The sequence below is a fragment of the Pangasianodon hypophthalmus genome, chromosome 21, assembly GCF_027358585.1.
Source record: "Pangasianodon hypophthalmus isolate fPanHyp1 chromosome 21, fPanHyp1.pri, whole genome shotgun sequence".
Classification (NCBI taxonomy): domain Eukaryota; kingdom Metazoa; phylum Chordata; class Actinopteri; order Siluriformes; family Pangasiidae; genus Pangasianodon; species Pangasianodon hypophthalmus.
In genome coordinates, this window is record NC_069730.1 from 11,260,070 (window position 1) to 11,381,965 (window position 121,896).

A 121,896-nucleotide genomic window follows, 5' to 3' on the forward strand; every position below is an offset into this window, starting at 1 on the left:
AAGGAAGAATGGGAATATGCTGGAGGAGTTTTGCATATCCAGCTGTAGGGTGTTTAGGTATTATTGCGTGTATTTTTATCAAACCCTGCAAAAACATCCCACTGTGTTCTGCATGCACGTTCAGCCGTGCTTCTCTGCTGCAGAGTATTTGCATTTTATCGAGTTTACTTTTTTATCGAGGAACTGCACACGCAGCGTGCAAAGGCTTATGATGCAGCAAGTATCACTACTACTATTCAAATAGAATAAAAACACACATGATCATAAACCTGTAGAGTCACCAGCATGCTATAATCTGAATTGGCTCTGCAGCAACAGGCACTGCAGCTTTCTTTCTAACATCACTCCAGGCAGAAGCAGGAACAATGGGTAAAAATGCCTGCATTTTCTAAACAGTCTGAGACATGTTGAGAAATATAATGTGACTCTGTAGTTCACTGCAATATTGGATTGTAAATAAAAGGAAAGTGACAAGGCAATCTGAGTGTAGTAAGAGATTTCCAATCCACCCTCACACATGAATCACAGCGCTGCTGGATTGTGTGTGTGTGTGTGTGTGTGTGTAAGGGGCTACCCGCAATAAAACACATCCAGTATAGACTGCGTCGTTTGTGTATAAATAATGTCATTACAGGCAGCAATTTACAAGAGGGACGACAGCATGGACTTTCTTTGAGTGCCGAACGCAAACCAAGACTTGTTCCTATAGACAATACTTTACTGTATGCTTTTTTTTTTAACAGATTCATAAGCAGTGCATAAATATTTTATAAAACAATGCTTGATAAATTATAGAAGGATTATGACAAACCCAGTGTGATGGCATTAAAGGTTATATATGACTTTACATGAAAGAGAGGAAAGACAACAACACTCAATTATCATTATGGATCGACTGATCGAGAAGGTACTGTAAGTTTTATACCCTTATATTGCAAAATTTTAGTTTGTTTTTAACATCACATTCACGTCGCTTTAAGTTATAAAAGGTTCTAAAACACATAAAAGTGTTATAAATGCAAATTGGACTGCCATGTTTGTCTGAGGGCATTAAAATAATTCATTTTGATAGCATACAGACTTCATAAATAAGTTTAAATTTATTGGAATGGTGCTTCATAATAGATTTGTATGCAAATGAAGGACTCAATTAAAGTGAATTCAATTCCTTGTTACTCTAAGAAGTAGATAGAGTAAATACAGCTCCCAAAAGGTAAGATGAAATCCTCCAGTATTGCTTTATATAATATTTATGCAATGCTTATGAATGTTATCTTTGCCCAGTGTAGGGATCCTTCAAAAAAGTGGTAACAAGACTTCATAGATTTATGCTTATGATCTAATCTATAATCTAATTCTCAGTTCTTTGGCTTGATGTTCCTTATATATAATAGATGACCTGTCTTGTGGGTGTCAGTTTAGCACCTGAAATAGATTACTTCATAACCAAAGCCAAAGAGCAAGAGGCTAATGTTTGTGTTTCAGAGCTGCAATGCAGAGACTGCAGTCCCCGTGTGAGTGTGTATGAGTGTGTGCATGAAATGACCTGTCATTCTGTAATAATGTGTGTAGGAGGCGAGGGGGAGATAAAGTATTGCTGAAAGGGTTGTGTGTGCATGTGCATGTGTGTACGTGTGCGTGGGTGCTATTGGTCTGAAGAAAGGAAACTAAAGTGACTTCCTAATCATTACTTCATGACAAGATCCTTCCTTAGTACAGTCTTAAGGCTTCTTTACCATGCTGACTCTCCAGCACTTGAAGCAGCTATGTTTAGTGTGGATTTATTACTGTAAATATAATTTGTGAATTATTTGTGTCTCTAGTGCATGAAAATAGCACTGATGTGGGTCAAACCTCAGCATTGGAATAATTTATTCCACATCTGAATCATTTTAAACTTTGAAGTTCCCAAAAAGGCTCTGATGCAAATCAGTGTAAATATCTTCAGTACACTCTCTGTATTGTGCTTTTTGTTCTTAATCTCATTCTCTTTCTCCCACCCAAATGTTCTCTCTGTATGTCTCTCCTTCAGCCTCTTTCTGCCTATTTGATTCAATAATTCAGTTTCAATTTTACTGCCATTTTATTAGTAGGACAAATAAAGCTACATTGTCTGGACAAAGTGTTATAATGCTATGTGAATAAAGTTTGTAAAACTTTGGCAAATGTCATTACATTTTGAATATTCTGTTATGAAATGCATCAGTTTCATTTCATTACACAGGATTTACACTTTGCAACACTTTAGACTTTCAGAAAACTGCAGAATCAATGCTTCTGTCAATGAAATAGAGCGACCTTTTTATTTCCGAGTGCAGTTACAGAATGTGTGCTCAGTTTGGGGGATTAATCTTTAATATTATTTAATAATGTGTGTGTTGCAACTGCTGAATAAATTGGACTGAAGTGTGATTTTATTAGGCTTTTTGCCTTCAGAATGTGGCAGTATTATTGATGGAAAATATATAAACTTATTATGAGTAAATGCTTGAGTGTGCATGATCACCTTCTCCTGCCTTTTCTCTACAATTGAGTCATTGGTAATAAAAGTCCATGACGCTCATGACAGTTTGATGGGAGAAAAGGAAAGCAAAAAAACCTGAGGCTAAGTAGATAAATGAGCTTCTTCCAACTTTACTAAAACTTATTGTAGGCATTTATTCATGAATGCGCAGGAGGATGATACAGGAAATGTAAGAACGTTTTTACATAACGTGTATGAACGTGTATGAACACTCGTTCGTGAGTATGGTTTTACATCATTTTTATGAACATTACTTAAAAAGATGCTTAAACATTTTTAGTTGTAGAAATGTTTCATAGTTTATTTTTTTTGTCTAACTGGGAATGTATGTGAGGAACATGGTGATGCAAATCATTATTACGCCAGAAGTTTTTAGAACATTGTAGGAATGTAATAGTAATATAACAGTCTAATTCTCTTAGAACCTGTCAAATACATAATGAGTGTTCTAATAAATGTCCTAATGATAAATATTCTCTGGGCTGTTAGTTGATTTGGAAATAAACCAAGATGATGCCAGATCTTTTTCCTCCTTTAATGTGATAGAGCAACCAGCAATATTCTAGTGAATAGAAACTTTTTAGGGAACAAAAAGAAAATGATAAAACTTACAATAACCTGATTGAATAAGTGTGCATGCCCTTTTATAATGGGGGCATGTGACTGTGCTCAGAATTACCCAATCACATTCAAACTCATGTTCTAATTATCATACATCGATGAAGTGATCCTGATTAACCCCAAATAAAGAGCAGCTGTTTCTGTAGGATTTTTTTGACATCTTCGTGGTTTCATCTGACTGCTGAAGCCATGGTCCACAAAGAGCTTACAAAGCATGTACAGGATCTCATTGTCGAAAGGTATCAATCAGGAGAGGGGTCCAAAAGAATTTCCAAAACATTAGATGTACCATGGAACATTACCATTATCACTAAACGGATGAATGGACAAGAAGAAAACTTATCAGGGAGGCTGCCAAGAGACCTATGACAACATTAAAAGAGCTGCAGAAATACTCTGGCACGTACTGGTCACTTCCTGCATGTGACTACAATCTCACAAAACAAAACAAAACAAAACAAAACAAGACAAAAAACTTCCAAGCCTGCCTAAATCACCCCAAACCATGTGGCACAATGTGTTATGGTCTGATGAAAACAAGGTAGAACTTTTGGGGCATAATTCTAAAAGATATGTTTGACACAAAAACAAGACAGCTTATCACCCAAAGAACACCATATCCATGGTGAAGTATGGTGGTGGCAGCATCAAGATAGAGGGAATCATGTATAACTCCAAATAGCTATCTATTCTGGCACAAAACCGCAAGCCTGTGTAAGACAGCTGAAGATGAAGAAAAATTTCCCCTTCCAGCACAATAACATCCCAAAGCACAAATCCAAGTCAACAAAGGAATGGCTTCAGAATAAAAAGGTCAATATTTAGGAAAGGCCCAGTCAGAGCCCAGATCTAAATCCTTTTGAAAACCAGTGGAATGACTTGAAGAGGTTGTGCACAGGAGATCCCCTCTCAATTTAATAGATCTGGAGCATTATTGCAAGGAAGAGAGGAATAAAATTGCCAAATCAAGATGTGCTGAGTCAGTCGATTCTTACCCATAATGGCTGACTGCTGTATTACAAGCAAAAGGTGCTTTAACAAAGTATTAGTTAAGGGGTGTGCACACTTATGCAGCCATGTTATTGTAAGTTTCTTTCTTTCCCTAAAACTGTTCTATTTGTTTTTTACTTGAATATTGCTGGTTGCTATATCACATTAAAGATGGAAAAAGATCTGATATGATTTATGTGGGTTTCATTGTTTACATCACAAACATTTTAATAGGGGTATGTAGACTTTTATATCCACTGGATATTATTAATATTTTCACTATTATTACTGTTCTTTTACTAATTTATTACTATTATTATTTTGTTTTATTGTGGTAAATAGTCATACCAATAAATAAAAAAACCTGAATTTGGATGGTAGAGTGATGTAAGTGTTGAGATAAGTTCCTTGATCCGAGCATATTCTGTACATTTTGCTCAAATAAATGCTCTAATGCTCATTAAGTTTATAATAAGTTGTGGTGTGCAGAGATGGCACTAAAACCAAACCAACTCAAAGAAACTGAGTATCTTTAGGAATGTTCTAACACTCTAATGCATTCACAATGCAGCAGTGTGAAGTATTTTTTGCCCCGTTGTAGGAGTGAGATTGGGGTGAAGAATTTTTCAAATGAAAAGTGAATATTACCAGAAGACAGCCAATCAGATTGCTTTATGTTGTCTAGCCATGAGTCATAGCCATGTTCATGGTCAAGCTGCACCAGAGTCAGTGCAGTTCAGAACGGAGTACAGAGTATTACAGTGGGGCTCCTAAGTGGCACAATAGAAAAGCGTTCGTCCTATCATTGAGAGGATATTGAGAATTCGAATCCTGATCATAAGAGATCATAGCCATCTGTGGCTGGGAGCCAAGGGAACAAAATTGGCCAGTGGGAGGGACTGCATAGGGAGTTGGGAAGAAGGCAGATAGCACTTTCCTTCAGGTGTGTTACATTGCCCTGTGAAGCAGCAGGAGCAGGAGTTCGAAAAAAACTGGTTGACTAGCTTCATGTGTCTAGCCAGAAAATGGGGGAAAAACATCATTACAGCTGCACAATGATTGAAAGTTACTTTTTTAGTCCTGTATATTCTCGAAAAAAAATGGTAAACCATACCCGTTAAAGAATTGTTTTTTCAAATGGTAAACACATTAACCTAAAAGACTATTGCGGTGTTCTGTTAATAACAAGTGGTTAGATGAACAACAAATGTATAATGTTAATAAACCTATTTTTTAACACTCAAACCATGACCTGTGCTCCCTGATTCTGCACCTCTGTTAGTACATTCTTCTGTAGACAATACCCATTCGACTGTTGACAACTCCAAAATGCAGAATCAGCTGCACACCTCGGCTGAGCCATAAATACAGCAACGGCTCCTAGCGCTGATTATAAACACACAATATCTTCTCAAGCTCTTCACAATAGACCACTTGTGAAGTTAACACTTCTTCTCTAACACTTACCTGCATGTATTCTCCTTATAGCTGTAGTTTATGACAGTGCTCAATATACTGTCCGTAAATACTAAAACACTAGATTTAGTGTTAGTTATCATAATATTAGGAAATATTAGCCTTTTGTGTAATATTTTGTCTTTACTCAAAGCTCTATTCAAATTGTGAGTGTATGTAATCCCCTTTAGTTTTATCAGATCAGGTCAACCACCACACCATGGTTGATTCTTGTGCTGGTTGAGGATGTGACCGCTCTGTGACTCTGCTGCCTCTCCTCACTAATCTGAGACAGGCTCGTGGGAAAGTGAGAGGATACACTAACACTGACAGCCTGAACATTTGTGCCGAGCCTTTCTCTCCAAAGGAGAGATGGATGTAACTATTTTTATCCTGTTACTGAATATGTTGTGTCAAATGCAGCTCAATTTTATGAGCATATCATTTCTGTAAATGTGTGGTGGTCTGGGAAAACCCTTCACATGGTGAAAGTTTTGTATTATATATTTCTAAAAAAAAATACATGAATTCCTGAACTGAAATATGTTACTGTTTTGCACATATCTCAATCACAAGTAAATTTATAGCATTTTAAAATCTGAAAGTGAAAAGAGAAAAAAAAAAACTACATTTAAAGATTGCATTCTGACTGTGGCGCAGGAACATCACAGACATTCTGACAGTATTCGATTATAGACTAATTACGCATATGTCTGGAATACAGCGTATCCAACAATTTGAAGCCTGACATTTACTGTGTGAGGAGATCACTGTTAGCTACCAAGGTCGTAGACATCTTTAGGCAGACACACTGTACCCATACCCTATGTGATCTTTGCAGGCAGACAGCCAAGGGTAGTAAAAAGTCAGAAAAACCAATTCCACATCATTTTGGTGTGATACATTTATGATTTCTTAAAGAAGAGATGTCAAAGTATGCTACAGGCAGAAAAATTCAGCCACAGTGACATCCTATGGGGTTTCCCAGGCTGCCACAAAAATAAATTGTGGAGAAAAACATTATTAATCATGCTGTGTGCACAATTTAAATTACAACAGCTAAATTACCTAAACCAAAAACTAGATCCAAATAGCTCCCTACATTGTAACACTCCACTGAATACTGGCTAGTATACGGCCAGTATACTGCCAGTACTGGCTTTCACAGCTTATGTAATGTGCTATAGAAAGCCAGATGGAATTCAGGCTTTGGTTCAGTTTCCATCTATTTAAACAGCAGTGCTAGCATTTGGGTTGAATAGCTGTGGGTTTGACCTCATAAACCATTTGAGAATGAAACACAGACAGATCACAAGTTCAAGTACACGTGTTTGACTTTCCCGTGTGAACTGTACAGACACTAATCACCACCTGTCTCAGAATTCACTCAGCCATGATTACTAGTAAAAATGTTATGCGTGTTATTTCAAGACATGTATGTTCGAATTAAACAAGCTGACATATCTTTTAATGTTAACATTAACATTAAAATATATGTCACTCTCACAACCGACCCTCCTGCCTTCACATGCACGATTGGGACCTGCCCCTTAAGTTCATTATTTAAATCTGGAGAAAGAGGACATGCAGAAATCGAAGGTTAACAGACCATTTCAAATGAACAATGATAAGCACAGGAAGTGACGTCGCTGGTCCTAGAACATATCCAGTTAACAGCAAACATATTTAAAATACATTAGTGAAAAACCACTCTCTGTATATCTATTTTCATGTGGCTGGTAGCTTGATTTAATGACAGGATGTCCAAATTAAAATTAGGACATCTGTTCATTTGTTGGATGTTCCCTCAGGCCAGGAACAAACTTCTTCACAGAAATTACAGTATATTGATTTTCAAAAGATAAAGCACTATGAAAAGATTGGATCACTGAAGAGAGGCAGTGGATACCCACTAACTTCAGGGTCTGTGGCACATGTTTTATCTCAACTAATATGAAATATTATACCCTTATAAACGACATTGTTGCACAGTATGAGTCATCAACAAACTGTATCAAAGTCTAACATACATTTAAAACCAGAGGTCAATACCGGCTGCATGTTGTATCCTAAACAGTGAACACTTAGCTGTGTGATGCATTCATTAACATAAAAAAAGAAAGCTAACCATCTAGCTAACTCACTCAGCCATACATGTACAGCTTCCCATAAAAACTTCCTTTTTTTTCTTAGCAAAGAGCCGTACCAAATACAAATACTGTGCTCCAACTACATCATATACAATACAGGCACCATCCACATCATAACAGCAAATATTTCCCATGCTTCTGCTAAGAATGTAATTGTAAGCATCCAAACTACAGAAAGTTTTCACTGTCTCTGTGGTGTACACACTCTCCATATCAACAAGGTAATGATACACATCGGATAGTCACTTCAGGTATAATGTTTTTTTCACATTCCTTTTCAAAGGATTGAGTATTTACAGCTGACCATTTATTGTTAAATTTTGAATATATCTTATTTGTATGCTTTTCAGTTGCCTCAAGAAGTACAAGCTTGTCATTTCGTTTTGACAGCTTTTTATTTAAAAATGGCACCACTGGAATTGCCTTAGGAATGCACATGCACAGTAACTTTGTTTTCCTCACTGAAATGGTCTATATTCCAACATGCACAGAACGCACAAGATATATATAGACATTGAGAGGCAAGTAAGTACATTTGGAATTTAATTAAGTTTTATGTGACACTATTAAAGAGGTCGCAAACCAGCATAGATGTAGATTACATCACATCATTCACTTTAACTAAGCCACTATTTACGCATGTGGGTCTATGAACACCAGATAACCCCCAAACAGTTTTTAGTAACATGCCCTGAAAGTGGCCAGTGGCTCACAAATGAAGTGTTTCGCTTCACTGCACTGTGAGTGCATCATTAAGGACTCGTAGCTGACATATACTCCTTGTGGAGCTGACATTTACATGGATTTGGTAAACAATATGACATAACTGCGAAGAAAGCAAACAACAACAAAATTTGCTCTGTGTGTCAGCTGGAACTCAGCAGAACTCCGCCACGTGGCAAAGCCTGTGACTGTCATTCACGCACGAAACCTCTGACTTCTCACAACCCTCGTAAAATTTGTTTGGCTGAAAGTATACCTAGGGCATTAGACATTGAAACAGGTATTTATGCATGGCTTTGTGAATCCCCAGTGAAATGTGTTCATGTGCTGATAAGGAGCTACTTTAGAAGTATATAGCAAAACTCTTCTGCACTGTTGGGATTGAGTTTAAGAGATTCATGTCAGCTATTCTTCAAGTCCTTGAGTGGTTGGATTTAGGACAGATCTTGGTTGGTATACGAGTGTGTGTGTGTGTGTTGTCTCTGGTAGCAGCAGGGAGTCAAATGTGAAGGTCAGAGTCCAGTAAGGACTCTCTCTCCTCCTTTCTCTGTCTCTCTCTCTATCTCTGTCTCTCTCTCTCTCCCCCTCTCTCTCTCTCTCTCTCTGTCTCTACCTGCTGTCTCTTTGCTTCTCTGTTTCGGTCACACATGTGACACACGTAGCCATCCAGATGGATTCTCCTCACTCACTCTGTGCAAGGATGAAATGAGCCACTGGTGAGAGACTGCAGTTATTTCAGTCATCCTGCAGCACTCTCTCTCTCTCCCTCACTCTCGCTGCAACGCAGATCAGCCCAAAAATATACTGTCTATTCCCCACAGGTTCTCATTTAATCCCGTCTGAGAGAGAAAGAGACTAGGATAAAGAAGGATGTGGAAGGGGTGAGGGGCAGAGTCATGACTTTGCGAGTCAGAAAGTAAATATAGGGCAGCGGTTTCCTCCATGTTGAACAGTGAAGCCTGAATTATCACAGAACACACAAATGTGATGCTGTGCAGTGGTTAACAGTAGACAGCAAGTAAAACAGAAAAAGGACTCTTATTCAAAACATTGATTCAGTGTTCAATGCCAAATCTGACCATTTATATTTGTCCTAAAATTGGATACAGGCAGTACAAGAGAAGTATTTCAGACTTATTATAAAATGTATATAGAGATAGTGGAATCTGGACCCATAAGTCCCAAATATGGAAAAGTTTGACAGGGCATAGGTGGATCTCTTGCCACATCAACTGGCGAATGTGGTTCTCCCTGGTGGAGCAGTAGAGACTGATAGGATAGGACACACTGGCCCACAACTGACTGCGATGTCTATTGTACGTATTTCTGACTCTACAGCTGACTCTTCCCACAGAATTCAGCAATCAGACCAAAGATTCAAGCTTGTGGCCCTGAAGCAGCCTGTGAGACCTTTGTTTCCACTGGTGCTCTCACTACTGGACAGAAGATGAATATACTGTATGTATTGTGGCATATATTATTCAGGTGATTCTCACTGGCCCTAGCGCTTAGGAAGCGTGAAATAGAACTGGCTGTTATACAATAAGGTATACCTTCTTGTGCACATGCATGCTGAGACATTCAAAAAATGTCTCCAATAAATCACTGTATGAAATAATATTTGATATAAATACTGTTGTTATATGGCCATCATTCATTGGATCCTTGGATTGTGCTGGTTTGACACTTGTTCCAAAGAATAATGACAGAGGAATTTAATAGTTAATTCCATACATAACTACCATTCAAATTCATCTTTCCTAAATTCTGGAGGTGTTGAATATCACTTGGATCACCTATTCCACAATGTTATGAGGAACCAACACACTTTAGGTCTGACCAGAAAGGCTGAAAATACTGCTGCACTCACTCCACTGGAAAGGGTGAATTAATCTTGTAGAACCTGAAGAAGGCCTATCTGTTGGCCATAGTCATGATGAGCACCACCACTCTGGCGTGAACAGATCAGATGAACAGTTGGTCCAAATAGCACCAAAGGGCACATACTGAGCATAACAAGGAACCCTCAGCAGATTCCCCTTAATGGAACGCTTCAAGGTCAGTTATATGACTTTGGCCCCTTTGTTCAACCACAAGATCACTTTGGAGTCATCTGGCCACCAACGCCAACCATTATCCCACTCTTTTGCTGAAGTGATCATTACCAAAATATAAAACCTGATTCTCTCTCTCTCTCTCTCTCTATATATATATATATATATATGTATGTATATATGTATAGTTTAATGTAAATGTATATAAGTATACAAAAATTTCATTTTCACACTATTTTACTTTATTTCTTTTCATTTATCCTGGTATTAAATGGTATCGCATTTATGCCCCTAACAAAATGTGTTAATTGCTTTAGTGTCTTATTGAAATTCACTCAAAATTGACAAATGAATGAATACAGTCCTCTTTTTCGTATGAGTTATGGATTATGAAGTAAGATTGATTATTAAGTAAATTTTGACAAATCTTTTTTTTTTTAAATTTACATTACTGAAGAATTAAAAGTGTTAGTATTATATTGTTCTATCTGGGTGAAATCAGAAAACTCACTTAGAAACTTGCATTAAAAATAATTTGAAAAGAAAAAAAAACTATGTTCTAGCTACCTATTTTTATGTACATGAAATGAATTAGGGATTTGAGTTGTAAAAGGAAAAGATAAATGATCAAAATCCACATGATAGTAATTACTTTTATATAAATGACTTTTAGGTGTTCTCAGTATATTAAAAACAGTTTTAAATCCTAACACATCTTCATCACTCTGTCTGTCTAATGAGAATGTGCTATATTGAGTATGAATAGATTTCTATATATATTACAAGTGACCTCATTCTTCCATATGCTCAGGACTAGTTAGGCAATAATGCTGTAAATTTGCTGTAGAATAAAAAAATATAATTGCACAGGACTCCGTTAAATGAATACATGTTTTGTTTACAGTCACTCTGTATGGAAATTCTGTTCAAATACTAGTTGGGATTTGAATAACCGGAACCATAGAACTGGGACAAATTGACCTGAAAGTTGTAACTGCTTCCTTAATGTGATTAGCATTATGCAAATTAGTATGATCTAATATGCTAATCTAATGTCCTCCACTGGCCTTTATTAGTTACAGCAACGTTGATGTGTTGTGGAAAGAGTTCCTTTAAACTCTTGATGATGATGAAATTTCCTGTATAATCAATTTCATTCGGACGCACACTTACCTTCCATAGGAGTGTTGTTATCGGGCCGATTAGCAAAGACGACGTCCACATATTCTAACTGTAACCTCTGTAAAGACCCTCTCAGACCTAAAGAGCAAGAGAGAGGAATAGAGAAAAGAGAAATAGAGAGTGAGAGACAGTTAAACATTAGAAGAATTAGTTTTAGAGTGGATAATTGATCATTTTAGGATCTATTTATATGTATATATATATATATATATATATATATATATATATATATATATATATATATATATATATATATATATATATATATATATATATATATATATAAGGTTAAATGGGCAGTGTAAATTAAATTTAAATGAATGAATTATTCACAGGAATTCACAGAGTTTGTAAAAAAATTCTGAAGAGGATGAGCAAAGAAGATGAAAGATGAAGAAAGGGGACTTCAGTCTGCCTCTGTGGATGGAGAGAGAGAGAAATACAGACAGAAGTACAGAGAGAAATACAGAGAGAAGGATTAATAGAGAGTCATCGAGAAACAGACAGGCTCAAGCAAAGTTGTTAGGTAGCTGTTAGGTAGACAGCTGTGTGTGTATGTGTGTTTGTGTGTGCGTGCATGTGTGTGTGCACGCACATGTGATGGTTGTCACCTCGAGGTGGTTTGCTCTAATTAATCCCATGAATAAACGCCACTCTCACCCTGTCACATTTCTTCACGCTCTATAATCCCACACAACCCCAGCAACAGTAATCTCAGTGAACACATCTTCCAAGCGTGTGTGTCTCCAGCCAGGCGGAGTGTTCTGGATCTGCCGGCTTCATTCATGTAGGTATTATTAGCATAGAGCTATTTCTGGCATTCGCAAGGGACAAACAAGAGATTTCCAGCTTTCTAATGCTGTCATAATGGTTGAAAGAGATGAACAAACTAATACTGTGTGTGTGTGTGTGTGTGTATGTGTGTGTGTGTGTGTGTGTGTGTGTGTGAGAATTAAGTAGGTGTAAGTTAGCATGTGTCGGTGTCTACTGTCCTTTACACATTCCTCAACTTTATTAAGCTAGTGTCTGTCATCTCAGGTTTAGCTGAAACATATACATTATATGGCCAAAAGTATGTGGACACCTGACCATCACAGCCATATCTGGGTCTTCTCCTTCTCTTGTGGATGAATGGACAAAAACCAAGCTCCAAAATCTAGTGAAACACAATCCCAGAAGAGTGGAGGTTATTATACCAGCAGCGGGGGACAGAACCCGGACTGAGATATTCAAAAAGCACATATGGATATGATGGTCAGGTGTCCACAAACCTTTGGCCATATTGTGTAGCTGTCTGTCTTCAGCATAGCAGTGGACATTTATACCATGTTTATGAATAATTGCGCTCAGATATATATAGGGGAGCATATACGGGGGAAAAACCATTGGCCCTAGAACAGAGCCTTGTGGAACACCAAATTTGTTTGAATAGAGAAGTCACCATTTAACTGATAATGCTATATCATATAAAGATCTGAGCCCAATCTTAACATTATATATAATGATAGATGAACATTAGATTAATTCATAATATGAATATGAATAATATGATGAACATTAGATTAATTAATATTATACGTTAAATATACACTAAAAGGATATAAATCTGTTAAAATGTTGCAGAAGGACATCTATTGTAATTATAAATGATCTCTGTATAGATCACAGAGATAGGAGTGTCTTCATGATGTATGAATGGTTGTTGCACCAGAAGTTCTATGCTACTACATAACTTCATATCTTTAATGCAATCTGACTGTTATGACCTTTATTATCACTGCTTGTTGTAGAGCTCGGCTGTACTTGTGTTAGGAACACAATAACTCAACTAAAACCCTTGACTAAAATGCAGCATAATCTTTCCAGACACAGGAAGGCACAGTATGTAAAAATGACTTACATGATGGATTCGGACAGGACTAAAATCCCAGAGATACACCAGTAATAAATACATTACCCTTCCTCCCCATGTAAAATTAATCTAGTTGGAATATGACTTAAGACAGGCTACTGCTTAGGTGGTAATTTTGGGTATGAATTCTTTAATAATAATAATTCTTCAATAAGTGGAACTACATTAGCTTTAGTGAGCTAATATTAAAACAACTCCTTAATGTGCCAATATTGCATAAAGATCAATTTACACAGAAGTATACCGGCTGTTAACTGATAAGATCTGTCTATATGCATAATATTGAATAATTGTTTAAATATTATTATACAGAATCAATTAGTGTATTGTAAAAATGCCAGTACGAGCTGCAGTATTGTCCAGACATCTATTTTCACTTCACGAGTTATGGAACCCTAAATCCGTTTTGCCAAATGATATTGCTCAGAGATTACATCACACATCACTGTGAAAAAATAGTGAAAATGAAATTTACCTCATTTTACTGAAATCAGTATCGACAATGAAGCATAACACAGGATCTGCTAATTAAGTTAACATCAGGTCTTAGTTATTGAGAGATCTCAGCCATTAACAATGTGTCTTAGGATCACAATAGTATTTGAATGAAATATTTTGCATCACATCAGTAAAAACCCTAATAAATCAAATAAAAAATATTTAATATTTAATTTCACAAAAAGCTGATAATGTTGATACCTAATATGTTGATTTGACATCATCTTAATGTAGTTTTCAATAATAGTTATCAAGTGAGTAACATCATTTGATAAATGATGATTTGATGAAATTGAAATAGATTTAGTCTGCATACTCCTTGTTCCCGCAGTCCCAAGACTGTAAATCAAGTGTTAAACACAATTCTTTAGGAAGAAAGTATGGCAGTTTTTTTACTTTCCCTGAATAAACACATGTGTTCAATTCATTAGGACTTTACAATTAGTTCGGTAATAAATAACCAAGCTGAATTAAAATAAATGTGATGTATTAGTAGAATATGACATGTAAGTAATGACTATTCTTCTAGAAATTAGTTTTAATTGGTCTGTAATGGTTGGAAGCACAAATTTTCATGATTTTTGTGAAGCCTCGGTGTTCGAGCAAAAGGAGCAGCTCATATATTCACACTTGAGACTACCAAAGCAGTTCAGAGTGACCTGTTGTCTGACCCAGCCAATCAGCTGTGAGTCAGTTATGACTCTTTCGCTCTTTTGTATACGTGTGGGCACTTTAGGCTTACAAAACTCCTGAAAGCTTATCTTTTCAAGCAAAACACAGCTTTCCAAGCTCAAACATTGGGAGAGATTTTCCAAACTACAGGAACACTGAATTTCCAAGCGACTAAATTTCTGTACTATAGAGTTCAAAGATAGATGATAGATGATAACCTGTAGGAAGGAGCAACAACAGAAAAGCACTTATTAAAGCTACATTGTGTAAATTTTAAACATTTAAAGAAAGGGTTAAATTCTTGTTGCATTCCAACAGCTGTTAATAAATTAGATGGCCTGAGAAAAGAAAAAAACACAGTCTCTGGGACTGCAAATGTGTTAACCAATAACACATCGAGGTGTCCTTGTATTACTGTCAGTCATTTTGAGCGTAGGTAGAGGAAGTGGGCAGAAAGTGCAAAAATGCTAGAAAGATAAGACCATGGAAGGCTAATGCCAATGATAGGTAGCATAGAAAAATGTTAGAGAGCAAAATAAAAAAATATTCAGTTTTGTCAAATGAAGAAGGAGGACAGGGTAAAGAAATCTGGCTCGGTCAATATGATGCAGAGCTCTACTTCTGCCAGACAGGTAATTATTCTGCTTGGCATAACATTAATTCTGGTGGATTTTTTTCCCCATGAAGTTACTGCCTACATGTAGGCGGGCTAAACTGTCAAACAGCTATGTATAACATTCTCTAACAGTTTGTTACACAATAGCTGTGTATTTGTCTTCATGTGACTGTGAGCAACTGTCATTTGTTAATGTTAATTAGTGAACAGGTTCCCAAACAGAATCAGTGCTAAGGTGTGGCCATGTTGTTGACGACAATATAACTACGTCTAAAACATGAACCCACACTAGCATGTTTTTTGCATCGCCTCCATATTTTTTTTCTCAGGCAGCATGAATCAGTGTGTGTGTATTCAAGAGGGCCCTTTTGAGAGTCTTTAGCCATTTGTTTTCAGGATTAGCTAGCTCTTGCAGCATTATGCAGTATGAATGGATCAATCAGAAAAGAAAACAAAGAAGAGCAAAGCAATGTGGAGGAGGCGCCATGCAATATAAAAAACCCAATTAGGACAGAAAAAATGTCTACCTTCAATAATGTGCTTCCTTGAGAGACCTCTTTCTGTTTCTGCTCTGGAGAGAGAGAGAGAGAGGGAGAGAGGGAGAGAGAGGGGGGGGTAAGACATCCAACTCTTGACCTCAGCATCATATTGAACTTTTCATGTCAGAATTCCTTCCAAATAAAACCTAGAATAGTCTGCTGTTTTTCTCTGTCTCTCACTGTTTCATGGATGTGAGCTGACAGGTAGCACTTGCTCATTCACCATGAAGGAATCGCAACTACAAATTCTTTTCCAAAATATCCAAAAAAAAAAAAAAACCCAAAAAAGCACTGAAGCACAATCTCTGTATGCTCATGTGGCACGTCAACTCTTCCTGAATGACAGTACAGTTTATGTCTCATCCCCTTTGTAGATACACTCAGTCTGTATTCATGACAACAAGCAACTTAGTATTTTCTGACTCAGGACTTCCTACGTCCATGCTCAGAATGCTCGCACAACTGCTTGACGTTAGAAAAAATAAACGCTCACATTATGCATATGTTTGTTAGGCTTTTGTGTGGATCTAAAAATAGTTTGGTTAATGACACATTTATTTTAAAAGTAAGGTAGGGTGTAGGCAGTGATTTACTGCCAGTTGTTGTTATTGTTCTTCTTTCGGTTGCTCCTGTTAGGGGTCACTACAGCAGATCGTTGATCCACATATTTGATTTGGCACAGATTTTACGCGGAATGCCCCTCCTGGCGCAACCCTCCCTACTGTTATCCGGGCTTGGGACCGGCACTGGGAGTGCACTGTCGTGTGTTGTGTGGGGTTGGTTCCCTGGCCGAGAATCGAACCCAGGCCATGGGTGCGCAGAATCCTCCAGGGACCCCAGTGATTTACTGCCAGTAGTGCTGAAAAACTGAAAGTGTACAATTTGACCCAAAATACTGCACAAAACAAATTCACTTTTTAATAATCCAACTATTCCCTTAATAACATATCATATGCAAATAGAAAAGGCTTGCAACATGCTACTTTTTCTTATTCATAATTTGCTCTATGGGTACTGTGACATCACATGATTTCAGTTTGACTACATCAGAGCTCTTGAGAAACTTTCAGTAGAGGAATTACAAGTGAGAGGGCTGTTCAAATGTCACAGTTTCTACTTGGTCATTAATACAATACATGATATTCCAGCAAAAAATAATACTGTTACAATCCCACTTCCGCTCTGACCTCTGACTTGGATATATCATATTTGAAAGTTTCTCAAAAACTCATGCATTTGCCATCATTTCTAACCTATTAATCACCACTGGCAGAGTGAGTAGTTATGGAACACTATAAGCTGTATGATACTGTGGCATCTGTGAATATAAAAATAGGCTATATACCTGTCTATCATTATAAAATCTTCTTTAATCAACAGGATTTTGCTTTTTCTCCAGATATGCCTACAAAGATATCTTGTAGCAGTGGTCGAAAATATTTTCCAATACAGGAAGGAATATCTGCCTTTAAAATTGAAGATGTCTATCATAATCGCTAAACTGATTAAACCACCTTTGATTTTATTGGAAAAGAATACATATTTTTGGCTGGCACTGGATCAGTTGTATAGATAAAAATTCCCATGGACTATCACTATGGGAATCAGCACCTGTAAAAATTGCACATAACCCATCTTCCTATGTAAAGCTTATGATAATAATCATAATAGGACATACACTATATGTCCAAGGGTTTGTGGACACCTGACCATCACAACCATATGCAGTTCTTCCTCAAACTGTTGCCACAAACCTGAAAGAACACAACTGTCTTGGATGTCTTTGTATGCTATAACATTATGATTTGCCTTCATTGTAACTAAGGGACCTAAATCTGTTCCAGTATGACAATGCACCTGTGCCAGTGAATCTGGCTGACATGATAAATATAACTGTCATCAGCATAGAAGTGAAAGCCAACATTATGCTTGAGAATCATGCATCCAAGGGGCTAGCTATACAGGGATAATAATAGGGGACCTAAATGAGCATCTTGTTGGATATCGTATTGGCACTTTTGCTAACATTCAGTCAAGTAAGATATAAATGAGCAGAACTTGCCTGTTTAAAACAACCGTGTTTGCAAGCTAGCCCTTTAAAATATCACGGTCACTCAGGTCCATTGCCTAATAGAGATTCACCACCATCGCCTTCCAGAGGGGAACATTATTAGAAGAAGTGGCTAGTAAATCATTGCAGTTGGATTTGAGTGACAACCATGAAGACATTTCTAAGCTACTTCTTGTGGCTTTGGATGTCATTTAAGCCACCAGACCCACATTTTAAAATGACCTGGATGACGTTCCAAGTGCTTTGCTCAAATCGATTGTCAAATCGAGTTAAGAACTGATAAAGACTCTTGGATGAGTGGAAAAAATGTTGTCAAGGTTATAACACAAATCCACCCTGACTCGCTACAACAAAATGTCAGTAGACTTTGAACCAGATCTGATCATTCTGAATGCATGCATCTTCATCTGCAACGAACCAGTGTTTCTGTTGTCGTAATTTTAACGGAATCTCACTCCTCATCTTGCTTTCCCTGCATCACTCTCTCTCTCTCTCTCTCTCTTTTGCTCTCTCTTATTTTGTGAACCTCTCAGCCTAATCCACTGTTATGAGAGAGCGTTAGAGACTTTAGAAGTGTGTCTGCTCTGATTGGAGGAGTTCTAACTCTGCTCGATGGAATTGATCTTCAGCTTAGTGGCTAATGCATATAGATTAGCATTCCTATACCTTACAGAGTCAGTCAACTCACACACTCACACACACACACATGATAGGCTTGGGATGACCTGTCCATTCAAACCGATTCAAGCTAGGTATATCATTGTGCTATTCATTCTCATTTGTTATTGGTCAGGTGTTGGTTAATTTTTGGTGACAGCACAGCTCCTAGATGTCATGTCACACTTTGTAAATCAAATGTAATGCTGCAAGTTTTCAGGGGAGAGGAGAGTCTTTTGGGCAAGGGGCTTTGTGCTTTGCTTTTACACCTTAGAGCATGTGACATGCTTTTTCTTTTATCTTATGATCTTTAAGAGTGAGAGTCAAAACAGAGAAGCTGGTGAGGGAATAACTGTTTATAGCTGCTTTAACATAAGCAATAGCAGGAATTATCCGATTTAATGGACATTCCATGACATCAAATATAACTGTAACGTGATAAAAATGACACCTTGTTTTGTAATAAATAAAAATGTGTATGTTACAAGTGAAATAAAACATTCTGGGATGTGTTATTTTGTTAAATAATTATATAAAGCTACACAACACAGCATCACAGTGATATCCTGTTTTTAATGTACTTACTTTCCTCCCCAGTAAAGTTTAGTAGTGATCACTAGACTTGATCTCCTGAAAAGAAAGATGCACACACACACACACACACACACACACACATCAAACATGGGCCAATCAAAGTAAACATAGACATGAGATGAGTTAGACACATTTCAAATCATTTAGTGTATGTTCATATTCAACAATAAGAAGAGTGTAGTCCTTCCATATACTGCAACACACACTCTCTCCACCCAAAACATATTCAGCTAAATAATTTATGCAATTTTGCACATTGCCATGGTGACAGATCACATCAGTGTAACAAGCTATGGATTAGCAATTTCATTTCAGCAATATATAGTGTTAGTGCAATTCTGCCCAGTGGTTTCATACCTCCAGCATTTCTTCTTGATGATATTTCCAAGAATTATTTCAGCTCTATGGAGAGGATAACACACATTAAAAATTAGATAGCTGTGTAAGTGTGTGTATCTGGGTGCACAGTATCTCTCAACACCCTGACAATTAATCTCATACATTTTATTTGTACCGAAAACATTCAGCATGAAGCTTGACATTCCTGTCTATGTTCATTCTCGAAATCTGAAGCTCACAGTGAAATGTGCATGGCATGCTATTGCATTAGCTGTGAGATCAGTGTAATCAGATTTCCTGCAATAGCCCGAATAACAGGTGTTTTATGTCTCGGTTGGTTATATACACACACATCTCCTGCCTTTGCGCCTGCTTCCCACCAGTCTTACTTTGAACGGTCGCAATTTATCTTCATGATTATAAGCAAATGGCAGTCAGATTTTTTATTTAATTTATTTTATTTTAATTTATTTATTTGTACACAGGTTGCTCTCAGTTGCAGTTGTGGCTAAGTCTCTGCTCAGCTCATTCTCCTCTATTGCATGACAGCTACCAGTCTGGGAGGGTGACGAGACCTGGGAATCCAGCCACCACGTCATTTCAGAGTGTCACAGGGCAGCTAGATGAGCTTGGAGAAGGGCATTAACTAACAGTCACTTTATACACGATGCTACTATCAGGTTATATATCTTCTCTCAGACTTCCAGCCATAGATGATAAGCAATCTCCTGATCAAAGGAGAGATAGAGTAGATGCTTATCCACTTGTGTCACTCAAGAGCTATTAGGTCAGTCCAGTCCATTCCACAAAAGCACTTCAGCTAACTGACAGTTTTGTTCAGTCTTAGAATCTGCAGCAATTTGAGCAAATATTTAATCTTGGCATACTTATTGCACTTTCTGTAGTTTTGTGTTACAGAGCCTTTGTATTGTCTTACATGTTTATAATGGCATAATATGAAAAAGTCAAGTCGAATCAAAAGTGAAAAGGTTAAGCTAATGGCCAGTGAAGGTTTACTGGCATTATTCATTTGAAATACAAAAAAAAAAAAAAAAAATGAAATCCAGTTATTCATGAGAGTAGGTTGTGTGTTCTAACATCAGGACACATCAAGGTCAGTTATGCTAGACGGTGGTAAACACAGACAGAACAGAATGATCATACTCACTTCCCGGCTGAGTAAACCTCGGCTGTGTCGAAGAGGTTAACCCCGTTCTCATAGGCTATAGTCATTAGCTGCTCTGCTACCTACACACAAACACACCCAGACAGTTATACAAACAGGAAATGATTATATATATACTGTATATGTAGAGAGAGAGAGAGAGAGAGAAAGATAGATATACAGATATAGATATGTATGTAAGTACATAAGCAGTGACTAAATCAGATGTGCACTAGCCATTAGCACTAATATTATTCACACACATTTTATATATATATATATATATATATATATATATATATATATATATATATAGAGAGAGAGAGAGAGAGAGAGAGATAGATAGATAGATAGATAGATAGATAGATAGATATGTATGTATGTACATAAGCAGTGACTAAATCAGATGTGCACTAGCCATTAGCACTAATATTATTCACACAGTGTATTGTGCTGTATTTTGGAGAAAATGTCTATGCACAATGTCTTCATTAAGATAAAAATAGCAGTTGTTCAGAGATGCGTTATTATGTAATGTAACATAAATTAGGCACATCTGTCATAGCTAATAATAACACATACTCTCATTTGGCATGTTTCTTGCAAATAGCAACTCAGAGTAAAACAAGATGAGTATATAAATCTGCCCTGCCATTTCTCTCGCTTTCTCTTTCTTAATTCAGATCAGGTCTTTTGTATTATTGAATATATCAAATACAATATTGCCAAAGCATTAAAAATTATGACAACAACTAATACAACTGCTGTAACAATAATAATAATAACATACTGGGTGATAGGAGTCGGTAAATCTGTAATCTCTCTCTCTCTCTCTCTCTCTCTCTCTCTCTCTGATGATGTGCATGATGTGTGTGTTATTATTCTGAGTGACAGTGACTGTAGGGTGGTGTGTGGATTTGACCATAAAGGCAACAGCGACAATTATAGACATTATTAAATTAGACAGCTTACTATAGGGCAACATAAAAGGGGATGTTCCAATCTCAACCTTAATTTGATTAGATAGCCACACTGATGTGACTGGACACCAGAGACCTTGCCTCTGGGGACATGAGCTTTCTGCAGGAGCCTTTATGATGGATGATTGACTAATGGGGCTGTGTCTATGCCCCAGTGAATGTCAGAGACAGCAAGAACCCACGCAGAATATAGCTATTGTTAGTAAGAGAGCACCACAGAATGATTCATATGTGGTGTTACTATAGAGCCTGGTGGCTTCTGGAGCTGCAGATGAGCTCTGTTTCCCTGAGAGATGAATCTTTTATTTAAAATGAAATGTTACTGCTTGTGTATGCATGTTTGTTAGATGTTCCCACCTCATCGGAAATCTGACCCCCAAATGTCACCCATGTTCCTGAAAGAGAAAGGGAAAGAAATTCCTTGTACAAAACAGTAATAACAGACAAAATAGAAGAAACAGTTTAGAATGTGATAACATACAAAAGACAGTAGTAAGGCTGTTTGATGGATTAGTGTGCAGTGATGCAGTGAACTGTCATTTCCTCTGTACCTCATCTGAGATGCTTAACACAAAAATCCGAATGTAACTTATAAAAGGAAAAAAGCTGGCAGGCTCCATACAAGGTCTTCACAAGCCTTTATTTGCTGTCTGCCTCATTGATATTTCTGGCTGTAAAGTTTATTTTGTTTGACGATTCAAATAAAAATCTTCAATCCTGATAGCATGTATGCTAATCCCATTTGGTCTTACATAATGAATCAGTGCAGAAAATGCTAATCCATCTAGAACTGTATCAGTATTTTACAGTTAATGTATAGAGAGTATCATCAGCAGTAGTGTGAAAAGCTTGACCCTCACAGATCTGGTTATTTCTATATCAACTTCATCCACAGACTACAACACCCACGATTCATAACATTTATGTGGCCCTGCGTGGAAAGATTGAGTCATTGCTGTAGCAATCCCGGCTTTTTGTCCCTGTCAGATCCACATAATGCAATAATGTCATTTATTATAGTATGTGACTGTCCTCATATGTATGTTCTCTCTCAAAAAAAACAAAGGCTTATTGTAGCAGTTCCCACTCATTATGCAACAGGTGGGCCAAGTCTGAATGGTGAATAAAATTCAAGTGGACTGTTATGTTATTTAACCTCAATGGTGTAAAAAACACACACAAAAAAAACCATGCAGTGAGCAGCACTTATGCTGGTGGAAACACCTTGTTGATGAGAGAGGCTACAGCAAAGCAGACTGGTTTGAGCTGATAGGAAGGCTACAGTAACTCAAATAACCGCTCTTTACAACCGTGGTGAGCAGAAAAGCACCTCCGAAGGCAAACATATTGAACCTTGAGGTGGATAAGCTACAGAAGACCATACTGAGTTCCACTTCTGTCAGCCAAGAACAGGAATCTGAGGCTACAGTGGACACAGACTCACCAGGTAATGTTTTTTTCCAGTCTTGAAATATTCTATAAACATATTTCTGCCTACCACGGCAGGGGGCAGAGCTTTCTCTTACCAAGCCCCAAAATTATGGAATAGTCTCCCAGTTAATGTATGTGAAGCAGACACGGTCTCAGTGTTTAAGTCGAGGTTGAAGACTTATTTATTTAACCTAGCATTTAGCGACTAGTGTTTTTATCAAAGGAGTAGATCTGGGGGACTCGTGGATGTTGAGTTTTATCTCCACACGGTGACTGTGAGTGTACCTAACCACTTTCCTTCTCCTTCTGCCGAGCTACACTCCTGAGCTGCCGGTGATCCAGACCTCCCCCCCTTCACTCTGGACCTGTCCACCGGCAATGCTTCATACTGCCACGAAAACGCTTCAGCTGTTTTCCATGGACTACACCAACACACATTGTGCTCACACACACGCACACTACAGTGTAAACCCATATGAGGATGGGTTCTCTGTTGAGCCTGGTTCCTCTCAAGGTTTCTTCCTATCACCATCTCAGGGAGTTTTTCCTTGCCACCGTCACCCTGCTTGCTCATCAGAGACGGCACACACACACACACTTCACTTTACTTTTGTTTGTGTAAAGCTGCTTTGAGACAATGACCTTTGTAAAAAGCGCTATACAAATAAAAATGAATTGAATTGAATTGAATTGAATTTCTGTGATTATATTTTCAAATTGGTTAGTATCAAAGCTGTGCTCACCATATGCCTCCATTTATTTTGAGTGACCCAGACTAAAAAAATGTTTTTATAGCCTTTTTGTATTGCATCAGTAGTGTCCAGAGACTCAGTGTAACATCCCAGCCTAGAATCAATAACTGCTGCACACATTTTCAAAACATACAGATAGATCTATTTATACAGATAGATTTATACTGATAGATTTAGATTTATTAGACACACACCCCAACACTTAGACCTATTAAATATACATTAACAGTAGATTTGTGTCTAATGGTTTGTAATTGCTTATGAGTGTATTTTCATATCAAAGAATAGCAATCATATTTTTTTTATTTTTTATTTTTTATTTTAAATAGAAATAAGAGGCAAATTAATTCCTAACCTGCGTTTGGGGTTATTACAATGGCATTATCAAAACAGGAAATACAAAAGGAACCAAAAACATTGCATAAATCCCTCAGATTATCAAGATGCTGAGAAAATGTTTGCATCAGAGGAACAGGGTCTTTGTAACATGGTCTTCGAATCTCTGAAACCAAAGAGACCCATGTAGTTTTTCCACCCTAAATCTCATTCGCCTTAAAAGGAAGTTACATTAAAGCTTTCATTCTCCACGCAGGAATGTTATTGAGAAAACTATTTGCCATCGACTCGTTTCAGTCTTGCTGTGTCTTAGCTGTGTGAGCTAATTACTGCAAAGCATTTTGTGTCTGTCATGGGTTATAAATTAAACATTAATATGAGAAAGCTTAACAGGAGGATTAGCTGAGCAGATGCCAGTTAAAGCATTGAATTATGCAATGCTTCAGACACAATGGATGCTGATGATTGAAATCTGACTTGTTGCAACAGGAGAAGGAACTTTTCATTCATTCATGAATCTGTTGCTTTTTGTACTCAAATGATAGCTCTAGCTCAAATAATAGGATTATTTTAAGTTTTGTTTTGCAGTTTTGTTTCCAAACTGGCTCATCACTTATTCATAGAGCCATTGATTAGTCGGGGCACTTGGAGAGAGAGTGGTGAGAGACACAGAGAGAGAGAGAGAGAGAGAGAGAGAGAGAAGCTCTCTGCTGTGAACCGGAAAATGAAGAGCTCAAGCTCACAGCCAGAGTCTTATGATGGTGTTATAATTGGCTAAAGACTCACCAAGCCCCAAACATGATACTCGCAATCCGGATTTCCCAAGATTCCTGTAAAAAAGGAGACAGAAAAAGAGCTATTGATCAGTTATGGTGAAATGGCACAGAGTGGTTGAATGCACATTGATCTGGTTTGTGGTGTAACAAAAACAGCTAATTGATGCAGTGAATATTAGTGAGAGAGGACAATGCTATATTTCATTCCATCCATGAAATTCTGTAGGAATAATATCTGTCAAAGTCAGTTCTGTTGTGGCTGTGGCGCTAGATCATAAAATCCAGTTTTAATAATCACCCTAAAGAAAAGTGTGTTTTAAAAGTTTATGTCCTGCCAATTGAAAATGGCACTTTATGTGAAAAAGCTGATAAAGCTGAAAAAATACATTTCAAAACACCAAAACAAAACCTCCAAACATAAAATAAAATAAAATAAAATAAAATAAAATAAAATAAAATAAAATAAAAAGGCACAGAGGGTAGGACTGGTGCTGCACAGCTCCTCACAAATTCTGTGGAGTTTCTCCCCGTGTTCACGTGGGTTTTCTCCAAGGTCTCAAAGCTCTTCCTCCCACTGTGCAAAAAAAAAAAAAAAAAAAAAGAAAATGCTGGTAGGTGGACTGACTGTGCTACATAGCCCATAGGTGTGAATGAATGTGTGTGCGTGGTCCCCTTCGATAGACTGGCGTCTGGGGTGAATTCTCCTGCCTTGTGTTCCTGAGATGGTCTCTGGATCCACTGTGATCCTGATCAGGATGAAGTGGTTACTGAAGATAAATGAATGAATAAATAAAATAAAATCGTCCACTTATGTTGTGCTGATCATTATTTTGTATATACCTTTTTTATATTTTAATCATCCAATATGTAATCTATTGGAAAACCGGATAAAGTAAAAATGGAACGATACTATCCAATTTTTATTCGTATTAATAATTTTTCATAAAACATACAGACTTTGGATGCAAAAAAAAAAAACCTGTGGCAGCGCAGGTGTGGTCAAGTGGCGGTTATGAGTGGGAGGAGCAGGCGAGGGGAAGGAGCATAGTAGTGCATGCATGGGTGCACCTGTGTGTGGTTGATTGGCAAATGTATTTAGAGATGTGTTTGTGTTACAGTCAGTGGCTGGTGAACCTGCAAGACGGCATCAGTGCTGAGAGCGAGCGGCCCATGAACTTGACTGTGGACAGACAGTGAGAGCAGTAAGAGGGACCCAGGACATTGGGAGGGACATGGGAATGTGGAGCTTCCCAGGGCAATGAAAGGAGCTTGAAACAGTGAAAGAGATGCGTGGCAGTGAAGGGGCACTGAGGATATTTAGGGAAATGCCACAAGGCAATGAGGGAAACCCAGTGCAGAAAGGGGAACCTGTTCTGTGTCTGACCCATAAATAAAAATGAGTAATGTGGAGCAGGGAGGGAGAGAGGGCAGGACAGTAAGGGGACCCAGGACACTAGCCTATAGGAAGGATCAGCACTAATGTGGATGCTCCTCACGTTGTGCTGCTGTGGAGGACTGGACTTGTTGTGTGTTTTATGGTCCTGATGCAATTTTAAGTTGAGTTTAACAACATATCACTCTGCAAAGACCTAAATACTGATCTGGATTGATGGTCATTGACAATCACTTTCATTACTGCTGCTTTTACAGAACAGTGAGGTTTAAAACAGGTTGCCCTGCTTTAATCTTAGTGACAAATGAGGAAGGTATTTCTCTCTCTTTCAGTCTTTCTTTCTGCTTTTCACAGCATTTTAATGCCTCCTGCAGTGACTATTCATCACTTGAAATAATGCCATTAAATTGTTTTATGCCTTCACCCATTGCACTTAAAGCATAATGCTTCCCTGCAGTAGAAATCACATTAAGGAAAGCTATAATACTTTTATTCATCAGAGCCCTGCTGTTCTGCTGACTGTGAAGGTTTACATCTAATACACTTACAATCTCCAGCACTTATCCCTTAGTCTAATCTTCAACTGAGAAAAATGCTGCACACTGATAAGCAGTGTCTTGCAAAAGCTGGTCTCTATATCAAGGTGTACATACAGTATCTAGTTCCTCTTTGGCTGCTTGGCGTGCCATAATTAATATACATGCTATGATTCTTTATATTTCATAAAGAAATACATCTTAGTATTAATTTCAGCATTATTTCTGATAAATTTTGAAGATTCAAGATTGCTAAGCTTGTCTCAGCCTATTTCTATGATTTACAGTACTGTGCTTAGTCTTAGGCACACGCAAAGAAATGCTGTAGAGCAAAGATGCCTTCAAAAATAATGAAATTAAATGTTTCTACATAAAAAAATACTGTAAAGAGCAGTAAACAGTAATAAATGAAACAAAGTCAATATTTGGTGGGACGATCCTTCGCTTTAAAAATAAAATAGTAGTCTCAGGTACAATGTGTGCAGTTTTATAAGGAAATGAGCTGTAAGTGTTACTGAGCATCTTGCAGAACCAGTCACAGTTCTTCTGGAGACTTTGACTGTCACACTTTCTTCTTATTTTTGCAGCAAAACCCAGCAGCCTTCATTATGTTTTTTGTCTGAAAAGTCTCTCTTATGTAATCTGCTGCTTTCTTTACTGACATCCAAACATTTTTCTGTAATATTTAATTTTGTGCTGGAAAATTAATGTTTGGAAATCTAAAACGTTTTTGTACTGAATCAATAATGTAGAAGTCATAAAATAAAAATCTATAACAAAGTTTGTACTAAAAAATAGGGTGTCTAAGACTTTTTCACAGTGCTGTATGTCACCCATGATTTGATTTATACTGAACCTCTGGCCTGTGTGTTACAATTTACATGCTTCATAGCATCTTACTGCCATTTAAGACAAGAAACCTAGGCGTGTAGGGTGGCTTCACATTGCTGCCTCACAGCTCCAGTGTCCCCGGTTTGATCCTGAGCTCGGGTTAGGTTAAGGTGCCAAGGTTTTTATCCATTTTAAAACTTAGATAGGTTTGATTCTGGCTAACATTTATAAAATTTTGTCAAATGTAGCTTGGGGAAACAGATGCATTTTGACAAGTATGTGAATAAAATGCATCTCAGATCACCTCCTAAATGGTTTAAGTGATTGGATTTATATCTGCTTCAAATGCATCATTGGTGCATTTACACTCTCATGTTTATGTGGATAATCCCTGTCCAGATATAATCCTGGTACTCAAGATACATAAAATGACCAAGTGTAAAAGTACACTTGAAAAGTACAGTGAGCACTAAAAGATCCAAGTCAGCACCTCGGACTCACATTTACAAATGACAACACTAAAACCTATTACCTAGCCCTATAATTTATAGGTTCCTCTGTGCACAATTGTGATTACTGACATTATTTGATTTTTGTTATTGTTAATACTATTATACTTACTATTTCTATAATAGTAACTTATATTATCTTATATTATTATATATATAACTTAATTGCTATAATTTTTTTCATGATATTGGTTATTTAACTCCAAACCAAGCAGTTTTTCCAGTTGTTAAAACATGAAGCACTCAAATTTACACGCTCCTTGACTAGATGTGATTTTGATTGTACAGACACTCCAAAGACAAATTAATGAATAAGGAAACTGTTGTTGGAATTTGCATATGATTCTTTTATGATCAGATTTGGCCATATGCAATGTTGATGAATGAGAGCCATAAGCTTCAGTCTAATAGTCAGTCATAATTCATAATTTTCATAATTTGAACATGGATCATAACCATTATTGGCTTTTCGTTTATTTTATGCTTTTTGCCTTGATTGCTAGACATTGAGCCATTGTTTTTATTTTATTTTTTTTGTGGTATGCTCATCCAAATTCACACCACCCATGTTGAGACTGAGCTGCCACCTGCTAAAGGCAGCAGGCTGCGTGACGCACACTGCATGTTCACACGTCTCTGTCAATTAATATTATAAAACTAACAGTTGAAAACTTGTCATGTAACCCAGCTGGAGGGAATGGAAGCTTTTGTGTCTTTTTTTTCACCTGTATGTTTTTCACAACTGATTTTAGCTATTCAGCGACTCTTGAATTCAAGTATGTTTATTTTCACAAGCAGTGCTCATTTGAGCAGTTTCTGAGTGACTGCATGCGATCACACCTGCTTTGTGTAGAGTGAAATACTCAGGTGTGCTTTTGTAAACTTTAGCTATTTGGGTTGCTTGCTGAGGGAGAAAACACAGAGTTACACCTTTAAAGGCAGTGTGTAACGTATAGATGTTTCCTCCTCAGGCAACCAAAAATAGGTTTTCATTATTATCTGCGGGAACGATATTAAACAGATGATGGTATATTGTGTCAGTGGTACCTTAGGGAACAGAAATGAGCCTTTACAGTTATGAAACATCACGAAGATGGTTTCGGAATGCCGTGTCTGGTTTTGCAATGCCTTCAGCGCTATTTCTTTTCTCGCCTGATATATTTGTTGATTATGCAGTCAAAAATACAAAAATATCACATCACAGAAGACCACTCATGCAAGGTGTGAACAAGGCCACAGACATACAGGTTATACAAGTAGCACAAGTGACACTGGCTATACAGACATGTATGAAAGAGAGAGAAACTAAATTCACAGATAAATGCTAAAGCAGCAACACATTACATAAAGCAAGTTGCTTTCATTGCAAGCAGCCATCTGTGAATAATTATCAATATACTCAAAAACAAGGACCCGTCTTGTATCTCTTCTCTGTGGCCGACTGCATCCCTACACTTAACCTGTATATATATCACTGATATTATGATCTAAAACAAAGTTAACACTAATATTTTAATTGCACAAATTTGCACATCTATATGTGACTGATATTTATAAATTAATTATTGCTGACACCGGAACTAAGAGAAATTCCTTAAACATCTGTACATCTTTGGTGAATAAACACCAAGCCTTTTACAAACTAAAAGAGAGACAATGTTAAAGACAGAAGTGGGCTGCAGGAAGAATAAAAAAACAGCAATTCAAAATAATAAATGAACACATAAGCAAAATTATAGCCTACAGACTTGCTTACAGATTGGGGATGATATTTTGGGGAGGCTTTGTGTGTAAATAAGGCTTCAGAAATATCTGTGTGTTGTTGAAGTCATGCTTTTTATGCTGCTGTAGACTTTAAACTTAACCATGTGAATTAAAATGTGGCTGTGTTGGGGAGAGGGGACTGGGGGTTGATTTTGGCCCACCATCTTCTGTCTACGTTTGCACACCTATGACTAGTCCATATACAGGAATGTACACAGCATACTAAATCCACACTCTTAAAATGAACTCCTTTACATGCAGGGAAACAGACTGTTTACTATCTCATTTACATTTGCTTCGGCAAGTATTTTCTCACAGCTCAGCAGTCCCTCAGCCTGCTCTGGAAAAAAATTGCGCATTGCTGTGCGTATTTGCTAAGTTTAAAAGAACCCCTTCACTGGACCCCTAGAGTTACGGTTTAAAATCAATACATAGAATTTAATATCTGTTGGGGTCAAGCAGCTTCCAAAGATATCAGCTTACTCAGCAAGATTTTCCACCGGCGTATACAGTAACGGGAAGGGATATTAGAGTGATATTGACGTTTTAACTGTGAGTCACTTACAAAAATGTACACATAGTAGAAAAACCGCAAAGTGATAAAATGGCAAAGTCTCACACTCACTCACTTTCAGTAACTGCTTTATCCTGATCAGGGTCGAGGTGGATCTGGAGCCGATCCTGGAAACAGTGACGTGAAGCAGGAATACACCCTGGATGGGACGCTAGTCCATTGCAGGGCACCATGCACACACTTATTCACACCTAGAAGCAATTTATCATAGCCAGTCCACCTACTGGCATGTTTTTAGGAGGAAACTGGAGAGCTCAGAGGAAAATCTCGACACAAACAGTAACCTGAGCTCAGTGTTCACTCACTGATCACTCACTGAGTGACCACTCACTGATCACCACTGTTCCCAATGACCACTCACTAATCACCACTGTTCCCAATGACCACTCACTAATCACCACTGTTCCCAATGACCACTCACTGATCACCACTGTTCCCAATGACCACTCACTAATCACCACTGTTCCCAATGACCACTCACTGATCACCACTGTTCCCAGTGACCACTCACTGATCACCACTGTTCCCAATGACCACTCACTAATCACCACTGTTCCCAATGACCACTCACTGATCACCACTGTTCCCAATGACCACTCACTAATCACCACTGTTCCCAGTGACCACTCACTGATCACCACTGTTCCCAATGACCACTCACTAATCACCACTGTTCCCAGTGACCACTCACTAATCACCACTGTTCCCAATGACCACTCACTGATCACCACTGTTCCCAATGACCACTCACTAATCACCACTGTTCCCAATGACCACTCACTAATCACCACTGTTCCCAATGACCACTCACTGATCACCACTGTTCCCAATGACCACTCACTAATCACCACTGTTCCCAGTGACCACTCACTAATCACCACTGTTCCCAGTGACCACTCACTGATCACCACTGTTCCCAATGACCACTCACTAATCACCACTGTTCCCAGTGACCACTCACTGATCACCACTGTTCCCAATGACCACTCACTAATCACCACTGTTCCCAATGACCACTCACTGATCACCACTGTTCCCAATGACCACTCACTAATCACCACTGTTCCCAGTGACCACTCACTGATCACCACTGTTCCCAATGACCACTCACTGATCACCACTGTTCCCAATGACCACTCACTAATCACCACTGTTCCCAGTGACCACTCACTGATCACCACTGTTCCCAATGACCACTCACTGATCACCACTGTTCCCAATGACCACTCACTGATCACCACTGTTCCCAGTGACCACTCACTGATCACCACTGTTCCCAGTGACCACTCACTAATCACCACTGTTCCCAGTGACCACTCACTAATCACCACTGTTCCCAGTGACCACTCACTAATCACCACTGTTCCTAATGACCACTCACTAATCACCACTGTTCCTAATGACCACTCACTAATCACCACTGTTCCTAATGACCAGTAACAGTTAACAGTTTAAAATTAGATTTAATCTAACTTCTTGAGACAAGTTAGTTCCTGTTATAATTTACATTAATAACAGTCATTCCCTCATGAGCATCTCCTTCTCTGTCTCTCAAAACATACAGCTTGTCATTTACTAAGAAACCTGAAACTGTAAACTCCTCTGCAAAGTACCGTGACTGTTATAAAGCGCTGACAACCGAGACTTTCCATAAATGTTAAACAAGGTCTCCTAACAAAAAACTTCACCACATCAATGATTATATCTTTTTCTTTGTTAAACAATGCGTTTAAAAAAATCTGTTTATTATTAGACTTAGATTATGTGGTGTGTCCGTGGTACAAGTTCCTATGTATGAGCTTTTACTATAGAAACAATAACATATTAGAACGAGTGGATTTTATGTTTTTTAAATAGAATTTTGTTAGATTTATAATTATAATGTCTAAGTAGTGTTGCTGTGAATGTCTGGTGTCTGTGTACCTCTTTCTTACTTTATTCTTTATTTTTTCCTTTTTCATAATTCCACTCTATTCCACTGTGTCTTTAGGGATGTACAGTGGATTTATTTTGAGGCATAACTCAAAATGTATGTCTGACATTATACAGATCTCATAGAGCAGTGTAGTATGAATTTACAACTTTAAATATTCTCTGTATTTTTGTGTGAAACTCTTGCTAATCTTGCTACACACAGCGAAGGTAGTGCTACTTTGACAGTTTCAAGCATGCTAACTTGGTAACTCAGAAACCTTAAATATCAAACCGAGATGAAAAACAGCATCTGCACCAGCCACTGCTTCAACATCAGTCAGCTGACTGACATGCTGATGGCATCACGGTGAATCAGTACAGAGCACACTTGAACCTGAACCTTCAAAAATCAGAATATTGATGAAATGTCAACATTTTGTGACAGGTTTAATGTGTCAGTCTGAAACTGGATACTCTCACACAGCTGTAGTGAAGAATGCATGTGGTGAAGGGAGTGCTTTGATGGAGTTCATGCTAAAGTGGGTCACATTTGGTGAGTGTGTGGAACAAGGTGTGATTTCACGAGTTTTGCTTGTCATTCACACAAGAGCCAGATGCTGAAAATGTCAGCATTATGTAGTACTGCAGAAATAAAGTTCTTCTATATGGGTCACACATTCTGTGTGTATTCGAGTCTCATTATCAGATGTCCTCTGTTAAAGGGAATCAGTAATGAGTTTAGGAGACTCATGGGAAAGAGAGTAGGCCTACAGTGAAGTCTGTGTCTCAGACCAGAGGCTCAACTGAGAGGTGAACCAGCGTGTAATTAGAATGTATGGGTGTGTATAGGTGTGGGAGAATTTGTATAACTGAACTTTATAAAATTTGCATTAGCAGTTTAGTTGTCAAGTGTCAGTTCATTTATTGTTAATGAATGAACATGTTAATTATTAAACCATTACACATTGTATCTGAATATGATTAATACTTACTGTATGCTTGTAAAATACTGATTCTAAATTTTATGAGCAGTGAAACAATACTTTATATTTTTACAAGTAATACTATTTATGTATTTTTTTTTATACCTTATTATTTTACATTGCAAAAAATTACAATCAGGCCATTTTAACCTTAAAATAACAGGTGGATGTAAAATTTTTAAAATGTGTGTTTTTTTTTTTTCTTTTTTTTTTTTTCTCACTAATCCAATATTTTAGAACATTAGAACATGAAGGCTTTCTGCAAGCTCCAAGATGTTGTGATTCTATAAGATTTAAAATTATACTTGAGATACTAGATATTATACTCACAGCAGACGTGATCATACATTTAGCATTATTTGTAAGATGCAAACAGGATATTTTGCAGACTGAAAGCGAGGTAAAGTAATGAACAGAACATCAGGACTGCTGGAGTCTGGACATCAATACCATTTTTGTTGTTTAGCATCCGCTCGGCTGAGGCTGAGTTAACCCGAATGGTTGGCCTGACTCACTCAGAGATGACTAAGATGTCAAATTGATGTCATAGATTTTTTATCAACATATGTAGTGCTGTTGTTTGTGCTAAAGCAATATTTTCTTCTCTCTTTCTCTCTCTCTTTCTCACACACACACACACTCACACACAGATCAGAGCTGCACATCTACACAATATAAGAAAATCAATTGACTGGCATACGCTATTGAGAAAAAGCAGAGTGAAATGGAAGGAAATGAGAGAAAGGAGTTGGAAAGGAATGAAAAGAAACCAGGAGACAGGGGAAGTAAAAGAGAAAGACATGAAAGAAAAATGTCTACATGACAGGAATGTCCAAGTAGGAAAAAAAATAGAAATTTCAGAGAGTAAGGAAAATACATGAAAGCTGATTCTGTCTTACCTTTTGCTATTAGTGTAGCAGGATATAGATGGGCTCTATTTAGACCACAGACAGATTATCCCACGTCACACATTAAACTTACTTGCATTTTAGTGGCAGTCACAGCACACAGTACATCACGATTCACTCATGGTGGAAAATGGGGTGAAAAACATACTACTTCACCTCTGCTAACTCACCACCATTACAGGGACAAAGACATCATTTATATTGCCATTAAGTTTTATATTATTGTTTATTTGACCATTAATCTTTTATAGTCATGTATGGATTGCACTGATTTTGTCTTCCCACACAATTGTTTGTATGTGTGTGTGTGTGTGTGTGTGTGTGTGGCTTTAGGGAGTGTTTGGAGCAAAAAAGAGACCATATGATGTTTATTTCTTAATGTCATGTTACACCACTGATTTGTTGGGATCTTTAACATGTTTCTTGTTAGCAGCCCCTTGTCCTGTTACCAAGACTGATTTCCAATTCAAATTGCTCACAAATCTCGCAAAGAAAATAGGACCTCAAAAGTTTTGTTGAGCGCTCAAAAAATGTCAACGTGTGTGTAAGTGCATGGTGATGGACTGGCGTCCAATCCAGCGTGTATTCCCGCCTCACAAGACTCAAGAGTCCCACTTGTCACGCATTTAGTTTAAACTTAATATTGCCTCCATTAACTATTTAAATCAACTATTCACATTTCAATGTGATGTTTTGTGAAGTTTATTTAAACGTAGTATATGATATCAGACATGAAGAACCCAGTGAAAAGAAACCGAACAGCTGAAGATTTAAAAATTCATTTTAACTTTAGGCTATATAAAAAGATCAATGTGAGATGCCCTAGTGTTTGTAATAATAAAGACGAAGCCGTTGGCCTACAGATCAGACAAAATTGAAAACTGTCAGAATGATCAGTGTGTTTGTGAACAACTGGATGCCAAATGACTGTGTCGGACCTTGTTTTCTTTTAATCTTTAACACTGTGTTATGGGAATATTGCAGTGAAACAATTTGTCCCCACATGTACGGACAGACATACGCAGAAAAAAATTACACACACATACACCCACACACACCTGTTGGTGTGTGATACGTATATACAACCCAATAGTGCCGGCTGCACCCCTAAAACACACACACAGTTACACCCTCCTACACACACACCTTCATGTACACACATTTGCTGTGTGAGAGTGGTTATCTGCACTGCAGCACAGGGCAGTGAGGCAACTCCCAAATCATCCCCACCCCCACAACAAATAGGCCTTGTGGTGTCAAGAAATACAGAGGCAGCCATTTACACATATAATTAACCAGAAATTGTATTTAAAGGTAAAGGCACAATCAGATTAGGGAAAGAGCCAGTGCCTAACTGTAAACTGTTCCATGCTTACCCACTGCAAAATTGATTTGGTTTCAGCACTACAATCAGCTTTTGGAACCAAGAAACAATGATGTCAAAAACTTTGGCACTGTTACAACAACTCCGGTCAAGATTTCTTCATGAGTGTCATTAAAATAAGACATGAACATTGCAGGTGTTTTTGCGGATAAACTGCTGTCTTGTGCGTAACCATATGACAACATCTTCGAGTGGTGTGTAGACACTGATTTGATTTTGGATGGTAAAACGTTCTCAATTACAGCAAACTAGTAACCCTCTCCACGCTTGTTATTAATTTCACTGGTGTACTCACACATAATGGCTTGACTCTCTCCAGTGTCTCCAGTCTGCTGTTCCCAGCACCAGCATTATTGTGTTGGATAAAGTTCTGTGAATTGAACCTTCTGAACCAGCACATGTACAGTTACTGTTACTGCTGCTATCATGATGAGTTTTCAAACCCTCAACCTCACTGTCTTTGGTTTGTTTTTGATAATTCATTTACATTTACAGTATCATCATCCTGGTCTCAAATCTAACGATGTCTGTGTCAAATCTAACAGTGTTGACGTCAAGTTAAAGATTAGAATTGTGCTGGAGAGGTGAAGGCAGTTCTGGAAGTTGGAAACTTAGGGGAACCTATTACAAGCCTTTTTTTCTGTGAAGCAGTTTGTACTGGAATCCTAGCCCTCGAGAGCACATGAACTTTATATTTCTGTATTTTCTGAGCTCTGACATCAAGGAATCATCAACCAAAGTAAATTTGAAATTTACCAGCTCAGGTCTGTATTTCTCTCTCTCTCTCTATATATATATATATATATGTATGTATATATATATATACATATATATATATATATATATATATATATATATATATATATATATATATATATATACATATATATTCAAACTACTGTTTATATTGCATCACAATGCAGCATAACACTCTCAGAAACTGCTATTTACCCTCTTCCACATACGTGAGCTCACAGGAGGCTATTCCAGGTGGTCGATTGGCTAGTGTTGCTGTGATTGACAAGGGAGAGAGTATGCCATTCTTCCCACCCATATATCACGGCCAATTTCGCTCCCTTGGCTCCTGGCCATGGCTGGCTGAGGCACCATCTGGACTTGCAAAGTCCCATAGGGTGAACACTTTTCTGTTGTGCCACATAGGACCCACAATATTGATTTAAAGTACGTGATTTTTTTTGTGAGAGCTGAATTCCTAGAGAGCACGGTGTTAACACTGATAATAAATAATAAGTTCATTTTTGCCTACATTTATACTGAGAATACTAGAGCTCAGCCAATCGAAGGCTTTTGTATCCAATGCTGTAAACATTAATGAGGGTCTCATGATGTACATTTGTATGGATTTGCACCAGATCACTTATTTTGAGAATTACAAATGGTCAAAGTAGAGACTAGAGACAGCTGATGGACATGAAAAATACAGGAGAAAGGAGAACATTGTTATGATGAGAAACAAGAGAGGAGAAAGGACTGATCCCTGGAGAACACTTTGTTTGACAGAAACATGCAAGGTGTTTGCCACTAGCCATCAAGTAAAATAATGATCAAGGCAAGAGCAGGTCAGTAATTCCCACCAGACACACACAGGAGAGAACTATGTCATGGTTAACAGCATCAGCTACAGGGATAAGGTCAAGGAAAAAGAGAATATTAATGCAGGTCATATATGACTTTGAAAAGACTGTTTATCACAATATGGGTTTAAATGTGCAACAACAAATCACTTATGAAAATGCTTATTGAAGCTCTGGTGTTATTATATTAGGTGGTACTGGGGCCATGTTTCATAACTGTCAGTGTGACAGCAATAAGAAAAAGAAAAATGTAAAGAAACATGACTAGTGGCTAGAGAGACATGAAAGATGAACGCACTTTAAAAAGGTAGGCTTTAACATGTTGGCTACTTACAGTATATCTAAGAGGAATTGTACACTACTTATATAAGATATTTAACAGTGAAAAATGTACACTTTTGTTATTTATATCAAAGTATATTATTCAGTAATGTGGCATGGTAGCACAGCAAATATACTATACGGCCAAAAGTATGTGGACACCTGACCATCACACCCATATATGAGTCTTCCCCAAACTGCTGCCACAAAGCTGGAAGCACATCATTGTATAGAATGTCTTTGTATGGTGTAGCATTACGATTTCCCTTTACTGAAACTAAGAGGCCTAGACCAAACCTGTTCCAGCATGACAATGCCCCTGTGCACAAAGCGAGCTCCATGAAGACATGGTTTACCAAGGTTAGAGAGGAAGAACTGAGTGTCCTGCACAGAGCCATGACCTCAATCCCACTGAACACCTTTGGGATGAACTGGAACGCTGACTGCACCCCAGACCTCCTCACCCGACACCAGTGCCTGACCTCACTAATGCTCTTGTGGTTGAATGGGAAACATCCACCACAGCCACACTTCAAAATCCAGTGGAAAGCCTTCCCAGAAGAGTGGAGGGTGGAGGTTATTATCACAGCAAAGGGGCAATGAATCTGGAATAGGATATTCAAAAAGCACATGTGGGTGTGATGATCAGGTGTCCACAAACTTTTGGCCATATAAGGACAATCCTGATCTCGAGTTACTATCTGTGTCATGTTCTCTCCGTGTCGCATGGGTTTCCTCCAGATTCTTCAGTTCCTCCCACCTCCCAAAAACATGCATGTAGGTGGATCGGCTACTCTAAATTGCCCATACATGTGAAAGTATGAATGTGTGTGTGTGCATGGTGTCCTGTGATGGACTGGTCCCATTCAGGGTGTATTCTTTCCTACATTTTATGTTCTGGATCCAGCATGACCCTAACTAAAGCTGTTAGTGAAGATGAATGAATGAATATTATTCAGTAGCTGCCATGAATTATTCAATAACTAGTGAAACTAATGCAAAATGTATGCAGTTATGTAAGTCTAGACCCTACGATATACAGTGTACTAATGCAGCAGAACTAAGAATGTGACCTAACACTTTGGAGAAGCCCCTGTTAGAGAGAGAGAGAGAGAGAGAGAGAGAGAGAGAATAATTTTTATCATCTCAACTTTGGGTTGGTGTGCTGTACAGTTCATTCTAATCTTACATAAACTGACAATATTATGATGTTGGTGTGAAATCTGCACAGTAAGACATGTGCAGTAAACTCTTAAGAAAAGCCTTACAAAACAAGAACACTTACTGTTATCCACACAGTTAGTTCAGTATAGAGTAAATAAACATAAACTAGCCAATTAAACTTCTTTCTAAATTAATATTTGAGTAAATATTTGAGGTTGATGATGCACAACAGCAACCACCATGTTGTTATGGAAACTGTTGAGTTGCACGCTTACGGTAATGTTGTGCTTCCACTTGACAGATTGCACACCACAATGAATTATTCCAACTTGAAAAACCATTAGTTCACGCCTCCTCCTCCTCACTCTGTTCCCCCTACTCACTCTCTCTCTCTCTCTCTCACTCTCTCTCACTCACTCTTTCACTCACAAACAGTGAGCAGAATGGCTCAAGATGGATGAGAGGTTTCTTACCATTCTATTTTCTAGTTTGTGTTTAATTAGGAATCTAGATTCTCTCTTATATCTCAGAGTAATCTTTGCTGAGCGTGTAATAAGTCTTAACTGACACACTGGTTTCCACACACATTGACACATCAAGGACTAAACTTAGAGCATTTCAGCTACAGTTCCCATATTATTACAGTTTATCAATAAAAAGTATGTTTTTTTTTTTTGGAAAAATATGGTTTAATAATGTATGATGCAGCTCACAGTGAGTTTCACCACAGGAATGGTGTGCTCGGTTGGCTCATTTTAAATTTTGTGGGATTTTATTAATAAAAACAATACTATCTTGGACTATATTAGCTCTTTAGTGTTATTACATAACAGACAGTAATGAAGAAATATATTACTCCATGCTATCACTGTGGAACAGATGTGGGGAAAATTAAAGCAGTGGAAGCATCTGTAGTTGGAATGAGGGATGTGAAGGCATAGCATTTGGAATAATACCACCTACAAATATAATTTTTTCAGCATTGTTTAGCCTACAGATGACACCAGGTCGTTGATTAATTTTTCAAATGATTTCTAGTTTTTTTATGGTAAAAATTGCTCAGGAAAGAAAAAGACTAATTAGATAGTTCTGGCACAGAAGAAATAAGAAGCTCTGTGAGACCAAGTGAGGTAAAAGTGACATTAAAAGTGTGTGTACATATTAGTAATAAAGTGGAAAGCATATAGCAGTAAAAACCTAGTTCAAGTTTCTCATGTCTAATTAATTCCTGTAGAGGTTATATATGTACTTCCACTGTGATTTTAGGTTGACTTTAGCATTGGTGGTGTTGCCTTGTAAAATAGACATGTGCCATACCTGTACTTCATGCCAGTTAGTTTGCCTGTGGACTCCTTCAGTGAGATGTGGTGGCGGTGTGTGAAGGATCCCAGGCTGCGAGCGATTAGCGCCACTGTGCGGAACCGAGCCCGGGCTGCACTTGTCGTGTTCGGACTTGCTGTGTTTTGCTTGGTTGGCTCATTATTCCGTGGCGCCTTGAGCCCATGATCTGTGCATGCAAAGGACACCTGCATGGCTAGAAGTGAACTGACTAAATCCCTGGACAGGAGCAGAACGAGGCAGAAGAGGACTGTGTGGCAAAAACTTCACAAGGTCCGAGCTGGAACTTGCTGATGCTGATTCAGAGCTTGCAGGTTTTAGAGAAGACAGTGATGTCCTGTCTCATCTGCGCTGCGTCCTTCTGTGTGTCCAAAGAAACAGAGATGATGCAAAGTCCTGGAGGTTCCCGTGCTCAGAGAATACAGTCGTCTTCATAAAGTGACAGAGTCTGTACAGTGGCACATGCTGCGTTCAGCATTGCTTGTGTGTGACTTACTGTGATTCTCTCTCTCCTCTCTCTCTCTCGCTCTCTCTCTCCCTCTCTCTCTCACTCTTGCTTTCACTCTCTCTCTGCTTTAGGGACACTAAGCTGTTCCACTCCCTGACAACAAATGATGTCTTCTTCTTCTGATTCTGCTCCACTTCTCCCTCTGTTCCTCTCTTTTCTTCTTCTTCTTCTTCTTCTTCTTTTCCTCTATTTTTATCCTACTATTTTTTTCTGCTTCAGTGAGTCTTCCCCTCCCCCTTAGGATACCAAGGTAGGGGGGTTTCCCTGACTACCGCAGTAAGACCGCCAGTCAGAAACGGCTACAGACATTTAGCAAAAGGACAGTCTCAAACTCTTTCACGTGAAGTGAGAGATCCAGAGAGAGGCAAGGTTAGGATAAGCAACATTGAAACCATAAAGCCATGTCCTTTCAAAACAGGTTCCCACTGAAGAAAGTGCTGAGAAGACAGAGGTCAAAGGAAGATTTTTGTTTAACCCTTTTCGTCCAAGACTAGCGGGACGCGGCTTGGCCAGTGCAGTGCTGATTTGGAAGAAACACCCGCTTGATGAAGGAACGTGTGAATGAAAAAAGACAGGCAGAGGAGAGGAGTGAAGGAGAGTGAGAGAGAGGAGGGAGAGGAGAATGAGGCATGATCGCAGTGCCAAGTGCTGGAGGAACGGAGTCTGAGAGAGCGAGTGTGATGAAAGCAGAGAAGTGTAGAGAGAAGGGGTGAAGAGAGAGAGGGTAACAGAGAGAGAGAAGAGATGTGAAAGGAGAGGAGAACGAAAGTGAGAGAGTAAGGGTGTGTGAGAGAGATGCAGGATCACTGAAATAACAGCAATCTCTCACAAATGGCTCATTTCAGCCTTGTAAAAGTGAGTGAGGGACATCCATCTCAATGTGATTGTGTGTGTGTGTGTGTGTTTGCATAATAGAGGGATGCAGCAGAAGCTAAACATTGTTTGTGTGTTCATGCAACCAGCACAGCATTTAGCCTTTAAGGATGTATGTCCACAACCTAGACATCATTCAGTGACTTATGTAACTGCATTTTCCTGTGAAGGAACTTCACAGAGTCTTTCCATATGCCCCATTTGCATCATACGCACAGATGAAATGTAACCCCAATGCGTTAAATTATTCACAGAAAGCACAAAGAGGGAAACCTAATGCGGAGACAGAGGGTACATTTCATCACACCGATGAATAGATGAAGCATCTGGGGTCAGTGACTCTGGACATTTTTCAGGAAGACCTACTATGTTTTGCAATCCTGACGCCTGGATTATGACACATTCTGCTTTTAGCAGATGCCATGTACCCCCCAGCCTTGAACGACATCTGCATGCTGTAATGCAGTATTCTGCAGCTTAGTAAGCATGACACTTGCCAAGCAGAACACTTGCCTTCGGCAAAAACTGCACTCTGAACATCATGAGTTCTTAGACTTTTACTATTTTTACCTTTGAGGTTAACACTGACATTCTCCCATTCATTCAGTCATTCACTCTCAGTATCTGATTTATCCTGGCCAAGGTGGATAGAAAACAATCCATACACACGCTTACTTTACATGTACAGGTGATTTTAATTAGCCAATCCACCTAGTGGCATGATATCGCATATATTTATGCATACACAATCCTTTACTGCATAATTTTGGGGGTTTAGGAGGAAAGTGGATTACTCAGAGGAAACCCACATCACACAGACACAGGAAGAACCTGCAAAACTCCACTGACCAATACCAAGAAAATGTCTGGTCCATCAAAATGATGTTGTTGGGACCTATTCTTAAATAGGTTTATTCTGAAAATCCTGTTTGTGAGATTTTAACAGATAATAGCATATTTATTTTTGACAAATGTGCTTGAGAAAAAGCACTAGGTGTGCCAACTTAAATCTGCACCTGGCAAACCCACATGTTTTGGACAAAAATCCATTTTTTGCCAAAAATATGTTCTTGTTTCATTTTCATAAAACCTTTTATAGAAAAACATAGGTTATCTGGTCTCAAATCTACAGTGATCTAGGTTAGGTTAGGTTAGTCAGTTTGTTTGTATTGATTTTATTGTTTTTTTCTTGGTTTGATCTAGTTATGTGTAGTTTTTGCTATTTGGTTGTTGGTTAATTTATGTTTATCTACAATTTTATGCTTATTACTTATAAATCAAAATTGGCTACAAGGACATTCCTTTAATTCTTTTTCTAAATTAAGAGTACACATTTGCAAGAGATAGAGAGATAGAGATAGAGATGCACTTCACAGCAGCAGACACAAAACAGAACACTTGTTCTTTAGTAATAGAGTATAAATGAATCCGTAGTAATTCAAAAGTAATAGAGCAACTATTCGCACTGAGTGGGTAATGAAAGAGTGGTAACACCTGTGTTTGGTTAATAATGAAGTGTATTTATAGGCAGTTGCCTATAACACCAAATACCAAAGGGTGATCCACACTATGGAGCTTTGGTGCCAGAGCCACTGGAGCGGGACGTGGTCCAAAAAGAGGGTGAAGACCAGTCCCAGCAGGTGGGGCGAGAGGGTGTGGACCCCCTGCTTGATGTCCAGGCACTCTTTCTCTATTGTATTATATTTGTTCTCCTTTATGGAGAGCTTACAGCACCATTCCTCCCTCTCAAATTCCCCTGTTTGAAGTATCCCTCTTTAAAACAAGCAGGCCAATGTAACAAGCAACTCTGACCTGAGTAAGCCTCGGCATAGGTCTCATCACTGGACCAGATCTGGTGCTCTCTTTTTAGTGAGGTCACTCATGGGACTGGTGACATTTGAAGAGGCACAAACCTGTGAAAACAGCCAGCCAGTCCCAAAAATTGCTTCACCTCCTTTTTAGTCTTGGGTCTTAGGCAGGCCACAAATGCTGATGTCTTATCAATTTGGGGACACACCTACCTATATTCCAAGTGGAACTGTGCTTCCAACCATCCAGCTGCACATTTCTCCAGATTTGCCATGAGTCCCACCTGTATCAAGGCTCTCAGGACTGCCCTCAGGTACTGCATGTGATACTGGCAATCATTACGGAATATTATAATATGATCTAGGCAGCAGCATAACAGTGTGAGGGCGGAGCATCTGGTCCATGAGGTGTTAGAATGTGGCTGGGGCCCTAAAGGGAAGAGTGACAAATTGGAGTAAACCAAAGCTGGGGAAAAGGCAATTTTCTTGCAGGACATTGCTGTCAAGGAGATATGCCAAATTCCCTTAGTTAAATCCAGTATTGAATAAAGATAAACCACATTGAACTGATTGAGTGGTCAACATCCATTGAATACATCACGACTGCACTGACTTGTCTAAAGTCCCCATTCCCCTTGGGCAAAAGGACCACAGGGTTGGACTAGTGATAGTGGGAACTAATTACCCATGTTGACCATGGACCGGAACTCTTCCCAGACTACTTTTTTGTGTTCAGGCAAATGATAATGTGTGGACGCATACAAACACTCCACAGGAATGGGGTAGATTGAGCTGCAGTTTTTACGTTCACTTCTGGTCTCCACTCCTCCCTCTTGGGAACCACTATTGCCAGAGCAACAGGGACCACCTCTCTCACCCATGAGGGTGGTATATTTTCAGTGCATCACCCCTGTCTTTTTGCCTTACCTTATAGCTGACTTTCACATCTTGCTGTATGACCATAAATGGCCCTTGTCAATTGGTGAAAAATTAAGAGCTTGATGTGGATAGCAAAACGAGCACTTGTGCCCACTGGAGCATTCTTACGAGTACCCATGCTTTACAGCTGGGATTGACGTTCCTGAGCAAATTCTTCTGTGTTGTTTTTGCTCTTAGGTTCAGCATGAATTTTGCCATTACTTTGTTAAATTCCCTCCTTCAAATTTTCATGGACAACACCTAATACACCCTGGGACTTGCATCAAATAGAGAGAACCCAGTGGTGGGGTTTAAACCGCTTATCCCAATTCTGAGCATCCTTGTACATGAACATATGAAAAATATTTTAAGCATTTGATTAAATCGATGCTGTTGGGAATTGATTTAATCTCTAATAATTCTGATATTCTCAGCATGACACATGCCACCTGCATATATTGCCACAGATGCAAAGCCTATAGTAACATTATTTATTTTTTTTTTACATAGGTCTGAATTGTATGGCATCAATAGCTGCCAGTCTAAAACTGGATTTCAAATCAATTTGGATATCGAATTTGATTTCAAAATGATCACATATGATATCTCAGCAAATCTTCATAATCAGATAATATGCTTTCACTATAAACTGTGAAACCTATTGGATGAGCTTATGTTACCTCTGACATTCATCTTACTGCGTCTCTGCTAACATTAAGTGAGTGTAAGTGTGCCATTCGAGTGAGCCATCAGAGACTGTCACACTTTGCACTCCCAGGTGAGACACTATTCCTGGGTGCCCTGAAGTGAAGATCTCCTCAAAATTCCCTCTGTTAATGAGCCTCGGAGACAGAGCGCTGAGAGCATCACATTGCTCTCATAAGAACAAGCTCACACAGCAAATGAGTTTAATAAAATGCCACTGTTAGAGGACCTCCTGGGGCATTGCTTGCTAATTTTCAGAGTTCTTAATTTAACCAGGAACGTTTATTGTTGGTTAAGAACAAGCTCTCCTCTCTAAGAATGGCATACAGTATGTGGCAGATTCATCTGTGAACTAGATTACATTTGATATGGGCTGTATTTTTACACACACCTTCTAGCTCTCTAAACGTAATAGTAGATCATTACAGATCACAGTTCAGACACTACTTCCTGTCTTGCTGCGTCTTTTCTATCTCTCTACTCTGAGGAGAATTAGTCTCAGCATTGCACTCTTTCCCTCTGTCCTATCTCTCTACTCTGAGGAGAATTAGTCTCAGCATTGCACTCTTTCCCTCTGTCCTATCTCTCTACTCTGAGGAGAATTAGTCTCAGCATTGCACTCTTTCCCTCTGTCCCATCTCTCTACTCTGAGGAGAATTAGTCTCAGCATTGCACTCTTTCCCTCTGTCCTATCTCTCTACTCTGAGGAGAATTAGTCTCAGCATTGCACTCTTTCCCTCTGTCCTCATCACCGCGTCTGGTCTTTAAGAATTTTGCTAGTTCTTATGATTTTGAATTCTGCCTGAGTGTGAGTGTGTGTGAAACAAATATGCAGCCTAACAGCAGATATAATGCTCATTCTAATGATAAGGTGCTCAGGAATTAACAGATGAATTAACAGAGAATCATATAAGAGAATAGTATGAAATAAACAGTATAATTACTATGTTTTGAGAACGCAAGAAATTACTGCAATCAGCCATAAATTTCAAAGCGAGTTCAAGACAAAGCTGATTTACATTTAGTGCCGCTCATAAAACTACATAAAAAGCACAGCTAAAAGCGGAAAAGTGACAAAAGGGCAACTAAAACTGCAAAAGAGTACCTCCATAGGGTGGAATGTGCTAAATCTTCCAGTAATGCAGCTCAGTCATTGCAGTAATTTGTCCTAATTGGCCATGTCTTATTTGTCTTATTAGTCTTACTTGCCTTAATTTGCCTAATTTATAAATTCTAGTAGTTATAAATGCTGCAAAAAAATGTTCTTTTGCAACTGCACCTGGTGTCATTATAAAAGATGTTGCTATTGGTTGGGAAGATTACACACAACAAGTAGCAATCATGGTGAAAAGTTATCTGGCCAGTTATTTGCAGCATCACAAACCAAATACTTCACCATCAAAAATCATGTTCCAGAAAGGCAACAATAAAATACAGCTGACAGGTAAAAACTTATTTTGTCCTATGTACAAATGGGTTTGCTGTCAGTACAACTGGTTAGATAATGTGCAGGTGGAAAGTTCATGGAACCACAAATAATCTTTCCAGGACAGGTGCAAGATTTCACGCTCTCAGACTAATGATAAGAAAAGTAATAGAGAAGCCAGCAGTCACTTGAAAAGAGTTGCAGGATGATCATTCCTAAACCGTACACAAGACTCCTCTGCTAATAAAGAAGAAATACATGTGTAAAATCCTTTAGACAAATCTTCAGCTGGTCATGTTTCGAGAAAGAAGGTTTGCTTGTATGATCCCAATACTGTACCTACAGTGAAATATGAAGGTAGGACCACCATGATATGGTGTTGCTTCTCTGCAAATGAGCCATTAAATGTCATCGAAGGTAACAAATGGAGTTATGAACCAGGACATATTGGAGGAGAATTCAATCTCATCAGCCAAGAAACTGAATCGGAGGAAAAATACAACAGCTTTGCAAGAAGGCACTAATACTGGTACTTTGTTGTGTCTGAATACTTTTTTTTTTTGATCAATTTTTCATTTTTTAAACACATCTTTGTTTATGGTTATGAATATGTGACAATGTCCCTTGTTAAAAATACTATATAAATAAATTCAGCTGAATTGAATATATGTACAGTAAGTATATTAAATAACAAAACAGTGTCCAAATACATATTTCTCCTCACTGTAAATAAGCTATTTAACTCACACCAATTATATGACTGAAAGCCTATCAGTTGAGGTTCACATTAGTGAATCTCCATATACATAAAGTTACACAAACCCAGAAGGATACATAAATCATTGCAAAATAACTGGATTTTCATAAACACCATATTTCATGTGTAAATGCTCCTGATGATTTACAAATAAATTCATTCGTATCTAGCTTGTTAAATGAGGCACGATGTGCATGTGACGCTCCATCAGCACGTATTTCTAACACATTGCAGGAATGTTATTTTTGAAACAGCCTAGCCTTCTTGGAACTTGTTGAATACTTCTAACAACCTTCTCACACAAACTGGCATTTGCATAACATAAATACACCTTTAAGGGCAAGGAATCAGCTATACGAAATAGCTTATCATGCAGCTTTACATATTATCTGTTAATCAGATTTAATTTTTTTTAAGTACTGTATCATTAAACGGTGTAAATGAGTGCAGCTGCCCCTGACTAATAAATGTTTTCTACAGTACAAATAGCTTTAAATATTTAACACACTATATCCTGTGAACATGGAAAGTAGCGTAATGACTCTCACTAGGTGAAATAATATAACAAGGGGCACACCTCAGAGCCATGACTGCTGTGTTTGCAAAATGCACTGGCATGCTTCGCATAAGGAAAGCTATGGGTCAGCATGTTTTTATGTTATAGGGAACAAAGTTATTTTGGCTTCACAAATTTCAGTTTCTTCACTGGGTTCCTTTTGTATCCTCATATCCGTGACTGGCTGTGACCGATGTAATTACATATCTCTGTGTACAGCAATGTGCATGTGCAAACCTTATTGTTACCGTGCAATAGGGTATGAGCACTTTTACAAGTACTGGGAAAGGTTTCCCTAATCAACTAATGTAATATTTGGATTTTGAACAGGAGTCTGTGAAAATTGTAGTTGTAGGTTTGTTTGATTTTTCATTTTCTACCCATGAGCTAGTTTTTCATGTTATTAATATTAGCAGTATTTTCCGCCATGTTCTTTAATGAACTATGAGGCAGTTCAGTTAATAATGTCAAGGAGAACTTAGAAATAATCTAGTATAATTTACTCTGAATCTACTGGTCATTTAAAAAAATATATATATATATGTATATACACACACACACACACACACATATATACATATATATATGTATATACACACACACACACACACACACATATATATATATGCACACACACATATATATATATATATTAATAATTAATTCAAATTACTGTATCTTGTGCATGTCATTCTCTAACAGTGTGTAGGTTTGTCCATCAAAATATTCATATCTATATATGTTTCAATTGATCTTTCTCCATCTTCGCCCACATGTATGGCATCCTGTTCCAGACTTTCACCGTGTCTTAAAGACAAAGGCAGTGGTGCACAAACTCCTCCGGCTGCTGGAGCTCAGTGGCAGATGTTGATCTTGCTGCCTCCACCTTCACTTTCAGCTTCTTTATGCTTTTCTCTGAACACTGTACTGCTCTTTGTCTGGGAAGCTTGCTGTATGATGCTTTGTACAGGTACATCACAATCACGACATCAACAGTGAAATCAGGGTATTTACACCGAAACATACCTCCCCTTCTTTATTTTTAAAGTGAGCTGCTAAAAATGAGTCAGGTGCATGTTTGTCTGTGTTATTATACATTCAATGAGATCTGAGACATTGACCAGGTTGGTGGTTTGGGGTTTCTCCCTGTACCTGGAATTCATTGCAGACTTTTCATCCCCTTATCAGGAAGTTATCAGTTCATGGCATTGGTGATGAACAATAGAATACATTTTCTTATGAAAAGAGAGTGAGATTAGATTTGGAACACACATTAAAAAGGAAGACATGCCTATTGCTCATATTTGGATCCATAATCTTATCATCACTGGTAAGTTTCAGCAATTTGTTAAATTAAATCACAAAGTCAGAATGTTTTAAGTGTTCTCTCAGGTATCAATGCTGGCTGATGTCTCATTGACTGGATAAGCTCTGTAAATCTACTGGCGTGTCTATGAGCACAGTCAGATCAGTCAGCTTGAGCTATGAGCTGATGCAAAGCCAAAACAAAAATGTGAGACATGTGGCTAAATAAATAAATATATCAGTGCACCCTGCAAAGCCACTGCCTTCTTCAGTACACAAGCAAACACCATCAGCCACTGCATCAAAATATGGATATCAGTTTTACACGCTAATATTGCATTATTGAGGGAAAAAAAATAGAAGAGTTTTTAAAATGGTAATAATCTGATGAGTTTTGATATTTTGAGGACAGATTCTGAGCATCATGCAGTGGATGTGTTTTGCAGCAAGTGGCTCTGGTGAGTGATAAAAGTTTAAAGAGTATCAAAATCAGATGCAGAGCTCTGCTGCTACACGAGCAACACTGTATTGCAGTAGCAGTCCAGGGAAAATCCTGAAAGGCAGAGAGGAAAAAAGCGAGGAAGCGTGGCATGATTAAAAAAAAGGAGCAAGGAAGGATGAAAATGAAAAGGATAGGCAGTGTTAAAGAGGAGAACTGTGAAAGGATACAGGAAACAGAATGCTAACAGAGAAAGGATAAACAGAACAAAAAGTGTTTCTGGGTTTTAAGCAAGTGACAAGTGTTTTCACTCTGTCAGTACAATGACACACTAAATAATTTCACACTCTTTGTGATCCTGCAGTACCTGACACTTCTGTTTCTTTAGTTCTCTTTTATTTTGCATCCTGATGCATTAACACATCAAAGTGCTGACTGTTAATATTTTCAGCAGAATATGACACATGTTGTCATGATCCATGAAATCACTCAGCTGTCTAGCTCCTTTCATAACTGATTTCATTTCTTAACTTCTGAACAATTTTTTTGTAGTAAAATGAACCCATACTTTTTAAACACAGGCATATGAAAAATTGCTAATTATGTATGCACTTGTGGTTCTATGAGCCCCAGATAGCTGCCAGAATTCTTTGTCATTTGGAACATGTGCCAGCTCAATGAGAAGCTTCTAGGGAAAGATGATGTCTGTAAGACTGTGGAATTTATTGCAAATACTGCGCCATATTTTGTATGGCAGACATTTTTATCCAAAGCTACACTATGTGGCCAAAAGTTTGTGGATACCTGAATTTCACACCCATATGTAGGTCTTCCCCAAACTGTTGCCACAAAGTTGGAAGCACACAATTGTCTAGAATGTTTATGTATTCTGTGGATCATAACATGTTCCGGCATGAAAATGCCCCAGTGCACAAATGAAGATGTGGCATGCCAAGGTCGGAGTGGAAGAACCCTGACCTCAACACCACTGAACCCCTGAATGTATGAACTGGAACGCTGACTGCACCCCAGACCTCCTCGCCCAACAGCAGTGCCTGACCTCACTAATGCTTTTCGGCTGCATAGAAAAATCCTCATAGCCATGCTCCAAGATCTAATGGAAAGCCTTCCCAGAAGAGTGGAGGTTATTATAACAGCAAAGGGGGACTAAAGCTGGAATTAGATTTTCAAAAAACACATGTGGGTATGACGTCAGGTGTCCACAAACTTTTGGCCATATAGTGTACTTACAATTGAGCTGAGCTGTTAAGTGTTAAGAGCCTTTCTCAAGGACCCACCATGCATCATATGTCACTACCGGACTTCAGGCCAAGGTTACGATGTCTATCACCAACTGAACCAGTCTCTGCAAGGCAGTAATAAACCTAAGGGACCCTGAAGAGATGCCATTCATAGTGTTGTGGTGCACAGCAATGGCTATCACATATGCTTTTAATGCAGATAGGGACACATTGTCCCTGAAGGAAAGTGGAGATCCTAAGAATCAGACATTTCACCTGCTCCAGCCAATAAGATTCACAGAATAAATTCCACTTCCGGGCCCACATACAAGGTCTGTGTGCTAGAGATTCTTGCGTTCAGAAGTTTTTCCCGGACTGCAAGATCACAGTCCTCAGTTGTTTTAAGTAGGGCCAACTAAATGCAAAAGTGCAACATCACTGCTTTTTATAGCACAGCGTAGGGGCTCTATGAGCCGTATCATTTCACATTTCACAGCCAGTATGAACCCTCTGCGTTGATGAATTATTTCCTGTTCGTGAATGGCTCAAAGCAACACAATCTAGCCAAGTTAAACAATTTTCCCACTAGATATTAATGATGTAGTTTTTTTATAGGGATAATCAATTCACACACACACACACACATTTGAAACATATAACCTAATCAAACACTAACGGTGTGGTGGCAGTGTTACCAACAAACCCATTAACATTAGCCTACCTGCTATTACAGGTGCTGAATAAACAGACACATCTGCACAGTGCCAGCTGTAGTCACTGCTGGAGCACCTGGTTTCATCAGCACTGCTGTGGTTTTCCTCCTTGTCCTCAACAACCTTTGTGTCATTCATTTCACTTTTCTTTGAAATATCCCTTGGACAAAAAAACTGAAATCATTTTCTGCCAAATGTATGGGTGTCATCTTTGTTTTAGAGGCTTTAGAATGAGATTCCTTGATTGGCCAATCTATTGTTCAAATTATATGTTTCCTATATGTTAATTCAATGAATAATTAAAAAAAAAGTATTTTGTGCAACACTTGTGCATCACTTTCCCAGATTTGGGATACCACCTATAGGTACAGGTGCCACTCCTGTGGGTCTATGGATCATCCTGACAGTGTGTTCACTGCATTAATGTACAGCCAGCCCCAGCGGATGAGTTGCACTCAGTGAGGCAAGTATAAGACTGCTTTCTGGGGTTCTTCTTGTGCTTAATGGTCATTGCCTTGATCAATTATTAAAATACTTCCTTATTAAAATATGTAATTGACTACAGAGTGTGAATAAATCAGTCACCCCAGTGTTTCTAGCATCAGTTAGTGTTAGTTGTTACACTTGTGTGACTGTTTCAGGTTTACTGGAAAATGTAAACTACATGTGGTCCGTCATCAGTATCTACCTGCATATGTAAGCTGCCAGGAAAATGAATTGCATCCACCAGTGACTTCACCTTATTGTGCACCAGTGTGAATGTGGCATAAAAGCAGTCTATTGTTGGCTAGTCTCTGAGGTGAAATTTCGTACTTCATGTCTAAACAAAACATTTATAGTCCCATATTCAAGGATGACAACTGTAGGATGTCTAGGACCAAATCTGTATGATTTGCCACAGCCTGCAAAATCAATTCCATAGAAAACTTATTTGGGATTATTTGGAACAGCAGACCAAACACCAAAATAAGCACCACAAACTCTAGCCGAATTGTGCACCCAGTCAGTGGAAGAGCGAGCTTGAATAGACAGGACACTGGTGGCATTCTTACCTAACAGGATTGGTGGCGAGGCTTAACATTGTATCAGGAAAGAATTGACACATGATGAATGTATTTTCATGGGAAGTTTATGTACGTTGTATATATAGTGCTGTGCATACGTTTTCAGCCCATTGAACATTTTACACATTTTGTACTGTTACAAATTGGAATTGAAATGGACTTGATTGGGATTTTTAAAATTTGATTTACACGTGTCTAACATTTAATGGTGCAGTTTTTTTTTGTCACACAAAGGTTAATTAAATAAAAAAGGCATAAGTATTGCATAAGTATTCACCTCTTGGGTCAAAACCTGCAGAACCACCTTTGGCTGCAATTACAGTGGCAAGTCTTCTGGGATCTGTCTCTAACAGCTTTTTAATATTTCAATCCTGATATTCTTGGCCATTTTTTGAGGTTAAATTGCTTAAATTCTTTCAGACTGGATACCATTGGTGACTGTTGGTGAACAGCAAATTGCCACAGATTCTCAATCAGACTGAGGTCAGGGCTTTGACTGGGCCATTCAGGTTCTTGGTGTAGCTTTGGCAGTATGCTTACAGTCGTTGTGCTGTTGGAAGGTGAAATTCTGTCCCAGTTTCAACAGGTTTTCTTCTAGTATTCAAGAGATCCCTGACCAGTTTCCCATTCCCTACTGATGACAAGCATTCCCAGGACATGACGCTACCACCATCGTGCTTTATATTGGAGATGGCTAATGATTGGTGTTGGGTTTCATTACATTGTACAATGTGCAACGTACATTACATCATTACATTTTGGACTCATCAGACCAAAGAATATTTTTCCGTGTTTGCTGATTATCTAACATGTCTTTTGGCAAACTCCAGTATTTCATATGGCTTTTTATAAATCAATAATTGCCTTTTTCTCTTCCCTAAAGCCTGTTTTTTATGGAGTGTCTGGGTTATAGTTGTCAATTAACCAGTTTCTCTCATCTGAGCTGTGGATCTCTCCAGCTCTTTCAGAGTTGCCCTTGGCCACATGGTTGTTTCTCTAACTAATGTCCTCCTTACTTGGGCTCTGACTTTTAGTGGTCAGCATCCTGTAGTCGTGATGGTGCCATATTCTTTACATAGTTTAATAACAGATTTAAAGGTGTTCTGCCAGATGTTATACTCAGATCACGTGACACTGTAATTGCACAAAGTGGACTCCATTCAGCTAATTATGTTACTTCTGATGGCAGTTGTTAATTAATTTAGTTAATTGATTTAGGAGCTCCAAAGCTATGGGCATGGATATTTATGCAATCACAGCCTTTACATTTTACATTTGTAAATAATATTGCAAAATATATACAGTATTATGAATTAATAATTTATATATTATATATTAATAAACTATATATTATATTATAGTAAACTATAAACTACATTACAAATACAAATATAGTTTGAATACTTATGCACTGTATCTAAAATAAAAAAATATAAAATATTAATATATACATTATAAATATAAACAATTTTGTGAATGAGACATGATAAAGGACTAAATGAGAAAATGACAAAGGACTAAATCAGGATTCTTTCCCTTATAAATTCTGTACAATCCAAGCTTCAGATCACTTATAGTTCAGCATCATGCATCTGCCCTCTGCAGGCTGAACCCTCTTCTTACACGTTATATCTTTGTCTTTACATGTTTCCCATCAATGTAACCATACAAATTATACATACAGTACTGCACAGATCAGATGACACGTAAAAATAATTTGGATTGTGGCTCTAAGCCTTGAATTGGGTTGAAAATGCCCAGTTTTGTGATGAATTACTGTTTTGTGGAAGATACCACACCTTACTGTAAAATTAGCATAACATAGACCCATGGTTCTCACTTTCATTCACTTTGAGTAACTGCTTTATCCTACTCAGGGTCACAGTGGATCCAGAACCTATCCAAGGAGTAGAGTAGAGTAACCCATGCTAACCCAGAGCTGTGAGGCAGCAATGCTAGTTATGCTAGCAATGCAGTGTCCTCCCTCCTGTACAGCTCCAGTGATTTGTACAGTAAAGCAGCCCAAGACCTTCCCAAGACACTTTATGTTGTTTTTTCCTTTATCAGCTGCCTATATGTGTGTGATGAGTGGATGTTATTATGGAAGACAATGTGAAATATGTTAAGATAACATGTATAACTATTTAACTGACATATAGCTTATATGACAAATTAGGAAATAAAGAACATTGAGCGCCCACATGATATTACATTTCAACAGGTACGAACCTAATTGTCTCAGTTTTATTTAATGGATTCTTTATATATATATATAAAAAAACAACTGAAATAAAAACAATAAAGACCCTAACTGCATATATAGGACAATTCAGTCAATATTGATCCTCCTTCCATTAAAGCAGTAATATTAAAGCTAGAATAGATATAGAAAAACAGCTTCATTAAAACTACCATGATACAAACTTTTGCATCCTTTGTGGATTCTGGGAAATACATTGGGCATAGTTTATTTAACATTCCTTGTTTCTTAATAAAACTTCTGGCCACATTGCCTACATGATAAAGCAATGAAGTCTACGGCAGAAGTGATCTTTTATGTACTGCTCAAAAGTTTACATCCCTTTAAACATTCCCTAGCTCATTTAATCACAAGTGAAATTAGTTACCTGGCAAGCGAACATTATTATAGGCAAATAGGCAAAATCACAAAGCAGCTTTTAAAAACCTAAAACAGGAAATACTGATCTTTCACAGAGCTGGTGAAGGTTATACAAAAGATATCAAAGTTTTATGGATTCAGTTAAAACTGCAACAGAAGCTACCACCAAGACCAAGAAATATAACAGAAAAAACTGCCAGGAAAATTATTACTGACATTTGCAAAAATGCAAAACAAACAGCAGGAGATGTTAGAAAGTCCTTGGAAGCAAGTGGAATAAGTCCACATCTCCACAGGGAAGCACACAGATGTCTGAAATGTTTCAGAGAAAAGCTCACAGTAAGCCACTGAAACTTCTAGACACAAGGCAGCATGGTTGGAATATGCAAATGAACACTTAGACAAACCAGGAGCTATCAATTTTAGTCTAATGAGACAAAAGTTGAGTTGTTTGGCTGTAATATGTGTGGAGAAAAAAGACCTTTAAAGAGAAGAGTGCTATTTATACGGTCAAGCATGATGGAGGTGCTCATGTTTTGGGGGTCTCATGTTCTCCATCTGGGACTGAATCTCTGCAAAAGGTGGAAAGTAGAAATAAAGTTTGATCCCAGAGAAGAGCTTCTAATTATTCAGCAAAATAAAAATGAAGCGTGGGTGGATCCTGTAACAATACTATGATCCAAATAAGGCAAAGTCAATAGAAAACGGTTTAAAAAGTCAGCTTTTTGCTATGGCCTTCTGAACCTAGAAACTTGAATTTAATAGAAAAATGCATAGATTGATTTGAAGAAGATAACTAATGTGTGCATGAGATTAAACCAGGCTAGCAGGCTTAGAACAAACGACGGAGAAAGCTACTAGCGAAAATCTAGATGACATTCAGGAAGGGAGATGGACAGACTTCTGAACGGTTGATCATTTCATTCTTAACGAACTGTATTACTGTATAAACTAAATTATAGTATTAAACTATAAACTAAAGTGATACAAACTTTTGCACTGAACTGTATATCAAAATAGACCATATTCTGAATGTATGAGAGAGCAAGAGAGAGAGAGAGATAGAGAGAGAGAGAGAGAGAGAGGGAGAGAGAGAGAGAGAGAGAGACACTCTATTGATTGCATGTACATTTACATTTAATGTAAATGATTGTAATTAATGCATTAATCTAAATGTAATGCAAGATTGCCATCTTGCTGCTTCCTCTTCAGAATACTCAAATAATATTAATTAATAGAAAAACACGATAAATAAATACACACAGCACACTTTGATTTTTCAGTTGAAATTCATTTTGGTTTTTATTTATTTTTTTTTCATTCATAACAGCAAGAGAGTCAAATAAAACAATAATAAATGTGCATAAAACATTTTTAAAACATAGTACAAGATCTTAGCAACTGTAAGCAAAGAGTGGGCGTGAGATTACATGGTGAGTGTGAAGCGTTTATTAAAGCAGGTGCTTTCAGCAGGTAGGGACCACCGGCGGTTTCACTGTGGCAGACGCAGGGCAGAGCTGTGCCTTGTGTCTGTTCGGAGGAAAGTGATGCTTTGGTTTATTAGCACTTGTGCAGCAGCGGTAAGTGAGTCAAAACCTCAAACGGAGATCAGAAGTTTTACATTCATTGTGTTTCCTTTGTTTTGGTGGGTGACCTTTTCCTGCTGAAGGCACGGTTGCCTCGTTACACACACACTGTGTGTGTGTGTGTGTGTGTGTGTATGTGTACGCGCATCATATGGCGTGTAAGGCTTACGCTAGCATGTCTGGTCATTTTGAATTCATTAGTTTACTGCGTTAACCACATTTATCCTTATGGATTTGAGTAAATGTGTGTCACTTAACGTATGCTAAGAATTGTCACTATTTTCTAATGGGAACTGCAGTATTGTGAGAACTTATTGACATAGCTACTTATCTAGAAGGTGGATTTTATCATGTTAAATCGCTACATGCAGCTAACAACATTCAGGCCCAAGTAAAAACTTTTAAAGATTTCCTAATAAGGGTACGTGACATTTTGGAAACAGTCGTCATGTTTGACAGGCAATAAATATTGTAAGACACTCTGGAGTCTTTCTATCAGAAATTTAACAAAGTGTAATTTCTCTCCAGTCATTTAGGACAATCAGTCTGATAAATATGTAATTAATCAAATATAAATCTTCGGTGTTGTAATTGATTACAGTCCAATGGTTTTACCTCATTATGCTCTACTTTGGTAAATTTTTCACAGAAAAACAGCGCCTGCTTTTACTGCATGTCACACAAGTGACGAGAAAACTTGCCAAAACGTCAGCACTGAGGTTTGAATGACAGGCAGCGCACATGATTAAGGCGGAGCGATGCTTAGCTTTTTCATTTTTTTTTTAAGCGATGATTTGAAGTAATAATAAAAGGAGCTGAGCCACTTCTGCAAGCAAATTCAGTTAGCTGGTCTATTACTCTATAATCCTTAAATTATCCTAACAAAATTTCTCATAGAATCTTTTATTATTCAAAATAAGATCTCCATATTATACATGTTTTCTTTTCCTTGTTTTATATTGACTATATACACAAGTGCAAAATTCGACCTTTGTCCCTCGGGTCATGGCTCTCTCACTTGCAGCCAAAGTCCCTACAACATATCCTCTTATCATCACCATCACCATCAGCATCGTCATCTACATATTCAATATTTTATATTATATATATATATATATATATATATATATATATATATATATATATATATATATATATATATATATATATATATATATATATGTATGTATATTTTTTTGGCCTGACATTCAGGGATGTTTTTTAAAATATCAAAATACAATTTTATGTTTTAACATGGATACAGTAGAAAATAATTTTTACTCTCCACAGATGCTCCATAGGTAAACTAAAAAGAGTTCTTGATTTGATACGTACAAATTAAATTTGTTAAATTAAGAAATGTCATACTGGTTCATTTCAACTCAACTATTTTTCAAAATCAATATCAAAACAAAAGACAATATCAAATTTAAAAAAAGAACATCAAAACATTCGAACATAAATCTTCCAAAAAAGAAAGTAAAATGTACAACAAAAACTAAAATCACTAAACATTAATTAATAAGAATGATGGAGACGGAGGGAGGGGGAGCGAAATGGGGAACGAAACGCATTTACAAGTCCAGAAAACAAGACTACAAGTCTAAAACCAAATATTACCAAATACAAAATAAGTAAATTCCACAAAGTAAACATGCAGCATGTAGCAATATGATTTTATCTAAGCTGGTGAAGTAAACAACTGAGCAGTACGTGTTAAAATGATTAATAAAAAATATAAAATATGCATAAACGATAAGAATGACTGAAGGAACATCTGAGTGAAAACACGAACTGAAATCTAAGGCCTCAGTGAAGAAACAGCAATAGCACCAGAGTTGGGCTCAATCCCATTTCAGTTCATTCGATTGCCTCAGCCGATGAGCTGAATTAGACTTTACAGCATTTACTAATACATTTTAAATAGTCTTTCATAAATCATCTCATTAACCTTGAAAATTGAATTGACCCCAACCCTGAATGATATATCTCTTTATACACCAAAAATAGACTTAAGACATATAGGCTCCACTGATCTAGATCTAACACCAACTGGGAGTCTAACATTTCTGAACTTCAGTCTCACTATACTCTGAAATTATACCAGAAAATATGGAGTAGCTTCATTAAGCTTTCTCTTAACTAGGTTTGGCCTTGATCATACCATGACCATTCACCATTCACTACCAGTATAGACCATGAAACCCACAAAAACAACGAGAAAAATAACTTTGGCACGAATTAACAGAATGTTCAACATTATCATCAATTTTTTTTTTGCTGTACATAGGCTAAAAGCTGTTTGAGATCAGGAATCATAAACATACAACACAAATGGCACTGAATCCATACAAAAGAAAACTTGAACCAAATACATATCTGGTTTTCTCATATACAAAGCAAATCGAAACTACGCTGACCATCAGGTTCAAGCAGCGCCCTCATTGATACTCCGCTCTGTGACTGGAAACAGTCTCTTCACGTCATGCTCTAAGAGTCTGAGTTGACAATGTAAAGACATTCGGTGATCACCGACACCCATTCCCCATTTCATGAATAAAAAGCCACTCCGTCATTCAAGGCAATAAAAATCTCTATATATGGCAACAGGAAGGAAAAGGCAACCCTGTTTTCATGCAAGTCGAAAAGGCCTATCTAAGGCTGAATGGAAAAGCCATCGAGAGCATTACAGACAAATAACAATAAAAATTCATTAGAAAAAAAAACTTAGACATGAAATTATGTATAAAAACAATGTCTGGTAAACAGAATAACACTGTCGATATAACACTTTCCATTTGTAGCCTATTGTATATCTTGTGAAGCTTGATTTAAAGCTAAGATGTGCTTTAAAAGGTCAGAAGGATTCTGGTTTTACATAAAAACATTCATTAGTCTTCTTTAATCCTGATCCTTCCTCTGCAAGTCTGCACTTTTAATGCAGCAAAAAAAACTGCTTTTTTCGCCGGATGTATTGTGCCATGAAGAATTGTAATTATCTTTAAATTTAAGGTGCATTTTCACATTTTTGTAAACCACCCTTGTCAAATCAGTAACGCTTCACCAGATGTTACAGTTAACGCATCTCAGGAATACATCTAAAACTGAACGTTTGACTTCTGCAAAACCAATGCTAATTATTTGTCGTTCAATAGAAATGAACAGGCATTGGCTTCTAAGCACTTATAAGAATATAGCGTGATGCGTTACAATTCACCAACGTAGGCGTGTCCAAACTAACATGGCTAATGAATGTACACTCGTTAAGACTGGAAGGTGAACTGTACCTGGTTTAACAGGCATGCAACACAGACCTGCTTCCCTCCGTTCCGTCCGAATAAACACCTCTTTTTCACTTCTGTATGTTCCCATCACACCCGAGCACAAAATTTAGAGTGGTCTTACCACTTTACTCACTATAAAGAAAAAAAATGACCTTACAATTTATTACTATAGCTATTATAGTATGATCGTTGTAATATTTCAGTCTGGGACGAAGTTTTAGTGCCACGGTGTTCAATATCTACGCTTCGGCTTAATGTGTGTGTGAAAAACCACCAACTCTACAATTTTAACCTTCGGTAAATTGCTACTGACAAATAAATTAAATCATCAATTAAATACCTACGGGAGGTAATTTAAAAAAAATAAAACTTTTGGTCTATTGTTATCACGTCTGTTGGTATCATATCTAATCTCTAAATTGTTAGACTTGGTACTAACAGAGTATTTCTAGCTAAGTGTTTGTAAGTGTATGAACCCATCTTATGTACATCAAATTCTTTCAAGTTCTGCACATCACTTCTAAGGGCACTGCATGTTTCTGCATATTGGTATGTCATGGACTAGTCCTTTAAATATTATATCAGTGAACTAATGATACCTCGAGGGCTCTAATGATGTGAATGAAATGTGAATATTTGTTGGCGTTAAATTGTTTGTGTCTGTCCCAGGTAACAGATGAGCAGGTTCGTTTGATCTGAAAAGAAAAGAAAAACTCAAAATGAATTCAGAAACAACATCATCAGTCACTTACACAGAATCCTGTGCAGGTTCCACTGTGTTGTCTTCCACAGATTTTTTTTTTCCTTAAAAATAATTTTCATGTAATATTTCTAAACATGAGCTAACAATCCCTACAGTGATTTTACAAGAAAGGTTTATTTTTGAATCAATCCACTGCAATGGCTTTTTTTTTGTAATAAATTATGGAATACATTCCTTTGCCAGTGCAGTTCAGTAAAAATGCTGGCAGAACTAATAGTAGATAATTAAAAAGACAAAAGGGAAATGTTTAGAAATAGGAACTAAAAGACACTTACTGGTTTGACTACATTTGAGTCAAATACTTGTGGCTAGTCAGATGTTCTGCAGATATTATTGGAATCTAGGAACGAAACAAAGACATAAGCACAAAATGTTACATGTAGGAACACGTATGTTTTCATAACTGCCTTAATTACTCATAATAATATGAAATGTCTTACATAAGAAAAGGATTAACATTGAGCATTGAGTCATCAAATCCCAAATTAATAAAAATAAGTCACTTATGCATCTTTCTACATCATACAATACAATCTAAAACAGTTCATACTACCATAACTTTTAGTCCAAATCAACAGTATATGATCTTTATGGACTGAATGAAGAGGTATGAATCAGACCTGGGATCCCAAGGGACCCCAAAAAAAAAAAAAAAAAGTGGCGGATCTAATATATGAAGCTCATGAGACAAAGAAAAGCCACAGTGATTAACATGGGATCCTATTGGATGCGGCAGAGTGGTCACATGACGATGCTTTTACCGTATTCATGCACTCATTTTCACTAACTGCTTTATCCTGGTTGGGGTGCTAAGGAACTAATATGTTTATAATTTGGGAAATAGAACCAGCTAGATTCATATGAAAATATCAGGGGCAGGTACAAACAAAAATAATAACTGCAGGATAAAAAAAAAGTCTTAAAAGGCTTTTTCTGTTTATACAGTTAATACTGAACATTTATTAAATATATGGCAAAAATATAAATGAATGAAATAAATGGTGTGTGTGAAATAATACAAAGCTATACAAATACGAGGATAACTGGATTACTGTAATTACTGTAAAAGATCAACACTGCAACTAAAAGGAACATTTTTTTAAATGAAAAACAACAACTACTGCTTTATACATACCAATTGCATGTATTCGTTGGTAGACAGCTTTGATAGAGAAGAGTCCTCAAAGCAGAAAGAGACAAGAACATCATTAAAATGCAGTTTTATCAGAAAACAGCTCGGCATCTTCAAGCATTATGATAAAACACAAGTGGCGCTAAGATCATGGATGATATAATTAATCTGTCATGAGTCTTCTATAGCCGTGATCAGCTGTTTCCCAACCTTTCTTGGATAAGGGTCAGAAAATTGCTTTACTCTGTGAAAAAAATGAGTGTCAAGAACAAGAGGAAGAAGAGAACTCCCACCCCTTACCCCGCAAAAAAGTGAAAATAATCCCTCCAGCCTTGTAAAGAGTGAGAGAGAACGAGGGAGGTAGAGAAATCAAATAGAGAGAGAGAGAGAGAAAGAGAGAGAGAAAGAGAGAGAGAGAGAGAGAGAGAGAGAGAGAGCTATAAAGGGAGCAAACCTGATTGGCTGATGCGGATGCGAAGGGAACAGTAGTGGCGGACGTGGTTGCTGCGGACACAGCGGCCGGTGAAGCGCCGTGCATCATGGGTACTTTTCAGAGGGGAGAATCATATAAGCACATATACAGAGGAGTGTAGCCAACAGGTATACACATGTGAGGAAGGAACAGGTTTGTGTAAGTGAATGGGGAGAGAACGGAGAGGGGGAAAGCTTTACTAGATACTACAATCACCAGCGGTAAAGTGTATTATGAAAAGAACATGCTAACATGCTGGTTAACAAGGACCAGAAGCATGAACATGATCTCAGTAGCACAGGATAACTGCTTAGGGGATTTGGTCTAATAGTTACTCTAGTATACTGTAATAAATTCCTGTAATTTCTCTGTGTAGGACAGCAGAGCAAGTGACAATCAAGCTAAACGTGCAGGTAAACTTGTTATGTGAGGCAACAGAAAGACACTTACAGTGCAGTCCAAATGTCAAACTGCACTACTGAGATCAGATTTCCATTTCATCACTTAAAGACTAATCCAATTTTCTCAAATAATTCATATAAGTTCAAATATTATGTTATTAACTGAAATAGCAGTGACGATAACAAAGCACTATTTGACTACACCAGTTCAGTTCATTTCAGGCAGCCACATTGTTAACACTGTTTATTAGGAGTATTAAATGTTATCATTTGAGTGAAATAGAGTTGACTCCAGAATTATTGGCACCCTTCCAGAAAATCTGCCCAATTAAATAAACAAAATCAAGGACATCATGGAAAAAAAAGTTATAAGATTCAAAAAGACAAAGAGCAGCCCAAAGATCAGAGTTTAGTTGATTCATGTGCAGTTTAGTTGATTCTGTGGGTTTTGAAATCAACATATGAGCTGTAGGGAAGGGTTGCATGAAAGAAGTTCTTCCTGATGGCAGCCAACAAACATACTGAACTTCACTGGAACTACAGCTACAACGAAAATCAAACTTTTTGGTCATCAGCACTAATAGCATGTTTGGTGAAAAAAACAGGACTGTAGAATATGGTGCAGAATATGGATCACTGATGCTTTGGGCATATTTATTATGAGGATTAATGGCTTAATGAGTTCTTTTAAATACCAATGAGTACATAAGGGGATCAATAAGTTCTACACTCCAAGTTGCACAGAAGTGTTTGCAGGAGCACAAACTTAAATGTTTGCAGTGGCTATCTCAGGCTCCGGATTTGAACCCCGTTGAAAACCTGTATTGAAACCTAACCATATAAAGGAGCTTCTGCAAGAAGGAGTGGGCCAAGATCCCTCTACATGTGTCTCCAGCATCGTTAGACATGACACTAAGAGATGCTGGTGTTCCCTCTAGAGACGGCTCACCCAATATTAATTATGAGGGAGCCAATAATCCTGAAGCCAGTATTACTCAGAAATAAATTCACATTAATTAAACCTTGTTCTTGCAGTGCCATAAAATAAAACTACACAGAATCTACATAAAATGTCACCCCTTTTGCATGTATCTTACATTTATTATATTAATCTTTTTTCACATTTTCATGAAAAGTGCCAAGTTCTGGAGTTGCCTGCCATTTTATTTTAATGAAAAGTGTGTGTGAATATAACGTTCAGATATGCAGTACACTCACCTGCCACTTTAATAAGAACACCTGTACACCTGCTCATTCATTCAATTATCTAATCAGCCAATCATGTGGCAGCAGCACAATGCATAAAATAATGCAGATACACGTCAAGAGTTTCATAACAAACATCAGAATGAGGAAAAGTGTGATCTCTGTGACTTTAACTGTGGTATGGATGTTGGTACCAGACATTCTGGTTTGAGTATTTCAGAAACTGCTGATCTCCTGGGATTTTCACACACAACAATCGCTAGAGTTTACACAGAATGATGTGAAAAAATCTCAGGCAGAAACACCTTGTTGATGTGAGAGGTCAGAGGAGAATGGCCAGACAGGAAGTCTACAGTAACACAAATAACCACTCTTTACAATTGTGGTGAGCAGAACAGTATCACAGCATGGCAAACCTTTGCGACGGATGGGCTCCAACAGCAGAGGACCACATCAGGTTCCAGTCCTATCAGCAAGAACAGGCTCCAGTGGACACAAGCTCACTGACAGGAATAAGACCAGGCGATATTTTTCCAATCTTCAGCTATCTAGTTTCAGTGAGCCTGTGCTGCATGATTGGTTGATCAGATAATTGCATGAAGGAGCAGGGGTACAAGTGTTCCTGTTAAAGTGATCAATATATCCTGAAATCATCAAATGTGGATTCCTTGAACAGTTTCAAAATTTTTTAAAAATAATTTACCTCAATTTGATGCAAATTTAGATAATGATCAATGGCATAAAATGTTGCATTAATTTTTGATGATGAACGAAAAACAGTTGGTAGTGCACTCAGTCTTTTAGACCCTTATTATAAATACTCATTTCAATATAAACTGCATTACTGTGCAGAATTTTATTAATGATCTCAGCACATTCACTCTATAGAGAAAGTGCACATCATAAACCGCCTGCAAAATACACAAAAACTGGTGGCTGTGGAACAAGGTCAAGTAAACAGACCCGCACTTAGCTGTATCAGCGTGCATGTGTTGATTTTACACTGCATTAATATGAGCTGTGTACAATTTGGCGTGTAAGCAGCCGAAAGGGAGGAAGGTTAGAACACCTACCCACACTCGCTGCAGGAGTCATGCACAATATTGAGCCTGCCCATCATGCATTGCAACAGGAAGTGGATTGGAAAAAGGGGAGAAGAATCAAATCAGCCCATCACAAGGTTGGTTAGATTAAAGAGAGACAAACAAAGGACGGCAAAACATAAAACATTACAGGGAATCATTCACAAAAAAACTGATTCGTTGTGGAATGTGTGATCTACAGTTGGGGAGTGAGAGGGGTGTGTGAAGGTGTTGGGTGCAGACAATAACAAGCCTTTACAACACTGATCACCTGTTTAAAACCAACACTAGCAACCTACATCATGTGTCTCAGTGTGATAATATACAATCAGACCCCTATTTGTCCTTTCATTGGGGCGAAAAAAAACCCCCAACTGTAGATCTGAATATAAATTACTGTCAAACGTGACAGTCAGCTCCGGAATTATTAGCACCCTTGATGGTGGTTAAAAAAAGGTTAATAATTGTGATATAGTGTTTTGGTTACATTTTTCCCCTAGAATAAATCAAATTTCTTTTCAAAGCTAGATTACTTTCCAGTAACTCAAGAGCTGACTGTACATATTGTATGAGCAATCACGAATTGTAGAGAGAGTAGTGCATTTGATACACAGTACTCATGTCATATAACTGGAACTATAGACTAAATGTTTAAAATTCCTTGTGCAGCCAAATACTCAAAAAAAAAAAAAAAAAAAAAAAAAAAAAAAAAAAATACACTGATAAAAACATTTCTTCATTGTAACATGAAACTCAAACCTGTGTCAAAATTGATTTCAGGAGATTTGAATAATTGTATTGATGTAAATATTAATATACTTGATATTCATAACAATATCTTTGCTCAACTATGCCTGCTGAACAGATTTTCTTATGGTGAGAGTCATTTCATATTGAGAGTGATTCTGTACAATTTACAATCATGAGCTGCCACTGCTGTGTGTGTACTGCATGTGTATGCCGTAAGCTGCAGATAAGTGTGTGTTGTTTGTTCTGATTGGCAGGTCAGGCTTGCTGGCCTTGTGCTAAAAGGTCAGATTAGATTAGCTCAGGCCCCTACCTGAAGGAATAAACGCAGCCTGCTGCTGAAACTGCATGTTGGCCAGCGCCTGTTGGTACTGCAGCATGCCAGCATTGAACATGGTGGTGGCACCGTTGGTTTTCTCGAGGGCTGGTCTCTTTGGCAAAGGAGGAATTACGCTATGAGGAAGGCCCTGCTTGGGATGAGGGGAAAATGAGGAACGAGGATGGAATGGCAAAGAAAGGAAAGAGAAAATATAGAATAGTTATCATCAGAGGACTTCACATTACAGCACAAAAATGAAAAAAAGAAACAAACTGAAACAAAACAGCAGGCAAGCAGCAGCAGCCTATACATGACTACGCCACAAGCAGAAACAAAAGTGCCAGATCCCTGACTGCATATACACACTACAATATATATCTACATTAACACACTACCTCCACTTTAACATTAATACACCAACTAAGCTGGTGCGAGTGCAAATGAAGCAAGCATCGCACTAATAAAATGTAAAAAAAGGACGAAAATAAAACAGAACTTGAGGCATCAACTTAAAATAAAATAAAGCTGCACTGCTTTTGCCATGATATCTGTGAAATATGAGACGTAAGTTATTAATATCTGTTGCTCAGGTGGTGCAGCTTTGCTACCACATAGCTGGTTACCCAGTTACCCAGTTTATCTGGTTATACATGCACTTTAGAGCTACTTAACATGCATTATACAGAGACACTGAAGATATATGCAGATACTGCACACACACAGACACAAGAGCAGTTACACAGCACAGTTTAGTCTCTCTGATCCTGTCCTTATGCTGCAGGAATGGCCTACACGTGATGATCTGATTGTGGTATGTCTTTTTATAAAACATTTTTCGGCACCTTTTACAAACTCACAATGATTTTTGATGACTTTGATGCTTTTTTTTTTTTATCAATTCCAGTCTGCAAGTTTTGTCTATTTGCAAATCATCAATTCTCCACAATCAGTTGATCACTAAAAGTTACTAACACAGCAGTAGGAAGAGAACATAAAGCCAGTTAAGAAACAGTCTACGCTAGCAAATTATTGCTTGTTAAGACACTACAACAAAGCAACATGCCAAGCCAAAAAGGTGAAAGGTCATAGTACCAGGTCAAAGGTGGCCTCGAGGGGTCGCTTCAGTGATTTGACAGCCGTCTTAATTAGCAGGCAGCGAGCACATGATGGCAATGGGCCAATGGGGTTCAAGCGCATAAACATAAACAGCAAGCAGAGGTGCATCATGGGGCAGCAGTGCATTTTTGGTGGTTGAGAAAAAAAACAAATAAAAAACAAATCATTTGGAATGCAGTGTACAAAAGGGATATCAGGACTTAACATGCACATTAACGTAATTCAGGAAAAGATATCTAATGCAATATTAACACTACAAACTACAGCAGGGTCCAGAAGTGCAAGTGGGCTGTTCTCATGCTATTTTTCCCTTCATGAATGCCATATGTTTACTTCATTACTAACTACAATTATGTCTGATTATTACTGTTGTCTCTTAAGGAATAGCAACTGATATTGAATCAATTAGTTATATTTTGTTTAATTTAGAATAAATCAACATTGGTGCTGTTTCCCCATTAATAAGGAGTAAGAAATAAGAACATACTTTAGCGCAAATGATCTTCTAATCTTGTTTGAGAAACAAAATTTGACAAAAGTGCAATATTTATGAATTAAAAACAGTAATTGAGAATACACTCAACCCTTTGGACCCTACTTTAGATAAACTACATTATAATAGGGGCTCCAACAGTAGTATTTGTCTAATAATTCTCAGTTTGGGATGATTGGGATGGTATTACACAATACAACACACACTATTAGTCTGCGCATTGCAGGTTCTATTCTGTTAAAAATGTTCACATTGCCCCCTAGTGGATACGAATGAATCAGTAAATGTACTTCCTAACACAACATGAAAGAAAATCAATCAGTAGTAGTACAGAATCCTGAAACATAATGTAGAGCATGTGCTCTGAAATATTTATTTTATTACGATCATTCATCTTAGATGCTATGATATGACATATAACATATAAATCCATATAACATGTTCATTAAATCTGTTAAAGAAAATCTCTGACATGCTAGAAAATAACCTCATATTTCACATGGTTGACACACACACACACACATATACACACATAAAAAGCTTTAAACCCTTGGGCTGAAATGGGGTTAGCTGATGAAAGACTTATATAAATAAGCTACAGCATGGATATGACAACCTACATTTTAAAAAGACAAAAATATGGAATATGTTTTTACATACTGATGGCTGTTAAATGGATGCACCTAACAAGTCACGTTAAAATATTGCCGTTTCCCTAACTAACTAAATAAATACTTGCAATGCCAAAAATTTCATTTCATAACTTGCTCTTTGAAACTCTTTGAAGTCGTATCGAAAAATCGAAACCCATGATAATGGTTTGTATGGTTAGGTCATTTTTCATACCTTTCATTTGTCATGTGCGTATAGAGGTCTTTTTTCATCAGGTTTTTTTCATGAGTGCCACTAATAATTACCTGGGAGGAAACATCTAAAGGGTGCAACTGTTTAGTCCCAGATAAGTGCCTAATGATTGATATTAAAGCATGTATTTCAGTAAATATTATGAATTATTCAGTAACTGTAATAAGGCTAATAGGAATGGGTTGTGGTTACATTAGAGAGGATTGTAAGTCTGAACTTGTTGATCTATTCAGTTTTGCTTAGAAAGACTCATTTCACTTTAAAAAGCATCATAGCATATTGCCTGATCGACAAATGTAACAAAATATGAAGCTATTGCCAGAGTGCCAGAGATGTCCTTTACGATTCACGAATCACATCTCCATACATGCCTTTTTGTCCTCCTTAAGCATGTATGGTGACATAGAAGGAACCATGTCAACCTGAGATTGAAACATAATCATTAACATATCAGTATCCATATTTGAGCATGCTCTGAAGCTGTGTGTGTTCCATATCAGTATGTGTGTGTACTCTGTAAGTTTGTACTGTATGCATGGAAGGGCACATGTATGAATGTGTATACTGTACTGATCGTTGACCTGTGCATGTATCTGTGTATACGGGTGTGTTTGTGTGTCCTGTACTCACCATGGCCGCGGTGGCTGTGGCCTGGTTCACCTGGTGCTGTGCTGCTTTGATCTTGGCCTGCAGGTGTGCAGGAGGATGGAAATATTTGCACTTGTCCCGTGAGCAGCGACTCTTGATGTAGTCCATACACACGGTGACGGTGTTCTCGCTGGAGTCTATCATGGTGCTGTCAGCCGGGTGAGCAAATCTGCAGTCTGTCTCACCGCGAGAGCAATTACCACGCTGGTACTCGCGGCACACCTGACACACACATTACGATATGTTAAGACAGACATGAGAATGGTGTCCATTTGAACAGGCACACGTATGCACATGCACGAACAAACATGCGAACGTTACACATACACATACACATACAGAGAGACAGACAATACATGTATACACACACACACACACAAACACACAAACACACACAGCTACAAGAGTGATGCGTGTCCACACAGAAGTCATGCTTTATATGATAATTCATAACACACATACAGCGCAGCTGATTATATAGGTGTCAGATAACATTGTTTCGCACAGTAATTGAGCTATAATGATGTTCATATAAGGTCAACGGAGGTCATTACAATTCCATATTTTACTGCTCCAAATGTCAAATGAGTTTGTTTAATAACATTCTATTGGCTACCGGATACTATGGTGAGAAACAGGATTAACCAATCAGGATCATTTTACTGAATGGAGGAGGAAAAGAAGTCTAGATCTGGCTTTATAAGGATAATATGAAGATAAGATGCCTTTTCCCCTATTACTAGTGTTAACTGGTTTCATTTTCAGTGGAAATGTCATAAAGGTATTTTATGGCAACGTTATTAATATGGCGATGGTTGATGGTAGATTGTGTCTTCAATGATTAAATGACAATCTGTGCCATCACCGCTCCTACTACTGTCTGACATCCACTGAAAATACATGCGTGTGTCACACTTAGCAATTTAATGATGATATTTAGTATATTCAGTATATTTCTTCATTCGCCCTGAAATTAATTTTTGGCTATACACACACACATAAACACACACACACACACAAAAGACATAACTGCTGTGATTTTCATTCAGGTGACAAATGATCTGTTCATTAGATGTATGTGTACAGTAGGGGGCAGCAACATCCACAGACATTTTGTTTTTAATGACCACTGTAAGGGCTTTTTCTCGCTGTAAACTGTATAATCAGTCACTGCAATCCCTGAAAATATCACAACCCCTCCTGTTGCTGTTGTCTGACAAACGTCAAGACTGATGCTCATAATGCAGCCATGTTACAGATGTGCCATAACAAAAATAATTAAACGAAGATGAAGCAAAAAAATTCTTAAAGTATTATTTTTAAATTCAATTTCATTTTCATTTTGAATGTCTAACTTTAATATAACCACATCCTACTCATCAAGGGAGCTTCATCATACAACTGATGAAGCAGATAAGCAGTGAAAGGTTTTCAGTACCTAATTATAAAATTTATTATAAAAAAAAAATACAATGAGAATGAAAAATGAATTCCTCACGGCGGTGTGTAAATGAGTCAGTGTAGTGTAACTCCATATTGTACTTTGTATTTTGTTCTTTGGAGCTACTCTTTATTCACTAGTAGGTGTATCAAAGTGTTGTAAAATAAAGTCCAGTTGATTAATGCTATTAGACACCAGTTGCCTCCGTAACAGACATGTTGCCCTTTCTCTCCATGTCATACCTCCAGGCGGTCGGTGCGCAGTAGTTTCTGGGCAGCTGCGTTGGCTGTGGAGGTTACAGGGGCCACAGCAGCAGGATTTCCACCGATTAGGACTGGCGCGCTGGGCAGGATGTCAGCAGCAGTGGGCATTAGTGCTGGCGATACGGGACTCAGGTACGGGTTAAACGTAGCCGCCGCTGCTGCAGCTGCTGCCGCTGCGGCACTGGCATTGGTGGCTAAGTTCGGCGTGACAGAGATAAAAGGCTGCAGGAAAGAGTGAGTGAGAGAGAGAGACAAACAGAGAAACAAATTCAATGAGAAAATGAATGAATAGAATGAGTTAATGAATCAGTTAATCTTGATGTATCACAAAGCATTTCACACCAAGTTAATAAACACTCTCACTGGAGGATGCTTTTGTTCTACTTTTTACTTTTTTTTTAACATTTTGTGACCAACGGATTACTGCTCTCATTATACACCTACATCTAGCATGGTTTCTAATTATTATTATAGATAAAAATCTGTCAATTATCTATAAATAAAAATAGATAACACTGTTTTTTTTTTATTCTAATTGTCTCACTTCTATTACAATATTGTTGTTAAAAGCAAAATATTTATACATGGACAGGCTCCAATTATCTTATCTAAAAATGTTCAGGTCATGTGCTTACATTAGGAGACTCCATTAGAAGGTTGCTTTGCATCCGTGACACTGTGTACCCTTACTTTAAATAACCAAGCTATTGCTTTAGATTTGTAAGAGCTGAATGCATAATGAAAATCACTCTTTTGCAATAACTGTCAAATGCTGCACCACATGGACAAATCTGTGATCCCTTTTCTGTAAACACACACTAACACATGTCACATACACACACACGTTGTCAGAGTACAAGTAACGAGGGCCAATAAAACTCTGGAGAAGCCGCAAAAAACGATATTTCTCTACAGCAAAATGTCTTCTACAACCCTATTCTAATATTTGCTTAAAAGCACACAAACTAGGGCAAAACTAGAATATATTGAAATCAGCTATTAATCAAGCAGGTGAAATGAAATTCTCCCTTTATCCTTTCTGCTCCCCGAAGATAAATCCAGATCGAGTGCAATAGCTGACTAAATGGTATACAGTATAGTGTATGTTTGCATTACTTTTTTTTCTTCGTATAAATCGTAGCTTATTCCACACCCTCAGTATTAAAAAATGAACTGAGAGCTAGCTTGTCTTTCCCTGACTTTGCAGATGCTTATTTATTTATTGTCTATTCCACAGACTATTAGTATAGCAGCCTGCAGTAGTGTTAGCTGTAAGACAGCTGCTCATAGATCATATTCACCTGATAGCTATTCCGATTATCTTTAGTTAAGTGTAGTTAAAAAAATTATTATTTATACTCCTTTTATAATGCCCATTTTTCACACTCTGTGTATTAAAGTATAAAGAGCACTTATGTAGATAAAATTACATGAAGAATATGCAAAATGAGATTGCAAAAGAAATAAATTACATTGAAATCACTCTGGTATTTAAGCTCTGGTTATTTTGTACTGGTTCTCGGCAGGACATTAAGCATGTTTCTAATCACATTATTCAGTGTAACTGGGCTCTTATTGTGCGACTTGGGGGAAAGATGACTGTATTAGGCGAGTGGCAGTTAAAGAAGCCACTAGGTGTGGCATCAGTGTACTGTTTTACATAATACTATTATGCAACTCTTTAGATCATATAATAATTTCTGTATGTAGATAATTTCATAACAGTATGTTGTTCAATCGTATACTGCTAATGAGTAATTGCTAATCGTGTGCAGACGTGCTAGTTATGCAAGCAACTCAGGGCAGGTCAGAGCAGAAATCTGCCTCTTCAGCACCGCAACACCTCCTCTGACCTCTTACTGTCATTTAGCACAACAAGGTTTAACAGTGATGAGCAGGACGATTTATGATGCTATTATAATGTGTATCATAAGAAAATGGCAGAAACAGTGGCAGCAAGGCCAATGTAAGATGGTATATTAGGACATTTAACCTTATTAAACTTTATTCCTTTTTTATTGCAAGAAAGGATTTTATATTTCTTAACGGTTGCCATGCATGCACTGTTTGGTCCATTGCTTTGCATTCCCTGTCCTTAAAATACACTACAAACTGATGAAAAAATGATATTTTTCAAACAGAAGCGCCTACGTCTTAAGAACAAACATACATGGTGAAAATCACATTGTTTTGAGAAATTGCCGAGTAAGCACGATCCTCTCGTTGCTTAAAAATATTCTTTTTTTTTGTACACCTACTTTACCAGTGCAGTGTTATAGTCATTTAATGTCTCCCTGTTCGAAAGCATGTAAACTGAAAACAGGATTTTGCTCTATATTTCATCTCCTGATTGTTATGCTGTTAATAATTTACAAGTAGTGAAGCATCACGTGTGTGGGAAGAGCTCCTCCTCACCATTGGCTGAAGCTGGCTGCCAGGCATGATGGCACTGGCGATCTGCATCTGCTGGGCGAGCATGGCCATGTTCTTCTGCTGGATCAGGTTATTGCGGCCGTTTATCTCCAACTGCGTTTTCAGGTGGGGAGGCGGGTGCAGGTACTTACAGTTCTCTCTGGAACAGCGTCCCTGAAGACAAACAAGAGGGAGGTTCATAGGGTGGGGAAGAGAACGAGAGAAAGAGACAGAGAGAGAGAGAGAGAGAGAGAGAGAGAGAGAGAGAGTGCCATTAGGTACATTATAGTCATTTGCATTTACGTGCTTGAGTGACTAATGGAATTTAGTAATAACCCATAATAACTCTGCCATCATATTGCATCACAGCAGTTTACACTCTCACAGCTGATGTGTTTGATCCAGCAGTAAGTCACGGTATAATCACTTGAGAGAACACACTGTTATCCCCAGAGGAAAGTGCTCTTATTCCACAGACTTTGTGAAAATCACTTTATTCATTCATGTGGCTGTGAGGTAGTGATGCAGCTGATGAATGCGTGGTCTCATTTCATCTCAGTTGATTGGTTTGTGTCTGCAACAAAAGGTAATCTATCCATAGCAGAATATCTGTAGTCAGCTCCAGAATTGGAGGTGGATTAAAAAAAGGTAATAAAAAAAATAATTTTGTGGTTAGCTTAATCCACTGGAAATATGAAAGAAATCTAACATTGTAAAAATGATTCTAAGAATAGACTATAACATTACATATATACTATATACTATATACTATATACTATAACATAAGATTACTCTAAGAAAAAAATCTATTTTAATAGTTGTTAATTATTATGTTGAGTATAATATGCACATGGACCACATGCAGACTGGACTGCACAGATGTTCATTTGCTAACAATTATATAAAGTAAGCTTAAACATTCAGCTGGTTGCTTATAAATCCAAACATTTCTGCAGTTAAATATCTGCAGTTCAATCAATATGTTTTATCATTTATGCTGTTAGCATGAAGCCGTCCTATTCCCTGACATGCACTAGAGCTTTTGTGGTAAAATTCAGGTATTTTCTTCCTCTTTGCTTGCTATTATTTTCTTGTTTGCAATGTTGGCACCTTTGATGACATGATAAAATCAGGCTGGGCAACATGACAATATGCTATCAAATATAACATGACATGCTTTTCTAAAGGCATGTTTCATCACGCTTCTGTGATTTTACAGCTCGTGTAAATGGGATGGTAAACTGTATTTTTGTGTCCCTTTTTTCCTTAAGAAGTATTTGAACTCTTTCAGTTTTGTAAATGTTCAGTAAAAATATAAATGTTGAGTAAAAAAAATGATGATGAACATGTCTTCAAGCATCAAGACACAATATTTTGATATGATATAATCCTGACACTGCAGTGAAGCTTTCTCAGCTGTTGCAGGTATCATCAGAACTTTCAAATGATTGTACGTTCATTCTCCTTATCATCTGTAAACACTTAATTTAAAAAAGTTCAGTCTTTAAGCTTATAGTGTTATACTGTATCACAGAGGTACTCAATAGCCAGACGCCGGTCCGGATTCAGTCCTATCTGAACAGAGATCTAAATCTTTGTGCTAGTTATCTGATACCTGGCTAAGTGATTGTGTAAGCATACGTTTATAAAAGTTTGGTGTGAATAGTCCTTTAAACTAGCGTGTTAAATCATCCTACCGTTAATCGCCCTACTGTGCGGACCTTCAGTTCAGTGGAAAATTAGTAATTGGATCAGAAAGATTTAGATTTGAGGACCTCTGCTGTATAATGTGGTTGTAGAGCTCTGTTGCACAATCTGCTATAGCAAAACTAAATATCATGATGCACAGCGTATCGTAAAAATGTCTATTTTTTTTTTTCATAAATCACATATTGCACACAACTAGTACACTCACTACCAGGTCCACTACCAAGAACTATTCTTCAAAACTAATACAAAATCTTACTATTAAATATAACTGAATCTACATATCCTCAAATGATTCCTCAAAAGGTTTCACATAGCCTAATTGATTCCTTAAACGATTCCTTAAAGGAATCATTTTTTTTTGTTGTTTTTTGAAATTGTGATGTATTTAATTGGAATGGTAACATGGGTGATAACTTATACACAGTATTAACCGCTGTCGTCTGTTAATAACTAACACCTGATCTACTGTATGGCACTGTATGCGTTATGGTTGCTACTGCTTTCAGTAAACATTTTTGACTTCTATTAGTGAAGAATGACAAATCTTTCTTTGGAAATTAAATTTAAAAAATATTGTATTTGTTTCCTATAACTAATAAAGCAATTCTCTGCAGTGAGCTAAGCCTTTCACTGCATATTTTATGCACCTCAATATTCTTAGGACAGCTGTCTAGCACTTCTCCTCTTACCCCCATGTCTGCTAACAGACGAATGCCTGGTGTGTTCCTGTCCTACCCTGAGTGTGTGTCCTGTTCCTGTCTCGCTGAGATCTCTCCGTCTCACTATCTATTTACAACTATTAATACACTCATGTGATACTCTGCAAGGAAGAGCGCGACACGAGTGTGACTTCAGGTCAGCAGTGAACCCAGCACATACTTCACGTAGGAGTGGTTAGAGCCTGAATAGACCCTGGTGTTCCAGCACAAAATATCATATGAATTATGTAAATCCATAATCATAATCCAAACATGCAGACTCTCAGGTTGAGGAATCTCAACCTGAAAACAGCTCGACTCTCTGAAACAGGAAATACTGACACAAGAATGCCGGAAAACAAGAAGACTAGTGCTGAGTCTGAATTTGAGGTTTTCTCAGTGGACACATTTTATTCCCTGAATAATTCATTATATTATTATACACAGGGCACAGTAAACCCATAGAGATTTCTTCTAGCTCAAAATTTACAGGCTGGATATCAGAGTAGCCAAACTGTAAATAAAAATGTAAAATGTCATGTAAATAAAAATGCTGTTTAAAAACCACAAAAGCCAAGAGGTTAGTGGTTAGTGGTGTATTTTTGTGGTTTCAGACTGTTAGCTAACTGTAACGTTTGAATAGTTTATGTTTTACAGTGCTGTCTAGACTGTGTCTCTCTCACTGCTGCCTCATACAGTGTCGTATATAAAACTGTCTATATGGCAAGTTCGGACACAGCATGGGAACTATGACAGGTGCTTTTTAAGAGGAAAATAATCATTAACTGCAATGCAAGACACACATGAAACAAAACAGAAACGAATCATGAGAAGAGGAAACGTATCTCCACACTTATAAACCCAGCGAGGAAACGATGGAGTGGCAGAGGCCAGATTTCAAGTACTGCAGCAACAACCCTTCAAATATTGTTTATACATACACTAGTGTTCCTCATGCTGTGTGACTAAAAATATCAAGCCACCAGCTTGTCCATCCATTTCTACCTAAATCAGATGTACTGGCTTTGTCTCATTCAATAGTTTCTGATTGAGAGTCTCATTAAACAGAGACATAAACATACACCTTCTATAAACTGTATGTACTCTGTTCTGTTCTTAATATTTATGACAATTTGTTGGATACCTCACAAACCAAGTTTGCACTAACACACATTTAGGATTTGGGAAAATACCTTATTTCCTTGGTGATACAGAATATCTAGATTTTAAGATCAGGACTTCCCATAGTGTGACACTGGCAGATCAGTGTGTACAGAATGGAAGTAATTTAGGACAAAATCCTTAAACATAAATCTTTGTGCATATTTCTATGAATGCATCACTTTGGTCATTTGTGCAGCCACATCATTACTAACTCAATTATACAGCACAATGCTCAAAGGGTGAAAAAGAGATTTTAACTACAGGTGTAACCCTGACATAACATAGCGGACAAGAAATAAATGAGCACAAACTGGATATTCGCACACAACACACTCACCTCTTACACATCTACATTACCTGAAAATAGCCACAATAGAACCCAATTTTATTTCTAACTGGTCCATCACTGAACAACACTAAACAGCTGAACAAAGAAGTCGAAGTTTATAAACCTATTAAACCAGTCCAACAATTCCAACAAGTCCAGCACACTATTAGAAAAGGAATCATCACTGCTCAGTGCTCAACCCTGCCCCTGTGTAGAATCATGAATCATCATTAGATGGTAAAGCAAAAATCAATACAAGCACCCTGAGAACCTGAAACTGCTTTTTCAGTGCCATCCAAGCCAATTATAGAAGCGGCTGCGCAACATGAAGGCTGGACTGTCATAGTGACTGCAGCTTCAAAGTATTTTGCTTTTACTCAAATGACCTACAAAAAAATTGTTTGATAATTTGCGTCACATTTTATGGGCATTTACTGAGCTATGAATAGCTTTGTATCAGTACACAACATACACAAGTCAATTAAGGAAGATAACAGAGATGAACTGAGGCTGCCATTTTCCACTGACCCAGAAACTAAGTACGTTTTTGTGCTTCTCTGAGGCAGCCATTACGTGCTATGCACCTTGCTCCACTTAACACAGGAAGGATCTATGAAAAAAAAAATGATCAAGATTTGTCACCTATAACACAATAGCAGTGCTGAAAAACAGGCAGTACAATGAAACGCAGCTCTACAAAAACAACTTGCACTGGAACACATGACTCACAGTCATCAAATCGATTCTGATCCTCAGTCTAAACATGAAGCTCTTTAAACTTTCATAAGTCATGGTTGTGTCAGTCTCTTAAATGGATGGCTTTGTTTATGCCATCAGAACTGGACGAAAATAATAGCCTGCAAGCTGATCTTCGAGTTTGCAAATAGTCACCTTTTGATGGACAAGACCCAGCACATGATTTACAAGCTGTAATCCATCAATACGAATTCATTCAGAGCGAGCAGGACATATCAGACAAGGGGAAGCAAGCTGAACTTCTATACGATGAACAAAACAATAATTATATGCATCCTAATGTAGAATATAGAACAAACTGCTATTCAGATAAAATGATCATGAATTGCAACTGAAATCACTATACAGTATTTTGTATTATACAACATGATGTCATCGCAGTTTAATATGAATTTGTCCTTTTCCAAGGCTTCATCATGGGCTATGGAGCATTTCTTTATTGTAAGTGTAAATGACTGAAAGGTCACACTAGTCTGAAACAGGCTTGTGACATTGTGTACCCATTGTGTGTTTGGGCCTAATAATAATGATAATAATTATAATAATTATAATAAATATAATAATAATAATAATAATATGTGCTACCTGCAACAGTGCTGTTACTATGGCTTCACACAAACAAGTTTCCATCGACTGTTTCAGAAGCGGCGCTAAGCCAGAATTCTAAGTGGAGAAAGTGGAGAGAGGTTTTCCGCTTGCCATTTTATAGCATGAAATATATTGGCAGTTCACAATACCATTGTCAATCATCTCACGCCTGTCTGAAATGTCAACTTTGTGACAGGAAATTGCAGATATTTGCACCAGCATGTGTTAAGGCTGGTTCATATTTGACAGTCCACAAGTTTTGCATAGGTCTGTCCAGCTAAAATAACCTCACAGTGACAGACACGCCCCTGATGGAGGGACCTGTGTGGCTGCCAGTCGTCACCTCTCTTTGTTAAGTGGCAATAGTAATTACACCTTGATTCTGATTCCTGAATCAACAGATGAGCACTAGACACAACCAGGTTATAATATAGTATATATATCTCTGACCTTGCCCTTGAACACAGTGCCTGTAGAGGATACAGCCACACCACTCAGCGGCCAAGTGAGTATTAAGTGCATTTTACATAAGTGGACTTACGTCCCTAATTCACATGTAACACAATGCAAAAAAACATAAACCGCTCTAGAGACAGGAAGATAGAAGTGCAGGATACAGGATAGTTCAGAGAGAAAGACAGATGAGACCAATATAGATAGATAGATAGATAGATAGATAGATAGATAGATCAGCCATGCCAAAGACCAAAGTTGCAAGAGAGAGAAAGCAAGCAAGGCAGACTGGATGTGTGAGGCTGAAGTGCTGTGTTCAGCATTCTTTCCTCCATTAGTGTGATTTCCAAACAGGGGCCAGGTTCCCTAATGACTTTAGCAGACACTACACACTCCAGTTTATGCTAATCCCCATACCACTGCCTGGGCTGGTATGTCTTGGCAGAATTATGTGAATGGTATGCAATAACCTACTTTAGATATGATTTCACTTGATCAGAGAAGGAAAAAGGATCTCTTTTTGCAGGATCTTTGTATAATTATGAAGCTGTTCTGTGTTCCACTAAACATCATAGAAGAAGGATTCATTAATGTGGAAATGCATCTTATACTGTATATTCTGATCAGCCAGAACCTTCTGATAGACTTTATGAAAAATATTCAGTCTGCACATGTATAAACTATATTTACAGAGCTTAGCATCTAGTTCAAAAGGGAAAAAAAACACCTTACCAAGCAGCGTTACAAAGTTTAGAAGCTGTTGCTTGAAGGTTAGATGTTATTAAGATTAAGGTTACAGCATGTCCACACATGTTCTGTGTCTGAGAAGGGTAAAATGTTTAGGAAAGGTGTGACAAGGCCTGAGGCAATCAACTGAACATGTGTAAATGTTAGAGAAATAAGAGAGAGCAAGAAAAATGGAGGAAAGAGAGAAAAAAAGAGAAAGAGAGAGAAAGTTTGAGAGATTTAAAAGAGGGATTTATGAGTATAAGGTTTTATAGAAGGGAACGAAGGAATTCAGCTGCTGTCAGCTCCCCATGACCTCCTTCGACCCTTATCAGGTTCCCTTCCTCTAACAGCATTTAAAAAATAACTGAATCAGTAGTGCTTTTTTTAGAGCATGGCTTGGTCAACACAGCGAGCCTGATCCTGGTTCAGTGTTTCCCAATGCACTCTAAGATGCTTAATGGTGCAGACTTTCTGCTGAGTCACTGGTATTATATGCATTCTGAATTTCACAGACTATAATCAACAAAAAGTGGTCACTGTAATAACTACGTACGTACAGCGCCTAGCCTATATGTGATATCATATCGTCTTACTGTTATTATTTGCAGAGCGATTATTGCTAACATTAGGCCACCTGACTGCAGCGGTGCAGGCTATAAACCTTGTTTTCATTATTTTGAGTGATAAAGTAGGTGTACTGCTAAGGTGTACTCCCTGCTCTTTATTACGTTATCTGCAGAGAGGGAAGTTGTTTTCATCACAAAGTTGGAAACCAGAGCTGAGCTTCAGGCATTATACAAAGTCACATCCTTAAAGGAAAAATCCACCCTGAATCACTTGTGTATTCATCTTTATCTTGGATGGATATTCAACAGCATCTAGGATTTACTTTGTAATGAAATTCTGAGTTGACTTTTTTCTTCTTTCCTTGACATGGTCTATTTTCACTTTGGTTAAAGGTTTCCTACATTACTCAAATGACTACCTGCTGATAGTGCTGCCAGTGGGATTTAGTCCTTGCTTCATCTCTACCTACAGAGAGTGATGCAGCGGCGCTTTAGTACTTTAGTCAGTCCAGCTCTCTCACCTCCTCATCTGTACACTCTTCTCAAATGGATCAGGCTCCACAGTTTCAACTTTCATGCTAATACCTCTGTCAATACCATCATGCTTGGCATCTCATAGCTTGCTAACTAACCAAGTCTCTGAGTCATACAAGTGTGTCATAGAGCTGCACTGAATTCAGGCACTTTGAGTCCAATGTTTGTTATCTCCACTACTTCTACACTGGATTTCTCATTAATATGACATTAAACCTTGCTGGAAAATGGTGAGTGATAATAAAAGCTCTTATTATTTTGTTTTTAGAAGCTAACAGTGAAAACTGACAGTTATCTCTTATATTAAAGATTTTTTTCCTATTAAACACCATTGTAACTGCGCTAGCAATGTCCCCCTGTGACAACAGCGTGACACACAGCTGCTAGCTTCTCACAGGAATAACAAAAATACAGCAACTTTGCACCAGGATCACTAAACACATCACATATACTGTATTTCAATATTAACTTATTTCATGTGTTTAAGCGTGAAGGTTTCCTTTAAGAACTCAACTAAGCCCCAGTAGTCCTAGGATTTGAGCTACCTGCTCACAAGCATAGAACCTCATGAACAACTTCTGGCAAATAAACCAACATTTATCCAATTTACACTTCTTTTCAACATAAAAGCTCAGTAAAACATCAGTAGCATCATAAAATTGCTGTTCTTGAAGCAACCTGCAACATTTGTTAAACAAGATAAACTACCATTAGTAGAAAACACCTCATAAGAGGCAGAATCACTTTATAGACTTTTGATATACAGTGCTACTGCTTTCAAAAGACAACTCGGTCTATGAGGGAGATGGTTGAGTTCTAGTACTTTCTACTAGCGCTGCTGAGTTGTAGTACTGCACACTGATTGTTATTAAAGAAGAGAGCTCTTTTTACTATAGAATTTAATAATTCCTGTTTAGGTAACTTAGCATTCTCATCTTTTACCTGAACAATGTGTCATTTATTCATTATATTTATTTAATTTTATACTGTACTTTGTTGGGTTTAACTGTTGCTCCTGTTTTTTTCTTTCATACACAGTTAATCATAAACTGTATTTCAATTTATAAATGGTATGATGATAATAATAACAATATTAATAATACTGTATTATTAATATTAATATTATAATATTAATGTTATTAATATAATTACAAATAATAATAATAATAATTGTTATTATTATTATTATTATATGAAGAAAAAAACATTACGCCGTGTCAACAGAAACATCACGCTCTAGACATTTTGGTCTCTCTCTGTCCCTTTTCTCTACCTCTCTCTTTTTCTGTTGTTTTCTTTTTTTCTGTCTTCCTCTTCTCTCAGGACTACTGATGTGTCAGATAGAGGGACGGATGGATTTCCTGTCTCTTGGAGCTTTGGTGACTCAGCACTTTGTAGCACGCAGGAAGTGTGCTGTCCAGTCCCAGCCCAGATATCCTCAGAAGCTGAGTCACTCTTTGTAATCATTCTCCCACCCTGCTGCGTTCACATGCACGCAAAAACACCTGTCTTTACACACACTCTAATATCTGATGTGTATATTTAACATACACATAGATGATTAAACATGTCATTGCAGCTTATATACTGTATGAAAAAATATAGTGTGCTAGCAGAGGGCAAACAAAACTGTATGTAGTGTAATATATGTACTATACATACAATATATACACAGATCAAATCACAATCACGGATCATATATATATATATATATATTGTTATTAAAGAAGAGAGCTCTTTTTACTATAGAATTATATATATATATATATATATATATATATATATATATATATATATATATATATATATATAGTGCCACACTGCCAATGCTCAAAGGCAGTTATTTCCATTAATACCCATTAAGTCCAGGCTCCTAATCCTTCAAGTGAGAAGCCCCTTAAACCCAAATGGATCAACAAGGCATTTCAAACACATTGGCATTTCAAACACATGTCCATTCATTTGGTTCATTCACGTTTCTCCATAAAAGTAGGCCAAAGGCTTGATGGCACAACATTATTTACAGCTGTTTCTATGGTGACGGTGCTCATCAGACCAGAGAGTAGGCCAAAGCTCAAAAGGCTTCCTGCTCCCTATATATGCAACATAACACTTTCTAGGCCTTAGTGCAATACACGGCCAAAGAGAAGCCTTTTAAGTTTCCCTTTGAAACAAGGCTCAGTAGCTAGCTCACCTGAAGCTTCGCTAACCGGGTTTTGCAGTTTATTTCCCTTACAGTTCACGAATATTCACCCTGGTCAGAGGTCTGCGCTGAAGTGAAAGCTGCATTAGTGCTGTATTAGTACAGAGCAGAGAGCTCAGGTGTAGCTGTTCTGTTTTTACAGATACATCCATGTAGCTAATCCACAACAGCTTCATCACATTGTGTCGAAAAGTCATTAATGAAGTCTGGATGCTGCATTTGGCACAGAGAAAAAAACTGTCTCTGGTATAAGGACTTTCCCAACATATAACAGTAACCCTAAAATATCTGTGCATGCATCAGTGTAAATATGTGATGTATTTTTATGTATATTTCTGATATACAGGTATACGTAGAAAGATACTTTATGTTTAAGATGTGTTACCTTTGTGAATGTATGACAGCAGTACACATACACACTACACTAATGTATAACCAACACTTTCACAATAACACAAATCCAAAATGACAGAATCTCCTTTCTCCTTTAAATCCTTTCTCTAATGGGTACCAAGATTTTGTAGCCACAATGTTTTTGTCACCACAAAGAGGATGGTGTGTGAACCAGTCACTGGCCTCATAATGAGATGAAGGCACACACACACACACAAACAAGCACACGCACACACAAGCACACGCACACATGCTACTGAGTGCTACATGAATAGGTGTAAATATTAATCTTGCTCAAGATCATATATTGACCATATATTGGCTTAAAAAAACTGTTTATATGTGTGTCTGACTGACACACACGCATGCACGCACATGCGAACACACACACAAAAACACACACACACGCACACACTCGGTGCCCAGCTCTCCCTGCACACACTTTGTTGTGTCTGTGATGGCTATGGTAACCTAGCAACAGAGGTCTTTCTCCCTTCTACTTTGATCAGAATTACAAAACAGACACTGCAGTTGAAAAAAGTATGGAGTGGAAACTAAATATTTTTTACTTGCAGCAAGGAATATTACAGCTGCAGAATAAATGGACAAAGAGAAAGTCAATGAGAAAAAATGTGGTCTACTTGAAATATACACATGACTAAAGAAAGCAGATCTGCAAATGGTTCATCCTGAGTCCTGAGAAAAACATGCTCAGGTTCCTAATCATGCTTTACTGTGTGCGTGTGTGTGTGTGTGTGTGTGTGTGTGTGTGTGTGTGTTTGAGAGAGAAAGAGAGAGAGAGAGAGAGTCTCCTTTACTCTTTACAGTCTGAACTGTGCTTTACCATTTTAAATTGACATAAAACAATCTTTTCTTTCATATTGTACATTATTAGACTTTATTCCTTCAAAGGTATAAATCTCTGAATCAGAAAGAGACTGCAGTTTACATTAATGAGCCTGATCTTTGAAATGCCACCACACTATACACATTACATTATACTAAATACACATTTTAAACATTTAAACGTACCAAAAGACTGTATCATTGACAAAAGCATATGATTATATAACCCCTTGGACTGTTCAGCTTTCTATTGTATTATGCTTTAATGTTCAAATATTTTTAAATTCAGGCTCTGGCAGTACACATTTTCCATTCTAATAAATTAAGATTTAGATTGAGAGAGAGACAATGAGAAAGAGAGAAAGAGGAGGAGGTCTAATTTATACTGTGTTACAGTGGACTGTGTCCTCTGGTGTCTTAATCCTACTGTAATCTGTCACAGGAATCTCATAATCCTGCAGTGACATGGCAGCCATACAGCATGTGGCCAACAGATGTGTTTATGTATGTGCATGGAGGTGTGTGTGCGTGTGTGTGCGTGTGTGTGAGAGAGAGAGGAATGAAATCCCTCAGGCTGCAGAAGGAGCAGTAATCACTGCTAATAACTTCAAATATCACCTTGGAATACAGCACAGAGACTAAAGCACTTAGCCTTAATAAAATTACCTTCACATTTTGGAATTGTATTGTTGACAGACATGCACATGTGTGTGTGTGCGTGTGTGTGTGTGTGTGTGTTAGCATGAATTACACACATATGACTCCTGTTTGGAATCTGGGCATGTGATCCTGACAGCACATGTGTACAACAAAAGAGCTAGTGAGCGAAAGAGACTGAAAGAGAAGGATTGATTCATCAAAACCTGACTTTGAAAGACAAAAAATCCAAATAAAGGAAAAACAAAATGACAGAGACTGACAGCTAACACTGTAATTACTGTCATCTCAGACTCTCTATATTTCCTGGCTCTAGACAGGTATGGAATGCCATTTGCAAGATAGACAGATGGAGAGTTAGAGAGAGAGAGAAAGAGAGAGAGAGAGGGAGAGAGAGAGAGAGAGGCAGTGGCAGGTATCTTTTTTTTCATGAATGACAGAGGGATTATAGTATCGGAAGGACAGTGAGAATGATGGAGGGTTGGAATATAATGAGAATGGTGGAGGGATGGAATATACTGAGTGACAGAGGGATGGAGTAATAGTGAGAACGATTGAGAGATGGAGTATACTGAGAATGATGGAGGGATGGAGTGTAGTGAGAATGACAGAAGGATGGAGTATAGTAAGAATGATGGAGTATAGTGAGAACGAGTAAGAGAGAGGCAGCGACTGTTATCATTTTTTCATGAATGACATAAGGATTATAGTATCTGAGGGACAATGAGAATGATGGAGGGATAGAGTATAGTGAGAATGATGGAGGGATGGACTATAGTGAGAATGATGGAGGGATGGAGAATAGTGAGAATGATGGAGGGATGGAGTATAGTGAAAATGATGGAGGGATGGAATATAGTGAGAGTGACAGAGGGATAGAGTATAGTGCGAATGATGGAGGGATAGAGTATCGTGAGAATGATGGAGGGATACAGTATCGTGAGAATGATGGAGGGATAGAGTATAGTGCGAATGATGGAGGGATGGAGTATAGTGAGAATGATAGAGGGATGGAGTATCGTGAGAATGATAGAGGGCTGGACTATAGTGAGAATGATGGAGGGATTGAGTATCATGGGAGTGATAACTGATGTCTTGCTGTAACAGACTACTGTAACAATAATTCACACAGACAGGTTTTCTGATTAAAGTATGAGCATTTACAGTGCCTTGCATAAGTATTCACCCCCTTGAACATTCCACATACATCCTGGAACTGAAACAGATTTAATTGGGATTTTATTGTCAAGAATCTACACAAAACAGTCCATAACATAGAAGACAGGGGAGAAATCTATATAATTTGCAAAAATATTTATAAATTTAGTAATGTGAAAGTTTGCATAATTTGCATATGTATTCACCCCCATTGCTATGAAACCCCAAAAGTAGTTCTGGAGCAACCAGTTGCCATCAGAAGCCATGGAGTCCACCTGTGTGCAATTAAAGTGTCACAAGATCTCAATATCAATACACCTGTTCCTGGTGTTCAGTAGAGCACATACCTATACAAACAACATCATGAAGACTATGGAACAATCAGAACAAGTCTGGAAACAAGTCCAGAGTTTGTTTATAAACAATGGCCCAAATTTTGAACATCCTATGGGGTGCCATTAAATCCATTATTTAAAAAAATGGAAAGAATATGGCAAAAGCACGACTCTGCCTAGAGGAGGCCATTCACCAAAAATCAATAGTCAGAGAAGCCACCAAGTAGCCAAGAGTAACTCTAAAGGTACTCTAAAGTAGTCTCTGAAGTAACTCTAACTTCCACGGCTCAGGTGGAAGATGCTGTTCACAGGACAATCACAGCCCACACATTCCGCAAAGCTGAGGTTTATAGAAGAGAGATGATGGAGACTCAGCAAACATGTGGAAAAAAAGGTTCTCTGGTCTGATGAGATCAAAATTAAATTTTTGGCCTTGGCACAAAGTGCTACATTTGGTGGAGACCAAATGAAAACATGCATCTCCCCAGTGAAGCACGGTGGTGGTAGTGTCACATGTTAGGCCTTACGCTTGGCCTCTTGGTACACAGCATGAGGAATTAAAACTTTCACAAGTCACTTTGTTTATGTTATCAGTGTGTGCAGTGGGGGAGGAGAATAGGAGTGGCACTTGGTCATAGAGAGAGAGAGAGAGAGAGAGAGAGAGAGAAAGTGTGTGTGTGTGTGTGTGTGTGTGTAGAACCCATGCATTGGCATAGTAAATGTTGGAATGTGAATTTGAGGAATCTCTCTCTCTCTCTCTCTCTCTCTCACACACAAACACACACACACACACACACTAATAGTGTTTATACAGGGTGGGTTGTGATGTAAGCTATAGATGCAGTGAGGGTGTGTAACGGGAGACGTATGTTGGAGATAGACAGCTGTAACTGAGACAGGATGAAGTGTGAGAGATTGTGTGTGGCTGCTGCTTTTAGCAGATAAGCAAGTGCCTGACTATTCATTTTCCTGATGGCACATATTCAAAGAGAATGACATTAAATACACCACAGCAGTTGTTGTGGGATGATTAAATTATATGGTTAAATAAAGTAAAAGAACATTTGTTAAAAGAGATGTGTTGAGATGGCCACACTAGAGGGTCACCAGGCCAGTTTGAAGGCTGATTTGCCCAAAAGATTTATCAGAAAAGGGGTCCCAATAAGCTTAAAAGACCTGTGCACATTATCCTGTGGTGTTTGGTGTGTAAAACCCAATCCTAACGCCTTTAATAAACTCACAGTCACATTAATATATTGTTTAAATTTAACATTTTAAATATTAAACATGTTCAATATTTACAATTTATAGGTGCAATAGATGTTTTTATATGTCTTTGTTGTAGAAATAACCTTGGCATGTGGATTTTAGCTGGATTTAGCCTTGGCCTTAGCAAAAGTGGATTAAACCGCCGAAAAAAACCCATTTGGAAAACAGACAGCAAAAACATGACAACAGCGGCTGAGAAAATGCATAGAGTGTAAATGTAAACATGTAGAGCATATGCTGTAAATAATAAATACAAAATGAAGTATATGTAGTTTTACTCTCATTGGTTCTTGACTTTTCTGGACCTGTACTCTATGGGCCACCGTAGAGTAGATCCTGGGATGTGGAGCTTCGTGAACATGGGGAGGAATGGTGGAGTGGGTTCAAGGAGTTAAAAAAAAATAATAAATCATTCAAATGGTGAAACCACCTAACTGTAAGAGACCTGATCCTGAGAAAAAAAACAAGTAATCTTTCTGTTATGTGTCATATACTGTCGTGTTCATTTCGATCTGATGTTATGTTGAAATTCTGTGAGATCCAAGGCTCTGGGAGTCAGGATCACTGTTCGCGATTCTGATTCGTATGCATAATTTGAAACTGTGTGGTGTTTTATTCTGGGTAAATCTTGTATTGACTGAAGGATGATACGGGACAAAAATATGTTGACTCAAGAAATATGTGAAATCGAGAGTCTCGCACATTTTCAACATCGGATAAGAATATATACATCTTGCAGTGTGGTCCAGATATCAAGTATAAAACTTACAACAAGTTTACTCTAGTAGAATTACTGCAAAGCATATAGCCTCTTTGAAAAATTCTTTTTCATCTTTTGCCTGAGTCAATGTTTAATTAAAATTTGCTGTGCATGGACACAAAAAACTGAAGTAACCTGAGTTAGGTGCCTAGCTCCGAAAGCTAATAAATGTCTAATAATTTCATAGATAGCCAGCAGTCTCAATAAAATATATATGCTAGCTAGCATATGCAGAGATAATGATATAGAACTCGTGCTAACATTAACACTGTTAATGCCAGGAGAACTAATGCTAACATTAACACTGTTAACACCAGGAGAGCTAATGCTAACATTAACACTGTTAACGCCAGGAGAGCTAATGCTAACATTAATGCCATGAGAAGTAATGCTAACATTAACACAGTTAACACCAGGAGAATTTAGGCTAAGATTAACACAGTTAATACCAGGAGAACTAATCCTAACATTAACACCGTTAACGCCAGAAGAACTAATGCTAACATTAACACAGTTAACGCCAGGAGAATTTAGGCTAACATTAACACAGTTAACGCCAGGATAACTAATGCTAACATTAACACAGTTAATAGCAGGAGAACTAATGCTAACATTAAAACAGTTAATGCCGGAAGAACTAATGCTAACATTAACACCATTAACGCCAGGAGAACTAATGCTAAAATTAACACAGTTAATGCCAGAAGAACTAATGCATGCTAACATTAACACCTTACGTTAAGCAAAAAAAATTGTCAAATTTAACTAACTTTCAAATAATTAATCCTAATTTGATGTTTGACATTTGATGTAAATCTTATAAGAAATAATGAATTTAATTGACAAGTAAATCACGTAATTAACATGACAATGTACTGAGTTTGTCTTGTTTTGACTCGTAGCATATCTGACACAAATTGATAACACATATTTGTGTTAAAACTTTGATATATGTTAAATATTACAAGACACATCATCGATACTGTTACCACATAATTATTTATTATATATTTATTATTATAATTATTTTAGAGCTGCTATTACTCAGTGTGTCAAGTCCTGGCTCTGTATTTGATTCTGTGATGAAATCATATCTTCTCGAGCTGTCACTACAGACTTCACGACAGCTGAGAGCAAGACTAATGTTTGCCTGAGTAAGCATGTCACTCAGCAAACGCCACGGACAGTCGCATCCTTTGTTTTCTGCACGGTGAGAGCTGCTAACTGCTAACTCCACCACCACGCAGTACAATTAGCACAGGCCACAGACAGCACGTGACTCCGCTGCATTTGACTCAGCAGTTTAAAAATGGACTTCAGTGTTGTCTAGTGAAGGCTTTGGGCTACTGGTCAGAAGATTGTGAGTCCAAATCCCCGGAGTCCCTGAGCAAGACCTTCAACTGCTCAACTGTACACTACTGCTTCAGATAAAAGCATCAGCCAAGTAAATATTTCTAATGAATATGAAATATTTCATTTATAAATACATTCTTAGGAAAAAAAAAAGAATGGTTTTATCTAGCAGAAAACTGTATCTATATCCCTTTATTTATTTTATTATTATTATTTTTTTAAGGTTTTAATACATAGAACTGCTTCAGAAAACCATATATATATATTTCTATGTATTAAAACCTTAAAAAAATTTATATATATATATATATGTAAAGGTTCCTAAACTATATATATAATTTCATTTAACATTAATAATTTAATTTAGCATTAAGGATATGTGTGTATTTATTTCTAGAAGTACTGTTTATACTGCTAATTATTAAGATGTATACTGTATATTTGGGGATTTTCATATTCTTAGTCTAAAGAGATGTGGAGAGTCTATGAGATATGGCTAACTAGTGAGCAGAGCATAACATAAAGTGAAGTGACTTGTGGCCAAGTATGGTGACCCATACTCGGAATTTGTGCTCTGCATTTATCCCATCCAAGTGCACGCACACACACCGTGAACACACACCCGGAGCAGTGGGCAGCCTTTTTTGCTGTGGCGCCCGGGGAGCAGTTTGGGGGGTTCGTGCCTTGCTCAAGGGTCTCACCTCAGTCGTGGTATTGAGGGTGGGAGAGGGCGCTGGTCATTCACTCCCCCACCTACAGTCCCTGCTGGACCCGAGACTCGAACCCACAACCTTCAGGTTCACCTTCGGGTTGCAAGTCCGACTCTCTATCCATTAGGCCACGACTGCCCCACGTAAAATCTTATTTCAGAGTTATTGCAAGACTTTCCAGAAGAAAGTGAACAACCAAATTGGAATAACTGAACAGGCCAAATATCCTAACAATCACCAGGTATCTGGGTCTGGGGCTTATTATGATATATAATAGGATTTCAAGCCCCATCCACCATCCACACATATACAGATACAGTATTTTTGGTTTGGAGTTTTTTCTCTGTGTTTTGGTCCCCTGTCCAAACAAAAATGCTGCTTTTGGGTCACTGAAAACTGAAATTTTTAGGAAAATGGAAAATTTGTTTAAAACTTCATTTTCACTGTTTTGGTTTGGACAGAAAAACATATCTTTTTGGTTTTGTGCGTGTTATTAACATGCTATAGGATTCAGTTTATCGTGGCTGCTGACCAGATTGTTACTTTGTGGGCTGTACTTTCTTATTTAATAACGTGTTTGCCATTTAATTTTACTTTCTTTATTATTTTATTGTTTTATTATTAGACCCTTCAGAGAAACCAGGATATGACACACACTGTACAGCTCCAGAATTGGCCACTCCGATGCTACAAACTGCACCGCAGACTGAGATTTTGGATAAGAATTTGCTGAATTCAAGCGTAACCTTAAGCAGCACTTCCACCTCTTCGTCAGTCCACACTTAAGAATGTGTCATATCTGATCCTGATTCCACTGGTGAGCCAAGACGACACCTCTCCACATCCCAATCCAGTCCAGCCTTCAGCCTACTCTTACTCCCCTGCATGCTGAACTCACCTGTTCCATGTTTAACTTTAATCAACTGTGTGTATTTAACCAGTTCACTATGGCCTACTTGCACTCAGGGCTATGACATATGTCTGTTTTTAAATAGCGTAAATCTCGCATCGCCGGTAGCACTGTTTACATCCAGCAGTACAGACAGCAACGTCAAACGTTTGTTTTTCCACTCTTACAATAAAGTCATAGTGCTGGGCTAAAGTTAGCCTGGGTGTTTGTTTCTATTAATAGGTATTTTCTTACTTTGATAGTTGTTTATGTATGATGAAGCTGACATGATGTCTGACACCCTTCTCCAGCTTATTAAAAGGAGCCTTGCAAGTGTTCTTACATTTTCAGATGTTCATGTTAAGGAGCTCCTTCAGACCCCAGGTATAAAATAGCACCACTGGCATTCTAGTGGACATGGTAGAAGTGCCATTTGGGTTATAATGGGGAAGTGTTTGCGCAAGTAGCCCATTTTCAGTGCTTTGTCATTGTGAGGTTTTTTTGCTATTCTTGTCCAGGTGCAAATCCATGTGCTAAAATTCTCCCTGCTGATTTGGATTGTTAATGAAGATGAAGCTTCCGAATTTGTGAGAGAATCCTTGACTTTTTTGGCCATGCTGGTGTTTCACCTTCACTATCACTCAGTATGCATGCTAGTAACATTATTCTTGAGATGTTTAAGTCAGTTTAAGACCTTCTGTCACTAGGCTGGGGTGGTGAGTGTTTTCAAACTGTTTTCGCTTTTTCATGTGGATGAAGATATTTTCGAAAATGACTGTACGTGTGGACGGGGCGTCAGTGTGAGACGGGATTATTGTGGAAAAGTGAGAGTTCTTAAGGAAGTGGTTACGGCCCTGCCTGAGGGGACTGAAGTGGAAAGGAACATTCTTTTGGCTCCTGTTTAAAGGTCCTCAACTTCCTCTATGACATCATCGCTTTTCCCTTCGCTCCTCCATCACGGCGCGTCTACACTGAGCACAAACATCGGTATCTGGCAAAATCATTTAGGAACTGAAATTTGCTCAGTTTTAATATCTAATCATATGTCTCAGATTAGTTTCTTAACCAGACTTAAACGTAAGGTTAGCTCCACACGAGTGTGTGTTATTGAACCCAATCAGTGTGTGGAGCAGGGTACATTAATATAATATATTAATAATATAAATAATATAAATATAGCTTGTATTATGGTGTATTCTTGCTTTTAATTTGGGTTATGTCATGTTTTGGGTTATGTCATGGGACATGATACACTCGCAGCTCAAGTGGTTGTTGCTAAGCAGCTGGGAAATATGATCACATAAGTGTAAGCTAGCTAATGATCGAGACTAATGATTTAGCTATCTTGCACATAGCCTAAATATTTAATATGAACAACATAAATGCAACCATGACACCTGAACCAAGACAAGCTCATTGTTAATATCATATTTTCCATCAGATATGTGGGAGAATTAGAAGTACACTTCCATTGGTCTGCCGCTGCTACAGAACCTGTGATCTCTGAGCTGTCAACAACTTACGACTTCCAAAGTAGTAAATACTACAAGAGTGGGCCGTTCATGAGTAATCTTCTCATGATTGTGGTGAACATATGACCCCGTCTGATCATAACGTCAGTGTGTGAGCTTTTAAAAATAACACTTCTATCACACTGTTTGTCTTTCTGGTCACTTGATATCTGTTCTAATTATATGCTCAGAAAGAAGGCCATCCTCTGTCTCACTACGAGTCTCTGAGCATTCTCTCTCTCTCTCTCTCTCTCTCTTGCTCACACACATACACTCGAACACACACGTTTTATGAGATATGATGTCTTTATATTCTCATGCGTGTTCATGAGGCTTGAGAAATATGAATTGTTTGAACTTCGCTTGATAAACTTGCGTTCCACGTCTTCATCGGAGCAGGAGCTTTCACACCTAAAGCATGACTGTGAAGCGCAGTGTGCACGCCTGTGACGTTTCTGAGATGTAAATATGTAAATATTAGCATACTGCGTAGCTTAAGACAGGGAGTTATTGTTAGCAGCTCCTCTCAGTCTGCACTCCACATGGTGGCTCGGCTGCTTTTCATTAGAGGCGAGGAAACAGCCTTCTCACTCCCTCACGTCATCCACATGCCTTTCCACTGCGTGAACTTTTATCCCTTTCTCTCACTAAGCGTCACATAGCCACTTGTCTCTCCTCTTTCTTATGTCTTACCTGTCTCTTTGTTTCTTGTCTTCTCTCATATCAATGTTTACACCTTTTAATGCCTGTTTCTGTCATTGTTTTCAATAGTTTGCCTAACTTTCTGCTTTTTAACTCCCACTCTTTTTCTTTCAGACTATGTTGCTGTTTATGTAGCTGTGGAAAACAGATTTATCATTCTGACAGTTGGTAGCGTCTTAAGACATAGCTAGCTACAGTGTGTGTGTGTGTGTGTGTGTGTGTATAAGATCAGATTTTGTCTAATGGTTTCCTTGCCTGGGCTGGATCTTACTGGATGCTGTGCTTTTTACTCTCACTGAGTCCAAGTCTGCATCCACACTCACACACACACACACACACACACACACACACACACACACACACACTGGCTGCAGACCTCTGTCCACATCTGCTCTTAGACAATTCCTTTAAATTTCAGAATTCTTTCTCATCTAATACACACACACACTATAATTTGGTCAGTACGTGTGACAAGCTGTGAGTGTGTATGTCTGCTGTTGTCCTTGCGCATGCGATGACAGTGTTGATAGCAACATCTGGACCGTTGCCAAGGTCACACAGCAGATCTATGAGATAGCTTAGCCCACCAAACCACCTCCCTGCCCCCTCACTGCATGTGTGTGTGTGTGTGTGTGTGTGTGTGCGCACACATGTGGGTGTTTGCCTTCCTCCTGCCATGTAAAAATAGATGGAAAATTACAGAGTGGCGTTCCCCACTGCTCTGAGAGGAAGTGGTGCTCAGAGCGCGAACTACATACACACACACGCGCGCGCACACACAGCACATACACACTATTAGCAACGACAAAACTGCAATATGCATGTTCAAAACAAGAGAACTGTTCATCCCCAAAAGTCTGAGAGCTGAACTAGAATTAAAAACAGTAACGGACGACAATAAAATGCCAGATGTGTGTCGTCTGCTGCATGACTTTCTCTTCAGAGTTTCTGAGTCTCAGTTTAAACACGCAACACAACCTCTGCATGGTTTAACCACTGTAGCAGAAAAAAAGACAGGTTGGGGATTTACACTGACAGCAAGCAGGAGAGCACCATCACATCCTCCTCAGTCAGTACAGCACCATAGAGATCACACAAGTGGCAAAAAAACAACCTCCATGAGTTCATGTAAAGCACCTTAAAATATGTTGCTATGCAACTTTAAGTAGCATCAGTGTATTATAAGTGACGAGACTGTTTTAAGCACAGTAACCAAGGAGGAAGGGGGAGAAACATTCAGCCTACGCAAACAGTATTCCGTGTTATGCCATACACTACTGCACAAGCACAGACCGTGGGTTGTTGTTTTTTAAATTTTTTGAAGAATTATTGCAGCATATGTAAAGGTGCGTGCCACAACTAGAAATAATCATTATTATATATCATATATCATACTATTATAACTAACAGTATAACTACTGCACATCTCTTTATATACTGCAGTATTTAATAACATATTGTCACACTCTGAAATCAAACACAGTTGGCTTCACAATAACTGTATAAATGTTATCATCATCTATGATTTTATCAAACACCATGTTTATATACAACAATGTCGCTGGGCAGCAGTGGACCGGGAAATTGTTTTTATAGAGATTTCATATTCGGGGCACTTATTATTATTTTTTTTTTACACTTGCATGTTGCTTTCTAGCATGTCAGCGTACATAAATGCACAACTAGACCTTTTGTACTTAATACACATTAGCAGAATGATTTCTGACTTTGCTTCAAGGCTTGTTCATGTTTTTGGGCATTCGAACAGGAACATTTTCACTTGGAGGAACTTTTTGTCTGAATGTTCTATGGGAATTTTATTGCTATGTTCCAGTAAAATTGATTAATATTTATTACAGGGTTGCGAGAAGGTACATTTTTAAAACGTTAGAACACTTTAACCTTCGTAGAACCTGCCTAGAAAAATGAACCATAGCTGTTCACAATAACAATACTCACTCACTCCCTGTCACTTTCAGTAAGCGCTTTGTCCTGGTCAGGGTTGTGGAGGATCCGGAGTGTATCCTGGGAGCACTGGGTGAAAGGTGGGAGAATACACCCCGGATGGGACGCCAGTGCATCGCAGGGCACCATGCACTCACACACTCACAACAATGTTTATGGACAGTCGAAGGAAAACCAGAGACCCTGAAGGGAAACCCAATGAACATGGGGAGAGCATGCAAAACTACACAAAGACACAAACACGGGCTCAGGATCGAACCTAAGACCCTGGAGATGTGAGGTGGCAAAACTATGTGCTACCGACCCTGATAACAACACTGTCCATGTTAAATATAACAGAATAAGTATAACTGCTAACTCAAACTAAATTTTAGTAGTATTCAGGCAAATGACACTTTTTAACATACTCCAATCAGCAACAACATTCCAAACTAAGCACTGAGTTTTTTTTTTTTTTAAAGAAGAGAGAAAAAAAGAAATATCAAGGCAAATGAACCACTTGGACAATACTATACAGGTTCTGCATAGCAGCCCGAATTTGGTTTGATGGCGTTTATTAAAACAGTGGTTCTGAAACTGGGAGCTGCAGAAAAATCTCAGAAGTTTTACTTAGAAATTATGGCAAATTGAACGTGTTTAAAAAGTGTTAGAACAGTGCTATGTCTGTTATGCAGGCAGCAATAGCTGTGTGTGTGTGTGTGTGTGTGTGTGTGTGTGTGGTCAGGGGCAGCAACACAAAGGGGATCTTCGACTCAAAAGTCTGTTAACCGTTGTCTTCGAGAACACTTGACACAGACCTCAAGTCAGCACAGACTAACAGTTTCCATTATGATACCCCCTTACAATAACGCTCCTCCATAGCTTCCTCACACACCTTCCACTTGAGCAATTCTAGCTGCATTCATCAGCTTTAGAGTTGTAAGTGATAAGGCTAGAAACATCTAGGTGTGGAAAATGGTGATTGTTAAAAATACATTAAATGTAATTATGACACATAGAACATGTGATTCAGTATACAATTACACAAAAAACCACGCAAATGCTGCTAATTGTGTAGGGCAGCATCACACCCAGTAAACCTGCTACAGATCCGTAATCGTCTCTGCTTCACTGCTACGTGTAGCTCGGTGTTGCTCTAACAGATCATCGTTTTAACAGAGCTTCTGTGGTATGATATATCAACAGCAGAACACACTCAATGGCAGATCTTGGCACTGATGGGAAATCAGCTTAGCGTGTCCAGGCCTATAATTGCACGAGTAGCTTTAAGTTCAGACAGATTCTTGTGTTGCTTTTGGATATTGTGCAGATTAGTGTCTCACTCTCTCTTTTGCTGCTCTTGAAGCCCAGTCATGTTTGCTTTTTAGCAGAGGAATTTAGTAAAAGTACAACTTCTGGTGTGAATACATTTTGTAAGCAAAGTTTCACATCAAATTCGACTCTGGTTTTCGACCAATAGAGCAACTGCTTTGGGTGTGTGGACCTCCATCATATGATGCACAGATGATCCAAATCGCATGGTACGCTTTCAGGCTCTGCTTTACCAAAATCCCAAATAACAAGTGCCAAATTTGTGTGTAAACTATAAATAATTGGGTGCATTGTTCACATTGCAAAGCAGTGCAAGGAAACAATATTTAAATGAACTTTCTGCATGTGCTTTTTTTGCTCGATAACCATGGAGAGCTTGAATATCGAACTCGGTAAGTAAAACTGAAAATCGCCACATGTGAGAGTGAGACACTAATCTGCACAATATCCAAAAGCAACCCAAGAATCTGTCTGAACTTAAAGCAACTCGCACAATTAGAGGCCTGGACACGCTAAGCTAATTTCCCATCAGTGCCAAGATCTGCCATTGAGTGTGTTTTGCTGTTGATTACACTGCAGATATAGCACTCATTAACACTGTGAGACATGCAAAAAAAAATTCTAAACACGATATGACTCAAATGAAATTGTGTAGACATACTGTAGATATGTGAATGAAAACCATTTGTTTGGCATTGAAGGAGTGAATGTGCAGCTAAAGTCTAAAAATAAAATCTAATCTACTTTACTACAATAATACGAGTCACAATTTCCAGAAATCTTCAAAATATTTTGAGATACTGAGACATAAAGTAATTTTGTTGTCGAATGTAAGAAATAGGCTTATGCAAAATTAATACTTGCCCTTTGGAGGTATTAATTTGCAATGTAATCGCTGTTCCTGAAGTAACACCCTGAAGTGATCTGTTTGCATTGACACCACCCTGTATTTTTCACTTTGAGTTAGAAAATGCCCAGAATGCCCTGTGGCATCGGGGGTATGGTTGAGGGTCAGCTGTGGATGGAGAGGAGGCGGGTTGAGTCGGCAGGTAACGCGTGATGATTCTCACCTGTGTGTAATCTTGGGGAGGTTACTTATGTGTTGTATGTTTGTCCTTTTAGGAGTTTGTGTGTGTGTACACAAGTGAGAAAATGCTGAAAAGCATGCACAGAAAAAATTAAAAATAAAAGAAGCATGAAGCTTGGTGAAACTCTCCCGTCTCCCAAGTCCTTCTTCCCATCCATACACTCCAGGGTTCTACAAGCCCTTTAAGGCAAACACACAAAACGAACAAGACGCACCGTTTCGCTCAACTGAAAGACACAAACCTCAGCAGATCCTGCTAGTAAATCGGCTAATTACATAGTAAGTCAGTAGATTACATAGTATAATGATCTTCTACTTTCGTTTTTTATTGTTTATTGTTGGCTATCTGATTTTGGGTACTGTGTGTGTTTGGTGAGCTAGTTAGTTTGCTAGCAACAATGAAAACACAACCTTATTTCTTCAGCCGTCATTCTCCTCCACTGATGCAGTTAACTGCACTTCTTCCTCATTCTCACCGCAATATCACTAGCCACAGCTACGTTTTTTTTTAATGACCAATTTTCTGGTCACACCCATTTCGCAAGGAGACGTGAACTGCAAGTTCCTAGTTTAGTCTGTTTCTTTGTCTGCCAGGCTCTGTTACTCTCACTCTGTCTCTTACTCTTTCGTTCCATCGTGTCACGGCGTCTCACTCTTTCAGTCTGTCTCTCGTACTGTCCCAGTCTCCCTTACTACAGCTCTGACTTGAGTTCCAGCTCTTTCAATCTCTCTCTTAGTCAGACATCCTTTCTCTTACAGTATTTCTTGCTTTTACACTCTCTCTCCCTTCAGTCTCTGAGTCATTCTGTGAGGTGTGTGCTATAATAATGCCTTTAATGGCTTTACCTTGAGTGAGTCGAAGCAGGCGATGACTCGGCCGTTCTCCACTTGGCAGCTCTTGGCTGGATGGGCGAATTTGCACTCAGCGTCTGAGCGTGAACACGTGCCTCTCTGGAACTCACGACACACCTCCAGTGTCAGCCATTTTGGGTCGCGAATGTGTGCCATGTTCATTGCCATGGCTAGCACAAACTTGTGTGTATGTGTGTATGTGTGTGTTCAAGGTCAGGAGAATCTGCTGGGTGTCCTTTAATGGGAAGTTTCTCTTTGCTTCTCTTTTTCAAACAATCAACATGAAGCCTATTCCACAACGGAGTGTGTGGGGGTCAAGGACTTGACACTGAATCACAGAGAATTCCCAGGCAGCAGAAAAGAAAAGAAAAACTTTTTACTTCTGGCTGTTTTTTCTCTTTTTTTCACACACACGCACACACACGCACATAACGAAAGCTCCAATTGTGAAAAACTCCAAGCGATCCCACTGGCACTTGGCAGCTCCTGGGGTACTGCAGCTGTGTGGAAGGTGGAGCACGTGGGAGGTCTGGGGTCTGCAGAGGTGGCAGGGGTTTGCAGGATCAGGGGTCAGAGGTCACCGGGTGAAAGTCCAGGCCTGGTTTGGGTAGCAAGCTTGCGAAAAGCAGGGACTGGCACTACAAGCGGGTCCAAGCTGCAGCAAGAGAGGGCACTACCTTCAGTACCCACCTGGAAGAGAGAGAGGGGGAAAAGAAAAGAAAAATGAACACCTTACTCATGCATCATTTCGTTGTGACCTTGCAGCTGTGTACAGGTGCCTAATAAAGTACACAAAAGCCACTTCTGTTGGTGTTGGCTTTCTGAAACCGTCACGTGGTACTCTCTTTAATCCACCTCTTTTGCATTCTCTCGTTCTATTCGCACTTTCCTTCTCTCTCTATCCCTCTCTCCTTGTCTCAGACTCGTCTCTCTGCCCAGCTGCACAAACTCTTTACCCAACCAAAAATGCCAAAAATGCAAAGCAGTCTACTTAACACCATCAGCTAGGGCAAATAAAGCACTCTGTCAAATACTTTCTCCTCCGTCTCATTCCAGCTCATGTACTCACACACTCTTAGACACATGCAAAGAAGCCCCGTGTAAATTCGCAAGCATCAGTGCAAGCTCTGGAAAATCAACTCTAATAGCATATCACTTACAGTGCAGCACTCAGCAGTAAAGCCATAGCAAATCTATTTAAAGAGAGACAGATCGAAGTAGAGATTAATACAGAGAGAGATAGAGAGAGACAGTTGGGGGAAGTAGTGGAAAGAAAGAGAGCGAGATCGTTTCCCCTTTCTCAGAAGTGTTGCATGATGCCAGCTAACCAATCAGAGCAAGCGATGTTGCAACCGCATTCTGGGCCAGGCGCCAAGCAGGAGACAGAGAGAAAGAGAGACAGAAAGAGAGAGAATGAGAGAGAATGAGAGAGATGCGTGTGCTCTCTAACTCGAAGTTGTCTTTAGAATTTGCTGCATACACACTATCACGCGTCGACGTTCCGCACACAGCAGAACCTCACCAGCTACAAAACGAGCCTAAAGACAGAAGACCAAATTTTCACTTCAAACCACTTCCAGGATTCTAACACAATGAACCTTTGGAACTTAAACAGTAGGAGTGATAACGGTCACAGGACCAGGAAGTGTGAGTGTGTGAGTGTGTGAGTGTGTGTATATTCCTGTACATTGCATTTGTCAGCATTGTTGTCAGATTCTTCTGTGAGCAGGCCAATGCCTGCACTGCTGAGCCCAGTGAACATTACTCTGATGATTAAAGGAGAATCATGTCTAGACTTGGAGCTTTTGATTTGAATCGCTGCAGTGCAAAGAATGCATTGTGCGATAGTGAAAAGGTGAGAGAGAGAAAGAGAGAGAGAGAGAGAGAAAGACAGATATGGGTGTTAAAAATCATCCTACTTTGCACATTTGCACATTAAAGTTAGGTGAATATTTGAGCAGGGAAAGTTCTGTGTATTTACGCTCACCTTACGCAGCTACTTCATTTAAATTTCTGGGTGACTCATTCACATTAGTACACACCTCTGAGGTTGCTAGATTCTTCTCGTGTAGAGCTCTATCAAATTATAAAAACTACAGGGATGATTTATATGACTAATTAATTCATTCCGACATATCTATATATTTAATATTGCCCTAGAATACCATGAGTGTATTTACATCATCCGAACAAACTCTATAAAACACTGTTGCAACTGTCTGAAGTCTGTAGACGGAATACAGATGTGCACAATTCTGCTATGCTTATTACGCCTGCATAACGCTGAATACTGCCTTTCTTGTACAGCGTATCTTGTTTTCCAGAGACTGAAAATACTGATATCACAAGAAATGCATTCTAACTCACTGGTATGCCAAACCGCTGTTCCGCTTGATTGACGTTCATTTCGTTCTCTCATCATGCCATAAAGCCTGCTCCTTCTGAAGCCTGCTCCTTCTGCTTGCTAACTAACTTGGAGCTTTCGATACCAAAGATATTACCCAAAAAAGTTCTATAATTTTATATTGAGGAAGGAAGACAAGATTGCAACATTCCCATAAATGGCAGACGATGCTCATGCACATTTCACTGTGGTGATGTTGAGAAGTGCAGGCTGTAAAATGTTTGGCCTAAGTGGATAATGTGATACATTAAGGGCGTTTATTCATAAATCACTAAAGACAAACTAATCTGGCAACCAAAATAATAAAGGTCATCACTGTCATTGTTGATAATAGGCAATGATACCAACAGTAAAGCTACATTTAAACATTGAAGTGGTTTAAGCTTGGCTATTATATCTGTTATGACCTGTTATAACACAAAACTTGTGTAAAACATACAATAATAGAAAAATAAAGAGGCGATTCATCTAGCAAACAAGTGCGTGATACACACCAACGTGAAAAATCCCAGTAATTTATGTCTACACTTCCCAGCATATAGTGAATGTATGTTTAACATGTAAAGGCCATGAAAGCAAACATGAGACAGGGGGGGTTTCCTCTGACTAAAACTGAGAATCTTTGTTTACTTGTTTACAATTTGGCGCTGGTAAGGACATTGTTCTTTTGAGTCATACTTTATAATATGATGATCCTGGGATGCAGTGAGTCAACCCAAAAATCCTGTAGTAGCAATTCAGCACTGTGTGAGATTTGGCAGGAAAATCTGTATGCATATATCATACGGCAGCTCAGACACTTCAAATATAATCCCGCCCCATTCAGTCATGAATCAGTCTGGCTATGCGGTGACTGGCAGGAGTCACAGCCAACGAGAGAGAATGTAAACACAGCAAACAGTAGTGAAAGAGTAAAAGAGAGTGGTTCTACATTATATGAGAAAAAGGGATTCAGGATTGGTGTAGTGTTAGTTTTTGTTCTTGCTGAACAGGTAAGGCATTTAATTGTTCTCTAATTTCGTGGGAAGCTAGTGAATGATAGATGATAGCTAGCTGATTTATCCTTGTTGCATCAAAGTTGTTGAGCTAGAGAACTCATGATAGCTGACTGGTGCCTAATTGGAGGTTGAGTTTCTACATATTTTGTATTTCAAACATGGTTAAATTAAGCAAGAGTGAGTGATTCAAGCCCGCTGCTTGCCTGATCGGTGTCTTTTTCTCCTCTGGTCAGGGTTTATTAGTGTGCTAACACTGTCTGAATGTTTGACAGGCTGGAAAACAAAACACATAGATTAGGTAACAAAACACACAGAGAATATAAAACAACTTTTGGAAACAACCAGGTATAATAGTTTTATTCTCTATACTATATTTTAGCTTGTTAGCTAGAGTAAGCGGTGTCTAACAGCCCGGAGGTGTGCAGAATCTCAGGAAAAGCCTCTGTGAGATTACAGCAACCCAATTAGAGCAACCCTTTTCCCTTCAACCGGAGCTTATACTTTCGCTAGCAAGCTAACATTAAATGACTAGCTCATTCCGTAGGTTATGTGCTGTTCATATTATTGCAGGATGAGCACAGTTACACTGAGATGCACAGGCACTACTGCTGGATCAGAGCTATCCACCTGATGGCAGCTAAAAGACAAGATCTTGATGATTAGTTTTGCTCTTTCATGTTTCCTCAGTAACTCTGACAGTCACACTGGTGTGCATAATAAAGTTATTCTATTCTCATAACACTTTCGTTATGAGCTGTGAGAATAATCCAGACAGTGGAGAAAGAGTGCAGCGCAACACGTTACTAAATACATTATATAGCCAAAAGTTTATGGACACCTGACCATCACACCCATATGTACGTCTTCTCCAATCTGTTGCTACAAAGTTGGAAGCACAGAGTTGTCTAGAATGTCTTTGTATGCTGTAGCTTTACAGTTTCCCTTCGCTGGAACTAAGAGGCTGAAACTTGTTCCAGCATGACAATGCCTCTGTGCGCAATGCGAGCTCCATGAAGACATGGTTTGAGAAGGTTGGACTGGAAGAACTCGAGTGTCCTGCACAGAGCCCTGACCTCAACCCCACTGAACACCTTTGGGATGAACTGGAACACCGATTGCACCCCAGACCTCCTCGACATCCCAACATCAGTGCCTGACCTCACTAATGCTCTTGTAGCTGAATGAGCACAAGTTACCACAGCCACACTCCAAAATCTAGTGGAAAGCCTTCCCAGAAGAGTGGAGCTTATTATAACGGAAAAGGGGGAATAAAGCTGGAATGAGATGTTCAACAAGCTCATATGGGTGTGATGGTCAGGGGTCCACAAACTTTTGGCCATATAGTGTATTCTTCCACAAGTAGCCTGCAATAGCATCTTCTACCAGAGTGGCCGAATTGTCTGTGGCTGAGTGTTTGAATGAATTCTTCAATCTGGCTCTGTGGTGCACTTTGTTCACAACCCAGCAGAAGGCTTTAAAACAGTATGTGGCCTCCTGGAAAGCATTATCAGTAAGCAGGTCAAGCTAAGGCCTGGAACAAATCCAAATTCCTATCAACCTAATGTATTTTCCATCTTGTGACTAAACAAGTGAGTTAAACTAGTTTTTGTTATTTAAAGACTGACTGTGTAGCATGGGCATGGAAGATGCTTCTGCTTCTGTCAGGGGTTTTGGGTGTAAAGTGTGGCGATAAATCATGTGTATGTTGCCGTCTAGTCATTAGTGAAACCACAGCGCTCTACCTACATGACTCACACACGTGGGTAATTTGTCTCAAAAAAAGGGAAGGGTTGAAAATTAGTGGTGTCTCCACAGTCACTCTGGTGAAGTTATAAACTCATTTAGAATTTGTTCAGCAATGACTGCCCCAAAAACTGCCCAGAGATTGTGGTAAGGTTATATTTCATTTCATTTTCATTTTCATTTCATTTTTATTTTGCTGCACCTGTGGCGTACGTGCAATTAGCACAAACAATCATTTCGACATTTCCTGTTGCTGAGAAAACAATTCTAAACCCATCGAAGCAAAACTCACTTACAACTGAAGTCTAAGGGCAGATTTTTGGGGCTACAGCAACTATTTATTCATTTTACAGTAAAGGAAAACATGTTGGGGGGAAAAATAATGGAGTATTCTCTCTCTCTCTTTTTTTTTTAAAAAAGATCTTTCCAGTTACATTTAGATTTAATAAACCTGCATGTATGATGTCTACAGAATAGCATGTGCAAATGCGCAAATGTCTACAGAGTACCATGTGCTGCTAATTGCAGCCATATTTGTGCTAATTTCTTTCAAGAATGAACAATGGATGGCACGCAGATACAAACACACTCGCACACAAACCTCTCTGTCGTATGTCTGTGTCTCATACCAGGATACATACAGATGTACGGCTAGGTTCAAATACAAGCGGCACAAATCGGCATTTATTCCGAAATGTGATGCAGATCTGTAAACACTTCTTTAAAACTGAAATTAGAAATCATTTACACTTTTGAGAGCACATGCTCATCTCACTGTAGGCTCTTCTTCCTCACCGACACATCAGAACAGAAGTGTCAATAATAGCTGCAGAAGCGTTAAAGACTACGCATCTGCGCTTTTTTCCCCGCACATTCTCGCTCTAATCAAGAACAGATGAAAAGATGTCAGCCAACCTCTAGAGCAAATAATCTCTGCAGTGATGCTTAGTGTTGTTAGTTTGTTCATTCTATCGCTGCTGCAATGATGGATGCGTGTGGGTCATTTCAGGGCGGAGGTCTGTTCACACTGATGACAGATATGAATCGCTTGCAAAAATAAATGTGACCCATCAAAGTGCAAAACAGATCGTAAAAACCAAACAAAAAAACAAATATACAAAAACAGAACTGCAAATCTTGTAATGTGGACAGTCTCTGATCTCTGGTACCTTGCCTCCTATCTAGACACACACACACACACACACACACAGAGCCGTGAATACCTGCATTTACACACCCACACACTTGACAGGAAGCACTAAAGACCAACAGACAGAAAGAGAGAGTAACACAATGCAGAGAAGAAAAAAGGAAGAATACAAAAACATGCTGTATCATTCAAGTCCAAAAAGCCAGCATGAACTAATTTAATCTGATTCAGGCCAGAAAGCTTAGTCCTACCATTAACCACACTCCTGTTACGTTGTAATAAATAACAGTCATGTTAGAATGTTCTTACTACACGGACCGGGCATTGCTCACATGTTCACATAATCCACATTAAACAGTAGTGTAGTGTACTCACAACACAGTCAGAAAGATTCAAAACAGCAGATTACTGATTTCTCCCTAAGTGAACTGACTCCTGTGAATCACTCCGACGTTAAACTCTGACCTGAAGATTCGCCTGTAAAAGTGACACATCACTCAGGTCTGTGTTTAACCAATAACAAATCAAAATCAATATCACAACACATCTGAAAATCGTGGCCGGTGAACAGGATTCGGATTTGGGATATTACATAGAAGCGCGTCTTTATTCTGGTTTGTTGCAGGATTGTGTTTTAAGATCAGTAACAGATGTTTTGGAGTTATTTACTGCTACACCACTGTAGCAGAAACTGAGTGTGAACTGGAGTGAGCTGCAGGAGTGTGTGCCTCTCCCTCCAACAGCATGTGATAGGACTTCCTTAGGACTTTCGCTTTTTCCCTGTAAAGTGCGACACTCTCACTCTCAAACCACACACACCACTCCCAGTCCTTCTTAAAGCATGGCGCACAAAACACCACTCCCAGGCTGTAATCTTTATGATATCGCCTGCATTCAGTGAACATTAAACCCTAATAAAAAGCTTCACGTACTGTTTCGAAACCATCATCCCATAGCACAATATCACCCCAAAACACGTCTTCTGTATGATGTTAATCTCCTAACACCAGCTATTGTTTTAAATTCTACATACGGAAATGAAGAACTTAAAGGAACGGTTTTGAACATGGGCAAAATAAGAGTAATAACAAGACCTTGGAAATGAATAGATCTTCATTTTGTCTAAAACTGGAGGTTACCAACGAGATGGAATGGAAAAAAACTCAGAAAGCTCAAGCTCACAGGTTTAGCCACACTCACAGGTATTAGTGTAGAATACAGTGCCGAGTACTTACATGGCGTCTTTCGAGAGGAGTGACGCACTCAAAGAGAAGCGAAAACCATGCATAGACATCTCTTTCCCTCTCTTGCCCTCTCTCTCTCTCTCTCTCTCGAGCCTCCTACTAATGGTGTCTCTCACACTGACACAAATACACACACACACTCATACACACACACCCTCTGTCTCACACACCCCGGTGGAATCCTGGAGTGGCTGGCAGGATCCTGCTGAAACGCAGCGCACCCCATATTAGGAAGCACCAACTAAACATGTCACACGTAATTTACATTTTGGGGGCGGGAAGCTCAGCACGCAGAGTGTATGCAAAAAACAGACACACACACACACACACACACTTCAAGCATACAGAGAAGAAAAGATAGAGACAGAGAGAGAACAAGGACATAAAGAGAGAGAAAAGCCACTTGGCCCAACATTTAATCAGCCACGTGCCATTTCAGTCTAAACAAGAAAATGAGGGAAACAGAAGCTGGGTCACACCTTCACCCTGCTTCCTGACACAAACACACACACACAAACACACACACACACATGTGTGTGTCTGTGTGGAGTGACAGCTTTAACCTATTAAATTGACCTGTTTCCTGTGTGTGGCAAACTAGTAGCCCTCCATGGAAATCCAAACATAGCCCACACACACACACACACACACACACACAAACCCATGCACAGACACACACGCTCAGAAAGTCCTACACTGCCTGAAGGCTTTCTGTTGCCGCAGCTGCCTTTGCTGTGGAAAGAACAAGGAGATAGGACTAAAAAAAGGAAGGAAATCCTTACCTCTCACATTGTGCTTCCCTGTGAGGCGGCTCTGTGTGCGGGTTTGTGTGGGTGTGTATGTGTATGTGTGTATGTGTGATAGAGAGAGATCGTGATCAGATGCAGGCAGCAGGCCGCGACAGCAGAGCCCCAGGCACCAGCTGGACCATTCTCAGAAAAAGAGAGAAAGAGAGAGAGAGAGAGAGAGAGAGAGAGTGTGTGTATCCTAACCTAACATGTGTCTGGCTCCTTGCTGCTCCACTGCATGTAGATGTGTTTATTGGTTAATGTGAGCGAGCCCCTGCGCGTGCCCCTCTGTGTGCGTGCGAGAGCCAAGCGCCTCAGCAGTGCAAGAGAGGAAGGAAGAGAGAGAGAGAGAGAAAGAGCAAGAGAGAGAGAGAGAGAGAGAGTGCGCGAGAGCAGCAACAGCAGTCTAACTGCACAACAGTACTGCGCAGAGCATCCAGCCAAGCGACCAATCATGCGCAAGCATAACCCTGCCCACTAGCACCAACCAGGAAGTGTTGTCACAGCACCTCTGGGGGAAGGAAGAAGAGAGAGAGAGGGAAAGAGGGGAGGGAGGGAGGGAAAGGAATGGGAGGAGAGAAAGAAGGAAGGAAAGAAAGGTATTAAAAAAAAAGGAAAACTGAGAGGGGCTGTGTGAGAAACTATGTAGCGCTTTCCCTTCAGTCCCCTGAGGATTTTCTTCAATGCAGACTGCAGTGATATGGTAAACACACACACACACACACACACACCCAGATCCCTGTTCTCTTATGCGTTTTTCTCTCTCCCTCTTTCCCTGGCTAATGATTAAACTTGTTTAACTTTAATTTTAATCTTATTAACTCCCATATGCCATGATTTGATGTGAACTGGCGAAATATCAGGTGGCATTTAAGCACATTAGCTGTCACATGTGTCACTCATCTGCTGTACAACAATCTTGAGGTTGTAAGCAAAAAAGAATCATATAATTTTATTATATGATAGGCAAAGGGTACTGCTTATGGCCGTGTCTATTCTGAGATTGTGCAAAGTGATTCCTTACTGTATGATTCAACAGAACTGGTTGTTGTTATTAGACACCATATTGCAACATAAAGGTAAAATAAACTATTCCTCTACATACAAATACAATTTTGCATTGAAAATAGCAACAGGAAATCCTTTCATAATTTATTCTGTTCTTACAATCTTAATTATTAAAATCATCAATTTAATTGTCTGTATTGTAATTTATAGAGAGTTGTTCAGCATTTTTACCATTACCGATTAAAAAACAAATATCTGCACGGTGTTAATCTAAGAAATTTTGAATAGGCATGGTGACTAAGCACTACTGGGCCAAACCATTCACCACTACCTGACAACTACTATCAAATGTTTCAGTCCAGGGTTTAGCATATCGGAGGCAAATTCGAGACTTTTGCAGTTCTGCTGTATACGCTCCTGCATAGTAACCCTCATTTGTAAGCAATTATAAAAACTTAGGCAATTTAATAGGAGTTTTGGGGTTTAAGAAAACTTATGCCTTTAAGTCTAACATTATATGTAAAGTTTCAAGTGAAGTTTTTTAAACCCAGGGAGTGCAGTGTTCATATGTATGTTCATATCTAACATTTCGTATAAGACTAGTCAAAATGCTATGGCTGAGTGGAAGAAAGGAGCATATGGAATTTATGACCAACAGAAAGAAAACACATCAGTGCTAGTAAACCATACAAACGCACACACATGCCAAGACCTTCGCCTACATCCGGCAACAACTGATAAGCATAGTAAGAAGCCGAGAAAGCAACCTGAGTCACTTGCTAGGTGTATGGACGACCTGGTGGTGTGGCTTAGCTGATCATTCTGGAGCCGAGAATGTGCAGTGTCGAATCACATATCCTTCAAAAGAGCTGTCCTTATAGCCCAATGGCCAGCGTTCCTTTGGTCCTTGTCCAAGGAGTGGGAGGATGCTATGTCTATGCTATGACTACAGCAATGACAGGAAGGTTATTCCAGTTTGATAATGTCGTGGGAGTTGAACCGCCTTGTTCTACTGTGACCTCAGTAACGTCCAAAAATGAATCTGGATAGACAACTTTCAGCTCACATGCACTGCTGACAAACTCTAATCTAGCCATGACAGCCACCCTCAATATGTCAGTGGCTCAAGTGGGATTAGATACTGACATGTAGCCAGTGGCCACAAATGCAGTATTTTGTTCAATGCTGTTCACAATGAAATTCCATAAGGCACAGTGCAAGAATTTTATTGACAGCTTTAGAGAAGGTTTTTCTGAAATGACAGCTCAACACAGGCAGGTCAGTCTGGGTCACATGCCTACAATTGACATTGCTGGTGATCTTACCAGAGAAATTTCTGTGTCCAGACATGCACTGCACCTGATCCTGACACATTGATGATATTCTAGTAAGAACTTATTGTATTGTGTATGGCACTCACCTAGCCATTCTACTGCTAGAATTGGAACAACTACTCTAATCTGTAGATGCTGGTCACAAGGGCACCTTTGATTGACACAACAAACCTGGGAGTAGGACACATAGGACAAGACATGGTACATTTCTGAGCCATCCTGCTTTACGCACAATGGAAAGTGTAGTTAGCACAGTCTGCAGTCAGATATGTATAAATAAACCCTGAAAAAAAATTTGCTCTGTTTGCAAGGGATACTCTTTGAACCTTCTGCCAAAGAGGGCCTGGAAAGGAGAGCATCGGTTTCAGAATTGAGATACCAGTACTGTCAAACAGACTGGCCACGCAGCACCGATCACTGCAACCTGGTCCAGAGTTCCTGTACCCACAAAGGCCCCATCCTCCTTAAGCAAGCCCAACAAGGCCACTCTCATCCTGCTCTGATTACCTCTTGGCCAGAGACAAAATCAAGAAGATAGACCCTATGGTTTAGAACAAAGGGTTCTGCTCAATGTACATTCTAATTAAGAAGGAGAGCGACAGTTTTGCTCCCATTCTGTTCGGAGGGCTGAACCGGTTCTTAAAAGCTCTCCCCTTCCATATATTAGAGATTCTAGATGTAATTCATGCCACATAATCACACGACTAGTTCACATCAGTGGATCTATGTATTTTCATTTCCCATTGGCCCAGAACACAGATGCTTTTTGAGAGCTGCCTTCCAAGGACAGACATTCCAATTCAGCTCTACTCTTCAGCTTCTCTCAAGTGCCACGTGTGTTTTCGAGATGTATTCAGGTGGCCCTGTCTCCTCCGATGGTCCGAAGCATCAGAATACTGGCATATTTAGACAAGAAAAGAACTCCATAATATCACGCTCCTTGAAGATGATCAATGCTTGAAGATTCACTGAGAATGCTAGACGTTCCTTCAATGTGTTATACTATTCAATCATTAAGGCAGTATGAGGGCGGACAGCTCTCTTAGCCTTGCATGGATGTTTGTAGTCCCAACCACAGTTATCCTAACTGAGGGCAATTCATCTGCTGGATCTGTACAATAGTGGCACAAACACACTGTCCAGACAAAGTTTTTGCACTGGCCCATGACTGGCCCCGCCATCTACTGTTTGCTTTTCTGCTGCTATTTTCAGCAACTAGGCCACACAGTCCTACTTGTGGCTCCAAGATGCCTGGCAAGGCCTTGGTTCATACTGATACACACCTGCCAACCCTGAAGAGGAACAATGCATACTCCTGGAAAGGGGGTTGGTGGTGATGTCTGGGGGGTACATAGTTAACAGATGTTAACTATGTACTCAGAAGCTATATGTCAGAATCAGCAAAATGCTTAAAAGCTGGCAGGTCTTCTGTTACTTTCGCTAGTGGTTGGAACACCTGCAGTGCCATCTCCCAGAGTAGAGCTGCTAGGCCAAATGGACTGATTGTTTAAACAATTTTTGCTTGTGACTTTGCAGGGTAGACACAATAAGGAAAAGTGGAGGAAAAGCAATTGAAGCTGTTGATTTTCAGTTTGGTGCTTCTGCAGGTCAGCTCACTGCCACACATGCATAGCTCAATGCTCAGGCAGACAGACAGAGAAAAAAGGGGAGGCCACATTAATAGATGTGGGAAAACAGGGCTCAGGTGTGGCCCTCTAGCTTGTGTTTTTTTGGAAAGTTCTATATGCATAGTTGTTGTTCTAAGACATGTTTTTATAGTTTTCTGGGCTTCCTGATTCCCTAGTTATAGTTTTCTTCATCTTCTTAATTTTATTCTTGGTATGCTCTAAATCTGTTTGGAGTAGATGTATAGCTTTATAGAGAATATAATATGAATTTTTATTATAATGCATGTGTTAAAACCACACAGAGAAACAATGGCTATCCATTAGTAAGAGGTGTCTTTTTGTTTCATGAGTATTTCCATGAGTGTTTATGCCTCTTTTTGGACTTTTTACCAGAAAACATTTCTGTTAACCATTCATATTTAATTCAATATCACCTCACAGGCCAACTATTCGTCCTGTGTTGTGGCTGCTTTGTTAAGTGTAAGATCTGACTTCAGAACTGTATAATCCACATGGCAGTTTGTTAACTCTGGCATTAGCAATGCTGTAGTTGACATTGCCATGGTGGTAAGTCTGTGCTAATTTGCACATTTAAATCTCAGGCCAAGGTGACAATCCAGCAAAGTACAACACTGTCCTTCTATCTCTTCCTTACGCTTTTTTTCCTCAGTCATTCATGCAGATATTACACACAAGGAAAATATTTCTTGGCTATATTTGATTACTTCTTTCGTACTCGGCTAGCATTCCTCTGTCTGTGTTTCAAGTGATGATCGTCCTAGAAATACCGCAGAGTTTAGTCACAGACAGTGAGGGAGAAGTCCCAGTTTCCATAAATTAAAGACCTCTTGGACTTTTTAAACATTTCTAAAAATTTCCATTCATAAAAGTAAGGGACAAAAGTAAGTATCTTTTGTATATTTTCCATTATCTTCTTGGTTTTTGATAATAGCACTTTTGTAACTTTATCTCTAGAGAAGGGCTCAAAGACCTGCAGAGTAAAATTACTCAAAAACTACTGCAACAAAGAATACACGTCCTCAGTGATACTCAGAAGAAGAGTCGTTCAGGTTTGTGTGGAGAATCTTTTCATTTTCAGCGACTCCGAGAATCATTCTGGAAACTCTGAGATTTTTGTATTTTTGCCTAGTTCCTAAATTTAAACAATTTGTGAAGTTCACAACATCGTAGTCTCATCTACAGCCACCTAAAACCTCTGGTTTGTGAGACTATAACAAACCACACTGTCTGTAGGTTGCTGCATGCAAATTACTTGTTTTGTTGCACCATCCACTAATATCACAAAAAAATAAATATAACACACACCCATATATACATACATACATATATATATATATATATATACACACACCCGCCCACACACACACACACACACATATTATATATAAACACTTTCCAGTGAAACAGGATGTTTCATGTATAACTACAACTCTACTGGTTTCACAGCTCTGTAGCTGCAATATTAGCTATTGCTAATATTTAGCATGCTATCAGTTTCACAGGTGACTTTGTGATTCGTGACAAAGAAACAGTGGAGAGAGTTTCACGTGTTTTTACACCATGGTGCAGCAGGTAGTGTTGCAGCCTCACAGCTCCAGGGTCCCAGGTTCAATCCCGAGCTCAGGTTACTGTCCGTGTGGAGTTTCACATGTTTTCCTAGTGTCCACGCTGGTTTCCACCAGGGTCGCCAGTCTCCTCCCACCTCCCAAAAACATGGCGTAGGTGGATTGGCTATTCTAAATTGCCCCTAGGTGTGAATGTGTGTGTGTGCATGGTGTCGTGTGATGGACTGGTGTCCCATCCACGGTGTACTCCTGCCTCTCAGTGTCCCTGGGCTACGTTCCGGATCCACAATGAAACTGACCTGCTTCATTTATTTGGATCTGTATACTGTATATTCTGTATATCGGCATTAACGACACTAGGTTGCTGCTAGCTCATTGCTAATCCCATGCCATGAATAAATCTTTGCCTTCATATAGATACAACAGTATGGCTCTATGACTTTGTGTACAGAAAGCAGTTTCTGTCCCACATTTGACAATGAAAAGCCTCTCAGCTATTAAATTGGATGAAAGCAAGTGTGTCTGCAGCAGGGGCTTATTTCTGTTCAACACGGTATGTAGGAGAAGGATATGACCATGACCATCAATCACCAACAAAGTGCAATAAAATCATAAAACTGATGCTGGAATTGACCTGTTTTTCACCTGTTTTGTTAAGTTACATGATTCAGAAAAAATAAATGAGGCTGAAATTTGACTAGGGAACCCCCCTCTATTTTTTTTTTTTTACAAAGAAGAAAAAAGAACCCTTGTCTTTTACTTCTTCTCCTTCTTTAATTTTGTGTTTTACCATTGTCCCTCTCACCGCTACCTATTTCCTCTTTCGTTCACTTGACCTACCTGGTGCACTTCACAAGATACGGTTTCAGATCCATTCATGACAAGCTCAGAGGCACTTCTTTAGGGTGCTAGTATGCTAAACTGCATGTCTTTCAAAAAGCGATTTGAACCTTAACTATGTGCTCACATATTGAAACTGACTGTCTAACGGTTCATCGTGTTGCGTAAAGAAATTACTACAACCTCAAAGAACCTTTCAAGAACCTGCCCACTTCTGGAACTATTGAGCCTGAAACACTGGTGTTTAGGTGTGTTACATTAATACTAAAAATAAAAAGCACAGCAAATGAATGAAGTGAGTCAAAGTGTCACAACTGCATTGTGCATTGTGATATACATATTGAACCTGCAAATCCCCCCCCCCCCCACACACACACACAGATAGAAAGTGTGTGCTGTTAAGCACATTATACATTTCCTGTAGGTACTTTTCAGAATCACACATAGGTGTAAATTGGTGAGGAACAACTCAGATGAGAATGGAGACTGATTGTAGATTTTCTTACAACACATTTTCCTCATTTTTAGGAAAGAACTTCTGAGAAAGATAAATTCTTTGCAGTAGCTCTCAATGCCTTATTCAGAATAAAGTGGTGCCATGAAGAAGTCAGCCTTTGCCTTCTTTATTTATTTAAAAACTTCTTTTCCATGAAAATTTGTTTTTATTCTTTTAATGAAAAAAATCTCTCTATCATGCTATAACTCTTTCTCTTTCATTCGTACTCTGGCATGTGGCAAGCAGCTGTAAATTCTTCATACACTGGCTAATGAATATGAACTCGGACTTAATGTGTGCCTCTGCACATAGTCATATTTTGACATTTGAAAGATGCCCTACATTTGCAATCTAATCTATTTATAGAAAGACGACATTACTGCCAAACATATTTGAAGAGTTATTATGTTTACAATATGAAATGAGTTCTCACTTTGATTATCAGCATAAAAAAGTAAAAATCACTCGCAGCATTAGTACACAAGCCTGCTCAAAATCTTCTCTGTTCATGCTCACACAGGTAGTGAAGTAATCGCTGATTAATGCAGTCGGCTCTGTTCTGTTGGCTAATTGTGTCTTTTAATTAGGTTATTAAACTTTGCCCGCTGTCATCTGTACAGAGCGTGTAAGCGCTCTTCTCTGTTTTGCTGATGATGTGATGGCGCAGCAGCATCGACATTTTGACAGCTGATATCTGATCGCAAACTGAATTGATATCCAGCTATCCAACAACTTGATCAAACTGTGACATTCGCTGTGTTAAAAGCAGACGTAGCTAGACATCTTCATGCAGACTGAATGCATTTACTGCTTTACACTGATCCCGGTGTGATCACTGAGGGCAGACGACCAAGACAAGGTTACGGAGGTGACATGCTAGCAGCATAAATGAGAAAACGATGATGATAAAAAATGACTAAAGTGATATTTAACAGCAATCGAGTCGTTTGAGTGATACTTTATACAACTATTATAAAATGAACATACTGTAATCTAGTACATATTATACTGCACATAATAATAAACTCAGTAGTGCTATTAAATGTTGATTAACTGACCTTTTTTGTAGATCTGAACATCACATAGTGTTCATAACTTTATGACTGATCACATTTTTGGCTGTTTTCCAGAATTCAACTGTAGTGACATCTGACATCATCCACACCAGTAATAACACATTTATATACAGACAGGTGAAAAATTTGAGATAAAACCTGAAGATCTGCTGTGTTCAGAAGCACTTTGCTTGCACAGCTGTTAGAACATCCTGTTTCTTTGGAAATGTCCTGCTTCCTTAGAACTGCCCTGTTTCTCTGGAAACGTTATGCTCTACCCAAAATCTTTTCTATATCCACTATACATTATACCGTGAAGCAAGGTGAGAACATACAAAACTCTGCACTGACAGTAACCTGTGCTCTGAGCTCAGGATCAAACCCAGGGATCCTGAGAGGCAGCAAAGCTACCTGCTGCACCATCATGCTCCCATGTGGGTTCTGTGCAAAAGCCTGAGGCACCACGGGTGTTTATTTTATGTCTTCTGCAATAGTGTGTCAGTAGAAAAAAGCAAATTTTATTAAGGTTCTCCCAAACATTAAATCTTACAGTGAAACGTTTGTATGCTGTTAAAGAAACTTTCATATTAAGGGCTGCAATGATTATGAAAAAGGATCAATTGTGATTTTCATATTTAACTAGCTGTTTGCTTATCCAATGACAGAAATGTAAAACCACAGCGAAGCCACTGATAAGCAGCGCTGATACACCAGGTAATGCACCATGTAAACTGTTTTCAGGCCCAACGATGCTGAGGCAGTTTTAAAGAACACAGAAAACCCGACTGACAGATAACACTTACAACATACAGGCTTCTTGCTTAAATAACAAGAAGTTGAACAGAACTGTCAGACCGAATGTGGAAAAAAGGTATAATGTCATTTCACACTGCGTTCATGTGAACATGACTGATAGAAACCACGAGGGTGAGCCATGCTCTCTCTCTCTCTCTCTCTCTCTCTCTCTTTCTTTCTTTCTCGCTTTCTCTCACATAGAGATCTTTATATGATGGTGGCAAGAAGAGAGGAGTCAAAAAGAGCAAAACCAAAAACTCTGATCCCTCAAGAAAGTAAAAGCAGAGGCATCTTTCACAGCAGAACACTGACGAGATGAACGCGCATTAAAAAAACAAAAGCTCAGTGCTTGATGAGTGAATTATACAAACTGGTTGACATTAAAGCCTTCTTGCATTTTATTCAAAGGGCTCCATCACTTTCGATGTAGTAGTAAAACATGTGCGGTAAATTCATAGTATAGTAATGAGGCTGGTAGAATTAATTTTTTAAAACTTATTAAGTCTGTTGAATTTTGGCTGCGCTGCCTATGTGATTCAGTACAGTTTCGATCAAGAGCTAGAGAGAAAGGTCTGTTTAAATCCACAAATTTCAAGTATCGTGTGCTTTTATTTCAAATAAATTCCTTATTTGTAAATTAAACTGGTCATTGTTACTGTAACTAGGAATAATAATAATAATAATAATAATAATAATAATAATAATAATCATCATCAGAGATTAGTCCTAGAGGAGAAAGCCAGGGAAGTAACAAGATGTTAAATATTATGTTGTTCCACACAGATTTGTTTTTACATTACTGAAAAATAAAAAAATTAAAAAAAAAAAAAAAAAAAAAAATGCCAAATGCTATTTGTTATGAGCACTCTTATATATAAGCCATATTTAAGTTGATGAATAGATTATTTTTTTTTTATTAATTCACATGAATAATCTTCATATGCAGTATGTTTATAGCCAGATATTAGTTTCTGCACTGATATTATACATCAGGCTTTTGTGATGTAATGATGTCATCATATTACATGCCATGTTATCCAGTGACATTTACTGTGATTACATTTTACCAGAGCCACCAGCCTTTGTAAGTTAGCGCTCATAAATACTAAAAGAGCATTTTTTCCCCCTATAAAACAGTTGAGACGGCCCTGCCCCTTCCCCCAATCTCTCGGGACTCGTGTCGAGGTAAATCAAGAATGTTTTCATTAATATTAAATAAACTCTAGCAATGTATGTTTGCCTTGGCTAATAATAGACAAGTATATATCTAACAGCAGATAATTATATTTATTAGAGAAGCCACCAAACACTTTTGGGCAAAAATATGGTCGAAAACACAAAATTTAACCTAAAAAGAAATAGGCATGCAACAAAGTGTTAACACTTTACAAACAGTGCTAACTGATGATAATTAAAAAGTGATTAAATATGTTTTTTTTTTTGTTTGTTTGCTCCTGTGCCAGTCAGCGCACAGACACATTCACACACTATAAGCAGCAGCTCAAGAGTGAAAATGCAGACATTAGATAACTGATTTTATTATACTATATATATGCATTTTTAAAAAATTGCACCGTTATGCTTTTTTACTGTTTACTGCCATCGAGTGTCCAGCTGATTATATTATTACATCCTTCCTTACTGTCCTTAAACCTGAAATAATGGAAATGCCATTTTTCCTGTCTCAGTTATGATTGTGATTTATTGTTAAATCATTTATCTCAATTTTTTAAATGATAAATCGTGAGCAGAGAAAAATCTATATCGCACCAGCCTATAACAGGTTTATAATAAATAGTATTTGGAGCCACATTCCAGTAGAGTACACACAGCTGCCCCATGCTCTGCCCTATCTTGATATAAAATATCTCACCAGTCAATTCATGCTTAACTGCATTTCTACATGAACTGCAAATATGTAAATCTGCAACTAGATAATCAGGTCTTACTGTGTGTTTATTGTAAGTTTAATGTTGCTGCTCTTGTGCAGTTAGCACTCTTGGTAGTGTACTGGGTTTCCTCACATGCTTCCTGGGCTAAAACATGAAGCAATGTAAGGGCACAAAGACAGCAGTTACACCAGGGAGAAAGAGGAAGTTTAACATTTCATTAGAGTGAGGAGAAGTGAGGACAAGGAAGTGTGAGCACATCTCACAATGACAAAGGGAAAAAAAATAACAGAGAACCACTCCCTTCTTCCTCAACCTCCACCATCTTTAATTAGCAGTGCCATCTTACTGTGAGTGGCACAGCTATTAACAGAACAGCATCGATCTGACAAAGAGCGTCAACACTCCACTTCTACAGTCATGCCTTAATAACGCTATTACATGATAATACTGCATGTTCAGTGGCAGAAACCGTACTCAAATGGATAATTCGGAGGGAAAAGAAGTAAAAATACTCTCTAAATTCACTAATTGAGCTTAAATATAAGAAGTATTATACTACAGAATACTATTTTAACACTACAAGGTCAGTAGCCAGTGTAATCCAGAAAGCCACTTGAGTGAAAGCAGAAGTAACTTCATGCTGTTAATATCCAACATCCAAAAGCCACAAGCATGAAACCACCTAACTATGACGTATTTATGTCACAAATGTAGGAGTAAAGATCACAAGTAATTATAAGTATTTATTATTAGAAATACTTTTTTGCATAATCTCTTATTTTTCTTCATTCCAGTCCATCTTAGAGTATACGCTCTCTATAAACTCACCAATATAAGTAGATGTTACATAAAAGTCATGCATTTAAAAGTAAGATATTTTTTACTGAAGAAGAGAAGTTAATAAAGTAGAGTGCATGGAGTATTTTTACTCTGTTACTCTGCTACATGAGTCAGCATTTGGAGCCTAAAAATAGCATGAAGTCAACTACATATCATGTTCAATCGCTCCACTTCCTGTACTGTGCTGAGGAATGAATCGCACAACTAGCCTAACTGTGGAAATAAGGCAGAAATCAATAAATGTGCCTTGACGCAACAAAAGCGGGTTTGACCTGCGAAATCGGCTCCCGGAGGAAATCTAAATACCACGCAAACACCACGGCACGCTTCAGAAAGACAAAGAAACCCAGCAGGAAGCGATGTGCATTTTTCAGATACCAATTTGATGTGGCGCGCACCAAATAAAGGCGCTCACACACACACACACACACACTCTTCCAGCAGCATGCATCCAGCTCTTACGCTGAACTTTTCAGAAGTGAATTAACTGGCCAGAGAATCTGTTTATTATGTAGCACTATTAGAATTCCATCCTGTTCTGCATCTCAGTAAACTTACACGAACCATTCAAAGCAGAAAGGAGCATTCCGTAATAGTCGTATTTTGTAATTAAAAAAAAAGAATGTATAAATAATGTGGTTAAAATAGCACAATGTGTCAGCAGAGGTTTATGAAAGTGTTGGACACTCAATATTTGAAAAAGGTGTGTGTGTGTGTGTGTGTGTGTGTGTGCGTGTGTGTGTGTGTGCGTGCGTGTGTGTGTGCGCGCGTGTGTGTGTATAAGTAGATAATTTAGCTCATACCTGTGTGTGGTGCTGGTGCAGAGCTCCTTCTGAAAGCGAGACAGGAACTCACCCGCACACCACATGCTGCTCACCGCTATGCATTCTGGGTGAGAATTATTCTGTATAATGTGGCGCGCTGCAAGCGGAAGTGACACCTACAACAGCAAAGCAACACAGAAGCGTTAGTGTATGTGTTTGTGTGTGTGTGTGTGTGTATGTGTATAAAAGAAGTGTATGAGTGTGTACGTGTTTGTGGGATTGCAGTTCTCAGATATTGATCAGAGATAAAAAAAAAAAAAAAAAAGTTAGGGTCTTAATATGCAAAACAGAGTGTGTCCGGGTGAGTGGGTGTGTGTGCACACTGAAAGACTCAAGATCTCCATGGAAACCTGCCTTAATCTCATTTGGATCTGAACACACAATATGATTCAGAGACATTAATATCATGAGTCTTGCCTTCTGGGCAAGGCTTACAAACACAGGATATTTCATCTGCTTATGACTCCTAATCTGTCGCCTCGAATCCCAGTGATAACCGTAGGCCTCGTCTCAAATGCAGTGGTAGCACACTCCGAGGCTTTTCTACAAGAAAGAGGAAGCAACGTGCACAACGGACCCGACTGCACAGCTTAAGATAACAGTACAGCGAGTTAAACAGGAAGAGGGGCGTGTCTGCGAGGCACCCATGTGTGTACGTGCGTGGGTGTGTGTGAGATTGTCAGGGTTATTTCAGTTCTCTTTTTAGGTTGCGCCAGGTGTGTTTGTTTCTGATTAATTGCATTTCTGTTCTGGTTTTAAACTGTAAGCTGCTGCAAGAGACCAAAACATAACGTCAGAAACAGAGTGAGGAGAGAAAGAGAATGCAGATTGAGTGAGATGAGATGGAGAGAGAGAGAGAGAGAGAGAGAGCGATGCAGGGAGGACAGACGGGCAGTGAAACACACAGAGACGTCTTTCTCTTTCTGTATAAACATTGCATTGTCAGCGTACAGAGGTAAACATTCCACAGCATTCTGTGTGTGTAAAAACGCCACACTCCTTTCTCACACCAGCCACTGGCATTCAGCTACATTCTGTCACTGCAGCATGAGCTAACACTGACACGCTAAGACGGTTGCTTACCTTGCCGTCTCTCTAGCTGGCTCTCTGTCTCACATCCAATACACCACGTCCTTGTCCTCTCTGCTGGCTGCTGACAGGAAGCAGAATCAGTCCGTCCCTATTTATGGTCCCCAGACGCTGCAGTACACCATGCGCCTGACACATTCTTTACCCAGCTCTGCAAAAAACAAAACAACAACAAAAAAAAAAACAAAGGAGAGGAGAGAAGGAATTGTCAGGAAAATACTGAAATCAAATGTGTAAGGAACCAGTGGAGAAAGTCCGTAGTCATGAGCTGAAGTATGAAATCAATAACGATTTAGTGTATGACATACAGCAAGGTGTCAGAAGTAACACAGATACAAAACAAAACGAAGCTGACATAAACCAGAGAAACTACATTTCTTTTTTCATATTGACAAAATTAAAGGAATACTCCAGTGTTTGAAACTATATCTTTAGTGTAGTGTGATTACCATCGTACTTCACAAATAACTGAAAAGCTGTTTACTATAAACTCACTTACAGTGGAAGTCTAAGGGCAGTTGTTGAAGCCAGTTAATAAATGTTTAAAATACAGAACTGTAGAAAGTGAATTACAACTACTGCACTCAAAAAACTCTTACCATTTATTAATTTATAAATTTATAAATTTCTTACCAAAGCTGTTCTTACAACAAGAAAAAGTGCTTGCAGTTCCTTACACCATAAAGCACGTTCTATGATCTCCATACATGATCAAGTGCACACAACTAAGCAAGTAATAAGGTACATAACCACAAATTCTTCCCTCTCAAAAAAACAGTTCCATCTGTGAAAAGAGGAGTTATAGATATAATATTTATTAAATTTATTATGTAATACAGTTTATCTTATCTTATCTTATCTTAGAGATGTAGAACGTAATTTACGTACATGTGGTTTGCATAAACATTTACTGACTGCGCCAACAACTGCCCCTAGACTTGCATTATGAGTTTGGATCAAAGAACTGTTCTGTTCATTTCTCGATACTGAAAGACAATGTATTCAAAGCCTGAGTTTGGTGTTTCCCCTGCTAAACACAATGCACTCAGTCCCATTACTAAAATCTGTGTTTCTGTTCTTGCTAAAATATCAATTTTAAGTGTATTTAACAATAAACATTGTTACAAAGCAACTTTTCAGAAACCCGGATGTAGATTCTGATCCCTACTGAACCATCCAAAGGTGGCAACGGCAAGGAAAAACTCCCTGAGACGACATGAGGAAGAATCTTGAGAGCCCCAA

The 121,896-nt window shown here is 38.5% G+C and overlaps 2 protein-coding genes across 18 annotated transcripts in view; both read right to left on the reverse strand.

Annotated features, from left to right (window-relative positions):
• kcnab1b (potassium voltage-gated channel subfamily A regulatory beta subunit 1b) overlaps positions 1–41,451 on the reverse strand; it is a 56,007-nt gene extending 14,556 nt beyond the window's left edge. The window contains exons 1-8 of the mRNA XM_026925508.3: positions 40,231–41,451; positions 25,048–25,091; positions 22,100–22,137; positions 20,766–20,845; positions 19,616–19,660; positions 19,250–19,294; positions 15,925–15,968; positions 11,691–11,777 (exon numbers count right to left, since the gene is read on the reverse strand). Coding sequence (XP_026781309.1) covers positions 11,691–11,777; positions 15,925–15,968; positions 19,250–19,294; positions 19,616–19,660; positions 20,766–20,845; positions 22,100–22,137; positions 25,048–25,091; positions 40,231–40,445 — 598 coding nt within the window. The 5' untranslated portion in view covers positions 40,446–41,451. The remainder of the gene's footprint in view (positions 1–11,690; positions 11,778–15,924; positions 15,969–19,249; positions 19,295–19,615; positions 19,661–20,765; positions 20,846–22,099; positions 22,138–25,047; positions 25,092–40,230) is intronic.
• A 15,003-nt stretch (positions 41,452–56,454) lies between these two features.
• On the reverse strand, positions 56,455–120,781 carry mbnl1 (muscleblind-like splicing regulator 1). 17 transcript variants are annotated; one of them, XM_026925431.3, is made up of 13 exons: positions 120,649–120,781; positions 119,545–119,681; positions 98,935–99,630; positions 73,417–73,587; positions 70,981–71,223; positions 69,280–69,519; positions 67,269–67,316; positions 66,171–66,327; positions 65,102–65,137; positions 62,404–62,495; positions 61,953–61,997; positions 61,093–61,157; positions 56,455–60,749 (listed from the first exon to the last, which is right to left on the reverse strand). In XM_026925431.3, exons 3-12 carry the CDS (start codon positions 99,106–99,108, stop codon positions 61,101–61,103), a joined length of 1,263 nt encoding a protein of 420 aa, XP_026781232.2. In that variant the 5' UTR covers positions 99,109–99,630; positions 119,545–119,681; positions 120,649–120,781; the 3' UTR covers positions 56,455–60,749; positions 61,093–61,100. The 17 variants fall into 17 exon arrangements, with proteins under 17 accessions (XP_026781232.2, XP_034153673.1, XP_053083319.1 ...); XM_034297782.2 differs by lacking the exon at positions 119,545–119,681 and having other exon boundaries at positions 120,649–120,670; XM_053227344.1 differs by lacking the exons at positions 119,545–119,681; positions 120,649–120,781 and adding an exon at positions 107,472–107,674.
• Between the last annotated feature and the right edge of the window lie 1,115 nt (positions 120,782–121,896).

Excerpts from the sequence above, each read along its gene's own strand:
- mbnl1 (XM_026925431.3), bottom strand. The coding sequence starts at position 99,108 with ATGGCAATGAACATGGCACACATTCGCGACCCAAAATGGCTGACACTG. Across the intron at positions 66,328-67,268 it reads TCGAGGCCACCTTTGACCTG|CAGGGCCTTCCTCATAGCGT; the intron begins GTACTATGACCT and ends CCTCATCCCAAG. Across the intron at positions 65,138-66,170 it reads GGCTGCGTTTATTCCTTCAG|GCTCAATATTGTGCATGACT; the intron begins GTAGGGGCCTGA and ends CATGATGGGCAG.